The sequence below is a fragment of the Bos taurus genome, chromosome 12, assembly GCF_002263795.3.
Source record: "Bos taurus isolate L1 Dominette 01449 registration number 42190680 breed Hereford chromosome 12, ARS-UCD2.0, whole genome shotgun sequence".
Classification (NCBI taxonomy): Eukaryota; Metazoa; Chordata; class Mammalia; order Artiodactyla; family Bovidae; genus Bos; species Bos taurus.
The window spans coordinates 57817531-57961709 of record NC_037339.1 but is presented as its reverse complement, the minus strand read 5'-3'; the positions used below and the strand labels follow the sequence as shown (position 1 = coordinate 57961709).

Here is a 144179-nt window from a genome sequence, read left to right as displayed (position 1 = left end):
ATCAACCATCTTCTCTTCTTTTATTCTATTCCTAGTGGCATTATAAAACCTCATCTTAATCAACTATACTCAAACAAGTGCAGTGTTTTAATCCAGTTCTGATCCTACCTACACCAGGGCTGATCAATAAGGCTGGGAAAAAAACAGAATTATTTTAACTGTTCCCACTTTAATGATGACAAGCTTCAAATGGATTCATCATGGAATGAGATGATCATGAAACTCCTCTCCAGTCCATGCACTTTTGCTGTCCTAAAGCATCCTATACCTACTCTCCAAACTTCTCTCTCACCTTATAATATTAATCTCTGTCTCACTGAGAAAAATACATCAAAAGAGAAATTTCAAAATCTGAAACTATCAACTCCTATCTCCCAAGATCCTCAATAATCATTTTTATTAAACTGCAACATCCTCATTCACGATACACTTCATAGCCTTACTTTGCCTTTTGTTAAAAAATAGTTCATCACTTTGTTATAAAGAATAATTTACTTATATTGTTTATAGTTTGTCCCCATCAGCTCTATCTCTGAGTGCCTAGAATAGTGCCTAGCTCACACTGCCCATCAGCATTTGTTGAAGTGCTCATCTATATAGTACTTCTTTATCTGCACCTTAAGACCTTGCTTATGTTCTAATTCTGAAGTCCTGTTATTAATCATCCAATGCTGAAAATGTAAACTTAATTAAATACTCATTAATTTATTATTTATATATTATTCATTGAAAGAATTATTTATGATTGTCAATAGCTAATTACAATTACTGCTTAATAATTAATTGGTAGTGATGGTCTTTATTCATCATTTATTCAATTATTCATAAATAATTTAACAATAGAGCCAAGATTATTTCTAATACGATTTCATTAATCCAAGCCTTACATATACTTCCTACCTATGTCCAAGATGTATTATCTATGAGTTTCTCTTTCAGGTTACTTAAAGATGAGTTAGACCTATTTCCATTGCCTCATTTTGCAATGTTTTCTGACACTTGTGAAATCATGGTTTTTAACATTTTATGAGCCACCTACTCCAATTGCCTATTCTGTATTTTTAGTTACACAATTTTTTTTAACAGTTTCTAACTGAGAATTTTTTAAAACATCTAAAACCAAGACTATTCTAGGTTATTATGAGTTTTGCCTAGTTTTATAGTTACTCGGCCAATTCCTAATACAATAGATTTACTCCCCTTAACACTTATCGAGGCCATCAAAAGCATGAAAATCGCAACTTCTTTGTACATTCATTTAATGAAATAACATAATTAAAGCTATAAAATAAACTGACATTAAAAAGTTTAAAAACCAAGAGAACTGACTTACTTTCCTATTACTGTTATTCCAAATTACAATTTTAGCAGGTCAACACAAATGAATTATCTTACAGTTCTAGATGTCAAAAGTCCAAAAAAAGTCTTACTAGGCTGAAATTGAGGTGTCAGCAGAATTTCATTTATTTCAGATCCTCTAAAAGAGAATGTTGTTGCTGTTCAGTCACTAAGTCATGCCCAACTCTTTGTGACCCCATGGACTGCAGCATACTAGGCTTCCCTGTCCTTCACTATCTCCCAGAGTTTGCTCAAACTCATGTCCACTGAGTCAGTGATGCCATCCAACCATCTCATCCTCTGCCATCTTCTTCTGCCTTCGCCTTCAATCCTTCCCAGCATCCAGTCTTATCTAATAAGTCAGCTCTTTGCATTAGGTTGCCAAAGTATTGGAGCTTCAACTTCAGCATCAGTCTTTCCAATGAACATTCAGGGCTGATATCCTTTAGGATTGACTGGTTTGATCTCCTTGCAGTCCAAGGACGCTCAAGAGTCTTCTCTAGCACCACAGTTCAAAAGTATAAATTCTTCTGCGTTCATCCTTCTGTATGGTCCAACTCCCACATCAATACATGACTATTGGAAAAACCATAGCTGTGGCCATATGGACCGTTGTTGGCAAAGTGACATCTCTGCTTTTTATTACACTATCTATGTCTGTCACAGCCTTCCTTCTAAGAAGCCAGTGTCTTTTAATTTCAAAAAAGAATATGTCTTTGCAATTTATGGATTCTAAAGGTCACTTATATTCCTTGCTGGTGATTTCTTCTTTGGACTCCTTGCTGGTGACTTCTTCCTTGGACAAAGCCAACAGGACAGGGCAGATCTTCTTTTTTTCTTTTTTCCTTTTCCTTATCCTTTAGCTCTCTCGATTTGGCCCATTTAAAAATAAAATACAATTAAAAAAAAAAAAAAAGATCCCTGTGACTAGACTGCACCCATTTGGATAATCCAGGAAAAATCTTCTTATCTCAAACTCTTTAACACTTCTATGAAGTCCTTTTGTCATGTAATATTATGTATTCAAAGGTCTTGGAGATTTGAATATGGACATCTTTAGAGACATTCTTCTTTCCTACAGAAGTCATACAGTTCATCTCTTCCAAATAAAAGTATATCCAGGTATTGCTCAGCAGAGAATAACTTGCAAGTGTCTAGAGGTAGTTGCACTTTAAGCATCAATAGAAAAGTTTCAAAGAGGGAAACAAGAGTGTCATTGAGTTTCAAAACCTGTTAAATAGAAGTCTATTAAAATATTCTCCTCTGAATATCTATTACAATTTATCTTCCATCATGTTTGTCCTATTAATACTATATTATTAATTTTCCATGTTAATAAATAGATGTGCCATTGTATGTTTCCATATTAAAAGTGAAAAAGTTATTTAATCATTTCTGTATTAATAAGATTGTATTTTCCAGTTTTTTTTTTCTTTTGCAATCAAGGGTATAATAAATATCCTTGTACATGTTTTCTTAGTGAAATAGGTATATATTTTTTCTATGATATAGTCTACAGAATTCTACTTTAAGTGGAATCAACTGATGAATTAAGTTAATGCTATCATAGGACCCAGACAAACAGCTCTCCAAACGACTGAGGCAATATACATTTCAACCTCTATTTTAATGTGCTTTTTTACCACACATAGTAAAACTGAATGAAACAAACTTTTTCTCAAGTTAATTATTGACATATATTTTATCATTTTAATTCCCTGTTCTCTATTAACTAACGAGGAAGGGAAATGTATATATTTAAATTCACTTAAACAAGAATTTAGAAGGCAATGGCAACCCACTCCAGTACTCTTGCCTGGAAAATCCCATGGGAAGAGGAGCCTGGTAGGCTGCGGTCCATGGGGTCGTGAAGAGTCGGACACGACTGAGCGATTTCACTGTCACTTTTCACTTTCATGCACTGGAGAAGGCAATAGCAACCCACTCCAGTGTTCTTGCCTGGAGAATCCCAGGGATGGGGAAGCCTGGTGGGCTGCCGTCTATGGGGTCGCACAGAGTCGGACATGACTGAAGCGACTTAGCAGCAGCAGCAGCAAACAAGAATTTATAAGACTTTGAAGTAACCCAAAATAGCAATTTATAGCATTGTTGTAGTACTGCCAGAATCTCTTCTGAAACACTAGCATGTGTGATGTTCACCAGTAGTAGTGGACAAAGATGAAAAGTTGATTTCAGTCCAGTAACCTTGATATGATGATGGCATAAGCAGGGATCAGGGTAGCAGGAACAGCAGGAGAAGAATACATTCCACAGACTCTGTGGCATCATTTTGGCACAGTTTCTCACAACCGTAACTCCTGTGATTCCATACCACCAGAAACACTCTCCAGCTAACTTGACAACTAATTCCAAATTATTCAACTGATTCTGTGACATAATCAATATATAAACGTGTGCATGTGTGTGTATATATATGTGTGTGTGTGTCTGTGTGTGTGTGTGTATACACTAGAGTAGGAAATGGAAATCCACTCCAGTATTCTTGCCTGGAAAATTCCATGGATAAAGGAGCCTGGCAGGCTATAGTCCATGGGGTTGCAAAGAGTCAGACATGACTGAGCACACACAGTATGTATGTATGTATGTATATATATACATATATATACATACTGCTAAGTCACTTCAGTCGTGTCCAACTCTATGCGACTCCATAGATGGCAGCCCACCAGGCTTCCCCGTCCCTGGGATTCTCCAGGCAAGAACACTGGAGTGGGTTGCCATTTCTGTCTCCAATGCATGAAAGTGAAAAGTGAAAGTGAAGTCGCTCAGTCGTATCTGACTCTTAGCGACCCCATGGACTGCAGCCCACCAGGCTCCTCCATCCATGGGATTTTCCAGGCAAGAGTACTGGAATGGGGTGCCATTGCCTTCTCCTATATATATATATACATACATATACAATTTAACATCATACACACACACACACACAGTTGCTTAGATAAAAGAAACCTTTGTAAATTATTTTCCTCACCTGTATTACAGGGCTCATGTACTACTAACCTTAAGGGTTGTCATGAGGATTAAAATAAAACTACATGCAAATCCCTTAAGTCAGTGTTTGTCAATAAGAATTATTAGTATATTTTAACATCAGTTTCACTATTTTAATTATAACTCAAACAATTTACACAGGTCATGAGAGGAATAATATGTCTAGTGATATAGCATAGGACCCAGTATCCGTTAAGTTTTTAATAAATAGAAGGCTCTTGACTATTTCATTCCTTTGACACCTATTTATTGAGGGCTTACTATGTGCCAGAGTTTTTGAGATTCATGGGATGAATTAGAGTGCCTGTGAGATAAGAGTGCCTGCAGGAATGTATAGTTAATAATTAATACCAGAAATAAGTCAATTACACAGCACTGCAGAAAGTTAACATGCAATTCAAATACATTAATATGCACAGCTTAGCATAGGTTAAGGAAGATATGGAGTTTCAGGAGGGGAGAAAAGGGGCTGGTGGTAAATTTTAAATAATCTAGATTGTGAACTTCTTTGCATGAACTTTCCACATATATTTTAATAATACCAGGGAAAGTATAATTCTAGAAGACTGAAGTACCCCAATAAATAATCAACTGAGTGGATCAAATTATATTAATTTTCACTTTTTTCCCCTTTATAATACAGTGTTCAATGCTTGTATATATTTCCTCTTAGAGAATGCTCTATATTTCCAAGTCATTTCCCAAGTTGTTCAATATCTTAATTTCTCAGTCACATGGCATCACAAACACTATGCTATTCAGACTTTTCATCAGAGCAATTCCATTTCTTCAGCAGAATAAAATGTGCTGTATATCTATCTTTTGAAATAAAAGCCTTGAAAAAGTAAATATTCTATGAAACATAATTAATAAAATTGTGCTAATGATGAATCCTTAGAACCTCTGCAATAACAGAAAGGGTCAACATCCATCTTGTTTTTGTCTCTGAATTCCTACTTACTTAATCAAAAATAGGCAGACAATGGAGTCAACACCTTATATTATGACACAGAAAAGTGAGGAATAAAATGATTTATAATTGATTTTTTCCCAAACTCACAAGAAATCCTGACTATTCCCTGGTCAAGATAAGTGTTGAGACTTTCATTGCACTAAAATTAAAATATTTATTTCTAAGAATGAATTAATCATCTAATTCAGCTGTAGTTTACAAATACATTAATTAGGACAGATTGTGGAAGTTACTTAGTGAACAGTGCATTCAAATCAGTTCAGATCAATCACTCAGTTGTGTCCGACGCTTTGTGACCCCATGAATTGCAACACGCCAGGCCTCCCTGTCCAAGACCAACTCCGGGAGTTTACCTAAACTCATGTCCATAGAGTTGGTGATGCCATCCAGCCATCTCATCCTCTGTCATCCCCTTCTCCTCCTGCCCCCAATCCATCCCAGCATCAGGGTCTTTTCCAGTGAGTAAACTTTTCTCATGAGGTGGCCAAAGTATTGGAGTTTCAGCATCAGAATCAGTCCTTCCAATGAACACCCAGGACTGATCTCCTTTAGGATGGACTGGTTGGATCTTCTTGTAGTCCAAGGGACTCTCAAGAGTCTTCTCCAACACCACAGTTCAAAAGCATCAATTCTTCGGCGCTCAGCTTTCTTCACAGTCCAACTCTCACATCCATACATGACCACAGGAAAAACCATAGCCTTGACTAGATTGACTTTTGTTGGTAAAGTAATATCTCTGCTTTTGAATATGCTATCTACGTTGGTCATAACTTTCCTTCCAAGGAGTAAGCGTCTTTTAATTTCATGGCTGTAGTCACCATCTGCAGTGATTTTGGAGCCCCCCAAAATAAAGTCTAACACTGTTTCCCCATCTATTTGCCATGAAATGATGGGACTAGATGCCATGATCTTCATTTTCTGAATGTTGAGCTTTAAGCCAACTTTTTCACTCTCCTCTTTCACTTTCATCAAGAGGCTTTTTACTTCCTCTTCAATTTATGCCACAATGGTGGTGTCATCTGCATATCTGAGGTTATTGATATTTCCTCGCGGCAATCTTGATTCCAGCTTGTGCTTCTTCCAGCCCAGCATTTCTCATGATTTACTCTGCATATAAGTTAAATTAGCAGGGTGACAATATACAGCCTTGACATACTCCTTTTCCTATTTGGAACCAGTCTATTGTTCCATGTCCAGTTCTGTTGCTTCCTGACTTGCACATAGCTTTCTTAAGAGGCAGGTCAGGTGGTCTGGTATTCCCATCTCTTTCAGAATTTTCCACAGTTTATTGTGATCCACACAGTCAAAGGCTCTTGCATAGTCAATAAAGCAGAAATAGATGTTTTTCTGGAACTCTCTCACTTTTTCTATGATCCAGCGGATGTTGGCAATTTGATCTCTGATTCCTCTGCCTTTTCTAAAGCCGACTTGAATATCTGGAAGTTCAAGGTTCTCGTATTGCTGAAGCCTGGGTTGGAGAATTTTGGGCATTACTTTACTAGCGTGTGAGATGAGTACAATCGTGCGGTAGTTTGAGCATTCTTTGGCATTGCCTTTCTTTGGGATTGGAATGAAAACTGACCTTTTCCAGCCCTGTGGCCACTGCTGAGTTTTCCAAATGTGCTGGCATATTGAGTGCAACACTTTCACAGCATCATCTTTCAGGATTTGAAACAGCTCAACTGGAATTCCATCACCTCCACTAGCTTTGTTCATAGTGCTGCTTCCTAAGGCCCACTTGACTTCACATTCTAGGATGTCTGGCTCTAGGTGAGTGATCACACCATCATGATTATCTTGGTCATGAAGATCTTTTTGTACAGTTCTTCTGTGTATTCTTGCCACCTCTCCTTAATATCTTCTGCTTCTGTTAGGTCCATACCATTTCTGTCCTTTATCGAGCCCAGCTTTGCATGAAATGTTCCCTTTGTATCTCTGATTCTCTTGAAGAGATCTCTAGTTTTCCCATTCTTATGTCTTCCTCTCTTTCTTTGCATTGATCACTGAGGAAGGGTTTCTTATCTCTCCTTGCTGTTCTCTGGAACTGTGCATTCAGATGCTTATGTCTTTTCTTTTGTCCTTTGCTTTTCACTTCTCTTCTCACTTCTCTTCTCACTTCTCTTCTTTTCATAGCTATTTATAAGGCCTCCCCAGACAACCATTTTGCTTTTTGCATTTCTTTTCCATGGGGTAGGTCTTGACGCCTGTCTCCTGTACAGTGTCACAAACCTCCATCCATAGTTCATCAGGCACTCTATCTATCAGATCTAATCCCTTAAATCTCTTTCTCACTTCCACTGTATAGTCATAAGGGATTTGATTTAGGTCATACCTGAATGGTCTAGTGGTTTTCCCTACTTTCTTCAATTTAAGTCTGAATTTGGTGATAAGGAGTTCCTGATCTGAGCCACAGTCAGCTCCTGGTCTTGTTTTGGCTGACTGTATAGAGCTTCTCCATCTGTAGCTCCAAAGAATGTAATCAACCTGATTTCGGTGTTGACCATCTGGTGATGTCCATGTGTAGAGTCTTTTCTTGTGTTGTTGGAAGAGGGTGTATGCTATGACCAGTGCATTTTCTTGACAAAACTCTATTAGTCTTTGCCCTGCTTCATTCCATATTCCAAGGCCAAATTTGCCTGTTACTCCAGGTGTTTCTTGAGTTCCTACTTTTGCATTCCAGTCCCCTATAATGAAAAGGACATCTTTTTGGGGTGTTAGTTCTGAAAGGTCTTGTAGGTCTTCATAGAATAGTTCAGCTTCTTCAGCATTACTGGCTGGGGCATAGCCTTGGATTACCATAATATTAAATGGTTTGCCTTGGTAATGAACAGAGATCATTCTGTCATTTTTGGGATTGCTTTCAAGTACTGCATTTTGGACTCTTTTGTTGACTATGATGGCAGGGATTCCTGCCCACAGTAGTAGATATAATGGTCATCTGAGTTAAATTCACCCATTCCAGTCCATTTTAGTTCGCTGGCTCCTAGAATGTCTATGTTCACTCTTGCCATCTCCTGTTTGATCACTTCTAATTTGCCTTGATTCATGGGCCTAACACTACCAGGTTCTTATGTGATATTGTTCTTTACAGCATCAGACCTTGCTTCTATCACCAGTCACATCCACAACTGGGTATTGTTTTTGCCTTGGCTCCATCCCTTCATTCTTTATGGAGTCATTTTTCCACTGTTATCCAGTAATATATTGGGCACTTACCAACCTGAGGAGTTCCTCTTTCAGTAATTTATCATTTTGCCTTAGTTTTAAAAACAAAACTAAAATTACATTTAATTGCCCTGACCTCTATTTATGTACCTTTCTCATTACACTATAGAGAACAGAAGTGCAAAATTAAAAGAAGACAAATTTTTTTATCTGATATTTTTTAGCTTTTTTAGACTTAACTAAAGGGTTTCAAACTGTGTCCTTAAAAGAAAACATGAGGCTTTTTGTCCAAAATATTTGGGATTCCATTCTGATGTAATTCTTGATAAATGAATAGCACGTTTTAGATACTTTGACCATGATTGTCTAACAGTAAATGCTTTTTTCTTTTATTAAGAATAACTATTCAAACACTGCAGAGTACTAACAAATTTGAATGAAAATATATGCTGTTTTTGTTCTTCACTGTTATGGTATACTATTCTTACTTAATCACCACAATAAAAGAGCTTGAGGTTTAAACGGTCAGAAAATGAGTTAATTTTACAGTTTACTTCAATCAGGAGAATATTCTTTGCCTTGTATTAATATTAGGTACAATGTAACAATACAAACATTCATCAAAATCTGGAGATAATTATCCAGTACCATCCTAACACATTTCAATGTAAAAAATTATGACTTTGTGTTTGAAAACTTTAAAATTATAAAAAGGCTGAAACTTTATGAGAGAGAAGAACTATCTTACTTATAATCATTCAAAAATTCACTTTAGAAAAATAAAATAATTTATTTGTGCTTAACTGAGCCTAAATTTTAATAATAATAATAATAAAATATGTAAAGTAGAAAACACTGCTTTAACAGAAGGCATGTTTATGCATACAGATATAAAACAGGCTACAATAAGTGTTATTTTCAGTACTTGGAGAAAATAAACAGAAAATCAAGTCACATATATAGGTGAAAGACAAACCTCCTGGGATAAAGAGAATTCTCAAAGGAATTAACAGCATACAAATTCCAACTTGTGATATATTTCAGGCTTTTTCTTAGTCATATTTCTTTGTGGTGTATATCTTACAGTTTTCTTTTATTTTAAAGAATTGCCTAATGAACTGTTTCATCATTTCCTTCACCTCTGCCTCTTTATTTCTTATCATTTGGCACTATTATTCATTTCAGCTTGCTATTTTTATTGTAATTTTTGTTTTCTAAAACACAAAACATCTATCTTTGAGTTTAGAGCATATGTAATATATCAAAACCTAAAACAGCTATGGACATCTGATTGGTGTCAGGTGGGAAGTAGTCATGGATGGATGTTAGAGTTGAACCATGAAGAAAGTTGAGCACCAAAGAATTGATGCTTTTGTAAAGTGTGGAGAAGACTCTTGAGAGTCGCTTGGACTGAAAGGAGATCAAACCAGTCCATCCTAAATGAAATCCGTCCTGAATATTCATTGGAAGGACTGATGCTGAAACTGAAGCTCCAACAGTTTGGCCACTCGATGCCAAGAACCAACTTATTGGAAAAGACCCTGATGCTGGGAAAGACTAAAGGTAGGAGGAGAAGGGGACAACAGAGAATGAAATGGATGGATGGCATCACCGACTCAATGGACTTGAGTTTGAGCAGGACCCAGGAGATGGTGATGGACAGAGAAGCCTGGCATGCTACAGTCCATGAGGTCGCAGAGTCTGACAGGACTCAGCCTCTGAACTGAACTGGTAAGTTAGGCATAAGCAAGGAGGAGTGGCCTAGTCAAAAAGGATACAAGCTGATCTTTAAACCCCAACCCATAATTACACCAGTGCAGCCCAGGAGAGTGCATAGATATGCTAAAAATTAGCCACAGAGACTTTTCTAACTCCCTGTAAGGGCCCTAGGCACATAGTGAAAACAAACTAACCACAGGGGCTTTTCCAACTCCAGTACTTGTGCCCTTGAGCCTCTGATGCACAGCTGTGTCCTCAAGTAACCATAGGCAGTTAGGAGTGCAATAAAGATTTATAAATATTCTGTACATAACTTACACATGATTATAAAAGACTGAAATAAGGGAAAGACATGCAACAGAGCCTGCTGCCATGTAACTTGCAACTGTCAATAAAAATTATCTGTCCACACCCAGCTAGATGAATATGTGATAACCCTGTCTTGATATACCTATTTGAATGCAGAGTCCCAAAGAAAAGCAAGGAGAGATAAGAAAGCCTTCCTCAGTGATCAGTGCAAAGAAACAGAGGAAAAAAATAGAATGGAAAGACTAGGGATCTCTTCAAGAAAATTAGAGATAGCAAGGAAACATTTCTTGCAAAGATGGGCTCGATAAAGGACAGAAATGGTATTTTTCTGTCTTAAAAGGACTTAACAGAAGCAGAAGATATTAAGAAGAAGTGGCAAGAATACACAGGAGAACTATACAAAAAAGATCTTCATGACCCAGATAATCATGATGGTGTGATCACTCACCTAGAGTTAGACATCCTGGAATGCAAAGTCAAGTGGGCCTTAGGAAGCATCACTATGAACAAAGCTAGTGGAGGTGAATCTATTTCAAACCCTAAAAGATGATGCAGTGAAAGTGCTTCACTCAATATGCCAGCAAATTTGGAAAACTCAGCAGTGGCCACAGGACTGGAAAAGGTCAGTTTTCATTCCAATCCCAAAGAAAGGCAATGCCAAAGAATGCTCAAACTACCACACAATTGCACTCAATTTGCATGCTAACAAAGTAATGCTCAAAATTCTCCCAGCCAGGCTTCAACAGTATATGAACCGTGAACTTACATATTTTCAAGCTGGTTTTAGAAAAGGCAGAGGAGCCAGAGATCAACTTGCAAACATCTGCTGGATCATGAAAAAAGCAAGAGAGCTCCATAAAAACATCTATTTCTGCTTTATTGACTATGCCAAAGCCTTTGACTGGGTGGATCACAACAACTGTGGAAAATTCTTAAATAGATGGGAATTACCAGACCACCTGACGTGAGAAATCTGTATGCAGGTCAAGAAGAAACATTTAGAACTGGACATGGAACAACAGACTGGTTCCAAATAAGAAAAGTAGTATGTCAAGGCTGTACACTGTCATCGTGATTATTTAGCTTATATGCAGAGTACATCATGAGAAACGCTGGACTGGATGAAACAAAGGCTGGAATCAAGATTGACAGGAGAAATATCAATAACCTCAGATATGCAGATGACACCACCCTTATGGCAGAAAGCAAAGAACTAAAGAGCCTCTTGATGAAGGTGAAAGTGGAGAGTGAAAAGTTGGCCTAAAACTCATCATTCAGAAAACTAAGATCATGTCATCTGGTCCCATCACTTCATGGCAAATAGATGCGGAAACAGTGGAAACAGTGGCTGGCTTTATTTTTCTGGGCTCCAAAATCACTGCAGATGTGACTGCAGCCAGGAAATTAAAAGACGGTTGCTCCTTTTAAGAAAAGTTATGACCAACCTAGACAGCATATTAAAAAGCAGAGACATTATTTTGCCAACAAAGGCCCATTTAGTCAAGGCTATGGTTTTTCCAGTGGTCATGTATGGATGTGAGAGCTGGACTGTGAAGAAAGCTGAGCGCCGAAGAATTGAGGCTTTGAACTGTGGTGTTGGAAAGACTCTTGAGAGTCCCTTGGACTGCAAGGAGATACAACTAGTCCATCCTAGAAGAAATCAGTCCTGAATATTCATTTGAAGATGAAACTCCAATACTTTGGCCATCTGATGCAAACAACTGACTCATTTGAAAAGACCCTGATGCTGCAAAAGATTGAAGGTGGGAGGAGAAGGGGACTACAGAGGATGAGATGGTGGATGACATAGCCTACTCAATGGACATGAGCTTCAGTAAGCTCCAGGAGTTGGTGATGGACAGGGAGGCCTGGCGTGTTGCAGTCTATGGTGGTGCAAAGAGTCAGATATGACTGAGCAATTAAACTGACTGAACGGACTTACTGTCTTGAAAACTCTTGTGCCTCAGTTTCTTTACCAGTGCTCCTCTTGGTTTGGCCCACCTCTGCTTTGAGTTATTTCTTTCTGCTCTTTCTGTTCTTTCTTCAGTAAACTTGTTTTTGCCATGGGTAAGACTTAAGAAATGGAGTAGCCATCATGGTCAACAAAAGAGTCTGAAATGCAGTACTTGGATGCAATCTCAAAAATGACAGAATGATCTCTGTTCCTTTCCAAGGCAAACCATTCAATATCATGGTAATCCAAGTCTATGCCCCAACCAGGAATGCTGAAGAAGCTGAAGTTGAATGGTTCTATGAAGATCTACGAGACCTATTAGAACTAACACCCAAAAAAGATGTCCTTTTCATTATAGGGGACTGGAATGCAAAAGTAGGAAGTCAAGAAACATCTGGAGTAACAGGCAAATTTGGCCTTGGAATACGGAATGAAGCAGGGCAAAGACTAATAGAGTTTTGTCAAGAAAATGCACTGGTCATAGCAAACACTCGCTTCCAACAACACAAGAGAAGACTATACATGGACATCACCAGATGGTCAACACTGAAATCAGATTGATTATATTCTTTGCAGCCAAAGATGGAGAAGCTCCATACAGTCAAGAAAAACAAGACCAGGAGCTGACTGTGGCTCAGATCATGAACTCCTTATTGCCACATTTAGACTTAAATTGAAAAAAGTACGGAAAACCACTAGACCATTCGGGTATGACCTAAATCAAATCTCTTATGACTATACAGTGGAAGTGAGAAATAGATTTAAGGGACTAGATCTGATAGATAGAGTGCCTGATGAACTATGGTTGGAGGTTCGTGACATTGTATAGGAAATGGGGATCAAGACCATCCCCATGGAAAAGAAATGCAAAAAAGCAAAATAGCTGTCTGAGGAGGCCTTACAAATAGCTGTGAAAAGAAGAGAAGTGAAAAGCAAAGGAGAAAAGGAAAGCACCTGAATGCAGAGTTCCAAAGAATAGCAAGAAGAGATAAGAAAGCCATCCTCAGCGATCAATGCAAAGAAATAGAGGAAAACAACAGAATAGGAAAGACTAAAGATCTCTTCAAGAAAATTAGAGATAACAAGGGAACATTGCATGCAAAGATGGGCTCAATAAAGGACAGAAATGGTATCAACCTAACAGAAGCAGAAGATATTAAGAAGAGATGGCAAGAATACACAGAAGAACTGTACAAAAAAGATCTTCACGACCCAGATAATCACGATGATGTGATCACTCACCTAGTGCCGGGGTCCAGCCCCGGCTGATCCAGGGTATTCAAAGCGGGGATGGTGTTGGCGACCTATTTATTTAAATATTTTATCAAAGATATAAAGAGTAATAGGATGAGGATAGCTCAGTAGGAAAATTCAGTAGAGAAAAGAGGCTGAGTAGCTTGGTTTACGCGGGAGACCAATAAAACTTCAAGACAAGAAGTTTGCACCACTTACATAGGCCGCAGGCGTCCTTCTGTTCTCCTGAAGGACAGGAGACACTGAGGCCTCCCCGGTCGGATCTTAGAAGCCCAGGCATAATTAGTAAGCATGGTGGGTTCCGCGCTCCAGATGGAGACTCAGCCAGAGTGAGAGAGAGAGCGACATGAGGAGACCAGTATTTCGAGAAACTGATCCCAATTCTTTACTTTCCATGGTCTACTTTTATACACTGAGATGTTATGCAAAAGTCAGGCGGGGTCAGCAGTCCTGACTTTTATCAAAGTCAGGTGCTTCATACAAATGTATACAGAGGTCTTAGGGGTGTTACATCATCTTCTGGCCAGGGGGGCCTGCTGACAATTTATGACCCTCTCCTTGTGACAGCGGTCAGTCAACCAGGACACTTATTTCTCCAGGGGTGATTATTCTCAAAACAGACGCCACCCAAATAAAGTTACATTCCTACAGGGTGAGGGTATAGTGGGTTTTAGTTAAGAAAGAATTTACTTAGCCTAAGGTCTAACGTGATTAATATCAAAGGTTAATACTAATTTCTTCTATATATTCATTAATGTGTGTAAGGGCAGGGGATATGGAGACTTAGCAACAAACATTGGCTCAACAAATGAAAAACCCTTCACCAATACAATTTCTAATCAGCCCATTATACTTATACTAATAGTTTTCTAACTTTTCTAAGGAACCTGTTTTTAGAAGGTTTAAAGCATCTTGTGCCTCTCACGGTTGGGAGGCTGTGAGCGATCACATGTGGCCGGACAAGCCTGTCAGGCAGGCCAGAGAACCTTCAGAGGAGTTTGTAGGTTAAAACACTCTTATCACGACCAGGAATTATTATTAACTGGAGCTCTAAGTTAACTCCTTCTCCGAAAGAGGTGGTGGGGGACAGCCCCCTGTAAAGTCAGAGGTGTAGGTGAGCACAAAGTAGTAAAGTAGGCAGGCTCTGGTTATGGGGGTAGATGCTCAAGGATTTCCAGGGGGACTCCTGAGGCTCGATCCCGCCTTTGCGTATGTCGAGCCTCCTTCCTCATGACCTTTGCCATGGGCAGAGTACCTCACTCTGGCCCCCAACAACCTAGAGCCAGACATCCTGGAATGTGAAGTCAAGTGGGCCTTAGAAAGCATCACTACGAACAAAGCTAGTGGAGGTGATGGAATTCCAGTTGAGCTATTTCAAATCCTGAAAGATGATGCTGTGAAAGTGCTGCACTCAATATGCCAGCACATTTGGAAAACTCAGCAGTGGCCACAGGACTGGAAAAGGTCAGTTTTCATTCCAATCCCAAAGAAAGGCCATGCCAAAGAATGCTCAAACTACCGCACAATTGCACTCATCTCACACGCTAGTAAAGTAATGCTCAAAATTCTCCAAGCCAGGCTTCAGCAATACGTGAACCGTGAACTTTCAGATGTTCAAGCTGGTTTTTGAAAAGGCAGAGGAACCAGAGATCAAATTGCCAACATCCACTGGATCATCGAAAAAGCGAGAGAGTTCCAGGAAAACATCTATTTCTGCTTTATTGACTATGCCAAAGCCTTTGACTGTGTGGATCACAATAAACTGGAAAATTTTGAAAGAGATGGGAATACCAGACCACCTGACTGGCCTCTTGAGAAACCTATATGCAGGTCAGGAAGCAACAGTTAGAAATGGACATGGAACAACAGATGGTTCCAAATAGGAAAAGGAGTACGTCAAGGCTGTATATTGTCACCGTGCTTATTTAACTTATATGCAGAGTACATCATGAGAAACTCTGGGCTGGAAGAAGCACAAGCTGGAATCAAGATTGCTGGGAGAAATATCAATAACCTCAGACATGCAGATGACACCACCCTTATGGCAGAAAGTGAAGAGGAACTAAAAAGCCTCTTGATGAAAGTTAAAGAGGAGAGTGAAAACTTTGGCTTAAAGCTCAACATTCAGAAAACGAAGATCATGGCATCCGGTCCCATCACTTCATGGGAAATAGATGGGGAAACAGTGGAAACAGTGTCAGACTTTATTTTCTGGGGCTCCAAAATCACTGCAGATGGTGATTGCAGCCATGAAATTTAAAGACGCCTACTCCTTGGACGAAAAGTTATGACCAACCTAGATAGCATATTGAAAAGCAGAGACATTACTTTGCCAACAAAGGTCTGTCTAGTCAAGGCTATGGTTTTTCCAGTGGTCATGTATGGATATGAGAGTTGGACTGTGAAGAAAGCTGAGCGCCGAAGAATTGATGCTTTTGAACTGTGGTGTTGGAGAAGACCCTTGCAAGTCCCTTGGACTATAAGGAGATCCAACCAGTCCATTCTGAAGGAGATCAGCCCTGGGCTTTCTTTGGAAGAAATGATGCTAAAGCTGAAACTCCAGTCCTTTGGCCACCTCATGGGAAGAGTTGACTCATTGGAAAAGACTCTGATGCTGGGAGGGATTGGGGGCAGGAGGAGAAGGGGACGACAGAGGATGAGATGGCTGGATGGCATCACTGACTCGATGGATGTGAGTCTGAGTGAACCCCGGGAGGCCTGGCATGCTGCGATTCATGGGGTCGCAAGAGTTGGACATGACTGAGTAACTGAACTGTCCTGAAGACTTCAGATTCTTCTTTTTGTCCTATCAAGGACCAACACCCACAAGGGAGGATCCTCTTTGACCCTGTCCCTACCTGTAACACTTGGGACATATTTGTTTTGTATACAAACTTGGAGTAAACACTTCTCAAAATGTTGCTGAAAGGGAAGTTGAGATTGCCTTGACTCATGCAATATTTGAAATGAGGCCATTTTCTAATATATCAGTCATTGTCTAAATTATTCCTGTTATTGGTTTTAGTAACCCTGAAGAAAATAATTGATTCATCAATATAAGTAGACACAAATAATAGCATTTTATACTTTTTTCTGTATCTTTTACAATATTTACTATTATATCTTAAAAACGAAATAAATTGCAATGTTTTATATTTCCTCTTTGGCAACAGTCAGTCTCTGATAAAGATTTCATTTATTGAGATAAGTTTTAAGTTCATGGCAAAACTGAAAGAAGGGTACAGAAAACTTCCATACACCCTCTGTCCCCACACATCCATAACCCCTTCACCATTATCAACATCTACCCAATCAACATTAGAGCAATGCACTTATTAATAACTACATTGTAATCTACACCGAAACATCATCATCCAAATTTTATGTTATGAGTCACTCTCGGTGCTATACATTTTATGGGTTTGGTCAAATATATAATGGTACGTAGCCACAATTATAGTAATATGAAGTATTTTCACTACCTTAAAAAGTGTGTGTGCTCCCTTTATCCATTCTTCCCTCCTGCCAAACTCATGGCAATTGTTTTCTTTTTTTTTTTTTTTCTTTAACTTCTCCATAGTTTTGCCTATTCCAGAATGTCATATATTAATAGTTAGAATCATACAGTATGTCACCTTTTTCAGATTGGTATCTTTCACTTAATATGCATTGATGTTTCCTCCATGTCTTTTCATTGCTTGATAGCCCATTTTTGCAAAAGACATGGCTATAAAGGACCATTACCCAAGACATAAAAGAACACTTAAAACTTAATAAGAAAACAAAGAGCCTAATTTAAAAATGGGCAAATGACTTTGGACACTTCATTGAAGAAGATATACAGAGGCCAAATAAACACATGAAAAGATGCTCCAGAATGTACACCACCAGGGAAATAAACCGAAATATTATGTGCACATAAAAACCTGCACACAAATATTTCAGGCAGCTTTACTCATAATTTCCAAAACATGAAATAACCAAGATGTCTTTTAAAGGGTGAATGGATAAATAAACTGTGGTATACACATCTGACAATGGAATACTATTCAGCACTAAAAAGAAATGTGCTATTTTGACTTTTTTTTTTTTTAGTAAATCCATTTAAACACTTGAAAACAGAGGAACAGAAAATTCATTTCAAAGTTAAATCCATATAAATACTTGGGCATACATATCCATTAGTAAATTTAATCTGAAGGTGTAAATAATAATTTCTTACTCTTTAAACACCTATTATTTAGCAAATGAATCATTTTTTCAAAAAAAAAAATCTCTTCAAATATTTTTGTTAAAGTTTGCCACAGGGAAAAAGGAAGTTACTATTAAGTGTGGTGTCCAAAGGACAAAAGACAAAAAAGAAAAAGAAACCAAGGAAGGCCTTGGAATGCGGGAATGGAAAAACCAGACCCTATCATCCTTCCCTCCCCCATTTTGTAACTATTAAGGAATTTCAGGTCCTCCTGAGCAGTATAACCTGTCTCCCCTTCTACCCCATGCTGCTGCGTTGCTTCAGTCGTGTCCGACTCTGTGCGACCCCATAGACAGCAGCCTACCAGGCTTCTCCGTCCATGGGATTTTCCAGGCAAGAACGCTGGAGTGGGTTGCCATTTCCTTCTCCAGTGCATGAAAGTGGAAAGTGAAAGTGAAGTCACTCAGTCATGTCCGACTCTTAGCGACCCCATGGACTGCAGCCTACCAAGCTCCTCCATCCATGGGATTTTCCAGGCAAGAGTACTGGAGTGGGGTGCCATTGCCTTCTCCTTCTACCCCATAGGGAGAAGGTATTTGCCTTTACTCTTTCTCCACTCAGTATATATGTCTCATGCAGTCAGCAAATGACCTGCAAGATCCCTATCCACTCCTTACACCCTGCATATAAAAATGGACTAAGGACCCCTGTTCAAAATAGGCTCTCCCAGGCCTGCTGTTCTAATTGCATCTCCCACTCTAATAAACTTTATTCTCCTCTCATTCTGCCTCATGTCTGGAAATTCTTTTCCAACCCATGCATGGACCATGACATAAAGCACAATTTTAAATATTAATGTACTTTTCCCTGTGACATAAGTTACTTTTAAGCTGAACCTTGTAGATGTTGAGTGAAGCACTTTCCATGTCATTTGGGTTATTTGCCTTTTCAAGAACGTTAAAAATGTGACATATTGAATTGTCAAATGGAGCTCCGTTTACAAAAATATCAGGAAAAGGTAAGCTATCACGTTATATTTGGGAAAGTATATATTGGGGCTTTTACAAAGATCTGAAAATAAAAGAAAATATGACTCCTTGACATACCCGGAATGATTTTTTTGGACTCAGACTACTTGTGTCAACATGAATCAGTTTGCTCCCTATGCTCTTCGCTCAGGAAGATAAAACTGTGTGTCTATACTGAACTTTATTATTATTATTATTTTTGCTTCAAAAATTTCTTGCAGAGAAATTTATCTGAAACAATACTCAGCTCAGTTGGGCAAAGCATTAGCTTCTCAGACAATATCAAGACGTGCTTCAAGACCATCGCCACAGGTCATGACTACATCTAATTCCAAACTGGAAGATATAAACTGGGTTATTTAAGCCTAGACCCCCAAATCCAATAAAAACACTTCCAATTTCCCCTTTTTAAGACACTGCTAAGTCTTAGTCAAGGTAATGTTCTCCCTCACTCCCTCACTCCAGTGAGTTTAGAGAAAATGACCTCCATGTTTATTAAATGCTTCTATCACATCTTTTTTTTTTTTATTCTACTCCAATAAAATGTCCTGTTGCTGCCTTACACCACTCACCCCATCTGCCTCTGTCTCCCTCTTCATCAGCTGCTGCTGCTGCTAAGTCGCTTCAGTTGTGTCCGACTCTGTGAGCCCCCATAGACGGCAGCCCACCAGGCTCTTCTGTCCACAGGATTCTCTAGGCAAGAATACTGGAGTGAGTTGCTGTTTCCCTTTCCACTCCATTATCTAATCCCCATCTATTTTCCCCTATCTCTCAGTTGGCAGAGGAGAAGCCTAACTTCCCTCCACTCCTTCCCCAACCCTAGTAAGTCCCTCCCCCGCCTCACCCCGCCCCTGTTACCAGAGTCAATTTGAGCACTATTGAATCCACCTGCTTCTAAATAGGAAAGGGAGTATGTCAAGGCTGTATATTGTCACCCAGCTTATTTAATTTATGCAGAGTACATCATGAGAAACTCTGGGCTGGAAGAAGCACAAGCTGAAATCAAGATTGCTGGGAGAAATATCAATAACCTTAGATATATAGATGACACCACCCTTATGGCAGAAAGTGAAAGGAACTAAAAAGCCTCTTGATGAAAGTGAAAGAGGAGAGTGAAAAAGTTGGCTTAAAGCTCAACATTCAGAAAACTAAGATCATGACATCTGGAAATAGTGTCAGACTTTATTTTTGGGGGCTCCAAAATCATGGCAGATGGTGACTGCAGCCATGAAATTAAAAGACCCTTACTCCTTGGAAGGAAAGTTATGACCAACCTAGATAGCATATTCAAAAGCAGAGACATTACTTTGCCAACAAAGGTTCGTCTAGTCGAGGCTATGGTTTTTCCAGTGGTCATGTATGGATGTGAGAGTTGGACTATGAAGAAAGCTGAGCCCAACGAATTGATGCTTTTGAACTGTGGTGTTGGAGAAGACTCCTGAGAGTCCCTTGGACTGCAAGGAGATCCAACCAGTCCATTCTGAAGGAGATCAGCCCTGGGTGTACTTTGGAGGGAATGATGCTAAAGCTGAAGCTCCAGTACTTTGGCCACCTCATGCAAAGAGTTGACTCCTTGGAAAAGACTCTGATGCTGGCAGGGATTGGGGGCAGGAGGAAAAGGGGGCCACAGAGGATGAAATGGCTGGATGGCATCACCGACTCGATGGACATGAGTTTGAGTGAACTCCGGGAGTTGGTGATGGACAGGGAGACCTGGTGTGCTGCGATTCATGGGGTTGCAAAGAATCAGACATGAATGAGTGACTGAACTGAACTGAACTGAATCCACCTGCAATGCAAGAGACACTGGTTCAATTCCTGGTTTGGGAAGATCCGCTGAAGAAGGGATAGGCTACCCACTTTGGTATTCTTGGGTTTCCCTGGTGGCTCAGCTGGTAACAAGTCTGCCTGCAATGAGAGACCTGGGTTCAATCCCTGGGTTGTGCAGATCCCTTGGAAAAGGGAACAGCTACCCACTCCAGTATTCTGCCCTGGAGAATTCCATGGATTGCATAGTCCATGGGGTCACAAAGAGTCAGCTACAACTGAGCAATTTTCACTTCACATCACATTTTTTTTTTTAATTCCAAGACTAAAAGAGATTGCTTTAGGCTAGTAAAATTCAAAGCACTATTGCAGTTGACACTTGAAGACTCAGTGTGGCTTAAAAGTATGTGGCTCCCGATAGGATAGTAAGACATTTTGAATGCGGGAACCCATAACTTGTTCAGAAATCTGAATGAGCAAATCCTCGCAAAATTGCCCTTGCTAGAGAGAAGGTGTGGCCACGCCTTCCTCTCTATTTGTCCCTTTCCCCATATCATGCATATGGAGTCTGAAGACTGCCTTCATTTAATAAATGGTACTGCTAAGTCACTTCAGTTGTGTGCAACTCTGTGCGACCCCATAGATGGCAGCCCATCAGGCTCCCCCGTCCCTGGGATTCTCCAGGCAAGAACACTGGGTGGGTTGCCATTTCCTTCTCCAATGCATGAAAGTGAAAAGTGAAAGTGAAGTCGCTCAGTCGTGTCTGACTCTTAGCGACCCCATGGACTGTGGCCCACCAGGCTCCTCTGTTCATGGGATTTTCCAGGCAAGAGTGCTGGAGTGGAGTGCCATTGCCTTCTCCAAGAAATGGTACTAGAGTTACTCTTTTCTGACTGGGTCAACTTCTCTGTTACTAGTTGATGTGCTAACTTGTTAGTTTCTCACGAGTGTTTCCATATCAATTGAAGAGCAAGCTGGAATTCTTGAAAAGAATGTGGAAGTAAGCAATATACACATTTGGCAAGATTTAAGAAGCTCCCTTCACTTAAGCCTGGGTCAAGGCTAGTTTTTGTCTTTGAGAAAAATTAGAGAAATGTGCCAGGTCTGGGAAGATAAATTAGAAACTGCCCCTCCCCTGGGTATTATGGATCAACTGTAACAAAATGGTAAACACAAGGCATTTCTGTTGTAGAAAAATGGCCCTTTGTCCATACACAGGAGGGCATGAGACTTGATGAATGGAACCCTGGCTGCATTTTAACTCATCTCTCAGGAGGGCATCTACGTTACTCAGTCAATCAGTTGCTCAGTCATGTTCCACTCATTGCAACCCCTTAGACAGGCTTCCCTGTCCATCACCAACTCCCGAAGCTTGCTCAAACTCACCATGCACAAATCAACCATATGAGAAAACCCTGAATCTAGTTTGCTATATTTAAACCAAAATCACATCTATTGATGTACAGCCCCACATTGGTACTTATCCAGTATACATTTTAACAAATAACTCTGAACTTTTGTTTCATAGAGAACTTGCAACCCAGATTGCATTTTATTTTCCCATTAAATATATTAATAATTAGTCTCACAGTCTATGGCATTTTTTTCTCTCTTATCAGTTCAGAATTACTCCCTTCAGAATATGGTAAAAGACTGATGTAAAATTAGAGTTATTATCTAGTTTTTCTTATAAGAAATCAATACTAAAATTGTATAAGGGTCTTGTTTTGGTAATTTTTCTTTGTTTTTAATTTTTTTTAATTGAAGATGTGAAGTGGATTAAAGATACATCTAAATGAATTTTGTTGCAATTGAGAAAAAAAAAAGTATCTGTTAATTATGTCCTTTATATTTTACCATAGAAATGAGGTTTCACAATTAGTCCTGGAGGAGAGAATCTAGGTCATGTCCTCAGTCCTCTCAGTGAATCTTAAGCCCCACAACTCAACCCCAGTCTTCATGCTTTAGGTTCTTCCCAAAGTATTCTAGCATCATCTCTTTTCATACTTTATTGCCTTTGCTCTTTTCATTTTCCAAAAGGAATCTCCTCAAGGGTAATGAGTAAATACACGAATTTAAATTCTGCAGAGTCAAATGATCACTACCCACTTTTTCAATGACTGTAGGAAGGACATATAATTTGTAAAACATAAACTGAGAAAGGAATTTAAACCATTCACATTTATCACTAATAAGCCAAAAGAGGATAGGTCTGCATTACCTCTATATGGCTGATTGTTTTGCAGGGGTTATTTTTTCGTGGAGGGATTGGGGGCAGGAGGAGAAGGGGACGACAGAGGATGAGATGGCTGGATGGCATCACTGACTCGATGGACGTGAGTCTGAGTGAACTCCGGGAGTTGGTGATGGACAGGGAGGCCTGGCGTGCTGCGATTCATGGGGTCTCGAAGAGTCGGACATGAGTGAGCGACTGAACTGAACCGAACTGAACTGATGGAATATGAACAGCAATGCAATGCAACTAATTCTTCTCGAGGGAATTCATTTAGCCATATGACAAAATATTAACCCTATCTTAAAACAGCTTATTTTATACTTGTCATTGTCCTTTCTCTTCTGTATTAAATTCAACCTGCCTTAGTGTGTGTTAAATCAATATGGAAACATTAAAAATTATTACTTCATGTTAATTTCACTTACTAAATATTTGCCACATGTTGAGTACTATTTAATCATATTTCTTCTATGTGACACTTTTGAAAAATTCAAAATTATCTACCACCTGTAGAAAAATCAAAGAGTACATTGTGAGTGTTAAGTTCTTCGCTGAGTTAGGCTAATTTTACAACTTTATTTCCCTCATTTACTAACCAAAGAAATTTAATATTTTGCCATACCGTGTATTTTTATAAGTCAATTTGAATCCAGTTAAAATATAATCATGTAAAATAAACTGTTGGTCAGTCTCTCAGTTGTGTCCGACTCTGTGATGCCGTGGACTGCAGCACGCCAGGCTTCCCTGCCCTTCACTATTTCTCCAAGTTTACTCAGACTCCTGTCCATTGCGTTGGTGATGCCATCCAACCATCTCATCCTCTGTTGTCCCCTTCTCCTCCTACCCCTAATCTTTCCCAAAGTATCAGGTGGCTGAAGTATTGGAGCTTCAGCTTTATCATCAGTCCTTCCAATGAATATTCAGGGTTAATTTCCTTTGATTTTCTTTTATTCACAGCAACACATTTGTAAAGAAACTCCTAAATCACAGAACCTTGAAATGAATTGAGGCAGCAACAACATTTGCAGCAGAAAAATAACTATTACTATAAAACCTTAATTAGCTAGAACCTATAATGAACTGGCATTCATTAAAGATTATTTGAATTCACACAAACGGTGTATACATAAGTAGCCATGTACATTTAGTTTAGGAGACTGTTTCTGTACGACTATTTACAATAAAAAGAAACATTCACATAGATATAAGCAATTGTAATGGTATTTATACATAATCGAGCACATGCCAAATGTACATAAAGAGCCAAGTAGTTAAATCATTTTGTTACAATGGAATGACATTCATGTTATATAATACACTATATTCATTGTCTGCCAAAGTATTTTTCCTTTGTTCTTTTTTCAGTTTGCTTGTTTGTAATTCTGTGACAAAATTATAGGACAGCTATAATGGCATGGCAACCAAAAGCTTAAAGGCTTTCTCAGGAAAAGAAGAGATACTATTTTGCAATAACAAATGCTTACTCTATGTGTGATTTATCAAGTGAGACTGATATGAAAATTTTGTCTTACAGTGACAAATATCTCTAAGTTCTCTAAAAAGATTCAAAATATGTCAAATATTTATTAAATATTTAGTAACATATTAAGTAAATTCTGACAATTTTTCAACAGAAATTTAGTGACAGTTTACTCAACACTTCTAGAAACATCAACTTTAGTTGAAACTGGGACAACTGCAGAGTCCATTAATTTCATAACTGGGGGTTATTTGTATGGATTTTGGAGTCACATAAAATTAAGCAAATTGGCCTTTGCAAGACTCTCTTTCTTCATCTATTATCTGATGAACTGTACCATCCTTATAAGGCTTTCACAAATACTGGCACCTTGTGCTTTTCAAGGACACTATGTATATCAAATGCTTGAGACATTAAAAAATACTGGATGATTATTTTCTGTTTTACATCTAGGTAAGTTGTAGATTCACCTGTAGTGGGTTGAACAGATTTCTTTGTAATTCCTTAGTGGTTGTGTATCTACTCTAAACTGCTTATATGATCATGTGCAGGCCCCAGCATCATCTATTCACTGATTTGAATTACATGTTCTGGACTCAGTGGGTTGTGGTAGGAAGTTACCCCATGGAAGTAGAACAAAGAATTTAACTGTGATATGTCTGATCTCCTGTATACATTCTGTTCTTAATCATACCCTGTGCTACCCAACTGTGGAGAAGGCAATGGCACCCCACTCCAATATTTTTGCCTAGAAAATCCCATGGATGGAGGAGCCTGGTAGGCTGCAGTCCATGGGGTTGCTAGAGTCGGACTCGACTAAGTGACTTCACTTTCACTTTTCCCTTTCATGCATTGGAGAAGGAAATGGCAACCCACTCCAGTGTTCTTGCCTGGAGAATCCCAGGAACGGGGAAGCCTGGTGGGCTGCCGTCTATGGGGTCGCACAGAGTCGGACACGACTGAAGTGACTTAGCAGTAGCAGTAGCTACCCAACTGAGATGATCAGTTTTATGTTAATTTATCTACACTATAGTTCATAGATATTTGGTCAAAAATGTCTGGATATTGTTGTAAAGACATTTATTTAGATGAAACTAACACTTGAATGATTAGACTTTGAGTAAAGTAGATTACCTTCATAGTGTGAGTGAGCGTCATCCAACAGTTGAAAACATTAAAAAAAAAAAGACTGCCCTTCTCCAAGAAGGAAGTCTGCCAGAAGCCTGTATTTAGACTTACACTGCAAGACATTGGGTAGTTTCATTAACAGGGGAACAATGACCATTAAAATGGCTTCTATTGCGATTCACAGTACCACCTGGGAATCCCTGTGAGATGCCTAGCTTGGGTCATTGGGTAAAAAGGCTATCTAAATAAGACACACCAGACATACACACACACACACACACACACACACACAAACAGATTCAAAGAACAATATAATGAAATACATGCTGGAAGTGTTGCATCTGAAACACTAGTAAGGTAACATTATTCTGCAAGGCTCTTTACTTTCTTCAGTGTAGTCTGATTAGACTACAATTAGTTGCTACTAGGTAGGGGTCTGGTTTTGGAAGTTCAGTCAGTGAGACAGAGATCTTCTCTAGCCACAGACAAATGAGACGCTTTCTATTTTATTCCTTGGGTAAGAAATAACATCCTTTTGAGTGGTGTTAGAATTAAAATCCTTTTACTTGAAAGAACAACAAAATCCAAGCAAAGAATTGAAAAGAGAAGGTTTCTAAACTTGCAGTGTTGTTATTCAGTCATTAAACAGTGTCTGACTCTTTGAGACCCCATGGACAGCAGTACAACAGGCTTCTCTGTCCTTCATTGAGTCAGTGATACCATGCAACCATCTCATCCTCTGTCACCCCCTTCTCCTGTTGCCCTCAGTCTTTCCCAATCATCAGGGTCTTTTTCAATGAGTCACATCAAGTAGCCAAAATATCAGAGCTTAAACTACAGCACCAGTCCTTCCAATGAATATTCAGGGTTGATTTCTTTTAGCATCGACTGTTTTGATCTCTTTGCTATCAAAGGGACTCTCAAGAGTCTTCTCCAGCACCACAATTCAAAAGCATCAATACTTGGGTATTCAACATTCTTTACAGTCCAACTTTCACATATATACATGACTACCAGACATCTAGAATAAAGTAATTCAGATAATAAATATTTTACAATTGTATAAGCCAGTAAAATTCAATTGGAACTTTTTTATGGATTCATGACTTTATGTGTGCTAAGTCACTTCAGTCCTGTCTGAATCTTTGATACCCTATGGATTATAGTCCTCCAAGCTCTTCTGTCTATGGGATTCTCCAAGCAAGAATACTGGAGTGGGTTTCCATGCCCTCCTCCAGGGGACCTTTCCAACCCAGGGGTCAAACCTACGTCTCTTATGTCTGTTGTGTTGGGAAGCAGGTTCTTTACCAGCAGTGCCACCAGTGAACCCCTAATGACATTATGCTGCCACTGCTGCTTCTGCTAAGTTGCTTCAGTCGTGTCTGACTGTGCGATCCCAGAGAGCCCAGGCTCCCCCGTCCCTGGGATTCTCCAGGCAAGAACACTGGAGTGGACTGCCATTTCCTTCTCCAATGCATGAAAGTGAAAGTGAAGTCACTCAGTCATGTCTGACTCTTAGCGACCCCATGGACTGCAGCCCACCGGGCTCCTCCGTCCATGGGATTTTCCAGGCAAGAGTACTGGAATGGGGTGTCATTGTAAATCTACTTAAATACATGCATCTATGGAATAATTTGACAATAACAAGAAATGGTGACAGAGAGAATGAATACACACAAACTCACAGTAGAGGTAAAAAAGATATTTTATAAAATTTACTGTATGAAAGAGGCAAAAACAAAAGAATGCAGATAGATGCAGTAGAAGACTGGAAAAGAGATTCTAGCTAGAGAAGATTTAAAGTTACAGATGGAACTAGGGTTCTTAATTGTTGTTCAGTTGCTAAGGTGTGTCCCACTCTTTGGGACCCCATGGACAGCAGCACGCCAGGCTTCCCTATACTTCGCTACCTCCTGGATTTGGCTCTAACTCATTCCACTGAGTTGGTAAGCCATCCAAATATCTTATATTCTATTATTCCCTTCTACTCCTGACCTCAATATTTCCCAGCATCAGGGTCTTTTTCTCATGAGTCGGCCTTTTGCATCAGGTGGTCAAAGTATTGGAGCTTCAGCTACAGTATCAGTCCTTCCAAAGAATATTCAGGATTGATTTCCCTAAGGTCTGACTGGTTGCATCTACTTTCAGGCCAAGAAATTCTCAAGTCTTCTCCAGCACCACAGTTAGATAGCATTAGTTCTTCAGCACTCAGCCTTCTTTAGGGTCCAACTTTTACATCTACACATGACTACTGGGAAAACCACAGCTTTAACTATACAGACCTTTGTTGGAAAGTGATGTCTCTGCTTTTTAATATGCTGTCTAGGTTCATTATACCTTTTCTTCCAAGGAATAAGCATCTTTTAATTTAATGGCTGTAGTCATTGTCCACAGTGTTTTTGGAGCCCAATAAAATACAATCTGTCACTGTTTCCACTTTTTTTCCTTCTATTTGCAATGAAGTGATGGGATCAAATGCCATAATCTTCATTTTTTGAATGTTGAGTTTTAAGCCAGCTTTTTCACTCTCCTCTTTCACCTTCATCAAGAGGCTCTTAGTTCCTCTTCATTTTCTGCCATAAGGATGGTGTCATCTGCATATTTGAGGTTATTGTTATTTCTCCCTGCAATCTTGATTCCAGATTGTGCTTCATACAGCCCAGAATTTCATGATGTACTTTGTAAAGAAGTTGAAAAAGCAAGGTGACAATATATAGCCTTGACATACTCCTTTCCCAATTTTGAACCAGTCTATTTTTTCCATGTCCAGTTTTAACTGTTGCTTCTTGGCCCACATAAAGGTTTCTGAAGAGACAAGTAAGGTATTCCCATCCCTCTAAGACTCAACAGTTTGTTGTGATCCACACAAAGACTTTAACACAGTCAATGAAGCCGAAGTAGACATTTTTCTGTAATCCCCTGGCTTCTTCTATGATCTGACAAATGTTGGCAATTTGATATCTGGTTCTTTTGTCTCCTCTGCCTTTTCTAAACAGAGCTCATACATCTGAAAGTTCTCAGTTCACATACTATTGAAGCCTAGCTTAAAGAATTTTGAGCATTATTTTAAGCATATGCAATGAGCACAATTATACAGTATTTTGAAGAACATTCTTTGCCATTGTACTTCTTTGGGATTGGAATTAAAACTGACCTTTTTCAGTCCAGCCACTGCTGAGTTTTCCAAATCTGCTGATGTATTGAGTGCAGCACTGTAACAGCATCACTTTTTAGGATTTAAAAATGCTTAGCTGGAACTCCTTCACCTCCATTAGCTTTGTTTATTGTAATCCTTCCTAAGGCCCACTACACTTCACACTCCAGAATGTCTGGCTCTAGGTGAGTGATCACACCATTGTGGTTATCTGGGTCATTAAGACCTTTTTTGTATAGTTCTTCTGTGTCTTCTTGCCACCTTTTCTTAATCTTTTCTGCTTCTATTCAGTTCAGTTCAGTTCAGTCACTCAGTCATGTCCGACTCTTTGCTACTCCATGAATTGCAGCACGTCAGGCCTCCCTGTCCATCACCAACTCCCGGAGTTCACCCCAACTCATGTCCATTGAGTTGGTGATGCCATCCAGCCATCTCACCCTCTGTAGTCCCCTTCTCCTCCTGCCCCCAATCCCTCCCAGCATCAGAGTCTTTTCCAATGAGTCAACTCTTCACATGAGGTGGCCAAAGTACTGGAGTTTCAGATTTAGCATCAGTCCTTCCAAAGAACACCCAGGACTGATCTCCTTTAGAATGGACTGGTTGGATCTCCTTGCAGTCCAAGGGACTCTCAAGAGTCTTCTCCAACACCATAGTTCAAAAGCATCAATTCTTTGGCACTCAGTTTACTTCACAGTTCAACTCTCACATCCATACATGACCACTGTTAGGTCCTTACTATTTCTGCCCTTTATTGTTCTCATCTTTGCATGAAATTTTCCCTTGGTATGTCTAATTTCCTTGAAGAGATCTCTGGTCTTTCCCATTTGCTGTGTTCCTCTATTTCTTTTCATTGTCAGAGAAGGCAATGGCAACCCATTCCAGTACTCTTGCCTGGGGAATCCCATTGATGGAGGAGCCTAGTAGGCTGCAGTCCATGGGGTCGTGAAGAGTCAGACACAACTGAGCTACTTCCCTTTCACTTTTCACTTTCATGCATTGGAGAAGGAAATGGCAACCCACTCCAATGTTCTTGTCTGGAGAATCCCAGGGACAGGGGAGCCTGGTGGGCTGCCATCTATGGGGTCGCACAGAGTCAGACTCGACTGAAGTGACTTAGCAGCAGTTTTTCACTGTTCATTGAGGAAGACTTTCTTATCACACCTTGCTATTATGTAGAACTCTGCATTCAGTTAGTTATGTCTTTCTCTTTCTCCTTCACCTTTTGCTTCTCTTCTTTTCTCAGCTATTTCTAAGGGCTCTTCAGACAACCACTTTACCTTCTTGCATTTCTTTTTCTTTAGCATGGTTTTGGTCACTGCCTCCTGTACAATGTTATGAACTTCTGTCCATAGTTCTTCAGGCACTCTGTTTACCAGATCTAATGCTTTGAATCTATGTATCACCTCCACTGTATAATTATAAAAGATTTGATATAGGTCATAACTGAATGGTCTAGTAGTTCCCCCTACTTTCTTCAATTGAAGACTTAAGCCATCAGTTCTGCAATAAGGAGTTCATGATCTGAGCCACAGTCAGCTCCACTTGTTGTGTGCTGCTCCATCTTCAGCTGCAAATAATATAATCAATCTTATTTCAGTATTGACCATGTGGTAATGCCCATGTGTAGAGTCATCTCCTGTGTTCCTGGAAGAGGGTGTTTGCTATGACCAGTGTATTCTCCTGGCAAAACTGTAAGTTTACATCTGTTACAAGCCCTAATTCAATAAATTAGGTACTATCTGAGTATTAAAATCAAGATTCTAGTGCATAGAAAGCTCAAATCCAGACAAGTATAAATGCATTGGTTAATATTTAAAATTTAGTAATGTACTTGTATAAAATAACTGAGATTTATGATTAGGTTGGCCTGAGCAAAAACTTATAAGCCTTATTTTAAAAGGTTAAAAACTGTTTGTAAATGCACTCTTCTCCCTTTCAAAGTCAAATTAGAGGGTTACTTTTTTTTTTATTCATTTTATAAAGTTTTTGTATATGTCACTTCAGGCCTTAAAACAAATGGGAGTCCCACTAACTGAAACATTTTTCTTCCTCCATCTGATTAATTAGATCCCTCCCTTCTTTAATATGCACTGGAAATTTATGTCATTGAGGAGTCACTAAATTTATTCCTCAGAGTACTTTAAGGTCCACTCAGCAGTACTCTAAAACTCAATTTAAATATATATTTAGAATGCTGTCTTTATAATTTAGTTGGAGGGAATTTTAGCTCAGTTAATGAATTAAAACTCTGTTATGGCACAGACACGTTTGTTCTGCCTCCCTTTAGTTTGCAGACTTCAGTGCACAAACTATTTGTTTAATACTCACTTTAAAATGTTTAGAAGTTGGTCTGCTAACTGGATTTTAGAAATTAACAATGGTTTCCTTGTAGTATTTTTAAACTGCTATCAAGATATAAATGACAAATAATATTTTAAGGTATTTAAAATGCACTGAAATTTTGTTTGTTGGGAGCTTATTGATTGCTGATTTAATTTCCCTACTTTCTGTTTATGACTCAGTGTTGGTAGGTTGTATGTTTCTACTCATTTATATATTTATTCCAGGTTTTCCAGTTGATATATAGTTGTGTTCATCCTCATATCTTATGTTCCTTCATATTTGTGTGTGTGGTTGTGTAGTTGTGCATGCATGCCTGTTTAGTCACTCAGTTGTGTCTGACTCTTTGCAACCATTTGGACTGTAGCCCATCAGCCTCCTCTATCCATGGAATTTTCCAGGCAAAAATAATGGAGTGGATGGCCATTTCTTGCTCCAGGGGACTTTGCTGTCTCAGGGATAGAACTCCTGTCTTCTGTGTCTTCTGCTGCAAGTAGATTCTTTATCTTCTGATCCATCAGGGATCCCCAGTGGCTGTTGTATGCCTCTCTCTCTCTCTCTTTTTTTTTCATTTATAAATTTATTTCAATCTTTTCTCTTACTTTCTTGATGAATCTAGCTAAAGGTTTGTCTTTTTTTCAAATTGTGATATTATTAATACATTATTTATGTTTTCTGAAATAAAGCTTGTAAATTATTACTATTTGGAATGAGCTGAATGAGAGGCTTTATATCTTTAACTTTTAAATGTTTTCTCATATCAAATTCTTCCAAGGGTTAATGGACACTTAGGGGCCATCAACATTAATACAAACATTCTGATCTCACAAGTAAACACAGATGCAGGTCCCACGAGTTACTCAATAAGACTACGTAGCAACAATGATGAAAGTTTGGGCTGTGTTTCTCATCATTTTTTAAGGAAACTATGATTTTAAATTTCTGCAGTTCAGTTCATCTTTGTGTCTGATAGGAGAATTGAACATTTAGACAAATGATTATCATACCTCTAAATATTCTAATACCAGTATCAATATCGTCCATGCCATTTAATATTTAGATTAATTTCATGTAGTTGATTTTTGGTACATGATCAGGTTAACTGACTTGCCTTTTATAATCCTGTTGAGATTATCTCACTTGTGGCATAGGAATTTTTGTATTATTCACTTTGTTTTACCAGAAACTGTCTTTCTGTTTGTCATCTATCTTGAGAGCTAGCTAGCTAAAACTGGCAAACTTCCTATTTACTACTGGAATATATATATATATATATATAAAATTTTCCCTACAATGCTTTAATAAACTCTTCATTGGGTCTCTTCAGTGTTATACATTCTTGAAGTTTATGCTAATTTCCTTCCACCCTTGGGATTCACCATCCCACACAAGACAATGCCTGACTCATTGGTGCAGTATAATCTAAGCATTCAAACCCTTATTTTATTTGCTCAGTTTGAAGAAAAACATTAGTTTTCCCAGGGAGCACCATCACTTTGGATAGACAGTTTTTTAATTTTTATTTTGTCAGAGTCTTCGGGGGCCAATATTCATCCTCTCCTTCCAGGTGTCTCTCAGTAGGCATCCTGCTGTCTCTCTGCCTTGAGTTAAACAATGGCTGTGCTCAGTTGCTAAGTTGTTTTTGTGATCCCATGGATTGTAGCCCAGCAGGCTTCTCTGTCCATGGGATTTCCCAGGCAAGAATACCTGAGTGGGTATTTCCTTCTCCAAGGAATCTTTCAAGTCCCAGGAATCAAACCAGCTACTCCTGCTGTGGCTCCTGCATTATAGGCAGGCACTTTATTGCTCAGTCACCACGGAAGGACATTGGGCTTAAATGGAAATAATTAAATTAACAAAAATAAAGCATTTTCATATTTTAATCATGTCTGAAAGCCACTGTTTACACCAAGAGCAGAATATTTGCTATAAGATAATTTACCAGTCAAATAAGCCAGGTTTTCGCATATATACCATGGATTGAGTAATAAACTCTTTAGCTGCTGTATTTGACTAATTGAATACTTGGTTTCAAATTACATACAGGAGAGAAACAATAATATTTATTCTCTTCACAAAGAACCCAAAGAATCAATTTATTTGTCAGTCGGTTTATATTTTAATTCTCATCATCTATTATTTTCCCATTTAAGTATATGTTAAGCAAAATATGTGTACCAAGAAAACTGTTATTTTCATATGTTCTGTCATTGCCCAAATACAACAGTTTTTAAGATCTGAGAAATACAGTCCATTTTGATTTTTGATTTAAATATTTTAACCACTATTATCCAGAAAGAACCCAACATATTAATTATTGACAGATTATCAATTACTTTGGCTTCCGTTTTGCCTAACAGAATCTTTATAGCATGAAAATATTTCTATTTTTACATAAGTGCTTTCCAATTTTTCACTTTGCTTTATTCTTTGAAGATAAGAGCTTTCACAGGGTGCCTGACTTAACATAAAGCACATCAAGGGAAAATGGAACCACAAAGGCAGCAGTGGTTACATCACAGAAACACTAAAGGTTTAATTACACAGACAGTTTGAAGGTATAATGCAGTTGAGATTATTACACAGAGAAACTGAGTTGAAGATCAGTAATCAAAAACCTGAACTGTGTCATTATGCTTCAGGGTTGTTCTTTTGTTTTGTCTCCCTCCAAAACATACTCTGTATCTCCATATCCCCTTTTATTCACCATCTTAAATTCTAGCATTATTATATGCCCACCAGATTCCCCTACCATAAAGACTATTTTTCTTATAATCTTCATTTAAGTACTTGTTTATACATAAATTCAACTCTTAGTTTTCTATCATCTCCTCTACTTCATGAGTATGTCAACCTACCTGTATTCACACATTTATGTGCTTAGCATTTAGAAAATAATATTTATGTATGAAAAATAATACAGCTTTAAATCCCTTAGCCATACTCACATTGAAAAGTAAAGTACCAAGAAAATAACCTATACTTCTAAGAACAAACATATATTGAACAAAGGAAAAATTATGCTCAGAGGCTTTTGGGCTTTAGTCATAAAAGAATTAAAACATGTATAATTTCCAAAGAATGCTGCAGAAGTGTAAAGGAGATAATCGAGGTCTATTAAGTCAGTAGTACTAAGTCCCATGTGGATGTGTGCTTAAGTATTATATATAGAGAAAAATTATCTGAATACACAGCTTTTAGTTTATGTGTGTGTATAAGCTAAAGGAGATCAGTCCTGGGTGTTCTTTGGAAGGAATGATGCTAAAGCTGAAACTCCAGTACTTTGGCCACCTCATGTGAAGAGTTGACTCATTGGAAAAGACTCTGATGCTGGGAGGGATTGGGGGAAGAGGAGAAGGGGACTACGGAGGATGAGATGGCTGGATGGCATCACCGACTCGATGGACATGAGTTTGAGTGAGGTCCGGGAGTTGGTGATGGACAAGGAGGCCTGGCGTGCTGCCATTCATGGGGTCGCAAAGAGTCGGACACGACTGAGCGACTGTACTGAACTGATAATGTATTTAGAGTTTACTGTCAGAGTATGTAATTATAATTGTGAAGTGCAGATAAGAAATTCTAGCATTCAGTCCTTCATAAAATATTTTATAAAATTAACATATGCATATAATTAATCTATAATAATTAGATCAAATATAAAACTCTTAGGTTACCATAAATTTTTTTATGTTTTGAAAACTAATACAAGATGCAATTGATTATATTACAATATGCTCTTCATATGTTAAATTTATATGGCAATTTTCATATAGTCTAGTACATCTCTTTTTTTTTTTCTTAAGGTTCTAGACTGAATTACTGTAATCAGCTAGCATGTATTAGGTTGGTACTAAAGTAATTGGGATTTCTGCATTTTGAAACTTGCCTTTTGATACTGGAATACATTCTAAATAAATATAGTTATGTTATGCATCATCTTAATGCACACTTCTTGCTTTATGTTTCTTTGATAATGACATTATTTCCTGTTTATATTTATTTTAGACTAGGGAAATGATGTTAGACAAAAAGCAAATTCGAACAATTTTATTTTTGGAGTTCAAAATTTTGTTTTTCAAGCAGAGACAATTTGCAATATCAATAATGCAATTGACCCAGGAACTATTAATGAACTTAAGAGTGCAGTGGTAGTGCAAGAAGTTTTGAAAAGGAGACAAGAGCTTTGAAGATGAGGAGTGCAGTGGCTGGCCATCAGAAGTTGACAATGACCACCGAGTGCAATCATCAAAGCTGATCCTCTTACAGCTACTCGAGAAGTTGCCAAAAAACTCAGTGTCAACCATACTATGGTCATTTGGCATTTGAAGCAAATTGGAAAGAAGAAAAAGCTCGGTAAATAGGTGCCTCATGAACCGATCCAAAAAAAAAAAAGTTGCTGTTTGGATGTGTTTTCTTTTTTATTCTTCACAAGTAACCATTTCTTGATTGGATTGTGATGTGTGAGGAAAAATGGATTGTATAGGACAACCAGCGACAATTAGCTCTTAGTGGACTGAGAAGCTCCAGGGCACTTCTCAAAGCAAAACTTGCACCAAAAAGAGTATCATGGTCACTGTCTGGGTGTCTGCTGCTGGTTTGCTGACTACTGCTTTTACTAAAACCATTACATCTGAGAAGTATGGTCATTAAATCAATGAGATGTATTGAAAACTGCAACGTCTGCAGCCAGCACTGGTAAAGAGAAAGAGCCCAAATCTTTTCTGTAATGATACCCAATTGCACATAGTATAACCAAGGCTTCAAAAGTTGAACAAATTGGGCTACAAAGTTTTGCCTCATCTGCCACATTTACTTGATCTCTCACTAAATTACTACCACTTCTTCAAGCATTTTGAAAACTTTTTGCAGGAAAAATCCTCCCACAACTGGCAGACTGCAGAAAAATGCTTTCCAAGAGTTTGTCAAATCCCAAAACATGGGTTTTTATACTCCAGAAATAAGCAAACTTATTTCTCATTGGCTAAAAATGTGTTGATTGTAATGGTTCCTATTTTGATTAATAAAGATGTGTTTGAGCCTAATTATAATGATTTAAAATTTACAGTCCGAAACTATAATTACATTTATACCAACCTAATTATTTATGGAAATACTTCCTCCCCCTGAAGTACTTCCTTTTTATAGCTTGCAAATGTTTTATTAACAAATGTTGCTTTGGACTTTAGTCTTCAGGAAGGCTGAATATTTGGATCCAGGCCAATAATATATGAGGGTTTCCCAGGTGGTGCTAGTGGTAAAGAACCTCCCTAACAATGCAGGAGACAGGAGACTCGAATTTGATCCCTGGGTCAGGAAGATCCCCTGGAGGAGAGCATGACAATCCACTCAGTAATCTTGCTTGGAGAATCCCATGGACAGAGGAGACTGGAGGGCTATAGTCTGAAGGCTCACAAAGAGTCAGACACAACTGAAGCAACTTAGCACACATGCACACAGATTATATGAATTAAACACAAGACAATAATGTATAATTAGAGGAAAGAGAAGAAATTGAGAGGGAAAAAAAAAAAGGAAGGAGGAAGAAAAGATTATGGCCTTGGACTCCGAAGAAAAATGAGGAAAATTTCAGACAAGAGTAGGAAAAAGGATTGGAATGGGCATCTGGAAAAATACCAAGATAAAATCAAAGACTAAGCATAGAAAGGGAATCAGGTTGGAAAGAGAATGTGGTTTTAGTGCCAGAAGGAGAGCAGATACTGAGCTCTGAGCCAGATCGGGCTGTGATGGTGGTGGTGTCCCTTAACAGGATTGACTTATGGCTGGAAGAGAGAACAGGATGTGCCTGGCCAGGAGCAGAGATATTGGAACAAAACTGTGGCATATGAAGTGAGAGGAATATGTTCAGAGCTGTTGGAGGTTGTGGTTATTTAATCATAACTTTGTTCCTTCTGGTGCCAGAAGTCTGATGGAACTCCCTCCCACAGAGGTCAAACAAATGATTTTTCTCAACTCACTTAGTCAGTTACCCATCCTGTGCATAGAAGGTCAGGATGCTGATTAACCACAATTTAAGACAAATGAGATGTATTAACTGTTCACTTGCTCCCAAGGTTCCTATGAGCTAACCATTTTAGGGATTTAGATATTACTTTGCCAAGATCAGACCAACTGAATGATCAGCATGTTTAAGTACTTGTTTAAGTACTATAATATATCCTTGCTAAGGTTGTCATATAAACTATTGAGAATTACATAAAGTACCAAATGACAACACTTTAAAGAGCTAGAATAGTTCATTACTAACATACCTTAACAGAAACAGTTGTTTTTTAGTCAGAAAATAGAAAATTTAATGCCAAGGCTGTTGATTTAACTATTTGAATTGATAATTTAATGTCTTAGAGCCTTAGAGTTCTAACATTATTTAAATAGTAATGTAAATTCCAGGGTTCCCAGGTGACTCAGCCATAAAGAATCCACCCACAATGCAGGAGACATAGGACATGTGGGTTTGATCCCTGGTTCAGGAAGATCCCTTGGAGGAAGGCATGGCAACCCACTCCAATATTCCTGCCTGGAGAATCCCATGGACAGAGGAGCCTGGGTGGCTACAGTCCATAGTGTCACAAAGAGTCGGACACGACTGAAGCAACTTAGCACATACACACAAACATATTTAATACCCCTTTCTATTTAACAATACATTGAGATGAACTGTAAACTGTATCATATCTCCTTTTGCCTTTTCTCTCCCAAATATCATGCAAAAATCTTAATAAAATGCACCAAGCCTTATACTTCTTTTAATTCTCCACTGAGAAGAATAGTACCTTATCAGTGTACAGGAAGCAAAACTTTCACCTCTATACTCTTAGAGCTTTCCTCTGGACCTGATAATTACACAGACATAAGACAGGTTAACAGGAGAAAAGCATACAGATATATATGTTTTACGTGACATGGAAGTCCTGATAAGGAATGAACACCCAAATAAGTGATGAAGTCTGTTAGACTGAAAAAAGGCAATCTTGGAAATGTAAGTGAATTTTGTGGTAAAGCTAAAAGAAAGTAACAATTATTTTAACAAGATTTGTTCATACAGAATTCTTTTGGCCTCACCTTCTTATTCATGATGATAAGGATACTATTTTTCTTCTGCTACAGGTGTGACCAAACTTGGGTCTGTTCGCTTGTGCACAGTAGGGCCAATCTACTGACACCAAGTTGTGGTGAAGGAGAGTGTAGCCTTTATTGCAGGGCACCAAGCAAGAAGTACAGGAAGCTGGAGCTCAAAAGCCCAACTCCCCAATGGTTTTCAGTGAAAAGTTTTTAAAGGCAAGGTGAGGGAGAGGACAACAGAGGATAAGATGGTTGGATGGCATCACTGACGCAATGGACGAGTTTGAGCAGACTCCGGGAGTTGGTGATGGACAGAGAAGCCTGGCATGCTGTAGCCCATGGGGTTGCAAAGGGTCAGACATGACTGAGTACTGAATTGAACTGAGGGAGAAAGCTGCTGCTGCTGCTAAGTCACTTCAGGCGTATCCCACTCTGTGCAACCCCATGGACAACAGCCTACCAAGCTCCTCTGTCCAAAGGATTCTCTAGGCAAGAATACTGGAGTGGGTTGCCATTTCCTTCTCCAGAGGGAGAAAGACTGAGGGGTATATGATCAGCCCATGGACATTCTTCTGATTGGTTGGTAGTGAGGTAATTGGGAGTCAACCTTCTGTTTCCACAAGTCTGGGGCCTATGCACTTGTGGGCAGCATATAGCTAACTTCTTCCATCTGGCAGCAATTTTAGTTTCTGCAAAACAGCTCAAAAGACATGGCTCAAAATATTATCTATAGCTGTTGAGAAGGAACTAAAGGTCCTTGATTTTGTTTTATGGCTAAACTATTATTATTTTGTCTTGCTTGATTGTTTTCCTTTCTTCCTATTCACTTCTCTCACTTTTCTCACTTCTCTGATTAGATTTATCCTTTGGAACTCAGGGAAGACCTGGGATGCTAAAGTTTTTCTATAGACAAGATGTAGGTGGAGGACATGCTATGGAGGGGTGGGGGTTCTGTCCCAGGAAGACCCTACAGGGTCCTGCTCAGCTACATGGGAAGGACAGCTTTCACATGGGCAATTCACCTCCTGTTCTTAAGAAAAAAAAAGGAGCAGTGTTCTTGCATTTTCTGTTTTCCACCTGCATTTAACTTAAAAGGGTCAACATGCCAGAGCAACATATTTGGGGGTGGTATATTCTGCCAGCCTTCATTGCTAAAATAAGTCCAATATAAATTGAATAGCTGTTTAATTTGAGAAGTATATATCAGAGGACTGTAGTACCACAAATTCCTTTTGCATTTTTGGAGTCCTCTGTTGAAAGAAGAAAACACAAAGTTAACATTAGTCATTTTTATTAGTCAAAGTTTTATCTGTGATTTTAGTGCAAGGGTCCTTTGCCAAGACTAGATTTTAGCAACTCTTCACCTTAATCTAGATATTGTCAAAAATACACTACAGGGATTGATAGGAAGGAAAAATTCTATGAAAACATATCAAATCTACTTACACTATTATTGACAAATGTATCAGTCCAGGAAACTCACATCTTTTTGTTTCTTACTGCCTTTTCCTTGAATCTCAGGGAATATTTACAAAACTAGTGCGAGAACAAGTAGTTAAAATAGGGAGAAAATGGCAGATGAATAGAATCGGATGAACATCACAGAGCAGCATGAGTTTAGCAGATGTAGCATGAGTTTAGTAAATTTAGCATTGAGCTGGCCTAGGATATGTGGCCTCTATGTGTCTCAGTGAGAGCATTAATTCTTAGTAAGTTGATAAGGATTCCAGGGCCCTCAAGGAGGAGAAAGGGGTCTGTGGCTCTTGAGGAGAAGAGAAGGACAAACTTTTTTTTCCCTACTTTCCTTTGTCTTGATTATATGATTATATAACAACAATGTATCCTGCTTGAGGACATGTTTCTCCTTCTTAACAAGAACCCTCTGACTAATCTTGTTGTGGGAGTGGGTCTAGTAAGACTTTTATATTGTTAGTTCTAGTCTTGTTAATTTAAGATGTTATGTTGTGGGAGTGGGTCTGGTAAAAGTATATAAGGCCTTGCTAAGACCTGCATTCTCTGTCCCCCTTCTGATATCTATGTCAGTTTTCTCTATCCTTTTTCACTGTAATAAAACTTCTGCCACACAAAAGCTCTGAGTGATCAAGCCTGGTCCCTGGTACCAAAATTAAATTTTCTTTGGATATCAAGAATTTGGCATCATTCACCATAAGGTATTACCAGGCCTCTCACCAGACAGGGTACCATTTCTAAAAAAGAGAGGCGAGGCTGGAGTTGGGGAGAAAGAGATGACTAACTATAATGTACACATTTACCAGTACGTATAAGAGAGAATAAGAAGATACGTTAACTTGATTTTTAAGACAATGTAAGAAATTAATAAACAGAAACCTCAAATTAGTAGAGCTGGGATATCAGAAGGAGGAGCGCTCACACACTGCAAAGATGGCAGAGTCCACCAGCAGAAGAGATTCCTCTTCTTCCCTGTCAAGGACTCAGCCAATAAAAAGCCATAGACTGTTTCTGACTCATTCCCTCCAACTTCCTTTCCCTTCTGTAAGAGTATTCTTCTTTCGCCATGTGGTGGATTGCACATGGCTCGCCACGGCTGTAGATCCCAAACTGCAATTCTCTGCTGATCCTGAATAAATCCATTTTGCTGGAGAAATACCTGGTGGTCTATTTGTCTTTGATCAGTATTTTGGTGGCTCATAGGGGGACCAAAGACGATTCCCAGTGGCTCCAGGGTTGGTGAGCCAATAGGTGAGGTGCCTATAACTGAGCCCATTGTGTATGTGTGTATGTGTGTGTGTGTGTTAGTCACTCAGTTGTGTCCAACTCTTTGCAACCCCATGGACTGTAGCCCACCAGGCTCCTTTGTCCACGGGATTCTCCAGGCAAGAATACTTGAATGGTTTGCCATTTCCTTCTCCAAGAAGGCTGATGTAAGTGTGTAAAATCAAGATGGTAACTGTACTTAGCAGCACAGTCGCAATAAAGCATCACTGAGATCACTGAGTGATGATCTCAGTGGTCATTGCTGAACCCATTGTACTCACTGCTTATCTCACAAAACCCTGGAGTTTGAAAGTATTTCTTTTTCTTGGATCTGAGCGAGTTTACATGTTCTTTATGTTTGAAGTGCTCCAGGTTTACTCAGAATCTTTTTAAAAGTTTCATCTTTATGCTTAAGGCCTCATTTTGTATATAAATACTGTTTTGGCACTTTGGCCTGATTGGAGATCAGATTGTTTCATTGAAGCTGGCTAGTCTTCAACCCATTCCTTCTGGAACAGGGGGTTGTTTCTCTGAAACAATGCCAATTTTTTTCAGCCTTTGGCCAATTTCTTTGGAAGGACTGTCTTCTGGAAACTGTCAAAAAAAAAAAAAAAAAAAAGCATTTGGCCTGGCTCCTCTGGGACCAAGCTGTCTTCTTAAGACTGGCTCAGATGGTTGTAAGCTGTTCAAATTAAGCCATTTGTGCAGTAAACTATTTAAATTATTTGAAAATTGTTCTTTAGAGGAAAGACCTTTAGGAAGTGGCATCTCAGGATCTAAGTGTCTTGAGGGAGCCTCACTCCCTCTGCATCCAGGGAAGCTGGCCAATTTTATGTTTAAAAACATGGTCCTTCCTCAGGTACATTTCGAAACGAATGGACCAATCTGACCAAAGGCAATTTAGAATATCAATGGCCATCATGGGGGACTTCTGAAATACCCAAACTTAATTTACTTAAAATTGTACTGGACCACAAGAGTTCAACAATTTTCAGAACTGAGTGAAATGTTTATTTTGATTAATATTTTGAAGCTTCCTAGCCTTATCAGAGGTCTAAATTGCCTATGCAAAATACTGCTTTAAAAATTAACAGGCAAACAAAGGACTAAAGAGAGATGAGATGGCTCCTAAAGCCTCAGGCTCTTCTTCCTTGGCTTCTTTGTCTCATACTCTATCACTTGTACAATCCTGTTTCTCTCAGCATCCCCTGGCCACACTCAGCCTGTAGCACATCTTCCTCCTTCCCTCTACACTGCCTATACCTTCACCACATCCACAAATTTCCCGTACAAATTCTCTTGCCAAACTTTCATTTTCTCTGAAACTCTCGCCACTCCCTTTTCCTCTGGAAGTGTCAGACTCACTCTGATTTGTCGGAACCCATCCCTTAAAATTAAGACTTCTAAGGATCCAGGTACTTAATTTTATTTATTAAATACATTTTGGCCTAAAGCTGAACTGTGAGCCATAGTCAAAGATTTTCCTAAAGTAACCAAAAATCTGCATAGATTTGCTGAGGATTTTAATATAGTCATCCAAACTTATCAACCTGGTTTCCCTGACTTATAATAGCTAAACCAAATGCTTATTGGGGAAGGCCAGGGCCAGCACTGGATGAAAACTGCTAATTGGTAAAGTCCAGAAAGGTCTTTAGAATTACAACTGGGAGGCAAGTTTACTAACTTATTATATAATCACATTCAGGCAATAGCTAGGCAATTTCACTCAGCAGTTCTTAAGGCTTTTCCAAAGTTTGTTGATTAGAATGGAACTCAAGTGTGCACACACAAATCTGATGAAGTTGTTTATAATTTTTACAATCAACTTCAGAATGTTTGAAAAGGAAATTCTAGTCTTCCTTCAGATGTTGATTCCACTTGAGTAGATTTAACTGTATATTATTAATGGGGCTGAACTGGGACCTTTCCCTTCTAGTAAAAAGGGCCAGAATAGAATGGGAAACTAGTCTGCATTTAGGTAATCAGGCAAAACAGTTCTCTTGCACTCTAGATGAGTCACTTGTGATTACAGAAAGACCATCAAACTTCTTAATCTTTAATTTTTTTCTAATTTTTTTTAAATGCATAAAGTGCCAATTTTTTTATTATTATTTTTTTTGGCTGTGCTGGGTCTTCATTGCTGCATGCAGGATTTCCCTAGTTGAGGCAAGTGGGGGCCACTCTACTTGCCGTTGATGCGCTTTTCATTGTAGTAGCTTCTCTTGTGGAGCACAGGCTCTAGGCACACAGGCTTCAGTGGTTGTGGCACAGGGTCTCAGGAGTTGTGGTTCGTTAGAATGTGGGCTCAGTAGATGTGATGCATGGGCTCTGCAGATGTGATGCACAGGCTTAGTTGCTCCATGGCATGTGGAATCTTCGTGGACCAGGGGTCTAACCTGTGTACCCTGCACTGGTAGGCAGATTCATATCCACTGCATGGAAGTCTCAAACTTCTTAATCTTAAGCCCCAGCAAATGAAGATTTTGAGACAAAACCGAATCTCATCTCATTTCTTCTAGTATTGCAAGGAACTGAAACATTAGAAAGGATATCTTAACAATTTTTAGTGCTTGAGGCACCTTCAGCTCTCTAGCTGGACTTTCCAGAGTCCTCCCTAATGATGGAGTTATAAGGAACTATAAGGAATTACCAATTCTTCCTCTTGATCAACTAGGGAAATTTTTCTCCATACTGGGGAGGAATCTCTTCTAGTCCTAATTGACACTGGAGCCACACTCTTAGTGCTCAACCCTGCTACTATGACAAAGCTCCTGCTCTGCAGTACTAAAACAGTTCCAATAGTGGGAATCTCTAATGATCTTCAAGAGGTTCCTGTCCTCCAATCTATTCCCCTTTGTTTAGGCCCTCCCGTTGAGATATGTACTCACTGTTTTTCCTTAGTTCCTCTCAGTTCAGTCGCTCAGTCGTGTCCGACTCTTTGCAACCCCATGAATTGCAGCACGCCAGGCCTCCCTGTCTATCACCAACTCCCGAAGTTCACTCAGACTCACGTCCATTGAGTCAGTGATGTCATCCAGCCATCTCATCCTCTGTCGTCCCCTTCTCCTCCTGCCCCCAATCCCTCCCAGCATCAGAGTCTTTTCCAATGAGTCAACTCTTCACATGAGGTGGCCAAAGTACTGGAGCTTCAGCTTTAGCATCATTCCTTCCAAAGAAATCCCAGGGCTGATCTCCTTCAGAGTGGACTGGTTGGATCTCCTTGCAGTCCAAGGGACTCTCAAGAGTCTTCTCCAACACCACAGTTCTAAAGCATCAATTCTTCGGTGCTCAGCCTTCTTCACAGTCCAACTCTCACATCCATACATGACCACAGGAAAAACCATAGCCTTGACTACCCGGACCTTTGTTGGCAAAGTAATGTCTCTGCTTTTGAATATGCTATCTAGGTTGGTCATAACTTTCCTTTCAAGGAGTAAGCGTCTTTTAATTTCATGGCTGCAGTCACCATCTGCAGTGATTTTGGAGCCCAGAAAAATAAAGTCTGACACTGTTTCCCCATCTATTTCCCATGAAGTGATGGGACTGGATGCCATGATTTTCATTTTCTGAATGTTGAGCTTTAAGCCAACTTTTTCACTCTCCTCTTTCACCTTCATCAAGAGGCTTTTTAGTTCCTCTTCACTTTCTGCCATAAGGGTGGTGTCATCTGCATATCTGAGGTTATTGATATTTCTCCCGGCAATCTTGATTCCAGCTTGTGTTTCTTCCAGTCTAGCATTTCTCAGGATGTACTCTGCATATAAGTTAAATAAGCAGGGTGACAATATACAGCCTTGATGTACTCCTTTTCCTATTTGGAACCAGTCTGTTGTTCCATGTCCAGTTCTAACTGTTGCTTCCTGACCTGCATACAGATTTCTCAAGAGGCAGGTCAGGTGGTCTGGTATTCCCATCTCTTGAAGAATTTCCCACAGTTTATTGTGATCCACACAGTCAAAGGCTTTGGCATAGTCAATAAAGCAGAAATAGATGTTTTTCTGGAACTCTCTTGCTTTTTCCATGATCCAGCGAATGTTGGCAATTTGATCTCTGGTTCCTCTGCCTTTTCTAAAACCAGCTTGAACCTCAGGAGGTTCTCATATTGCTGAGGACCTCAGGAGGTTTCTCAAGAGGCAGATCAAATTCTCTACTCTAACTGATATATGTCGTAGACCCTTTAGTATTCCAGTTGATGAAGATATTCAATAGCCATTTTGCCTTCACTTTGGAAGAAAATAAATTCACCTGAACAGTAATACCTCAGTGTTGTACTGATAGTCCTTATTTCTTGAATAAGAATATTTCTTGAATTAAGAATAAGAATTTTGAATTAAGAAAATAAGAAATAGTCCTTATTTCTTGAAAATCCTGAAGGTTGATCTTAATGACCTGAAGGTCCCTACAGGTTTTACTTTGTTGCAATATGTGGATGATTTACTTCTTTGCTCTCTTTCTCAAGCTTCCTCACAAGAAGACAGCATCCTGTTGCTAAAGCTTTTAGTCTTAAAGGGATGTAAGGACACCAAGAGAACTATATAATCTTTCCAAACTCAGGTTCAATATTTAGGGCATCAGATATCAGAACAAGGGCTACACCTACATCCAGACAGATTTCACGGTGTCCTAAAACCCCAAAACTAAGTGACAGCTGTGAGATTTTCTTAGGCCTGTTGGTTACTGCTGAAACTGGATTCCAAATTTCTCTCTTATGGGCAAACCTCTATATATTTACTCAACAATAATAACCCCATCCCAATTTTGTAGGAAAAAACAAGATGACAGAGACTTCAAGGCCTTAAAGGAGAGTCAGATTAATTCACTTGCCCTCTGGCATCGCAATAGTCGATTCCCTGTTTTCCTGTTTGTAAGTGAAAAGGAAAGGATTGCCTTTGGGGTACTCATCCAAAAACACAAGGACCAGTATCAACCCATAGGATATTACAGGCAGCAACTGGACTGTATGGCATGAGGGTACACCCCTTACCTTAGAGACATTACAACCATTTCCTTGTCAACTACAAATTGGCACTTAACAAGAGCATTGCCAACAACATAGCAACAGTGACATTTGCCATCTGTCTCTACGGAGACTGAACCCTATGCTGCTATAGCTGTTAACCTTCAATAACCCTTAAGGGAGTTCAAGGTGGAGTGAGGCACTCTGTACTCCAGGGAATCTGGTTGGACGGGTCTTTAGATAGTTGGATGTTTTTAGGAAGAGATTTTATGATCTCAATCCTTACATCTCCTCATATCTAGAGAAGCACTAAATCCCTTCATGGTGACATCAGATCCTCATGACAAAAAACCTTTTGAAAAATGAATGACACTTCTTATTTAAAGTGACAATAGTAAATAGTGTCCTGAGGATGCTATTATACCTCCTTTTGGTGTTTTTAAGAAAGTATCTCTATGAAATACTACTTCATCACAACAGGTTAAAATATACTCTTATATGAGCTTACATTTTAGCCAAGATCAAAATTGCGAATAGTCATACTGATAGTCAATATGCTTTTAGAGTAGCTTATGATTTTGGAATATTGTGGAAGCAATAAGTCTTTCTTATTTCCAGGGGAAATACAATTAAAAATGGCCCCAATGTTCAGGATTTATTGAATGCAATACTTTTAACAACTGCTTTAGCTACGATTAAGATTCAAGAGCATTCTAAATTTGATTCTACAAGAACTAGGGGTAATCATCTTGCTAATATTTCTGCAAGGAATGCTACTTTTAAAGGGATCAACAGTAGCAAAACCTCTGTCATGGTCCAAAGGGCTACTTCCCCAAATAATAATTTAGAAACACTGGCTAAAGAAGCCCAACGATTGGCCTCAGAAAAGGAAAACCAAGACTGGGAATTCAACAACTATTGATATGATAGAGAAAGCTCTGGTTTGGACCAAATAACAACCCAGTCTTACCAGAGACTACAATTCCCACTCTTAACCACTTGTACATGCATCAAATAATCAGTCTACTGACAAAATGGTAGCCTTCATAAAGCAATATTGGTTGGGAAACATTATCAAGGCTGCAAATATTGCCTATGTCACTTGTCCACTTGTCTGAAGTACAACCAGGGAAAACAGCTTCCAGGCATTTAAAATGCTTACTGGACCACTGAAGTTCTGGTAAATGTATTTACACAACTTCCTTTGTCTAATGGACACAAATATGTTTTAGTCACACTCTGTGTTTTCACCTTGGACTGAAGCCTTCCCTTGTAGTAGATAGACTACTGCTTCTTCTGTGGCTAAGGTCCTATTGGTAAAGATTATTCCTACTTGGGGAACTCCTCTCAAAGTCCACAGTTATCAAGGAACCCAGTTCACTGGCCAGGATGCTTCGACCAATCTGCACTGTTTGGCCAGTTTTACAACACTTTCACTGTGCCAACCATTCTAAATCCTCTGCTTTAGCCTAATGCAATAATGACATTATTAAAACTCATTTGAAATACTTTGTAGAAGCCCTCCAAATTAATCAAAATTATTGCTGTTGGCTCTTCTAAATCTTAAATCTACACTTTTTTAAACTCATAAATACTCATTCTTTGAGACAGAGGATACTCAATGTACTTGGCACCGGGTTTTTTTGACTCACACTAACAAAATGAGAGATACTCCAATACCGCAAAGACCTAATTGTTTATAAAACAAATAACCATGTTTTGGTAGAGCAATATTTTCAGAATTTATCCTCAGTAGATGAAGGTCTTAAGCTTCATACCTTACAATCTGGAGATTTTATCTATTGGAAAAAAAAAAAAAAAAACCCTCAAGAAGAACTTCTTTCAACCCTGTTGAAAAAGCCCTTATCAAGTACAGCTAACAGAACCTTGTGCCACTCAACTCTGAGAAACAGAATCTTGGATTCTCATCACACAACTAAAGAAAGCACAAGCCCTGCCTAGACCTGCATATCATCTGGTAACCGAAAAATAAATATTTCTCAAATGGAAACTAGTGACATCAGAGGAGACAGCTTTCCCAAGACTAGCTGGATGATTCTCACCTAATCACTGATAACAACATAACCATTCAGATGATTTCCAATGTCTATGATCTTGAGCATTAGTTAGAAAGTGCCTGAAAGTTTTCTTCCCTGCCCCTCCTTGTCACCTGAACATGATCTTAACAGGTTTACAATCTGTGGTCCTTCCCTTTTGAAGGAGAGAAAGGAGCTGAAACGAGAACACCTGACACTTAATTGGCAAGGTTTACCAGAGAGAACTTGATCAAAAGAAGAAAATGTAAAACATTAATAAACAGAAACTTCAATTCAACTTGGGAGACCAGAACAGGGAACCCTCAATGAACTCAAAAGTCCAACAGGGAAAAGAAACACTCTTCTTACCTGGCTGACACACAGCCAGTGAAAAGCCATGGACTCCAGGTGGCGCTAGAGGTATAAAGAATCCACGCACCAATGCAGGAGACCTAAGAGAAGGTGGTTCAATCCTTGAGCGGGAAAGATCCTCTGGAGGAAATGTCAACCTACTACAGTACTTCAGTATTCTTGCTGGAAGAATTCCATGAACAGAGGACTCTGGCGGGCTACAATCCAAGGGGTCACAAAGACTCAGATAGCATGAGCATCAGAATACACACTGTTTACTAGAACTTACAGCTTTCTCTACCTCCCAAGAAAACTGTTCTCCTTCTGTTGCCACAGGGGGCCTTGCACATGGGTCATCATGGTTATTGGCCCCAAACTACCATTCTCTGCTGATCCTGAATAAACTCATCTTCAGTGGAAAAATGTCTGGCAGTCTGTTTCAGGTCACAAATATTAATCAGATCAGATCAGTCACTCAGTCGTGTCCGACTCTTTGCAACCCCATGAATCGCAGCACGCCAGGCCTCCCTGTCCATCATCAACTCCCGGAGTTCACTCAGACTCACATGCATCGAGTCAGTGATGCCATTCAGCCATCTCATCCTCTGTCGTCCCCTTCTCCTCCTGCCCCGAATCCCTCCCAGCATCAGAGTCTTTTCCAATGAGTCAACTCTTCTCATGAGGTGACCAAAGTACTGGAGTTTCAGCTTTAGCATCATTCCTTCCAAAGAAATCCCAGGGCTGATCTCATTCAGAATGGACTGGTTGGATCTCCTTGCAGTCCAAGGGACTCTCAAGAGTCTTCTCCAACACCACACTTCAAAAGCATCAAGTCTTCGGTGCTCAGTCTTCTTCACAGTCCAACTCTTACATCCATACATGACCACAGGAAGAACTATAGCCTTAACTAGCCAGACCTTTGTTGGCAAAGTAATGTCTCTGCTTTTGAATATGCTATCTAGGTTGGTCATAACTTTCCTTCCAAGGAGTAAGCGTCTTTTAATTTCATGGCTGCAGTCACCATCTGTAGTGATTTTGGAGCCCAGAAAAATAAAGTCTGACACTGTTTCCACTGTTTCCCCATCTATTTCCCATGAAGTGATGGGACCGGATGCCATATTCTTCGTTTTCTGAATGTTGAGCTTTAAGCCAACTTTTTCACTCTCCACTTTCACTTTCATCAAGAGGCTTTTGAGTTCCTCTTCACTTTCTGCCATAAGGGTGATTTCATCTGCATATCTGAGGTTATTGATATTTCTCCCGGCAATCTTGATTCCAGCTTGTGTTTCTTCCAGTCCAGCGTTTCTCAGGATGTACTTTGCATATAAGTTAAATAAACAGGGTGACAATATACAGCCTTGAAGAACTCATTTTCCTATTTGGAACCAGTCTGTTGTTCCATATCCAGTTCTAACTGTTGCTTCCTGACATGCATACAAATTTCTCAAGAGGCAGCTTGAGAAGTCTGGTATTCCCATCTCTTGAAGAATTTCCCACAGTTTATTGTGATCCACACAGTCAAAGGCTTTGGCATAGTCAATAAAGCAGAAATAGATGCTTTTCTGGAATTCTCTTGCTTTTTCCATGATCCAGCAGATGTTGGCAATTTGATCTCTGGTTCCTCTGCCTTTTCTAAAACCAGCCTGAACCTCAGGAAGTTCACGGTTCACATATTGCTGAAGCCTGGAGAATTTTGAGCATTACTTTACTAGCGTGTGAGATGAGTGCAATTGTGTGGTAGTTTGAGCATTCTTTGGCATGGCCTTTCTTTGGGATTGTAATGAAAACTGACCTTTTCCAGTCTTGTGGCCACTGCTGAGTTTTCCAAGTTTGCTGGCATATTGAGTACAGCATCACTGCATCATCTTTCAGGATTTGGAATAGCTCAACTGGAATTCCATCACCTCCACTAGCTTTGTTCATAGTGATGCTTTCTAAGGCCCACTTTACTTCACATTCCAGGATATCTGGCTCTAGGTCAGTGATCACACCATTGTGATTATCTGGGTGGTGAAGATCTTTTTTTGTATAGTACTTCTGTGTATTCTTGCCATCTCTTCTTAATATCTTCTGCTTCTGTTAGGTCCATACCATTTCTGTCCTTTATCGAGCCCATGTTTGCATGAAATGTTCCTTTGGTATCTCTGATTTTCTTGAAGAGATCCCTAGTCTTTCCCATTCTGTTGTTTTCCTCTATTTCTTTGCATTGATCGCTAAAGAAGGCTTTCTTATTTCTTCTTGCTATTCTTTGGAACTCTGCATTCAGATGTTTATATCTTTCCTTTTCTCCTTTGCTTTTCACTTCTCTTCTTTTCACAGCTATTTGTAAGGCCTCCTCAGGCAGCTATTTTGCTTTTTTGCATTTCTTTTCCATGGGGATGGTCTTGATCCCTGTCTCCTGTACAATGTCACGAACCTCAATCCATAGTTCATCAGGCACTCTATCTATCAGATCTAGCCCCTTAAATCTATTTCTCACTTCCACTGTATAATCATAAGGGATTTGATTTAGGTCATACCTGAATGGTCTAGTGGTTTTCCCTACTTTCTTCAATTTAAATCTGAATTTGGCAATAAGGGGTTCATGATCTGAGCCACAGTCAGCTCCTGGTCTTGTTTTTGCTGTTGTTTGCTGTTTGCTTGTTGTTGACCATCTGGTGATGTCCATGTATAGAGTCTTCTCTTGTGTTGTTGGAAGAGGGTGTTTGCTGTGACCAGTGCATTCTCTTGGCAAAACTCTATTATTTTTTGCCCTGCTTCATTCCATATTCCAAGGCCAAATTTGCCTGTTACTCCAGGTGTTTCTTGACTTCCTACTTTTGCATTCCAGTCCCCTATAAGGAAAGGGCATCTTTTGTGGGTGTTATTTCTAAAAGGTCTTGTAGGTCTTCATAGAACCGTTCAACTTCAGCTTCTTCAGCGTTACTGGTTGGGGCATAGACTTGGATTACTGTGATATTGAATGTTTTGCCTTGGAAACGAATAGAGATCATTCTATGGTTTTTGAGATTGCATCCAAATACTGCATTTAGGACTCTTTTGTTTACCAAGATGGCCACTCCATTTCTTCTGAGGGATTCCTGCCTACAGTAGTAGATATAATGGTCATCTGAATTAAATTCACCCATTCCAGTCCATTTCAGTTCACTGATTCCTAGAATGTCGACATTCACTCTTGCCATCTCTTGTTTGACCCCTTCCAATTTGCCTTGATTCATGGACCTGACATTCCAGGTTCCTATGCAATATTGCTCTTTACAGCATCGGACCTTGCTTCTATCACCAGTCACATCCACAGCTGGGTGTTCTTTTTGCTTTGGTTTCATCCCTTCATTCTTTCTGGAGTTATTTCTCCACTGATCTCCAGTAGCATATTGGGTACCTACTGACCTGGGGAGTTTCTCTTTCAGTATTCTATCATTTTGCCTTTTCATACTGTTCATGGGGTTCTCAAGGCAAGAATACTGAAGTGGTTTACCATTCCCTCATCCAGCGGACCACATTCTTTCAGATCTCTCCACCATGACCCCCCATCTTGGGTTGCCCCACGGGCATGGCTTAGTTTCACTGAGTTAGACAAGGCTGTGGTCCTAGTGTGATTAGATTGACTAGTTTTCTGTGAGTATGGTTTCAGTGTGTTTGCTCTCTGATGCCCTCTTGCAATACCTACTGTTTTACTTGGGTTTCTCTTACCTTGGGTGTGGGGTATCTCTTCACGGCTGTGCCAGCAAAGTGCAGCCATTGCTCCTTACCTTGGATGAGGGGTATCTCCTCACTGCCGCCATTCCTGACTTTCAACGTGGGATAGCTCCTCTAGGCCCTCCTGCGCCCACGCAGCCACGGCTCCTTGGACGTGGGGTAGTTACCTGCAAATTAAGATTGTTCAATGCCCAATTAATTAGAAGACAACTGCTACTCCAAGACCAAAATCAGATATGAAAATATAATTTGGGGTGAGAATAATTCTGCTTCATAGGAGAAGGTCAAAATATTGATAACTCTGCTTAAAATCCTGTAAACATTCAGATACTTTCTCTTAGCTATGTGCACTGAACCTTCAGAGTTTTTCCAATCTGAACTCATTATCTACAGTGCTCTGAAATGCACATTCAAAATACCTTATTTCATGGTTAGTAGTTTTTTATTTTCTTCCTTCTGTAAGAACATATTTTCAACGATTCTCTGCAACAAAAATGTGTACTACTGTCTTTAGAAAATAGATTCATCAGTAATTTGAACTGACTCTAGTCCTAAATATTACACATTAAACAGACACATCTGCTTCCTTATGAAGGCCCACACATCAAGGTTAGAAAATATCATCTCTCTCCTGGGAGTATTCCAGTGGCTACATGATGATAACTGACACAAGAACGTTTTGAATACAAGAGAACACATGTAGGAAATCCACTTCAGGAAGCAGTAAACAGAGTGCAAATCACAGACTCTGGTGATCTCTGTATCCTCCATCATTTTACATTCCTAAACCTGATTCCATTTTATATTCTTAATCCCGTGCTCCCTTTTAAACTATAAATTAATAGATCATCAAAGCAGTTAGTATGATCATAAAGTAAAAGTATTTCAGGTAATTTTTTTTTAAATTCTTTGTTTTTAAATGCAATCTTAGCCACTCAGAGGAAACTTGTCAGATACAAATATAGATTATATGTTATAATCACATTATATGCTTTTATTTATTGGTTATAATTTGTTATTTAGGTCATTCTAATAGATAGATAGATAGGACTCCTGATTCAAGTTAAGTGTGTTAAGTGCAAGACTGTAAGCACATCACACAATATATTGACCAAATCAGGAGTAAAGAGTGAGTGGTCAGGTCTGGAAGAGAGCAAGATCAAAACAAGTGCATACTCTGCTCTTGTTACTCTCTAATTACTATTTCCTTAAAAAACTACTCAAATAGTGGTCTATTTATGTTTATTTTTTTTTCTTGGATTATTTATTGAAATGATAGAGTTTATTTTTTTTTCAATTTTATTTAACTTTACAATATTGTATTGGTTTTGCCATATATCAAAATGAATCTGCCACAGGTATACATGTATTCCCCATCCTGAACCCTCCTCCCTCCTCCCTCCCCATACCATCCCTCTGGGTCATCCCAGTGCACCAGCCCCAAGCATCCAGTATCGTGCATCGAACCTGGACTGGTGACTCATTTCATATATGATATTATACATATCAAACAGCATCAAGCAAATAGTCACTGGTTCAGCTTCAATCTGCCTGCCAATAAGGCATCTGTGATGATTATCATGCATTCATTTACCATGGTAAATATTAAATAAGTCCCTATTATGTTTCAAGCATTGTTGTAAATTCTGGTGTTCAGCAGTGAGCAATGCAGAGTATAGTATACATTAAACCAGTAAACATATAATGCATATTATTTCATATACTGATGTGCTATGTAGAAAATAACCAGAGTGAAGAAAACAGAGTAAATGGAATGGGATGAGATTGTTTTGGAAGAGGATTTAAAGAAATGTGTCAAGAAAGAGATATTTGAACGCAGACCAGCTGGATGAGAAGTGACCCTTATCAGCACACAGGGAGGGAATGCCGAGAAGAAAGCAATCAGCAAGCTTAGAGATACTGAGGCAGAAAGAGATCAGAATAGTTGGAGGAAAGAAAGAAAGAAAGAGAATGTGGCTGAACTGCAGGTAACAAGGAGGAGAATGGTACCTGTTGATATTGTAAAAGTAGACAGCTTATAGACCACCAAAAATAAATAAGTTGATAAATAAATAAATGAACAAACTGAGGACTTTGGCTTTATGTAGATATGATTTAAAGCTCTGAGAGATTTTTTAAATGGAAGATACATGATTTGAATTGCCCTAGGGGAAGGGGCAGGAACAAACACACTGCTTGACTGGCAATAGTGTCTGCAGACTGACCAGCTAGGATGTAACATTAATAACACAGATGAAGGATTATGATTCCTGGAAATGAGTGTTTGTTGTGGATAACAAATGTCTGGCCTCTAGATGTCCTGTGGTCATAGATAATTAGTACACAGATATGGGAGACAATGAGGAAAAGGAGAGCCTTGGATTACTCTGAAATTGTGTCCTCAGAGAGTAGGTAATTGGTGTTTGTATGGGTAGTTATTCATCTGGATGTCAAGCGGGTATCTGGGCAAGCCCATTTGCATTTGTCCTCGGTCACAAGCCATTCTCAATATGTCTATTCTCTGCACTGAGCCAAGAGAGCCAGCACAGGAGGGAAGCTGACCTTTGAGGACAGCCTCCTTTGGGCTCACTTGCCAGCGCTATTCTCACTGAGTTCAGTCAACTGGAGGAGGATTTAAATGATCTCTCACATGCTACTGATTTATAAACATGCGTTTTTCTAAGGCAAGAAGTTATTCTTTATTTTGTAGCTCTATATGCAACTTTTCTAGCCAATAAATATCTAAACTCAAAATTTTCTGTAGGAGATAGGAAGAATAAAAGAAAAGCAGGCCCCAAGGGCCGCAAGAAAAATTTATAATTATTGATAAACTGGATGCTATAAGGCATGAGACTCTTGGAACAAGTCCAGAGGGAACAGTTCATAATCTTGAAAACAAGATATGATCCTGTTTCTCAACTGGCATCTCAGAGTCACATGTGTTACATATCTAGTGGAAAATCTATAGATAAGAATATTAGTCTTAGTTACTGATTTGTTATTGATTACTGTTTCCTAATTACTCAATGGTTAATGATCGTTTTGTTCTTTGGCCCTGAAGGGCACATGAGTTATAGTTTAACTCCCCGCATATTCTCTCATTCACGGCTGAAAGTATAATAAAGCTGCTTGGATTCAGTTTCGGCACCTTCACCTTGGCAGTCTTGGTCCCCTGATCCTTGCTTTTCTCTGAATTCTTAGTCTCGTTTCTCATTCTCTTGGCGTATCGTGCTTTCAGAAACCCTGCTTGTTGAGCTAGTCTCGACATTTTCCAAACTAAACATTCTCTGGAAACATGCTTGTCTTTCTGTTTCTTTCTTAATTGACACAATTCTGTTGATTCCCAAACCACAAACCTATGACTGCTTCTGATTTTCTAATGGCTAGCATATATTATTAAAGTCATATGAACCAAAACTGAAAATATTTTTTTACTATAATTGCCTTTAATTTTTTTCATTTGCTGTCTTTTGTAGATGTGTCATCTCTTTCTTTGGACTATTCCTCTATCCTTCTGTGCTCAAATTTGTTCTCCAAATTACTAACTGAATGATGCTACTAACTTAACTCTTTTGATGTGTGTCATCTATAAAAATTTTAACACCTTCTCAATAGTTTAGGATAAAGCCTGTCTTTTATCTGCACACACAAATTTTTTTTTTTTTGGTTTTGCTAACATGTCATGTGCAACCATCATCATACAGATACTCACATCCTTAGTGTATGCATGCACACACACACACACACACACACACACTCCACATCTGGATCAAGTGAAATTAGCTATATTCAATTATAGGCACACACTGCTGCTGCTGCTGCTGCTGCTACTAAGTTGCTTCAGTCGTGTCCGACTCTGTACAACCCCATAGACGTCAGCCCACCAAGCTTCCCCATCCCTGAGATTCTCCAGGCAAGAACACTGGAGTGGGTTGCCATTTCCTTCTCCAATGATAGGCACACACTAGCTATATTCAATTATAGGCCTAGTTTGCATCTAAATCTTGCTTTGATAACCCACTCTCTCTTGCATAGCACACCTTTTGAATCCACTTCCACAACTATATATGTAATATGGTCAATACTTGCTTCATATGAAATGATCTTTGTCCCAGTTAGAAATATTTCATGTACTCTTGATGTTCACAAAAGAACCCACACCTCTATATTTATACCTCCAGCACTATCTTAAAAATACTACTTTTATTTCTATCTGTTCTAATTAAGCAGAAAATAATAGTATATTCCTAATACTTTGATTGTTAAAGCTTAGGTTCATTACCTCAGCCAATAAGATGTTCCATTCTGAAACTGAGAAATTTGAGGGAATAAAGAATGGATAGTTAAAAGAAATTATTCAAGGGTTTTGTTGTTACAGGCTCCCCAGAAACAGCAGTACTGACACTGTAACAGCACTGATGCATAGAGCATTAGTCTCAGCTCCTGGGTGTAGTGATAACCTCAGGTGCAATGATAACCTCACTCCTCAAACCAAAAGTTTTTCAGTTACTTCAATATTGGCTATTTTATGCACCTTCAAATACTTCATTGTTGTTCAGTGCTAAGTTGTGTCCAATTCTCTGCCACCCCACTGACTGCCAACACGCTAGCTTCCTCTTCTTCCACTATCTCCTAGAGTTTTCTCAAATTCATGCCCAATGAGTCAGTGATGCTATCTAACCATTTCATTCTCTGTTGCCCTCTTCTCCTTTTGCCTTCAATCTTGCCCAGCATCAGGGTCTTTTCCAATGAGTTGGCTCTTTGCATCAGATGGTCAAAGTATTGGAGCTTCAGGTTCAGCATCTGTTCTTTCAGTGAATATTCAGGGTTGATGTCCTTTAAGACTGACTGGTTTGATATCCTTGCAGTCCAAAGGACTCTAAAGAGTCTTCTTCAGCACCACAATTAGAAAGTATCAATTCTACAGTGTTCAGCCTTCTTTATGGTCCAACTCTCACATCTGTACATGACTACTGGAAAAAACATAGCTCTGACTATTATAGACTTCTGTTGGCAAAGGGATATCTCTGCTTTTTAATATGCTGTCTAGGTTTATCTTTAGAGCAACTAAAGAACCTAGATAGCATATTCAAAAGCAGAGACATTACTTTGCCAACAAAGGTCCTTCTAGTCAAGGCTATGGTTTTTCCAGTTGTTATGTATGGATGTGAGAGTTGGACTGTGAAGAAGGCTGAGCGCCGAAGAATTGATGCTTTTGAACTGTGGTGTTGGGGAAGACTCTTGAGAGTCCCTGGGACTGCAAGGAGATCCAACCAGTCCATTCTGAAGGAGATCAGCCCTGGGATTTCTTTGGAAGGAATGATGCTAAAGCTGAAACTCCAGTACTTTGGCCACCTCACGAGAAGAGTTGACTCACTGGAAAATACTCTGATGCTGGGAGGGATTGGGGGCAGGAAGAGAAGGGGACGACAGAGGATGAGATGGCTAGATGGCATCACTGACTTGATGGACGTGAGTCTGAGTGAACTCCAGGAGTTGGTGATGGACAGGGAGGCCTGGCGTGCTGCAATTCATGGGTCGCAAAGAGTCGGACACGACTGAGCAACTGAACTGAACTGAACTGAACTGAAAGAACCTCTTGGTGATGGTGAAGGAGGAGAGTGAAAGAGCTGGCCTAAGATTAAATATTAAAAAAATTAGACATTTCTCCAAAGAAGACATACAGATGGCTAACAAACACATGAAAAGATGCTCAACATCACTCATTATCAGAGAAATGCAAATCAAAACCACTATGAGGTACCATTTCACACCAATCAGAATGGCTGCGATCCAAAAGTCTACAAATAATAAATGCTGGAGAGGGTGTGGAGAAAAGGGAACCCTCTTACACTGTTGGTGGGAATGCAAACTAGTACAGCCACTATGGAGAACAGTGTGGATTCCTTAAAAAACTGGAAATAGAACTGCCTTATGACCCAGCAATCCCACTGCTGGGCATACACACTGAGGAAACCAGAATTGAAAGAGACGCGTGTACCCCGATGTTCATCACAGCACTGTTTATAATAGCCAGGACATGGAAGCAACCTAGATGTCCATCAGCAGATGAATGGATAAGCAAGCTGTGGTACATATACACAATGGAGTATTACTCAGCCATTAAAAAGAATACATTTGATCAGTTCTAATGAGGTGGATGAAACTGGAGCCTATTATACAGAGTGAAGTAAGCCAGAAGGAAAAACACCAATACAGTATACTAACGCATATATATGGAATTTAGAAAGATGGTAACGATAACCCTGTATACGAGACAGCAAAAGAGACACAGATGTATAGAACAGTCTTATGGACTCTGTGGGAGAGGGAGAGGGTGGGAAGATTTGGGAGAATGGCATTGAAACATGTGAAACGTCATGTATGAAACGAGATGCCAGTCCAGGTTCAATGCACGATGCTGGATGCTTGGGGCTGGTGCACTGGGACGACCCAGAGGGATGGTGTGGGGAGGGAGGAGGGAGGAGGGTTCAGGATGGGGAACACATGTATACTAATTAAATAATTTTCTATTAAAGAAAAAAAGAAAAAAATAATAATATAAATCCCAACAAAAAAAGAAAGATAGGATTAACAGAAGCTCTTCTAGGTACTCTTTTTGGACTTCCTATAAAACAATTCTATAAATATAAAAAAAAAAAAAATTAAGATCATGCACCTAGCCCCATTACTGCATGGCAAATAGAAGGAGAAAAGGTGGGAGTAGTGACAGATTTTCTCTTCTTGGGCTCCAAAAACATCACTGCGCACTATGACTGCAGCCATGATATCAGGAGACCACTGCTTCTCAGCAAATAAGTGATGACAAACCTAGGCTGTGTATTGAAAAGCAGAGACACTACACTACTGACAAAGGTCCATATAGTCAAGGCTATGGTCTTCCCAGTGGTTATGTATGGTTGTGAGAACTAGACCATAAAGAAGACAGAACCCAAAAGAATTGATGCTTTCGAACTATGGTGCTGGAGAAGACTCCTTAAAGTCCTTTGACCAGCAAGATCAAACCAGTCAATCTTAAGGGAGATCAACCCTGAATTTTCACTGGAAATATTGATGCTGAAGCTGAAGCTCCAGTATTTTGGTTGTTTAATGCGAACAGATGACTCACTGGAAAATCCCGTGATGCTGGGAAAGATTGAGGGCAGGAGAAGAGGGCGTCAGAGGATTAGAGGGCTGCATGGTATCACCAATGCAATGAGGTTGGATGGTATCACCAATGCAATGAAAAAGAACTTAGGCAAACTCTGGGAGATGGTGAGAGACAGGGAGGCCTGGCGTGTTGCAGTCCATTGGGTCATAAAGAGTCAGACATGACTGGGTGACTGAACAAAAACAACTAGGTTTGCCATAGCTTTTTTCCCAATGAGCAAGTGTTTTTTAATTTCATGGCTGAAATCATTGTCTGCAGTGATTTTGGAGCCCAAGAAAATAAAGTCTGTCACTGTTTCTACCTTTTGCCCTATCTGAGGTTGTTGATATTTCTACCAGCAATCTTGACTTCAACTTGTGATTCACTCAGCCTGGCATTCTTCATGATATACTTTGTATATAGGTTAAATAAGCAGGATGACACTATACAGCCCTGACATACTCCTTGCAAAATTTGGAACCAGTCAGCGGTTCCATGTCCAGTTCTAATTGCTGCTTATTGATCTGCATACATTTTTCTCAGAGGAGAGGTAAGGTGGTCTAGTAGTCTCTTAAAGAATTTTCTGATAATCTCTTTAAGAATTCTATTTAAGAAATTTCCAGGTTTTTTTTTTTCTGATACTGTCGAAAGGTTTAGTGTAGTCAATGAAGCAATATATATATATATATATATTTTTTTTTTACAATTATCTTGCTTTTTCTATGATCCAAGGGATATTGGCAATTTGGTCTCTGGTTCCTCTGCCTTTTCTAAATCCAGCTTGTAAATCTGGAAGTTCTCAGTTTACATATACTGTTGAAGCTTAGCTTGAAGGATTTTGAGCATTACCTTGATAGCATCTGAAATGAGTGCAATTGTATGGTATTTTGAAGATTCTTTGGCATTGCCTTTCTTTGGGACTGGAGTGAAAACTGACCTTTTCCAGTCCTGTGGCCATAGCTGAGTTTTCCAAATTTGCTGACCTATGGAGTGCAGCACTTTAATGTCATCAAGTTTTAGGATTTTAAATAGCTCAGCTGGAATTCCATCAACTCCATGAACTCCATTTGCAGTAATGCTTCCTAAGGCACACTTGACTGCACACTCCAATATATCAGGCTTTAGGTGAGTGACCACATCATCCTGGTTATCTGAGTTATTAAGACCTTTCTTCTAGAGTTCTTCTGTGTAGTATTCTTGGCACCTCTTCTTAGTGTATTCTGCTTCTGTTAGATCCTTGCCATTTCTGTCCTTTATGGTGCCAATCCTTGCATGACATATTCCCTTGATATCTCCAATTTTCTTGAAGAGACTTCTAGTCTTTGTTATTGTATTGTTTTCCTCTATTTCTTTGCAATGTTAATTGAAGAAGTCCTTCTTATCTGACCATGCTATTCTCTGGAACTCTGCATTCAGTTGGGTATACCCTTTCCTTTCTCCTTTGTCTCTGGTTTCTCTTCATTCCTCAGCTACTTCTATTGTCCTAAGACAATAACTTTGCCTTTTGCATGTCTTCTTCTTTGGGATGGTTTTGGTCACTATCTCCTGTACAGTGTTATAAAACTTCATCCATAGTTTTTTAGGCACTCTATTTACTAGATCTAATCCCTCGAAACTATTTGTCACCTCTACTGTATAAACCTAAGAGATTTGCATTTAGGTCATACCTGAATGGCCAAGCAGTTTTCCCCATGTTCTTCAGTTGAAGCAATGAAGAGCTCATGATCTAAGCCACATTCAGCTCTGTGTCTTGTTACTTCTGACCATACAGAGCTTCTCCATCTTTGGCTGCAAAGAATACAATCAATCTAACTTTGGTATTCACCATTTAATGATATTCATGTGTAGAGATGTCTCTCATATTGTGGGAAAAGGGTGTTTGTTATGACCAGTGTGTTCTCTTGACAAAACTCTGTTAACCTTTACCCTGCTTCATTTTGTACAATAAGGCCAAACTTGTCTGTTACTTCAGGTATCTTTTGACTTCCTGCTTTTGCATTCCAATCCCCTATAATGAAAATGACATTTTTTTTTCTTTTTTTTTTTTTGGTGTTAGTTCTAGAAGGTCTTGTAGGTCTTCATAGAACCATTCAACTTCAGCTTCTTTGGCATCAGAGGTTGGGGCTCTGGATTAGACTTGGATTACTGTGATGCTGAATGGTTTGCCTTGAAACAAACTTAAATCATTCTGTCATTTTAGAGATTGCACCCAAGTACTGCATTTCAGACTCTTTTGTTGACTAGGAGGGATACTCTTTCTTCTAAGGGATTCTTCCAAAGGAATCTTACCCACAGTAGTATATATATAATGCCCATCTGAATTAAATTGTTCCATTTCCATTTTAGTTCACTGATTCCTAAGATGTTGATGTTCAATCTTGTCATCTCCTGCTTGATCACATCCAACTCACCTTGATACATTCACCTAACATTCCAGGTTCCTATGCAGTACTGTTCTTTACAGCATTGGATTTTACTTTCCCGATTAGACACATCCACAACTGAGCATTGTTTCTGCTTGGGCCCAGAAACTTCATTCTTTTCTTGAGCTATTTGTAATCACTCTCCACTCTTCCCCAGTAGCATACTGGAAACCTTCTGACCTGGGCGGGGGGGGGGGGGGGGGAGCTCATTTTCTGAGGTGCCGTATCTTTTTTTTTCTTTTTCTAGTGCTTATGGGGTTCTTTCAGCAAGAATACTGCAGTGGTTTGCTAATTCTTCTTTCATGGGCCACGTTTTGTTAGAACTCTTCTAGACCCATCAAGACATGATGGCACTGCGTGGCATGGCTCATAGCTTCATTGAGTTATGCAAGCCCCTTCACCATGACAAGGCTGTAATTCATGAAGTGAAGTGAAGTGGTGTCCAACTCTTTGCAACCCCATGGACTATATAGCCTACCAGTCTCCTCTGTCCATGGGATTTTCCAGGCAAGAATACTGAAGTGGGCTGCCATTTCCTTCTCCAGAGGATCTTCCTGACCCAGGGATTGAACCCGGGTCTCCTGCATTGTAGGCAGATGCTTTACCATCTGAGCCACCAGGCAAGTCCCAAAGTAATTCATGAAGGGGCTTCAAATACTTACAGCTTATTTATATGCATTCATGTATATTTCTAGTTAATGCAGATAAAGTTTACTAGGAAAAAATTAAATCTAGACTGAACTGCCTTTATACTCAGTATCAAATAATATGCTTAGATCACTGAAGCTTAATTTATATTTGAAGAGTATATAAACAAATGAATATATTTTCTCCTTAAAGATGAATAATGTAATAAACATTAATATTCATTGAGTGCTTATTTTGGGTGTAGCTTTTTGCAAATGCTTTGTAGAAATGAACTTATTTACTCCTAACCTCATCCCTGTGAGGTAGACCCCTGCTTTACTGTGTAGGATACTGAGGCATTAAAAATGAGTCCTAAGTATCAAAGTCAAATCTTCAAATCTAGTAAACAGTGAAGCTGGGATTTGTACTTGGACATCTATCTATCTGTGGAAACCACAGCCATTACACTGCCTCTTAAAGCAGGATAAGAGGCATGTTTTCTTTTTGTATTTGTTTGCTGAGATCATTGTTATTTTAAGCAAAAATAAATGACTACTCTCTAAAATTTTTAACATATTACATTTCTGTACTGGTTTTTGAACAAAATAAATATGAAAAATAATAGAAGTTTATCCAAATTCAGTAGAGAGTGAAAATAATTTTATTGATCATCTTCTCAACTGTTTGTTTTGCTTATTAATCAGCATGGTCCATATGAATCCATTGATACTAATAAGAACATCTAAGAGAAGAAAATACACCTTCAATTTAAAAGTCTAGACTCTATCAATTCCAGTTAAATGAGCATCATATTTTGTAAATTTGAATGTGTTATACTAGAAATGTATAAATATTGAAACATATCTTACTTTATTATATATAAATATATACATATGATATGCACATATATATATGTGTGTGTGTATATATACACATATCATTGTAAATGGATATATATTTTACTTCCACATAAATTAGATTTGTAAATCCTGTGTCTTTATATAGGCAAAGTCTAAGCCAAAATAAGAATTAGCTTGGCTTAGTAGATGCAAAATACCGATGAATAACTCTCTTTTGAATTTCTTCCTAAATGCTCTTATATTAAGCCTTAAAACTGCAGGAACAGAGAGTTCCACAGCCTTGGAACCATGACAAAGACATCTTCCCCTGAATTTTACATCATTTATATCACTTAACTACAAAATGTCAGAAATGAAAACGACACCACCAGAAGTTTTTTCGGATCTTAACTTTTCACCCCAATTATGGCCTTAAGAACAAAGCAGAAAAAAATTGAAACAGCACAAAACTAGAAGTAAAAAGAAGTTGCCCAATTTCCAAAACACTTGCTTTCAATTTTACCTATTAAAGAAAGCATTGTCTATTTTATACATCAAAATGGATTTCCTCTGAAAGAAAAGTTACCCTCATGCTTTCTGGAGCATGGTATATAAGGGAAGCATTTTAACTCCCTCAATGACAGTGACTTCTCTGCTCTATTTTATAAATTACTGGCAAAGCAACAGGAAGATTTCCAGTTGTGCAAAAATATCTTATTTCTAAAAACAGTTTACTGCTGCTGCTAAGTTGCTTCAGTCATGTCTGACTCTGTGCGACCCCATACACGGCAGCCCACGAGGCTCCCCTGTCCCTGGGATTCTCCAGGCAAGAACACTGGAGTAGGTTGCCATTTCCTTCTCCAATGCATGAAAGCGAAAGTGAAGTCGCTCAGTCATGTCCAACTCTTAGCAACCCCATGGACTACAGCCCACCAGGCCTTCCATCCATGGGATTTTCCAGGCAAGAGTACTGGAGTGGGGTGCCATTGCCTGCTCCAAAAAACAGTTTAAAACAGTTTTAAATCCACACACAAAAGAAAAAAAAAATGCTTAGAAGAGATTATAGATAATTATAACTAAATTGTTTTTGCTGTTTAATTACTAAGTCATATATGACACTTTTTGTGACCCTATGGACTGTAGCCTTGCTATAATCCTCTGTCCCCAGGATTCTACAGGCAAAAATACTAGCATGGGTTGCCATTCCCTTCTCCAGGAGATCTTCTTGACCCAGAGATTGAATCCATGTCTTCTGAGTCTCCTGCATTGGCAGGCAGATTCTTTACCACTGAGTCACCAGTGAAGTCCCTAGAACTAAACTACTTTAATAAAACGTATAGGAAACAGTTGGAGAGAAATTTTTAACTTGAAAGTCATATTTTAAGAAGTAAGTTTGAAAACTAGGATCTCAGTCTATAACTACAAAAGATCCAATTGCAAAATATTAATAGGGTACACTTTTCAAAAACATGGAATAATAATAATAAAGGTCAATCTTTAAAGAAATAAGAAATTGAGGAAATCGTAAAAAATTAAATGGTTCATCAAATATATATTATTTTTGAAAAGATTTTTATTATTCAATAGAAATTCTCATATTGTTTGATCAAAAAATTTCTCATATTCCATAACCGAATATGGTGTAATTTTACTCAGTGCTGTGTATTTTGGAATTTGCTTAGCTAACAAAATTAATGTGGTGGCTTAGCTGCTTAGTTGTGTCCGACTCTTTGTGATCCCATGGATTGTAGCCTTCCAGACTCTTCTGTCCATGGTATTTTCCAGGCAAGAATACTGGAGTGGGTTGCCATTTCCTTCTACAGGTGAACTTCTCCATCCAGGGATCAAACCCAGGTCTCCTGCCTAGCAGGCAGATTCTTTACTGACTGAGCCATCAAGGAAGCCTAATTTCTCACCTTAAGAGAAAGAAACACTGATGTGTCAGTAGAAGCTTTGCCACAAAATTAGTAGTAATCTAAATAACACTGACCCTTGTCTTATTTTAGTAATTTAGCTATTACAATAAACACTCTCTTTCTCTCTCCCCCTTTCCTACCCAGTTTAGGAAAACTTTGTTAAATCCTTAAAATTCAAACATAAAGCAAAAAAAAACAGACAAATAAGACTTGGTAAACACTCTACTTGAAATTAGGTTCTCTAGTAGGTTCAAATATAAATAATAATTTTCCTTGCTATTTTTCATTTTATCAATCAAGTAACTTAGGTATCAAATTTACTATGTAGATTTTTTATATACCTTAAACTGTTTTGTATGAATATTCTCCTAATTTCTCATCTTAAGAGACACAAACACTGATGTGTTAGCAGAATCTTCACCACATAAATTAGTAAATGCTAGAATAATATTTTTGTCTCAAACTAGTTCATCCACAAATCAGAATACTGTCCATATTATTTTGTTCTTAAATCCAAGGCAAGCTATTTGCTATACTGCTGAGGAATAATACAGAGGAGAAAAATTAAACTTAACTTGAAAATAAATTTCCAGGAAAATAAAAAAATAAATATTAATTTAAAATAAGTAATGTATATGTGAAAGATGAATTTGTTATGCTGTAATATGAGCATGTTTAGATGTTTTGATGGTTTTCATAACACTTTCATTTTCACATAGACATTTTTAAATTTATTTTAATTGGAGGCTAATTACTTTACAATATTGTATTGGTTTTGCCATACATCAACATGAATAGGCCATGCGTGTACATGTGTTCCCAATCCTGAACCCCCCTCCCACCTCCCTCCCCATACCATCCCTCTGGGTCATCCCAGTGCACCAGCCCCAAGCATCCTGTATCCTGCATCAAACCTGGACTGGTGATTCATTTCTTATATGATATTACACATGTTTCAATGCCATTCTCCCAAATTATCCTACCCTCTCCCTCTCCCACAGAGTCCAAAAGACTGTTCTATACATTTCTGTCTTTTTTGCTGTCTCGCATACATGGTTATAATTACCATCTTTCTAAATTCCACATATACACGTGAGTATACTATATTGGTGTTTTCTTTCTGGCTTACTTCACTCTGTATAATCGGCTCCAGTTTCAACCACCTCATTAGAACTGATTCAAATGTATTCTTTTTAATGGCTGAGTAGTACTCCATTGTGTATATGTACCACTGCTTTCTTATCCATTCATCTGCTGATGGACATCTAGGTTGCTTCCATGTCCTGGCTATTATAAACAGTGCTGTGATGAACATCGGGGTACACGCGTCTCTTTCAATTCTGGTTTCCTCAGTGTGTATGCCCAGCAGTGGGATTGCTGGGTCATAAGGCAGTTCTATTTCCAGTTTTTTAAGGAATCCACACTGTTCTCCATAGTGGCTGTACTAGTTTGCATTCCCACCAACAGTGTAAGAGGGTTCCCTTTTCTCCACACCCTCTCCAGCATTTATTGCTTGTAAAGACTTTTGGATTGCAGCCATTCTGACTGGCATGAAATGGTACCTCATGGTGGTTTTGATTTGCATTTCTCTGATAATGAGTGATGTTGAACATCTTTTCATGTGTTTGTTAGCCATCTGTATGTCTTTGGAGAAATGTCTATTTAGTTCTTTGGCTCATTTTTTGATTGGGTCGTTTATTTTTCTGGAATTGAGCTGCAGGAGTTGCTTGTATATTTTTGAGATTAGTTGTTTGTCAGTTGCTTCATTTGCTATTATTTTCTCCCATTCTGAAGGTTGTCTTATATAGACATTTTAATAATTACTTTTCATATTTGACTGCAAGATTTCTAGGAAAAATATATATCTGAATGCATATTACATATAGAATATATAAAATATATATGGATTCAAATATATTTATTGAAACAGATAAATATTGTAGACCTGATACATATGTGAATATATATGTATATGTATGGACATGTGTATAATGATTCCAGGATAAATCTAACAATAAATACAATATAGAATAAACATACTGTACTAGTATTTACTGTTTACTGTACCACTAGGACTTCATTGATCACTTCAAGCAAAATCTGATTCACTTGTCATTCTTGACAAAAATCTATCTCAGAAACAATGTTTTCTGATCACAGCCCCATTTCCACCAACATTAAGGTATATATTTTTTTCCAACACAGTCACAGAAGAGTCCCCAACATTTGATATATAATGAAGATAAGGTTTCTGAGTTTAAAGCAGAACTTTTCTTAGTTTAATGTAACCAATTTTTTGAAATAACCAGCCAATTAAAGATTTTTAAATTCTTCATTTGCTTTAACTTGGTGTCAAGCTGCAGTTATTCAGTTTCCCTCAACTTTGCCATCAGGGCTTATGTGGGATCATATGACTCACAGAGGGATAGTGCAAGGTCACTTAAAATTTTATAGATTAGAACCATTTCTCACTGTTTACCTCAAATATGATTCCAAGGTTTTCTTTCCTAGACCTCTAGTTGGCCTAGAAAATAAAATTATTTTGTGTGTGTGTGTGTGTGTGATAGACAAGTCTTCCATGGAGAAATGCTCTACACTTAAAATCTACACTTCAGTTTACTGAGCCTATGCTTTCCTTCCTCTACTCATTAAGAACAATCTTAACTCCAGCAAGAAGGCTTTAGAATGACATTTTTTTCCTTTTGATCTATAGTTTTCTAAAATGGCAATACTGATTACCACATACTTCCACAAGTCAGTGCAATGTAGCAATCAGGATAGAACTCAGAGAATAAAAATCTGGGTCTTAAACTTGGTTACACAACAATGGAGGCAAGTTGTATGATGTCTAGGTCTCATTTTCCCCCTTTGTTAAAAAAAGCTAATAAAATCCTAATAGATATTGTTTTGAGTATTACAAAATATCAATACTACTTAAAAGAACATTTATTAAATTATTATACATAAATTCACTCACTGATATTAGTATTTGCTAAGGTATGTGGTCACACAGAGTTGGACATGACTGAAGTGACTTAGCAGCAGAAGCAGCAGCATTCTGGGCTTTCCAGGTAGGGCAGTGGTAAAGAAGTTTAACACCAACTCAGTGGTGTACTGTGACTCTAAAATATGCATAGTGGTGTCGGAGAAGACTCTTGAGAGCCCCTGGGACTGCAAGGAGATCCAACCAGTCCATTCTAAAGGAGATCAGCCCTGGGTGTTCTTTGGAAGGAATGCTGCTGAAGCTGAAACTCCAGTACTTTGGCCACCTCATGCGAAGAGTTGACTCATTGGAAAAAACTCTGATGCTGGGAAGGATTGGGGGCAGGAGGAGAAGGGGATGCCAGAGGATGAGGTGGCTGGATGGCATCACTGACTCGATGGATGTGAGTTTGAGTGAACTCCGGGAGATGGTGATGGACAGGGAGGCCCGGCATGCTGCGATTCATGGGGTTGCAAAGAGTCAGACACAACCGAGCAACTGAACTGAACTGAATTCAATGCCAATAAACACAATTTTTACATGCAAGCCTATTAAGATATTAAGTTCAAATATACTTTGGGAATATTCTGCTATACTAAGATCAATTTAGTTATAAAAAGTAGAAAAATCCTTGACTTGTTTAGCACAATATAATTTAAAATATAATCTCCATAGCTTTTAAAAAGATAATAAGGCTATTTTTAAAAGGCATACTATTATCTAAATTCTTAAAGAGTACACTGATAAACACAAATCTCAAAAATCACTAAGTTTCAGAGAATGAATTAAAATGTATTTTATCATTCCACTTAACACAGTTATGACATTAAATTTTCAAAATTCTGGATATGAGTCATTACCTATTAATAGTCACCTGGAATTTTTATTATTATTATTTTTGCTATGGCATGGTGCTTGTGTCTGATAGTGTTAATATTTATTTAAGATCAGCATTTTCTAGAGGTTTTTGCTGTGTTTGTTTTCTATTTCCTTACTGCTGTAACACAACTTATTTATATTGCCTTCTTCAAACTACTACTGATTTAACTTTTCATTGTGTAAATAATATCATAGTTTTTTTTTAAGTTTTTAGATTTTATTTATTACTTTTAGTAGAAAATCATTCATGTTATCAACTTATTTGAAGATACATTAAATTGAAGAATCCTGGATCTTGTTTTTCTATATAATTTACTTTTTACTGGGTTTTTATGATGTACTTCAGTACATATCTATGATAATAAAGTCAAAAATTACAAAAATGTATTTCATTAAACATTTTAATACTATAAAATAAATTATGAATAATAACTAACTTTTCTGATGTACTTAGTAAAATGTCTTTTTATAGCATACTAATATCAACATTGGACATATTAAATATTGGTATTTAAGATAACTTATAGTATACTATAAATGCTGGGGGGAAAAAAAAACAGTTTGCTACTTCTGTTTTTGTTGGCTCTTTTTGAACTTTCCACTGTCACATAGAAATACTTTTAGAATATAGAAAGAGATCCAATAAAGTCTCCAGAAGAACTGCCACAAGATTAAGGTTAACCGTCAGAAACACTCAAAGCATATGTGATGGAACTATACTCACATACAGGTTTTCAAAGATTAAAAGGTGTTTTTCAAAAAAAAAAAAAAAAGCCCATGTCTTTCAGTTATTACACTGCCTCTCCCCAAACATAAGCCCCAGCTGAAAGGGGTAGGGGTGTCGGGATTTTGTGTTACCAAAGAGAACAGATATTAAAATTTCATTAAGTCTGAACGTGTTTTAGACGTAACTAGAAGTCAATTTTGTAATAGTTTATATCACATCTTCCCTCTGGATTGAATAATATAGTAGTGAGATCTATTTTTCATATGCTACTCTGCCAAGACTGACAAACCTGACAAATGTCTTGGCAAAATACTATTTTTTATTATAAAAGTTATCACTGATTAACACTGTGATGATAAGTGTTTAAAAAGTGCCTTTAAGGATCTGTACTGATGAAAGTGAATTCACTGTGAACACGATAAAATATGTTGAATTAATTTTTCTTTCATGATCCCTTTACTCAGCAGATATTTATTACATACATTTAAGTGTGCAGTGACACTACAGGCACTGTACAATTATTTGCTTATATGAAAACATTTTTTTAAATTTTATTTTATTTTTTAACTTTACAATATTGTATTGGTTTTGCCATATATCAAAATGAATCCGCCACAGGTATACATGTGTTCCCCATCCTGAACCTCCTTCCTCCTCCCTCCCCATACCATCCATCTGGGTCGTCCCAGTGCACCAGCCCCAAGCAAATATTTTAAGATTAACAACATGATTATTCTTTAAGACTGCATCCACGTTTTCAATATTCTAAAGGAAAAATGATCAGTTTAAATTTTTTCATCTTAAATATGTATACAACCACCAGTACTACAGACCTCACCTGCATATGAAAATATTCTATTACCATTATAAGACAAAATTTATTTGCACATTTTTTTTAAATTTATTTTATTGTTTTGCCACACTTCTGGGCATGTGGAATCTTAGCTTCCCAGCCAGGGATTGAACCTGTACCCACTGCATTGAAAACACAGAGTCTTAACCACTGGAGTGTCAGGGAGGCCCACAAATTTTTGAATATATAAATTTAAACCTCTTGGAGTAATACTGAATGTATAGTAAACACTTTATAAAAGAAGAAAAAATACAACCACATATGTGTACATAAAATGATACTCTATTCTGGTCCTCTCTCCTACAAATTTCAATATTAATCTCAGATAATCCTAATGCTATTACCAAGAATTAGTATAGAAATGATCATCTTACTTTTTCTTTCCAGTATGGCAAGTCTTAAATTTGAACCTCAATGAATTTCAAATAACTAGATATAAGTAATAAAACCTTCTGTAACCTTTTGCTTCCTATTAATTTCCTCAAAATTGAATTTAACAGTTTTTCAGTAGTATAAACACCAAATATTCTTATATGAACTTTCTAGCAGCTTAGACAGCAGAAGGTGAAAAGCTGACTTTATCATCAAATTCCATGCTTCATCAAGCCAAACAGCTTATTTAGATTTGAAATATAGCTTAATGATCATATCTGCCATGATTTATTTTTCAGGATGGCCCTTGACTCTGTCCATCTTCATCTTCATCTGAATTTTATAGACAGTAAAACAATATCACCAATTTTTTATACAACATATATTGCCTGAAATAATTTTTAAAAACATGTATATTTTTTGTCATCAATTGGGAATTTCTTCTAATGGAGATGATCTGTAATTTATATTGTCATAATCATAACATTGAGTTAGGCACCAAATCCATGTTTAATAAATAGCTGAATTATTTTTTTTAGAAAAGTAAATAAATTGATTTGACAAAGAACATTTTTGGGAGAATGGCAAAAATTTTAAAAATGTAAAAAAAAAAAGAAAAAAAAAGATTCATGTTGGGGTTATAGCAAAAAATAAAACCACCTATTAATTTGAGATAGAAAATTTACAGTTATGGACTGAACTGTGCCCCCTCCCCCTAAATTCATACATTGAAGTCCTAATGCCTAGTACCTCAAATGTACTTGGAGAAAAGTACTTGGAGTACTTGGAGATAAGGCCTTTAGAGGCAATTAAAGTGATAGTCACTCAATCATGTCCAAGTCTTTGCAACACCATGGACTGTATAGTCCATGGAATTCTCTAGGTGTGAATACTGAAGTGGGAAGTGGGCAGCCTTTCCCTTCTTCAGGGGATCTCCCCAACCCAGGGACTGAACCCAGGTCTCCTGCATTGCAGGTAGATTCTTTACCAGCTGAACCATAAGGGAAGCCCAAAAATACTGGAGTAGGTAGCCTAACCCTTCTCCACAGGATCTTCCTGACCCAGGATTCAAACTGGGGTCTCCTGCATTGCAGGCGGATTCTTTACCAACTGAGCTATCAGGGAAGCCCCAAAGAGGCGATTAGGTTAAACAAAATCTTTAGAATGGGGCCCTAATAGGACCAGTGTTCTCATAAGTGGAAGAGACAACAGGGGCACATACCCACAGAGAAAAGACTGCGTATGAACATAGCAAGAAGACTGCCATCTGCAAACCAAGAAAAGAGGCCTCAGGAGAAACTAAATCTGCCAACAATTTAATCTTAGATTTTAAGCTTCTAGAACTGTGAGAAAATAAATTTCTGTTGTTTAAGTCATCCAGTCTGTGGTATTTCATTACGGGATCAGCAGCAAACAAATACAACTGTCAAAATACAATATCTTCTATGCAATTTAGCTTCTGTTAACATGAATAATTGGAGAAGGAAATGGCAACCCACTCCAGTCTTCTTGCCTAGAGAGTCCTGTGGACAGAAGAGCCTGGTAAGCTGCTGTCTATGGGGTTGCACAGAGTCAGACATGACTGAAGTGACTTAGCATGCATGCATGCATTGGAGAAGGAAGTGGCAACCCACTCCAATATTCTTGGCTGAAGAATCCCAGGGACAGAGGAGCCTGGTGGGCTGCCGTCTATGGGGTTGCAGAGTCGGACACAACTAAAGTGACTTAGCAGCAGCAACGTGAATAATTATTATTATTATTATTTTTTAAATTTTATTTTATTTTTAAACTTTACATAATTGTATTAGTTTTGCCAAATATCAAAATGAATCTGCCACAGGTATACATGTGTTCCCCATCCTGAACCCTCCTTCCTCCTCCCTCCCCATACCATTCCTCTGGGTCGTCCCAGTGCACTAGCCCCAAGCATCCAGTATCGTGTATCGAACCTGGACTGGCAACTCGTTTCTTACATGATATTTTACATGTTTCAATGTCATTCTCCCAAATCTTCCCACCCTCTCCCTCTCCCACAGAGTCCATAAGAATGTTCTATACATCAGTGTCTCTTTTGCTGTCTCGTACACTGGGTTATTGTTACCATCATTCTAAATTCCATATATATGCGTTAGTATACTGTATTTATGTTTTTCCTTCTGGCTTTAAGTCAAAAAATATAACAAAGTTGTTGTTATTCAATTACCGTCATTCATGTCATTTTAAAATGGCTGACAAATTTTTTCTATTTCCGTATTAGAACTACTACACTGCTTTCATCATTAATGCAAAATCACTTATTACTCAGTATTACATTGATATGGAGAAATTCATATAATATTTATTTTATGAAACTGCTAAATGGAGAAGTAAAAAACTCATTTAAATTTAGGTTTTAAGAAATTATAAAGTAAAAGAACTTTTAAATTAAAACTTAAGTATGTACCATTTTCAATTTGAGAGGATACTATCTCAAAATATTAGCAAAAAAACACATTAGCAATGTTAACTACAAGTTTTAAACTCAAATCTCAATAGTCTTTCACAGATCTACATACATACATATTTTAATAAAATCCATAACCCCTTAAGTGATCAAATATTTTTTTTCTTTCTTACTAAATAGCTAAGTTGCCAATTACTCACAGGCCATAAAATGTCTATTAAAATTTCATACTGTAAGTTTCAGTTCTATCTTCTAAGTATCTGAAAATTTTGATGGACTCTTAAAACATGTATTTGTTATATGCAAGTTTTCTCTTTTTCTACTTCAAATGTTCACATTTAAAGAACATGATTGCTAGGAATCTGCCTTCAATTGGAGAGGTTCGATTCTTGGTCGGAAACGAAAATCCCACATGCCGCAACTAGGACCCCATGCAACCAAATCCATTTATATTTTTAAAAAGAAACTCTGCTAATAAAACATTGTCATCTGCAATCCGGTGAATAGGATACTGGACTGAGAGTCATCAGAGTTGATATCCAGGCCCACCACTTACTAGCTTTGTCGTTTGGGACAAACTGCTGCTGCTGCTCAGTTGCTTCAGTCGTGTCCGACTCTCTGCGACCCCATAGTCGGCCTCCCACCAGACTCCTCGGTCCCTGGGATTCTCCAGGCAAGAATACTGGAGTGGGTTGCCATTTCCTTCTTCAAAAGTGAAAGTGAAGTCGCTCAGTCGAGTCCAGCTCTTAGCGACTCCATGGACTGCAGCCTACCAGGCTCCTCCATCCACAGGATTTTCCAGGCAAGAGTACTGGAGTGGGGTGCCATTGCCTTCTCCTTGGGACAAACTACAAACTGCTACAAACTGCTTAACATATTTGAGATCATTTACTCATCTGTAAATTACCATTATTCATCTGTAAACTATCCCACAAAGGATACTTGATGGCATTAGATATACTAGACAGGGGTTGGTAAACTCTATTATTCAAAGAAATGTTAGTTCAGAGTGATTAAAATATTTTGAATTATTTAAAATAAAAGTAGCCATAATAAGCATATTATGATTATTTTGATTTGATATCAATTTTTGCATCACTTTTATTATATTCCTGCTATATGTTCCAGGAAAAGAAATCCTTTCTTTGCCTAATACAACCCAAATTAAAACAGTTTAGCTATTCAGAACAGTTACCATTTAAAAATGGTAACAGCAGGTGATCTATTGCTAGTCCTAATAATAGTTGGTTTTTATTCAGGATGGTAGCATAGACTCTTCATGAGGCTCCTTCTACAAAAAGTGAGCTTCTTATTCTATTAAAGTTGCAAAGGAAAAGACACATACACACACACATACACACTTAGTTGCAATTGCTAGGTGACCAATTGACTGACTGACAAAGGGTGGAAAGCCAGTTCCACAATCATTATTGAAGGAGAAGTGTGAAAGCAGAGTAAATGGAACAAGACCATTTTTTATGGCATCTTTTTTTTTTAAATTTCTGAGAGACTCACCCCCTCCCCAGTTTTTTTGAGATATAATTGGCTTATTTCAAGGTATAGGATCCAATGATTTAATATATGTATATATTCTGTAATGATCACCACAGTAAGTCCAGTTAACACTGATTGCCTCACGTAATTACACTTTTTTTTCTTGTGATGAAAACTGTTAAGATCTGCTCTCTGAAGAACTTTAAATATACAAAACAGTATTGTTAACTATAGTCACCATGTTGAACGTTACACTCTCAGAATTTATCTTTTAACTGGAAATCTGTACCTCTTGATCACCATTACCTGTTTCTAGTATCCTCACACCTCTGGCACCAACCAATCTGTTCTCTGTTTCTGAGTTCTTTTTTTTTTTTAAGATTCCCCATATAAATGAGACCATACAGTATTTGTCTTTGTCTGACCAATTTCACTCTGAGTATAATGCCCTCAGAGTCCATTCATGTTGTCACAAATGGTGGGATCTCCTTTTTTATATTGGAATAACAGTCCAGTGTGTGTGTGTGTGTGTGTGTGTGTGTGTTTGCGTGGGGGGGTTGGTGGGTGGGTGTGTGCCCCTCATAAACTAGAGTTGGGAGATCTTAATGAGAAACATTTGAGAAAGTCACACAAGTGTTGTACATGATTAAGAATAACTGAGATTCAATTCAGAAAGATTCATCCCATATATCCTTGCACAAAGACATTTTCCACACTTAAATCTCTGTTCTCCTTTTGTTCTCTATCTGTAAAGAAAAAAAGCAGACTCATGAAGCGAGGAGAGGAATACATAAAGTTAGAAAACCCAGTAAGCTAAATAGTAAAAAGACCAGTTAGCACTAGTGGTAAAGAATCCACCTACCAAGCAGGAGACCCCAGAAATAGAAGTTTGATTCTTGAATTGGGATGACACCCTAGAGGAGGAAATGGCAACCTACTCCAGTATTCCTGCCTGGGAAATCCCATGGGCAGAGGAGCCAGGCCGGCTACAGTCCATGGGGCAGCAGAGTTGGACAGGACTTAAAAGACTAGACAGCAACAAGAGAAACCAGAGTGAAATCCTCTATCCAAGTTTCTTACCCCGATCTTCAGAGTAGGCATCAGTTTTAGCCTTGAAGAAAAAAGCTTTTGATTGGTTATGATGATGAACACTGGAGTGGTTTTGTAACTGCTTAAATGAGCATGTGATTGGAGCTTTAATGCCTGGAAGTCCTACTTCTTAAGAACAAATCGGAGAAGACTATGGCACTCCATCTAGTGGCAAGGAGAAAAACTGGCTCAGAGAGTAACTTTAGAACAAAATTACGTTCTTTATCAACTTAAAATCCCTTAAAAAAAAAAAATGTGTTATACTAGGCCATGCTGCTATGGGTTTTCTTTATCTTTTACATGTTTTATTTTGCTTTTTAGTTTTTTTGTATTCTGGTTCCTGCAGAGAATAAGGATGCTGAAATCAAGAGAAATAAGGATATCACTTATATGGGAAAGCTGAAAAAGAAAAAAAATAGATACTAATGAACTTATTTACAAAACAGATGGAGAGTTTGAAAACAAACTCATAGTTACTAGAAGGCAAAGGCGGTGGGGGCGGGTAAACCAGGAGTATGGGATTAACATATACATACCACAAAAATAAAATAGAAAATCAACAAGGACCTACTGTATATATTACAGGGAACTCTACTGAATACTCTGTAACAACTAATATAGGAAAAGAATCTGAAAAAGAAAGAATATATGTACATGTATAACAATCACTTTGCTATATACAGCTGAAACTAACACAAAATAACAACACTGTGAATCAATTACTCAAAGATAAAATTTAAATTAAATCAAAAAGAGAAATAAGTAAGAAAAAAGTAAGTTAGCACATAGTGCATTTTGCCTGTTCTGGCTGCAACCTTAAAAAGGAAACTTTCAAAATGGAGAAGTCTATCATTTATATCGTCTAAAAAGACCCACATTATTATTCAGAGAAACCACTGCCAGTAGATCTCAGAAATAAGGTAGACAAATACATCTTGAGATTTTCTTTTCAGGTAGCCCTAATGCTAAAGAACTGCCCCCCAATGCAGAAGATGCCAGAGATGCAGGTTCGATCCCTTGGTTGGGAAGATCCCCTGGTGTAGGAAATGGCAACCCACTCCAGTATTCTTGCTTGAGAAATTTCATGGACAGAGGAGCCTGAGAGGCTACAGTCTATGGGGTCACAAAGAGTTGGACAAGACTGAGCATGCACGCACATTTACTGGAATAAATATTGCTGTGAATTGCAACACAATTAAACACATTAATTTTAGTAGTACACACCAATGAATTTAAACACAAATATAAACTCAGTATTTAAAATAAAAAAAAAATGCCTTCAATGCAGGAGACATGGATTTGATTCCTGGGTCGGGAACATCCCCTGGAGGAAGGCATGGCAACCCACTCCAGTATTCTTGCCTGGAAAATCTCATGGACAGAGAAGCCTAGTCTGGTGGATTATGGTCCATGGGGACACAAAGAGTCAGACAAAACTGAAGCAACTGAGCACGCATACACCCAAGTAACTATCACCACAATCAAGATACAGGATGTAAACATCTATTACTGTTGGTGGTTCTCTCTCCATTCATGGGAAAATTAGCTTTGTGTCCCTATAAATGCGAGTTGCCTCTTTAAGTGTTCTATATAATGAAAAGATAGAGTAAATATCCTTTTGTATTTGGCTTTTGTCACTTACCAAAATGGTTTTGAGAATTATTCTTGTTATTTCATCTGTCATTAGATCATTCTTTGTATTGGTATTATTATATGCTGCTGTTTAGTAGCTCAGTCATGTCTGACTCTTTGCAACCCCATGGACTGTAGCATGCCAGGCTTCACTGTCCTTCACCATCTCACAGTTTGCTCAAACTCATGTCCATTGAGTTTGGTGATGCTATCCACCCATCTCATCCTCTGTTGCCCCCTTCTCCTCTTGCCTTCAATCCTTGCTAGCATCAGGGTCTTTTCCAAAGAGTGGCTCATTGCATCAGGTGGCCAAAGTATTGGACTTTCAGCTACAGTAGCAGTCCCTCTAAAGAATATTGAGGGTTGATTTCCTTTAGGATTGATTTGTTTGATCTCTGTGAAGTCCAAGGGACTCTCAAGAGTATTCTCCAGCACCACAATGCAAAAGCATCTATTCTTTGGTGCTCACCCTTCTTTATGGTCCGCTCTCACATCTGCACATGACTATTGGAGAAACTATAACATTGACTATATAGACCTTTGTTGGCAAAGTGATGTCTCTGCTTTTTTAAAACACTGTCTAGGTTTGTCATTGCTTTTCTTCCAAGGAGCAAGTGTCTTTTAATTTCATGGCTGCAGTCAACATTCACAATAATTTTGGAGCCCAAGAAAATAAAGACTGTCACTGTTTCCATTTTTTCCCTATTTGCCATGAAGTATGGATAGATCAAAAGTTGATCTTTCACCTGTTTATAGACTTTTTTGTTGCCTGTAATTTTCAGCTATTACAAGAAAAATAGCAAAATAAAATGTCTGTACAAATATTTATAAGAATATATATTTTCATTTATGTTAGGTAAATATTTAAGTCTCCAGTGATCTTGGCTCATTGTAAGTGAAAGTCATTCAGTTGTGTCTGACTCTTTTTGACCCCATGGACTATATAGTCCGTGGAATTCTCCAGGCCTGAATACTGGAGTGGGTAGCCTTTCCCTTCTCCAGGGTATCTTTCCAACCCAGGGATTGAACCCAGGTCCCCCGCATTGCAGGCGGATTCTTCACCAACTGAGCTATCAGGGAAGCCCCAGGCTCATGGTAGGTACATGTTTTAACTGTATAAGGAACTGCCAGAATATTTTGCAAAGTGGTCATACTGTTTCAGATTTCCATCAGCAATGTAGGAGTTTGAGTTAATTTATATGCTTACCAACACTTGGTTTTCTGCTTGTTTAAATTTCAGCTATTCTTGCACTGGGTAATGGTATCTGTGATTTTAATTTGCATTTCCCTAATGACTAATTATGGTAGGCAGTATCCCAGTGCCTACTTTCCATTAGCATATGTTCTTTGGTGCACAAATTCTTTGCACAGTTTTAATTTGGCAGTTTGTCTTCTTATTATAGAGTTATAAGAGTTTCTTATATACTTCAGATCCAAGTCATTTATCAGGTATCAGTATTGCAAATATTTTCTTCCAATCTGTGCTTTCCTTTTCTTTTCTAATGGCATTCATGAAAATCAGAAATTTTTAGTTTATTTGAAGCACAATTTATCTTTTTTTTTTTTCCAATTGGTCATGTATTTTGCCTATCTGGGGACCACAAATATTTTCTTCTATCATTCAGTCTAGAAATATCATAGATTTAGCTTTTTCAGTTTCTATAAATCATTGAAATATAATTTTCACTTATATTGTAGGTAGCAACTTTTTTTTCCCCTTCTCTCCTAGAGATAGCAAGTTGCTTCATCAACATGACTGAAAATATTAGCTATTCTTTTTACTGAATTACTATGACAACAGGGCTGAATATCACTGATAGAGGGGTCCATTTGTGGACCCTAATTTATCCTATTGATCTATATGTATATACTCAAATAATGTAAGTGTCCTAACTACTCTAGTTTCACTATAAATTTTAGTCACATAGTGTACATCTTCCAACTGTATTCATTTCCCAAATTGTTTTAGCTATTCCAAGTCCTTTGAAACTGCATACATATTTTAGAATCAGCTTGTATATTTCTACAAAAGTCTGATGGGGTTTTAACTAGAACTATATTGAATTCATTCAGTAAATTGGTGTGAATTATCATCTTAACAGAATCAAATTGGCCAACGGCATGAATAACTAGAATCTTTCCAAATATTAATTTAATAATTTTAATGTCTTAAATGTTATTAAGTCCTGTTTTATAGTTACCAGTGCAGAAGTCACATATGCGTTTTGTTAAAACTTATCCCTAAGTATTTCATGCTGTGAGGTAATAATTTGAATGACATTTTTAAATTTTGACTCCATTTCTCAGTTGTTTCCAATTGTTATTTTCTAGTATATAGAAATACAAATGATAAATTACTTTTCTAATCCCACTTATTATTTTTATTAGTTTTGTATATTACTCAGGATTTTCTTCATATACAATAATGCTGTATGCAAATAAAGAGATGTTTACCTCTTATTGTTTTGTTCAGTGCACGTATTACTTCTTTGATTGCCCTGTTACTCTAGGGAAAAATCTCTAATACCATATTGAATAAAAGTGGTGACAGTGCCTCCTTGCCTAGATATAAGGTTTTTTTTTTTTTTTTCCGTTTGCCTTCCTTCCCTCCTCCTTTTCTTTCTCACTGCCTCCTTTCTTTTTCTCGTTAATCTTCCCTTTGTTAATTCCTTCCTCCTTTCTCTCTCTAATCCTCTCCTTTTTTTTTTTTCTTTTCCTTTCTCCTTTTTTAAAAATTTTGTTATATTCACTGTTGGATTAAGGAAACTTCCCTTATTGCTTACTGTGTGAACATTTTCATCACAAATAAGATATTTATTTAATGCTTATTTGGTAACCTGTTCATTAGTGAATTATATTGACGAGAGTTATGAATGCCGAAGAGTGATCCATTATTGGAACAATCTTACATGATCATGTTTTAAAATATGCCTCACTAAAATTATCTTTTAAATAAGCAGTTGCATTTGGATTCTCTTTTCTCATGTGTGTGTATGTATACACATATACACATATATTTTAATTTTGTACCTAGATTCATGTGGTATAATGTGGTATACACTTTTGTTTTTCCATAATGCTCTCTGCTGGTTTTGTTGTCAGGATGATGCAGACTTTATAAAATAAGTGATAATGCCTTCTTTCATCTTTTATTTCTAAAAAAGTTTGTGTACAATTGATATTACTTTCCCCTAAGTTTTTGAAATGGCTTACCAGAGAAGCCATTGGAGTCAGGAGTTTTCTTGTTGGGAAGGGTTTTAAATATAAATTTATTTTATTTAGTCTACTGAATATGTTATTTCTTAAGTCAGTTTTAGTTATGTGCATTTTTCAAAGAAACTATATTCAATCTTTAAGGCGAATGTACAGCATGAAATTGTTCATATTTTCTCATGCTCCTAAAATATCTGTAGAATCTATACTAATGTTCCCATCTTCATTCATGACATTGGAAATTTTCATGTTCTCTCCTTTATTGCATAATCAGTCTAGGTAGATGTTCATCAATTTCGTATTTTTTTAATAAAATTAGATTTTTGATTCATTTATTTAATATTTTGCTTATTTCTATTTTATTGCTTGCTATTTTTATCTTATTATATCCTTCTCCTCCATGTTTTGGATTTTATTTCTACTTCATTTAGCATCTTAGTATAGAAACTTAGATCACACATTTTAGACCAGATTATTTTCTGATATAAGCATTTAAAACTATACATTTTACTCCAAGCATTGTTTTAATGTATTTTCCAAATTTTGGTAAGATATGTTTTTAATTTTTTAAATTTACCATTTTAAAATTATCTTTTTTAACCTGAGGCATATTTGACAGTGTACTTTCAAAATCCAATTCTATTGTGGTTAAAGATTATGATTTATAGGATTTAATTCCTCAAATTTATTTAGACATATCTTCATGTTCCCAACTAACTTGAGCTTCCCAGGTAGCACTAATGGTAAAGAACCCGCCTACCAATGCAGGAGACATAAAAGACGTGGATTCAATCCCAGGGTCAGAAAGATCCCTTGGAGGAGGAAACAGCAACTCACAAGAGTATCCTTGCCTGGAGAAGCCAGGAGGAGCTTAGTGGGCTACAGTCCATACGATCGCAAAGAGTTGGACACAACTGAAGCAACTTAGCATGCGTGTGTGCAAGCAACTTGAGAAAACTGTTTTTCTACTCTTTTGGAGTGGTTCTATTATCTCAATTACCTTACTATAAGTTTTTCTTTTATTTTTTTTTTACTTTTAAAGGCATTTTGTCTTATACTAATGATTACTGAGAGGTTCATGCTACCAATACAATATTTTAAAGTAAAAAAAAAAAAAAAAGCCATTTCTACTTTATTTTCTGTCAGCTTTTGCTTCATATTATTTTGATACTGTATTAACAGATGCATGTACATTTATGACTTTTTAAATCTTCCTGAAGAACTGACTGTTTTATAATTATAAAACAGCCCTTTATTTTTGGCAATATTTCTTTTCCTAAAGTTTATTTTTATTTTTTTGAATATGCAAATAAGGAACTTATCTGAAAAATGTTTGCATAATGTTATTTTACCATCCTCTTCCTTTAAACTGCATATATCTATATACCTAAGATGTATTTCTTTTTTTTATTTTATTTTTTAAATTTATTTATTTTAATTAGAGGTTAATTACTTTACAATATTGTATTGTTTTGCCATACATCAACATGAATCCACCATGGGTGTACACGTGTTCCCAATCCTGAACCCCCCTCCCACCTCCGTCCCCGTACCATCCCTCTGGGTCATCCCAGTGCACCAGCCCCAAGTATCCTGTATCCTGCATCGAACCTGGACTGGTGATTCATTTCTTATATGATATTATACATGTTTCAATGCCATTCTCCCAAAACATCACCCCCTTCTCTCTCCCACAGAGTCCAAAAGACTGTTCTATACATCTGTGTCTCTTTTGCTGTCTCATATAAAGGGTTATCATTACCATCTTTCTAAATTCCATATATATGCATTAGTATACTGTATTGGTGTTTTTCTTTCTGGCTTACTTCACTTTGTATAATCAGCTACAGTTTCAACCACCTCATTAGAACTGATTCAAATGTATTCTTTTTAATGGCTGATTAACACTCCATTGTGTGTATGTACCACAGCTTTCTTATCCATTCATCTGCTGATGGACATCTAGGTTGCTTCCATGTCCTGGCTATTATAAACAGTGCTGTGATGAACATTGGGGTACACGTGTCTCTTTCAATTCTGGTGTCCTCAGTGTGTATGCCCAGCAGTGGGATTGCTGGGTCGTATGGCAGTTTTATTTCCATTTTTTTAAGGAATCTCCACACTGTTCTCCATAGTGGCTGTACTAGTTTGCATTCCCACCAACAGTGTAAGAGGGTTCCCTTTTCTCCACATAAGATGTATTTCTTGTATGCCAGATATAATTGACAGTGTATGCCTTTTTACTGGAGGATGATTGCTTTACACTATTGTGTTGGTTTCTACCATACATCAGCCTAAATCAGCCACAGGTATACATATGTTCCCTCCTTCCTGAATCCCTCTCCCATCTCCCTCTAGGTTGTCACAGAGCATGGGGTTGAGCTCCTTGTGTCACATAGTCAATTCCTACTTGCTGTCTATTTTACATATGGAAATGTATACGTTTTCATGCTATTCTCTCAGTCTGTCCCACCCTCTCCTTCCCCTACTATGTCCACAAGTCTGTTCTCTACATCTGTGTCTGAATGGCTGCTCTGCATATAGAATCATCAGTACCATCCTGGATTCCATAGGCGTATGTTACTATACAGTATTTGTCTTTCTCTGACTTACTTCACCTTGTATAATAGGTTCTAGGTTCATCCACCCTTATTAGGACTGACTTGAATGCATTTTTTTTTATAGCTGAGTAATATTCCTTTTAATTTCTGCTTTGGGGCAATGTGCTTTTATAATTGAATTATCTGTGGATTTAGGTTTAAACACACCATCTTATTTTCTATTTATCAAGTTGTTCTTTGTATTATTTTTTTTCTCTTTTTATTGGGTTAAATGTGTTTACTGACTAAACATGCTTGTGTGCATGTATGTGTGTCTGTGTCTGTGTGTGTGTAGGTGTGCATGTTGGTGTGACTGCTCAGGATCTATGCTGCTGCTGCTGCTAAGTCGCTTTAGTCGTGTTCAACTCTGTGTAACCCCATAGACAGCAGCCCACCAGGCTCCCCCGTCTCTGGGATTCTCCAGGCAAGAATACTGGAGTGGGTTGCCATTTCTTTCTTCAATGCATGACAATGAAAAGTGAAAGTGAAGTCGGTCAGTCATGTCTGACTCTTAATGACCCCATGGACTGCAGCCTACCCAGCTCCTCTGTCCATGGGATTTTCCAGGCAAGAACACTGGAGTGGGTTGTCATTGCCTTCTCTGGCTCAGGATCTATATGTATCTTTAATTTAACAGTCTGTCTTTGAGTGATATTATACCCTCTAACACTGAATATGAAACTCATATCAGCACACAAGCATTTCTCTTCTTTCAACATCTGTGATATTTCAATATAGAGAAATGCTATACAGGGTTTTAACTTATTGATTATATTTTCTCAGTGACTGAAAACCATAGTTTCATCATCTTCTGCATTGATTGTTTTTTGGTGAAGTTGTTATTAGTAAAAGTTGGAACTTTTTTTTCACAGTTCAAACATAAATATGTATGTCTTTGTTACGAACTGGTAAATGCAGAAATCAATCCACATCAACTAAAAATGTCAAATGCATCAGGTAATTTCACTAAAGAAGTCATATATATATATATATATATATATATATATATATATATGTATACATATTAATGGGCTTCCCAGGTGGCACTGTTGGTAAAGAATCCGCCTGCAATGCAGGAGATACAGAAGACATGGGTTTGATCCCTGGGTTGGGAAAATCCCCTGGAGAAGAGCATAGCACCCTACTCCAGCATTCTTGCCTGGAGAATCCCAGGGACTGAGGAGCATTGCAGGCTACAGTCCAAAGGATCTCAAAGAGTTGGACATGACTGAGGGACTAAGCATTATACATATCTATATATCTATATCTATATCTATACATACATATATACAGCATTATTTTCCTTTGAATTTTTAAATGTACATTATAATAGAAGTGTATTTAAGCTCTCTTCTCCAGGTCCTTACCATTATCACTAAATGGTAAATTAATTAACAAATAAATTTGAATAATGTCAATGAACTATTTTTAAATCTCTTCATTAACTGATTCCATCAGTGGCACCTAGATAAAAATGATTTTCTTACCTTCAAGGTTTTTGACACACTCTGCTGGTTGACAATGGTTTGTTTAACATTCCAATATGCTTAAATTTGCATACAATATGCGTTTCTGAGGACACAGATTTATTTTAGATGCTGTTATTGTAAGGTGGTTGAAAATGTTCTCTAAAATGTTTTCATGAGATATTGCTAAATTATTAAACATGTATTTAAACAAAAAGAGTAAAACATAATAGAAGTGATACATCAACACTGATACTAATTTTTTTAAAGTAAAATTACTTATGAAATATAAAATATATTGTTTTTTGAATAATGCAAACTGTTAGGCAGGAAGTTAGCTGATAGCAACTAGAGGTGGCCACTTCAGCTAAACATGGAGTAGCCACCTAATCCCATGAAGTAATTTACAAGCCCCACCCCTAATGCCCCCTATCAGTACTCCAACATAGTCAGGGGACCCAGAAGAAAATCCCCATTGGCAGACAGGCAGGACTTTCCCTACGCTAGCACAAGCACACACCTCATACTATCCTAAAGTAACCTTTGGTGGTCACTGGACTCATTAACCGCTCATATATATTTCATGAACACATACATCTACTTACAACAGACGAATTATGGGAAGGATATGCACAGTAGAGCATCTGGTCATACAGCCTGCAGCTCCCAATCAACTACCTCCCGGATTATGCAAAGGATCTTGCCATAAAAACTCTGTACCTATGCCCTCCACGGCTCTTCCCTCCCTTGGCATGGCCCACCTCTCTCCTGAGGTATTCTCTCTGTGTGTGCTCACTCAGTCCTGTCTAACTCTTTGCAACTTGTTCTTTCTTTCCTTATCATTAATAAACTTTCTTGCAATGGGTAAGACCTTGGACTCTTCTTTGAGTCTTTCCTTGGAGGAGGGGTCTCCAAGACTTTCCTTTGCTAACAAAATGAATGGTTCTATACAAAACATATATCAATTAAGATCATAAAAACCTTGGTCATTTAGTATAATTATAGGGTGATGGTGTTAAAAAAGTTATAATAAATTGAACAAATAGATAAATGAGTAGCTGGTATCACTGTGAGAACTCTAAATAATAGATTTATATGTAAAACAGGTAGTGTAAAAATGGCATAATTTATTTTTTGAATCCTTGACAATGAATACTTAGAAAAGTTGAATTAGGAAAGAAAATTAACCAGGTAATGTTTTCGTGAAATTTGGTAACCTGATAAACTAACAATTATACTGTATTAACTCTTGAACTCTCTAGTGAAAAAAATTAAAACATTACTTTTAAAATAAATCCTCTGATTAATTAGTCAAACACATAGTTTCAGAAAATTTCATTTAAATTTCAAATATGAAGTTGGCAAATTTACAGTGTTTTTTACTAATATGAAATTCAACACCTTTATATATTTTATACTATTTCTTACATATATATGAGAAAAATATCAAGAAGAAATTAAATACTGTAAAAGCATGAAGTTGATTTTGTTTAGTTCTACCTCATCTTCTAAAATAAATCTGTTTTCTTATACCTTGATTTTGACATTGATCAAAAGAAGTTATTTAATGCTATATTAAGAAGTAGCAATAATGAATGCTTTTGTATAACTGTCTATGCATACCTCAATACCATCCAAAAATGTCAATGCATTTTTTTCTCATTCATCTTTTTTGGAGCATGGACCATTTATTTTATGAAATTGGGTACTTATTTCTAACTATATAGTGAAAAGAAATTACAATTGAAATTAATATTTAATTGATATCTAATTATAAAATAACCTCCTTGATAACAGACATGTAATACTTATGAATTTTGTATTTCTAAATGGACAACTGGCTTTATTGTGAGGAAGTAATTTAAACTTCATGGTAAAATTTCATGTCTTCTGGTTCAAAACTATATCGGTACCTTAAGGACAGTGGGTATTCAATGTATAGTTTATGTTGTTAATTATTTAATTAATCCTCTGTGACAGTATGTCAGGTCAAAGTCAAAATTACATTCCAGAATTAAATTAAAAGACACAGTTTCATGTTTGGAAATGATAAGCCACTTAGATTGATTATATTTTCATAGGTTTTGAAAAAGAAGCCATTTGGATTAAAAATATTTAGACCCTATGAAAACAACCTTTCCTCTAACAGGTCAAAAAGGTTACATTTCCAGCACAATGTAATGATATTTTAAAATAATGCGACTCTTTGTTGAGAATATAGGAATTTTAAATTAGATCTCAGATTTTGAAACCAGACTTTCTGAGTTGAAATTTTAGTTACTAGCTACTGGTTTTGTGATCACAGGTGTGTAATTTAACGTCACTATACTTCAGATTCCTCATTTGTAAAACAGAAGTAAACTAATATACAAGATTGCTGTAAAGATTAAATTCATTAATGTTAAACCACTGTGATAATGCTTGAAACATGTTAAGTGTTGACTTGTTTTTATTTTTTATTTGGTTAACAATATGCATAAAGTATTTTCAAATGATATGTTGAGCAAAATAATCATTTTTGTTGATTAACCAATGCCTTACTCATAGTTGAACAATAGTAGATTAGACTTACATGAAAAGTGTTTAAATATATATTTGACATTCAATTTGGTAACATTCATGAAGATGTGAAAAAATGTATTAAAAAGTCTTTATATAAAATGATAAAATATGATCATCAAAATTATAGTTCAGAATTTTGAATTTCAGATATATAATGTTAAACCTGAAATTTTAAGGCAAAACAAAAAGGAGGAAGGAAGGAAAGAAAGATAAAAGAGAAAGAAAAAAGTAAAGGAAGGAAGAAAGAAAACTAAATGATAACTCACAATAATTCAGAAAGAAAAAGGTTCATCTATCTAAAGTTTCAGTTTTGTTATCCCTATAATGCTACTTTCTCTACAATAGTCTTTCCAACATAATATACTGTTTGAAACTTAAATTTTAAGAGTAAAAGCTTCGCACAGAGATGAAATATTTAAGTATGTATTATCTGATACTAGTATAGCCTTTCTTGCTTTCTTATGGCTTCTGCTTGCAATGATATGTTTTTATTTATTTAATTAGTTTACTTTCAATCTAATTGTATATCTGGATTTAAAGTGTGTTTCCCATAGGGAGCCTATATATGGATCTTGTTTGTTTTCTATTCAGCCTGGAAATCTGCCTTTAATTAGATTCTGTAATCCATTCAAAATATAATGCTATTACCAAGGTAGCTGGATTTGTCTGCCATATATTATAAGTTATTACTATATACAATTGTATATCATTTACAAAAGTTTATATAGAAAATTGACTAAGTATATATTTATAGAGGTTGTTACATTAACCTGCTCACATATCATTTTGGTTCCTTTCATTTGTATTTATGGATTTGATGTACCATATGGTATCATTTCCTGAGTCCAATACAGATTTGCTTTTACCTATTTCCATTATGTTCTTACTAAAAAGTATAGTACATTTCTATGCATTATGGATCCAGACAATTATATACAAGCTGTTTCACACAATTCATTTTAAAAATCAGCAAAGAGAGGAAAGGAGACACATTATACATTTATTGTATTTTGATTTACATAATCACTTTTACTGGTGTTCACTTTTGGCTGTGGATTTCAATTTCCCTCTAATATTTCTTTTACGAGGCTTCTGGGACTTGCTACTTTGCTGTTGTTTATCTGTTCATTTGTTTAGTGTATTGGCTGATCTATTTTTGTGGCAACTGTTTCCTTTGCCTTGTAAAGCCTCTAATGTCTCACCTCAGTGGCACAGCCTTGAACATACAGGGTCCCCCGCATTGATGGGCTTCCCAGGTGGCACAAGTGGTAAAGACCCACCTGCCAATGCAGGAGATGAAAGAGACACAGATCTGATCCCTGAGTATGGAAGATCTCCTAAAGAAGGGCATGGCAACCCACTCCAGTATTCCTTCCTGGAGAATCTCATGGACAGAGGAACCTGGCGGGCTACAGTCCACAGGGCTGCAAAGTGTCAGACAGGATGGAAGTGACTTAGAACACAGGTACCTGTATTGATAGTGGTTTTAGCTATGCGTGCTCAGTTGTGTTAGACTCTTTGTGAGACACAGACTATAGGCTGCCAGGCTTCTATGTCTATGGGATTTTCCAGGCAAGAATACTGGAGCTTGTTGCCATTTCCTTCTCCAGAGGCTCTTCCCAACCCATGGATCAAATCCATGTCTCTTATGTTTCCTGCACTGGCAGGGCAGAGTCTTGGCACTGGTGCCCGGGCTCTATGTAAGTCTCATTCACTGATTTCTGTTGACTTCTTGTGTTGGCATCACACTCAGATGTAAGGCTCATTAATTGTTATCTCCTTGTTATATTGTTTCTATCAATGCCCAGGAACATAAATTAATACACAGTGATCTACTTTAACTTGGGTTCCTTTGCACAGGTAGTTTTTGAAGGTATCTTGAAAATTTTCTTTTTTTTTTTTTCTTTTCCTGCTTCTAGAAGGGATCAACTTAGCTGTCTTTTTACCTTGTCTCTGGTAAACTAACTGATCTGAAGCTTAGCTCATTCTCATGAAGATATATTAACCATTCGTTGGCTGCTTACTAATTAAAAGCTCTTGTTTCTGAAAGGGCCCTAGACTAAATCTTCTCTAAGTGCTGTTCAAAATAAAGCCAATTCTTTTTGGGAGAACTCTCTGATCTCTGTTCTTATGGCTTAAATCTTTCATTAGGAAAAAATTCTGAGCCACTGCTCTAAATATGGGGTTGGGGACACTTGCATGCTCTTCTTCTAATGACATACCTAGGATATAAATGGGATGCTAAAAGGAGGCTACAGCCTCTGATCTTCTCAGAACCTTGACCTTCCTAGTGTGGTACCTCTAACCTATGAGTGAGCCTGAGTGAGGGCAACTGCAAAAGTACTTTGAGTTTTTCTTACCTGAATTAGGTACAGTGACAGGTTTGTGCACTGCAGTAAGGTTTCATCTGGAGTTTGGCTTAAGCAACAAGAAACTAGGGTAGTGAGAAATGCTTGTAATATATATTTCTAGAGATTCCAGGATTTAACTTAGAGCTGGGTAGAAAGAGAGACCCCCCATTTTGGCCACAGCTGCCCAGAATGGAACAAGGGATATGCATGGAGACAGAGAACAGACCATGTCTGGACTCATATGGTCACTCCTTTTCTCTTCCTGATATTCAGTAGATTTAAAAAAAAAGAAAAATCAAAATTATTTATTTACAACAATGATGAATGGCTTGCGGAACTTAGCTCTCTGACCAGGGACTAAAGCCAGGCGTAGCAGTGAAAGTGCTGAGTCCTAATCACTGGACCACCAGGGAACTCCCTTATAAATTTTCGAGAATAAATGTGTGTTAATTTGCTTTATATCCTAGGGATAACTTCAGTGATTACCTGAGTTGTATCTGGTCACTGGGAAGTGGTTTCACAGACCACCTAACACTTTTCAAGAAATGGAATCTGTTTGTGTATGCATCTGATGTCAGTCATCAGACAAAATTGTAATGAAACATAAAGGCCTGTAAATTAGTCTTATTCATTCAGTAAGTTGTGTCCAACTCTTTGGGACCCCATGGATTGCAAGCATGCCAAGCTTCCCTGTCCATCAGAAACTCCCGGAGCTTATTCAAACTCATGTCCATAGAGATGGTGATGCCATCCAACCATCTCATCCCCTGTTGTCCCCTTCTCCTCCTACCTTCAATTGTTCCCACAATCAGGGTCTTTTCCAACGAGTCAGTTCTTCGCATCAGGTGGACAAAGGATTGGAGTTTCAGCTTCAGCATCAGTCCTTCCAACAAATATTTAGGACTGATTTCCTTTAGGATAGACTGGTTGGATCTCCTCGCACTCCAAGGGACTCTCAAGAGTCTTTTCCAATGTCACAGTTCAAAAAGCATCAATTCTTTGGCACTCAGAATTCTTTATAGCCCAACTCTGACATCCATACATGACTAATGGAAAAACCATAGCTTTGACAAGACAGGCCTTTGTTGGCAAAGTAACATTTCTGTTTTTTAATATGCTGTCTATGTTGATCATAGCTTTTCTTCCAAGGAGAAAGCGTCTTTTCATTTCATGGCGGCAGTCACCATCTTCAGTATTTTGGAACCCAAGACAATGAAGTCTGTCAGTTTCCATTGTTTCCCCATCTATTTGCCATGAAGTGATGGGACTGGATGCCATGATCTTAGTTTTCAGAATATTGAGCTTCAGCTGACTTTTTAACTCTCCTCTTTCAGTTTCATCAAGAGCCTCTTTAGTTCTTCATTTTCTGTCATAAGTGTGGTATCATCAGCATATCTGAGGTTATTGATATGATTCCAGCTTGTGCTTCATCCAGCCTGGCATTTCGCATGATGTACTCTGCATATAAGTTAAATAAGCAGGGTGATAATATACAGCCTTGATGTACTCTTTTTCCTATTTGGAATCAGTCTATTGTTCCATGTCCACTTCTAACTGTTGCCTCTTGACCTGCATACAGATATCTCAGGAGGCAGGTCAAGTGGTCTTGTATTCCCATCTCTTTCAGAATTATCCAGTTTCTTGTGATCCACACAGTCAAAGATTTTGGTGTAGTCAATAAAGCAAAGTAGATGTTTTCCTGTAACTCTCTTGTTTTTTCAATGATTGCAATTTGATCTCTGGTTCCTTTGCCTTTGTAAATCCAGCTTGAACATCTGGAAGTTCAGGATTTGTGTACTGTTGAAGCGTAGCTAGGAGGATTTTGAGCATTACTTTGCTAGCGTGTGAGATGAGTTCAACTGTGCGGTACTTTGAAAACTTTGGCATTGTCTTTCTTTGGGATTGGAATGAAAACTAAAGTCCTGTGGGCACTGTTGAGGTTTCCATATTTGCTGGCATGATCAGTGCAGCACTTTCACTGTCTTTTCACTGTGAAAAGACACTTTTCATGTCTTTTAGGATTTGAAAAAAATCAACTGGATTTCCACCATCTCCACTAGCTTTCTTCGTAGTGATGCTTCCTAAAGCTCATTTGACTCCACATTCCAGGATGTCTGGCTCTAGGTGAATGATCACACCACCGTGGTTATCTGGGTCATGAAGATCTTTTTTGTATAGTTCTTCTGTGTATTCCTGCCATATCTTTTTAATATCTTCTGCTTCTGTTAGGTCCAAACCATTTCTGTCTTTTATAGTACCCATCTTTGCATGAAATGTTCCCTTGGTATCTCTAATTTCCTTGAAGATATCTCTAGTCTTTTCCATTTTTATTGTTTTCCTCTATTTCTTTGCATTGACCACTGAGGAAAGCTTTCTTATCTCATCTTGCTATACTTTGAAACTCTGCATTCAAATGGGCATATCTTTCCTTTTCTCCTTTGCCTTTCACTACTCTTCTTTTCTCAGCTATTTGTAAGGCCTCCTCAGACAGCCATTTTGCCTTTTTGCATTTTTTTTTCCCCTTGGGGATGGTCTTAATCCCTGCCTGCTGAATAATGTTATGAACCTCCATCCATAGTTCATCAGGCACTCTGTCTACCAGATCTAATCCCCCCCCTTTTTTTTATTATTTTATTTTTAAACTTTACGTAATTGTATTAGTTTTGACAAATATCAAAATGAATCCGCAACAGGTATACATGTGTTCCCCATCCTGAACCCTCCTCCCTCCTCCCTCCCCATACCATCCCTCTGGGTCGTCCCAGTGCACTAGCCCCAATCATCCAGTATCGTGCATCGAACCTGGACTGGTGACTCGTTTCTTACATGATATTTTACATGTTTCAATGTCATTCTCCCAAATCTTCCCACCCTCTCGCTCTCCCACAGAGTCCATAAGACTGTTCTATATATACATCAGTGTCTCTTTTGCTGTCTCGTACACCGGGTTATTGTTACCATCTTTCTAAATTCCATATATATGCGTTAGTATACTGTATTGATGTTTTTCCTTCTGGCTTACTTCACTCTGTATAATAGGCTCCAGTTTCATCCACCTCATTAGAACTGATTCAAATGTATTCTTTTTAATGGCTGAGTAATACTCCATTGTGTATATGTACCATAGCTTTCTTATCCATTCATCTGCTGATGGACATCTAGGTTGCTTCCATGTCCTGGCTATTATAAACAGTGCTGTGATGAATCCCTTGAATCAATCTATATCTCACTTCCACTGTATAATTGTAAGGGATTTGATTTAGGTCGTACCTGAATGGTGTAGTGGTTTTCCCTACTTTCTTCAATTTCAGTCTGAATTTGACAATAAGGGGTTCATGATCTGAGCCACAGTCAGCTCCCAGTCTTGTTTTTCCTGACTGTATAGAGCTTTTCCTTCTTTGACTGCAAAGAATATAATCAATCTCATTTCAATAATGGCCATCTGGTGATGTCCTTGTGTAGAGTCTTCCCTTGTGTTGTTGGAAGAGGGTGTTTGCTATGAACAGTGCGTTCTCTTGGCAAAACTCTGTTAGCCTTTGACCTGCTTCATTTTGTACTCCAAGGCCAAATTTGCCTATTACTCCAGGTGTCTCTTGACTTCCTACTTTTGCATTCCAGTCCCCTATATTAAAAAGGACATCTTTCTTGGGTGTTAGTTCTAGAAGGTCTTATAGGTCTTTATAGAATCATTCAAGTTCTTCAGCATTAACTGCTGGGGCATGGACTTATGTTACTGTGATATTGAATGGTTTTGGCTTGGAAATGAACAGAGATTATTTTGTTGTTTTTGAGATTGCATCCAAGAACTGCATTTCAGACTCTTTTGTTGATTATGAGGGCTACTCCATTTCTTCTAAGGGATTCTTGCCCACGATAGTAGATATAATGGTCATCTGAGTTACATTCACCTATTCAAGTTCATTTTAGTTCACTGATTCCTAAAATGTTGATGTTCACTCTTGCCATCTCCAGTTTGACCACTTCCAATTTGCCTTAATTCATGGACCTAACATTCCAGCTTCCCATGAAATATTGCTCTTTATAGCATTGGACTTTGGAAAGCATACAATATGGCAGAGTAGAGGGACATGCACTCATCTTCTCCTCTGAGAACTCCAGGATTACAGCTCGCTGCTGAAGGTCAGTTGACAGGAGAATGTTGGTTCCCACCAAAAAAAGATACTCCACGTCCAAGAGCAAAGGAGAAGCCCTAGCAAGATGGTAGGAGGGGCAAAATAGCGTTTAGAATCAAATCCCATACCAGTCAGAGACACTGGGAGGGCTCAAACAAACCTTGTGCACACCAGCACCCAGAGACGCCCACAGAGACTGAGTCAGAACTGTGTTTGAGTGTCTCCTCCAGAGGTATGAGTCATCAGTGAACTGCCCCAGGGGCAGGGGCTCTGGATGCACCAGATCTCGGTATGGCATAAGTCCTCTTGGAAGAGGTCACCATTAACCCACCATAGAGCTGCCAGAACTTACACAGGACTGGGGAAACACTCTTGGAGGGCACAAACTTGTGCAAACTAGGACCCAGGAGAAAGGAGCAGTGACCTCACAAGGGACTGACCCAGACTGGCCCGTGCGTGTCCAGGAGTTTCTGGCGGAGGAGATGTGGGTTGGTTTGGCCTGATGCAGGGTTGGGGGCACGGAGTGCAGCAGTGCATGCATGGGAACCTGAAGGAGGCTGCCATTATCTTTACTACCTCCACCATAGTTTCGCCAGAGGACAACAACAAGGAGAGAACATAGCCCCACCCATCAACAGAAAATTGAAATAAAAATTCACTGAGCATGGCCCCTGTGGGCAAGAATCCCTTAGAAGAAATGGAATGGGCATCATAGTCAACAAAAGAGTCTGAAATGCAGTATTTGTATGCAACCTCAAAAACAACAGATGATCTCTGTTCATTTACAAAGCAAACCATTCAGTATCATGGTAATCCAAGTCTATGCCCCGACCAGTAATGTTGAAGAAGCTGAAGTTGAATGGTTCTATGAAGATCTATAAGACCTTTTAGAACTAACACTCCAAAAAACATCCTTTTCATTATAGGGAATTGGAATGCAAAAGTAGAAAGTCAAGAAACATCTGGAGTAACAGGCAAACTTGGCCTTGGAGTACAGAATGAAACAGGGCAAAGGCTAACAGAGTTTTGCGAAGAGAATGCACTGGTCATAGCAAACCCTCTTTCAACAACACAAGAAAACACTCTACACATGGACATCACCAGATGGTCAATAGTAAAATCAGACTGAATATATTATTTGCAGCCAAAGATGGAGAAGCTCTATAAAGTCAGGAAAAACAAAACAAAACAAAACAAAACCGGGAGCTGACTAGGCTCAGATCATGAACTCCTTATTGCCAAATTCAGACTGAAATTGAAGAAAGTAGGGAAAACCACTACACCATTCAGGTATGACCTAAATCAAATCCCTTACGATTATACAGTGGAAGTGAAAAATAGATTTAAGGGACTAGATCTGATAGACAGAGAGCCTGATGAACTATGGACGGAGGATCATGACCTTGTACAGCAGACAGGGATCAAGACCATCCCCAAGAAAAAGAAATGCAGAAAAGCAAAATGGCTGTCTGAGGAGGCCTTACAAATAGCTGTGAAAAGGAGAGAAGCAAAAAGCAAAGGAGAAAAGGAACGCTATACCCATTTGAATGCAGAGTTCCAAAGAATAGCAAGGAGAGATAAGAAAGCCTTCCTCGGTGATGAGTACAAAGAAATAGAGGAATGCAATAGAATGCGAAAGACTAGATAGCTCTTCAATAAATTAGAGACACCAAGGAAACATTTCATGCAAAGATGGGCTCAATAAAGGACAGAAATTGTATGGACGTAACAGAAGCAAAAGATATTAAGAAGAGGTGGCAAGAATACACAGAGGAAGTGTGCAAAAAAGATATTCATGACCCAGATAATCACGATGGTGTGCTCACTTAGAGCCAGACATCCTGGAATGTGAAGTCAAGTGGGCCTTAGAAAGCATCACTATGAACAAAGCTAGTGGAGGTGATGGAATTCCAGTTGAGCTATTTCAAAACCTAAAAGATGATACTGTAAAAGTGCTGCACTCAATATGTCAGCAAATTTGGAAAAATCAGCAGTGGCCACAGGACTGGAAAAGGTCAGTTTTCATTCCAATCCCAAAGAAAGGCAATGCCAAAGAATGCTCTAACTACCGCACAACTGCACTCATCTCACACGCTAGTAAAGTAATGTCAAAATTCTCCAAGCCAGGCTTCAGCAATACATGAACCGTGAACTTCCAGATGTTCAAGCTGGTTTTAGAAAATGCAGAGGAACCAGAGACCAAAGTGTCATCATCCACCGGATCACCGAAAAAGCAAAAGATTTCCAGAAAAAAACATCTATTTCTGCTTTACTGACTATGCCAGAGCTTTTGACTGTGTGGACAACAATAAACTGTGGAAAATTCTGAACGAGATGGGAATACCAGACCACCTGACCTGCCTCTTGAGGAAGCTGTATGCAGGTCAAGAAATAACAGTTAGTACTGGACATGGAACAACAGACTGGTTTCAAATAGGAAAAGGAGTACATCAAGGCTCTATATTGTCACCCTGCTTATTTAACTTATATGCAGAGTACATCATGAGAAACACTGGGCTGGATGAAACACAAGCTGGAATCAAGATTGCTGGGAGAAATATCAATAACCTCACATATGCAGATGACATCACCCTTATGGCAGAAAGTGAAGAGAAATTAAAGAGCCTCTTGATGAAAGTGAAAGAGGAGAGTGAAAAAGTTGGCTTAAAGCTCAACATTCAGAAAATGAAGATCATGGCATCCAGTCCCATCACTTCATGGCAAACAGATGGGGAAACAGTGGAAACAGTGATAGACTTTATTTTTCTTGGCTCCAAAATCACTGCAGATGGTGACTGCAGCAATAAATTAAAAGATGCTTGCTCCTTTGAAGAAAAGTTATGACCAACCTAGACAGCATATTAAAAAACAGAAATGTTACTTTGCCAGCAAAGGTCCACCTAGTCAAAGATATGATTTCCAGTAGTCATATATGGATGTGAGAATTGGACTATAAAGAAAGCTGAGCACCAAAGAATTGATACTTTTGAACTGTGTTGTTGGAGAAGACTCTTGAGAGTCTCTTGGACTGCAAGGAGATCCAATCAGTCCATCCTAAAGGAAATCAGTAGTGAATATTCATTGGACAGACTGATGTTGTAGCTGAAACTCCAATACTTTGGCCACCTGATGGGAAGAGATGACTCACTGGAAAAGACCTTGATGCTGGGAAAGATTGAAGGCAGGAGAAGACTGGGACGACAGAGGGTGAGATGTTGGATGGCATCACCGTCTCAATGTTCACTAGTTTGAGTGGACTCGGTAAACTGGTTATGGACAGGGAGCCCTGGTGTGCTGTAGTGCATGGTATCACAAAGAGTTGTTCACAACTGAGCAACTGAACTGAACTAAACTGAGCATGACCCCACACATCAGAACAAGACCCAGTTTCCCCCTCAGTCTCTTCCATCAGGAAGCTTCCATTAGCCTCTTATCCTTCTCCATCAGAGGGCAGACATACCTAAAACCACCATTTCAGAAAACTAACCAATCTGTTCAAATGTACCACAGCCTTGTCTAACTCAATGAAACTATGAACCATGCCATGAGGGACGGGTCATGGTGGAGAGTGCTGACAAAACGTGGTCCACTGGAGAAGGGAATGTCAAATCACATCAGTATTCTTGCCTTCAGAACCCCAGGAACAGTATGAAAAGATAAAAAGATAGGATACTGAAAGATGAACTCCCCAGGTTGGTAGGTGCCCTATGCTACTGGAAAGCACTGGAGAAATAACTCCAGAAAGAATGAAGAGATGGAGCCAAAGAAAAAACAACACCCAGCTGCAGATGTGACTGGTGATGGAAGTAAAGTCCGATGCTGTGGAGAGTAATAAAGAAGTATAGATAATTATAAACAAATTGGGGGTTGGGAGTAGGGAAAATAGGTGACAGGAGTCAACTGTGTGGTAATGGATAGAAACTAGACTGGTGGTGGTGATTTCTTTGTAATGTATACAGATGTTGAATTATAATGGTGTACACTGGAAACTTATATAGTAAAAATTTCAAAAGTTAAAACCAAAACCAAACTTCGTGACATACAAGATACATTCCCTGCATATGTGACAGCGCAATTCTGAAATTTATTTTTGTGACTCACAATGCAGTAAAGGGACTGATAACATTCTTTTTAGGTTTCATGATCTCCATTTTCCCTTTACCTACACTACATAGAGCATTTTAAATTTTGTTGCCATAGTTACTAATATTAAAGCACACAAAGATAAGAGAATCAAACCTGAAACTATAAGAAAATATATTTGAAATAAAAAAAAATCACTACAGTAAAAATTACTTTCCCCATTGGCTCAGCTGGTAAAGAATCTGCCTGCAACACAGGAGACCTGGGTTCAATCACTGGGTTGGGAAGATCCCCTGGATAAAGGAACGACTATCCATTCCAATATTCTGTCCTGGATAATTTCATGGACTCTACAGTCCATCGGGCCACAAAGAGTCGGATACAACTGAGTGACTTTCATTTTCACATTCCCCTCCTAATATTGCACTAATTTTCTTCCCTTAGATGATATATTATGTTTGTAATATATAGTGCCCCCAAAAGGTTGCGGGATTTAAAGAACTTTAAAATGTTTTCTTAAAAGAGCCATTTTTAGGAACAAAAACACCACGATGTTTACAAGTACACTGCATACAAGTAAATGATGACATGAGAAATTCATTGTATGGTACTGAAAAGTTTATTTATCCCAGATACAAATTATAACATACCCTGTCATTAACATATTAATTTCTCATTAATATGAGCATTTTTGTTTGCAATTTTTTTTCAACTCAGGGTATACAACTGACATTTAATCAAAATGAATCAAATGCAATATATATACAGCATTTTAAAAGCTAGATTACTGTACATGACTCTGCACAGTATGGTAGCCTATTCCATAAGGTCATTTTGAACTGTATGAAAAGTTAATAGCTGACCTGATATGGGATTTGATGGTACTCTTAACAGTATGATAGCTATTACATTGCAATAGATGCACCATTTAAAAGCTTTTAAATTGCTTCCTTTTCCTTTTTTGTCAAAAGAACATACAAGATAAAAATGGCTTTTTAAAAACAACTTGAGCACCTTTTTCTGTAACCAATTTCACAGTGATAAGTCATATCACAGCAAACAGTTTTACAGTTGAAATCAACCCACTCAATTTCTTTCATCTGAAATTCTACACATTAAATGTGAAAAGCTTTAATTAACCATATTTTCTATATATTGGGATTCATTAATATCTTTATAGATAGAAATATACAGATTGGATACCTAGATATACAAAAATAGATATAAAAATAGATAGATATAAATATCATAAACCCACACCCACATCCACACCCATATATATATTCAGGAAACCAGAGAGAATAACTTCTTTAGCTTTGAATTTTACTCTTTTGTTCTTGTTATACATATTTTTAAATAATTTAAATAAGTATTTAAATGATTAATTTCTCAAAGAATTTTGGAAATTGAGCAATTTAACACATTTAATATATGAAACAAAAATTAACAACTGAAGACAAAAGAAAAGTGCTTCAAAATTTCAGATTATCTGGAACATGCATTGACTTATTTTTTTCAAGAAATGCTCAATTTTAAAACTCCTATCCTGCCTGCTCTTCTAAATTGCTCTCTCATATATGAAATTATTCACTTACTATCAGCTTCTTTGTTTCCAACAGAAATATAAAGGCAGAATGCATAAATCAATTCATCAAATCAAAACCCCTGATTTTCCCCTGCCACCCACACACATATACATGAAAAATCATCCAAACCTCAGCCAAGAGCATTCTCCACTCATGTATTTGTACCTACAATCTGAGAGAGATTTTCTGTACATGTCTATCTCTCTCTCCTCAAAAGCAATCACGAGTTCTTTGATTCCATTCCTGAAATACTGACCAAATCTCTCTTATTCATCCAGAGTACCATGACACTACTGAGAGTCACCATTCTCTTCAGCTTAAACCTTGGTCACTATGGAAAACAATGTGAAGTTTGCTCAAAAAAACTACAAGTAGAGCTACCATATGATCCAGCAATTTTACTTCTGGGTTTATATTTAGAAGAAATAAAGATGGGGTACTGAAGAGACAAATGCATTCCCATGTTTACTGCAGTATTATTATTATCCACAATATGGGAACAGCCTAAGTGTCTATCAATGGAAAAAATGGATAAAGAGGATGGTGTACTTGTGCATACAATGAAATATTATTCAGCCATTTAAAAAAGGACACCTTACCATATGTGCCAATATGGATAGAACTTGAGGACAGACATGATGCTAAGTGAGATAAGTCAGAGAGAGAGACAAATACTGTATGATATGACTTATATGTGAATTAAAAAAAAAATCTGAACTCCTAAAAACAGAATAACAAGGTTAACAGGTGGAGAAATAAAAGAGATGTTGTTTAAGGGTACAAACTGACAACTAATAGATATATAAGAAACTGGTGATGTAATGCACAGTATAGTAATTATAGGTAATAATATTGCATTATAAAAATTAAATGATAAGAAATTAGATCTTAGTTATTCCCACCACAAAAAAGAAATGATAATTACATATCTCTACAGAGGTGCTAATTAAAAATAAACTACAATGGCAATCATACTGCAATCTATAAATGGATAAATTAAAATGCTGTGCGTCTTAGCTTACGCAATGTTATATATAAGAAATATTTCAATAAAAGACGACAAAAATGTCTGAAGTACCCTGTTAACTCATCTACTCTGTTCTCTCTTCAGCCTTTTAATTAATCAGTACTATCACAAAAATACTGTAAAATATGATTTGGATAAGGATTCTTTCCTGCTTAAATGCCACTGCAATGCCGTCTCCTTTAAACGACAAAATCTTGCATCAACTGGATACACAATTTATCTCCAAATATACTTTATTCTTCTCACATCATCTGTTATCTTTTCCTAACAAATTTTACATAATCTTCTTCATATTCTCAGGATTTCAAGTCCTCCTCTATCAAGCATGCTTACTCTTTGTTTCATGGATTAATCCTCCTCATCTTAACTTCTTAAATTTGTTTTCCTAGAAAGTCTTCCATAAACCCCGCACTAGGTAAGTCTCCTTGTTTTAGCTGTAATCTAAGGACACACAGTTAATATAAATTTGTATCTCCACATTTTAAAGAATATCTCTTTTATGAGATGCTCAGGTTTCAAACAACACAAGAGAAGACTGAACACATGGACATCACCAAATGGTCAACACTGAAATCAGATTGATTATATTCTTTACAGCCAAAGATGGAGATGCTCCATAAAGTCAGCAAAAACAAGACCAGGAGCTGACTGTGGCTCAGATCATGAACTACTTATTGCCAAATTCAGACTGAAATTGAAGAAAGTAGGGAAAACCACTAGATGTATGACCTAAATCATATCCCTTATGATTATACAGTGGAAGTGAGAAATAGATTCAAGGGATTAGATCTGATAGAGAGGTTGCCTGATGAACTATGGATTGAGGTTCATTACATTGTACAGGATGCAAGGATCAAGACCATCCCCAAGAAAAAGAAATGCAAAGAGGCAAAATGGCTGCCTGAGGAGGCCTTACAAATAGCTGAGGAAAGAAGAGAAGCGAAAGGGAAAGGAGAAAAGGAAAGATAGGCCCATTTAAATGCAGAGTTTCAAAGAATAGCAAAAGCCTTCCTCAATGATCAATGCAAAGAAATAGAGGAAAACAAACAAACAAACAAACAAAAAAAAGGGAAACACTAGAGAGCTCTTCAAGCAAATTAGATACCAAGGGAAAATTTACTGGATGCTTGGGGCTGGTGCACTGGGACGACCCAGAGGGATGGTGTGGGGAGGGAGGAGGGAGGGGGGGTTCAGGATGGGGAACACATGTATACCTGTGGTGGATTCATTTTGATATTTGGCAAAACTAATACAATTATGTAAAGTTTAAAAATAAAATAAAATTAATTTAAAAAAATTTTAAAAAAAGCTTTGAGAATTTGGCATTAAAAAAAAAAAAAAAAGAAAGAAAATTTCATGCAAAGTTGGGTACAATAAAGGACAGAAATGGTTTGGACCTAAAAGAAGCAGAGGATATTAAGAAGAGATGGCAAGAATACACAGAAGAACTATACAAAAAAAGATCTTCATGACCCAGACAATCATGATGGTGTGACTACTCACCTAGAGCCAGACATCCTGGAATAAAAAAAGTCAAGTGGACCTTAGCAAGCATCACTACGAAAAAAGCTAGTGGAGGTGAAAGAATTCCAGTTGATTTATTTCAAATCCTAAAAGATGACATTGTGAAAGCGCTGCACTCAACATGTCAGCAAATATGGAAAACTCAGCAGTGGAGACAGGACTGGAAAAGGTCAGTATTCATTCCAATCTCAAAGAAAGGGAATGGCAAAGAACGTTCAAATTACTGCACAATCGTACTCATCTCACATGCTAGCAAAGCTATGCTCAAAATCCTCCAAGCCAGGCCTCAACAGTACATGAACCATGAACTTCCAGATGTTCAATCTGGATTTTAAAAAGGCAAAGGAACCAGAGGTCAAATTGCGAACATCCATTGGATCATCGAAAAAGCAGAGTTCCAGAAAAACATCTACTTCTGCTTTATTGACTATGCCAAAGTCTTTGACTGTGTGCATCACAACAAATTGTGGCAAATTCTTAAAGAGATGGGAATACGAGACCACCTGACCTGCCTCCTGAGAAATCTGTATGCAGGTCAAGTGGCAACAGTTAGAACTGGACATGGAGCAACAGACTGGTTCAAAATTGGGAAAGAGTACAATGAGGCTGCATATTGTCACACTGCTTATTTCACTTATATGCAGAGTACATCATGCGAAATGCTGGGCTGGATGAAGCACACACTGGAATCAGGATTGACAGGAGAAATATTAATAACCTCAGATATGCAGATGACACCACCCTTAAGGCAGAAAACAAAAAAAGAAGTAAAGAGCTTGTTGATGAAAGTGAAAGAGGAGAGTGAAAAAGTTGGCTTAAAATTCAACATTCAGAAAATTAGCATCATGGCATCTGTCCCATCACATCATGGCAAATAGATTGTGAACAATGGAAATAGTTAGAAACTTTATTTTGGGGGGCTCCAAAATCACTGTAGATGACTGCAACCATGATATTAAAGGACACTTGCTCCTTGGAAGAAAAGTTATGACCAATATAGACAGCGTATTAAAGAGCAGAGAAATGACTTTGCCAATAATTGTCCATCAAGTCAAAGCTATGGTTTTTCCAGTAGTCATGTATGGATGTGAGAGTTGTACTATAGAGAAAGCTGAGAACTGAAGAATTGATGCTTTTGAACTGTGTTTTTGGAAAAGACTCTTGAGAGTCCCTTGGACTGCAAGGAGATCCAACCAGTCCACCCCTAAAGGAAATCAGTCCTGAATATTCATCAGAAGGACTGATACTCAAGCTGAAGCTCCAATCCTTTGGCTACCTGATGTGAAGAGCTGACTCATTTGAAAAGTTACTGATGCTGGGAAAGATTGAAGATGGGAGAAGGGGTCGAGAGAGGATGAGATGGTTGGATGGCATCACCAATTTGATGGATATGAGTTTAAGTAATCTCCCAGAGTTGGTGATGGACAGGAAAGCCTGGCGTGCTGCAGTACATGGGGTCACAAAGTGTTGGATATGACTGAACTTAACAGGTTCTTGAAGCCAAAGTCTATTTATTAATTACTTAATACCAACCCCTGAGCTGACTACGTAGTATTGAGTAAATACTCAATAGTGTCTGTGGAATAAATGTGTCAATTATCCAGTTAACAGCAGATTAGTGAGGAGCAAAAGTGAAATTGTAAATTAATAAAAATTTTACAAAATGGAAATATATAGAGTTTCCAGCAACCTTCATTATAATTATCATCATTTAAAAGCTGTATCTTCACTCAATACTATTTTCCCGAGAGCACTAATGTTGAATACTAGTAACAGGGAATACAAAGTTTTTTGTTTGATTTCATGAGACAAGGATGATATGAGAAAAAAACACCTTAAAGCAAGGCAAATAACCTTCCTTCCCACCAGTATCAGGTTCATTGGTAACTGATTCTGAGGAACCTTTGGAGGTTCAGGGATAAAGAGATATAAGGGGTGTTGACAACTTAATTAGAATTTCTAACAGAGAAAATCAAGTCGGTGAGCATTTTATTGAACACCTAGATAGGACAAGTCCTGTGACAGTATGTTTGGAAGCACAAAGGTGAATAAAGCACAGGTACTGCTGACTGTCTAGATGTCTATAGCAGGGTCTTCTGAGTCCATCAACATTTCTTATTGTGGCTCTTTTTTGTTACTCATTGATTCCCTCAAAACCTTCTCCATCATTGGTACACCTGACCACATTATTTTAAGTATTCTGATGAAGGTTGATTATGAAATAATGAAAGGACTGCAGCATGCAAGCATAATGCTTTTAGAGCTAGGGTTCACACATGCAATCTTTGTGATTTCTGAACTGAATTTTCTAAAAGTGTAAAGTGAAGAATTAATATTACTTGTCTTTCAGACCAAAGAATTAATATTTCTTGTCTTTAAGACCACAAAGCAATGTAATCCAAAGTTTTTTCTGATGTTGATAATACGTATTAGGCCACATAAAGTCGCCAGCTATCTAATCCTTTATCAACATTGTTCCTCAAATTGTGCCTAAAAGTTAGACAGCTGAGGGAAGAGAAGAGTGTTCTGCAGTATCCTCCTGTAATCTAAATCCTATGGATTTGCATCAGTTTTGAAATGGTGTGAACACTGGAACTATGTGAAGATCGGATTAGTACAGTAGAGTGTGTGCATTATCAGTTGTGTCTGACTCTGCGATCCATGGGCTGTTTCCCATCAGGGTCCTCTGTCAGTGAGCTTTCCCAGATAAGAATACTGGAGTGGGTTGGCATTATCTTCTCCAGGGGTTCTTTCCCACACAGGGATCAAACTTGTGTCTTTTGTATTGGCAAGTGGATTTTTTTACCAACTGTGCAATGTGCGAAGCCCAAATATGGCCTCATAAGTAACAGTAAAGGAGAGATATTTTTATTTTGGGAGATATAACCTTCATCTTTCGTTCAATATTTCATTTCCTTGGCGTCCTAAGCCTGACATGTTTCAAAAACTTTGCCATTCTGAATAACACATTTCCAGTTTCCTGCTATACTTTTTTGTGGAGGTCTTTTGCTATAACTTATTTTAGTTAGGTAACTGACACCACCCTTATGGCAGAAAGTGAAGAGGAACTAAAAAAACCTCTTGATGAAAGTGAAAGAGGAGAGTGAAAAAGTTGGCTTAAAGCTCAACATTCAGAAAACGAAGATCATGGCATCTGGTACCATCACTTCATGGGAAATAGATGGGGAAACAGTGGAAACAGTGTCAGACTTTATTTTGGAAATCTCCAAAATCACTGCAGATGGTGATTGTAGCCATGAAATTAAAAGATGCTTACTCCTTGGAAGGAAAGTTATGACTAACCTAGATAGCATATTCAAAAGCAGAGACATTACTTTGCCAACAAAGGTCTGCCTAATCAAGGCTATGGTTTTTCCATTGGTCATGTATGGCTGTGAGAATTGGACTGTGAAGAAGGCTGAGGGCCGAAGAATTGATGCTTTTGAACTGTGGTGCTGGAGAAGTCTCTTGAGAGTCCCTCCCTTGGACTGCAAGGAGATCCAACCAGTCCATCCTAAAGGAGATCAGTCCTGGGTGTTCATTGAAAGGACTGATGGTGAGGCTGAAACTCCAATACTTTGGCCACCTGATGTGAAGAGTTGACTCACTGGAAAAGACCCTGATGCTGGGAAGGATTGGGGGCAGGAGGAGAAGGGGATGACAGAGGATGAGATGGTTGGATAGCATCACCAACTTGATGGACATTAGTTTGAGTGAACTCTGGGAGTTGGTGATGGACAGGGAGGCCTCAAAGAGTCAGACACGACTGGGCGACTTAGCTGAACTGAACTGAAACAACATCTTACCTTTTTTAATCTCTTAAATTTTACTGTCCTTTCCTCAATATGTAGAAAATTATCTGTACCATATATATTTCATCCTTCCAGGTTTCTCTCTAGTTTCTGTAAGTAGTATTTTTATTTTATAGTATTTTTTTTTCTATTTTTCACACAAGTAGTTTACCCAGGGTTTCCTCTCTGCTCTTTAAAACAAGAGTGATGCTAATTTATGGTAGTATTGGTTATTTATTAAGAGACTAGAATCATAGACTCATTCCAGTATAACACTACGTTCTTTGCATGCATAAACTTGTTAAATATTCACAACGAATTTTCGCACTAATAAAAATTCCTGTTTTAGGTGACAAAATGAGACTCAGAAAAAATAGGTTACTTGTCTAATGATAGAGCTAGAAAGCAGTAATGGGTAAAGTCAAGAATATCTAATTTCAGGGACTGAGGTCTGAATTACTACACCATAAAGACATTATCATTGTTGCCTGGATAAATTGTTCATTTGATTCTTAGCAAGGGTAGTCTTCTTAGATGACATTCGCAATTACATATGTGAAGTTACAATAATGTAATTTCAACCAAAATGTAATTGAAGTGATTTGTTAGCCTATGAAATGGTTTTCTTAAGAAAGCGACAAGCTTAAGTGATGAGGGCAAACCACAGGAAAATTCAAATTAAAAGAGGTGTTTTAATTTGGAATTTAATTTGAAACATTTTCCTATCCTCATTCAAGTGTTTTTCTGAGTTCATACAGCACATTCTCTTAGGTGTAATGCTTGCTTTCTGATGTCTCACTACTCCTTGGAGACACCTGGACTTAGAACTCTACTCTGTCAAAATCTCTCTTACATGATGCTGGTTTTTGAAACTTGTTCTCAGTTTAGAACCACATTAGAAGATAAAATGATGACTAGACCATGTAAGTATGTTAGCAAACACTACTTTGCTGACTTTTGTTAAGTTTTAACAAAATACGCCTTATTTCAAACTAGAGATTATAATTTAAGGCAACTGTACATAGGGTGTGATCAGTAAATGTTTAATAATTGATTAATTACTAAGATAAATTCAAAGTTTACCCGTTGAAAATACAGACACATTTTTTATCAAGCCCTACTTCTATCCCCAACGCTCACCATTCATTCATACAATGCAGTCTGCTGCCTTTTTGATGTTCCTGTTCATGGTGTCTCTTATTTCATCAAAACCTGCAAGTAGAAACCTTGAAAAGTAGGGACACTGACCGCCTTTGAAATTTTTTTTTTTCTGGATTACTTTTAAGGGTGCTGCATAGGGAACAGCTTTGAAATACAGAGATAATATGGGCAGAACTCTTTGCTCTTTAATAAAGACATGCTCTCCATTTGGGTAATAGATTGAGCAGGTTTGCTTGCAGATCATTATTAAAGATTGAGGTTTCATAATCTTGGGGTTTCCATCTGTGAAACAAACCCATTGCTGCATCCTGCCCTGCCCACCTGCATTACATGCTGGGGACATGGATTGGGAATGCAGAGAGGAACTGATGTAATTATGAAGTTTATGCATCTTGCTGTACCTGAGGATTAAAGACCTTTTTTCTTTGTTATAGTTGTTTCATGTTTCCTGTAGCAAATATAAAACTATGGCAGGCTTATTTGCTAGTCTGAGAATCAGGTCAATTTCAGGCCCTTTATAATTCTTGACATCATCCAATTTAAAAACCATTGCCATAATTATTACCAGATAAGTCTAAGAGAATGGCTACAATTGTAGCTTCTAGCTGGTGTTTCCTCTACTTTAGCTTTCAAATGTGTAAAACTCCAATGAGCATGAAAAGCTGATTATTTTTTTCCCTGTTACATTTTTAAAGAAATGTAACTAGCAATGGTAGAAAATTAATGGGCCTGATAATTCATACATTTAAAGACAACGCTGCCAAAAAAACTTTCGTTCAGCTCAGTTCAGTCACTCAGTCGTGTCCAACTCTTTGGGACCCAATGAATCACAGCACGCCAGCCCTCCCTGTCCATCACCAACTCCCGGAGTTCACTGAGACTCACGTCCATCGAGTCAGTGATGCCATCCAGCCATCTCATCCTCTGTCGTCCCCTTCTCCTCCTGCCCCCAATCCCTCCCAGCATCAGAGTCTTTTCCAATGAGTCAAATCTTCCCATGAGGTGGCCAAAGTACTGGAATTTCAGCTTTAGCATCATTCCCTCCAAAGTACACCCAGGGCTGATCTCCTTCAGAATGGACTGGTTGGATCTCTTTGCAGTCCAAGGGACTCTCAAGAGTCTTCTCCAGCACCACAGTTCAAAAGCATCAAGTCTTCGGCGCTCAGCTTTCTTCACAGTCCAACTCTCACATCCATACATGACTACTGGAAAAACTATAGCCTTGATTAGATGGACCTTTGTTGGCAAAGTAATATCTCTGCTTTTGAATATGCTATCTAGGTTGGTCAAAACTTTCCTTCCAGGAGTAAGCGTCTTTTAATTTCATGGCTGCAATCACCATCTGTAGTGATTTTGGAGCCCCAAAAAATAAAGTCAGCCACTGTTTCCCCATCTATTTCCCATGAAGTGATGGCACCAGATGCCATGATCTTAGTTTACCAAATGTTGAGCTTTATGCCAACTTTTTCACTCTCCTCTTTCACTTTCATCAAGAGGCTTTTGAGTTCCTCTTCACTTTCTGCCATAAGGGTGGTGTCATCTGCATATCTGAGGTTATTGGTATTTCTCCTGGAAATCTTGATTCCAGCTTGTGCTTCTTCAGGCCCAGCATTTCTCATGATGTACGCTGCATATATAAATAAGCAGGGTGACAATATACAGCCTTGACGTACTCCTTTTCCTATTTGGAACCAGTCTGTTGTTCCATGTCCAGTTCTAACTGTTGCTTTCTGATCTGCATACAAATTTCTTAAGAGGCAGATCAGGTGGGCTTGTAGTCCCATTTCCTTCAGAATTTTCCAGTTTATTGTGATCCACACAGTCAAAGGCCTTGATATAGTCAATAAAGCAGAAATAGTTGTTTTTCTGGAACTCTCTTGCTTTTTTGATGATCCAGTGTATGTTGGCAATTTGATCTCTGGTTCCTCTGCCTTTCCTAAAACCAGCTTGAACATATGGAATTTCACGGTTCATGTATTGCTGAAACCTGACTTGGAGAATTTTGAGCATTACCTTACTAGCGTGTGAGATGAGTGGAATTGTGCGGTAGTTTGAGCATTGTATGGCATTGCCTTTCTTTGGGATTGGAATGAAAACTGACTTTTTTAGTCCTGTGGCCACTGCTGAGCTTTCCAAATTTGCTGGCATATTGAGTGCAGCACTTTCACAGCATCATCTTTCAGGATTTGAAATAGCTCAACTGGAATTCCATCACCTCCACTAGCTTTGTTGGTAGTGATGCTTTCTAAGAACCACTTGACTTCACATTCCAGGATGTCTGGCTCTAGGTGAGTGATCATGCCATCGTGATTATCTGGGTCGTGAATATCTTTTTTGTACAGTTCTTCTGTGTATTCTTGCTATCTTTTCTTAATATCTTCTGCTTCTGTTAGGTCTATACCATTTTTGTACTTTATTGAGCCCATTTTGCATGAAATGTTCCCTTTTTCTATCTCTAATTTTCTTGAAGAGATCTCTAGTCTTTCCTATTCTGTTGTTTTCCTCTATTTCTTTGCGTTGATCACTGAGGAAGGCTTTCTTATCTCTCCTTGCTATTGTTTGAAACTCTGCATTCAGATGCTTATATCTTTCCTTTTCTCCTTTGCTTTTTGCTTGTCTTCTTTTCACAGCTATTTGCAAGGCCTCCCCAGACAGCCATTTTGCTTTTTTGCATTTCTTTTCCATGGGGATGGTCTTGATCCCTAACTCCTGTACAGTGTCACAAACCCCTGTCCATAGTTCATCAGGCACTCTATCAGATCTAGTCCCTTAAATCTATTTCTCACTTCCACTGTATAATCATAACGGATTTGATGTAGGTCATACCTGAATGGTCTAGTGGTTTTCCTGACTTTCTTCAATTTCAGTCTGAATTTAGCAATAAGGAGTTCATGATCTGAGCTACAGTCAGCTCCTGGTCTTGTTTTTGCTCACTGTATAGAGCTTCTCCATCTTTGGCTGCAAAGAATATAATCAATCTGATTTCAGTGTTGCCCATCTGGTGATGTCCATGTTTAGAGTCTTCTTGTGTTGTTGGAAGAGGGTGTTTGCTATATCCAGTACGTTCTCTTGGCAAAACTCTATTAGCCTTTGCCCTGCTTCATTCCGTATTCCAAGGCCAAATTTGCCTGTTGCTCCAGGTGTTTCTTGACTTCCTACTTTTGCATTCCAGTCCCCTATAATGAAAAGGACATCTTTCTTGGGTGTTAGTTCTAAACTTATAATTTGACATTGTACAATTTGTGTTTTTCTTTTCATATTTTGAACACAATGATTTTTCAAATAAGTCAGTATAATCTATATTAATGACTTTTAAATTATCTCTATATATGTCAGGGTAGGTACGTTGGTGGTATGTAAAAGTACAGTAGATGAGATGTAAATATAAGCAAACTAGAGTTGACAAATTAATCTCCGCCTACATATCATTCATCTTATTTCCTTTAACACAGATAATCTGCTGGTAAAAATATTTTGTGCTTATTCACAGTCTAAAAGCCAGCAAAATTTGTTCTAGTTGGGTTCATTCAGGAATATACTGAAGGGAAGAATATAGAGCTATCTCTATGGCTCTTCTTGTGCAATGTATCATAAAAGTAGATGGAAAATGTGCCAGGACCTCCTTCCACTTTGAATTTGACATAATGGTTCAAGAAAGCTAATCCAGTGAGTGATTTACTTTTTTCTCCTTCTGTCAAACAATAGCATTTGCAAGCATTAGTGGGGCATTGAGATATCAGAATTTTCTCTTAGCAGTGGTGCCCAAATGATGTTTACCTCATTAAGTAAGGTTTACCACTGATACACATAGTTAACTGGAGAGACTGTTACATATTAGAATACATAGTTTGTCCCATGGCCAGTTGCCTGAAGCAGGTAGCCAGATATTGCCTCAGCCTCAATGTTAACATATGCTAGACTTTCTTACTATATACTCTTTGCTTCTAACCCCTTTCATGTTATTTTTTTATTTCTGTGTTTCTCTACCCTCTTGCCTTTATGTATCTTACTATTGCATCTGGAATGCTTATTATTCTATCTCACCAGGTTAAATTATAGTGAAATATCAATGTAGTGAACCAGTGTGATTATCTATAGAGTATTTTTCTGATTGTCAAAAACAAGAACTAATCGCAAAGCTGGGACTAAAATTCACACTTTTCTGTCTTTGCAAGCCAATATATTTAACAGAGTGTTTCTTAACATAATCTTAAGAAGGATATAATTTGCAACACTATAATCATTCATCTTTCATGAATTTATTGAAAAGAAACAGAACTATGCCTGAAGGGAAAAATAATATAGAAAAATGTGACTGCTTCAATGAGCTTATGATTAAAACAAAACAAAACAAAATGACACATGAGAGTTAAAAAGGACATTTTTATTATATCTTTAAACCCAAATTAAAGGTCTGAATTTTACCTGAAAGAAATTATCAGTTTCCTTTAAAAGTGTTAAGAAAAAGTTGTGAGCAGATGTCTATCTTTAAAATATATTTTTCATTGCCATACCCAAAATGGATACTCCTCAAGGAGCTGGTATAGCAATTCATGTGAAAATTGACAGCATTTTAAACTCAGGTATAAAACAGGAGTTATAAAAACTACTCTGCTGCTGCTGCTAAGTCGCTTCAGTCGTGTCCAACTCTGTGTGACCCCATAGACAGCAGCCCACCAGGCCGTGCCGTCCCTGGGATTCTCCAGGCAAGAACACTGGAGTGGGTTGCCATTTCCTCCTCCAATGCATGAAAGTGAAAAGTGAAAGTGAAGTCACTCAGTCGTGTCCAACTCTTAGCGACCCCATGGACTGCAGCCTACCAGGCTCCTCCATCCATTGGATTTTCCAGGCAAGAGTACTGGAGTGGGTTGCCATTGCCTTCTCTGAAAAACTACTGTAGAAGCATTTAAAAGTAGAATAAAATAAATTTAATATGTATATTTTTAAAATCATAGGGTAGATTCATGAGAGGGTAGTAGAGGACTAAGAATAACTTCTAAATCTGAAACACTATCATGGGAAACTGGTTTGATTAAAGTATCATTTCATGAACTAAGGTTTAAGAGAGAAAATAAATTTCATGAAAAAAGATGAGTTCAATTTCATTCAGACTGTTATTGTGGCTCCTAAGAGATAGCAAATGTAGACATAAAAATAGAATTTTGAAATATGGATGTGAATTTCAGTAGACATCAGTGTCATGTAAGTTGAATTTTAGTTTATGAATAGATTAATTCAAGAGAGATGAATCCATGAGAATAAATAAATAAGCTCATAGCCTATATTATATTGAATGTTGATTGCTACAATAACAAATTATCCCAAAGCTTAGTGGCATGAAACATTTACTATTTCACAATGTTTGTAATTTAGGAATCTGAAAAGGTATAGGTGATACATTTGGCTCTGGGTCTCTCATGAAAGTACCTTTACCTCAAGTATCCACTGCGAAGGATTCATTTCCTAACTCACTCATGTGGTTGTTGGTGACCTTCAGTTACTCACAGGAAGTTAAACTGAGACCTCAGTTCTTCATGAGATGTCAAATATAACCGTCTGTTAGGTTCTTGACACATTTTTGTTTACATACAGTATCTGACAACATGACTTCATCAGAATAATCAAATGAGAGAAGAGAGACTACCAGCAAGAGAAAAAGAATATGTGCAATCAACATGAAAGTCACAATTAAGCTCGTATCAGAAATGAAAATCCATTAACTTCCATACTCTATTCATTAGGACCAAATCACTAGGCACAACTCACATATAATGAGCTAAGTTTACATGATACGAGACCGTGAGTTCTAATAAGTGGGGTCATTGGAAGCAATGTCAAAAGCTACCTGCCACAGCCCCAAGGAGTGAGAAGTAGTAAGAGAAGGAGACTCATGACAAACCTGAAAGACATGTTTAATGTTATAATTTTAAAAGGAGATGGTATAGAGCTAAGGAAATATTTGAGGAAATATCTCAGGTAGTTTGAATTCATATTCTATGTAAACCATCCAGACATATGGAAATTGTTAACATTTCTAACTATAACCTAAATTGAAGATTCCATGTCTTCTACATATGCTTTTTTTAATGCTCTGTGTTCAGCACAAGTCTTTGTTTATTAACCTATTTATGAACAGTGCTACTATTTATATCCATTCAATTTATGTCCAAGATGGCAAAAACCACTCTATAATTAATAACAAAGATATATCATATTCTGATGATTACTACAAAAACACTCCTTTCTCATGTAAAAACTTTTCTTACTGTAAAACACTAGTTTTCTTACTGTAAAAACACTCCTTTCTAGCTCAATAGTTTGAATATAATTTGATACTTTGATTATATTCTATACTTTAATTATTAATATATAGAATTGTAATCTGTATTATGAAAGTTCTCTGTATTTTATTATATTTCATTTCCAACCTGAGCATCTACAGCTAATAGTCATGAATCAAATCCAATGAAATAAAAATCACAAGGAATTTCTAAATCATCAAAAACATGTTTAAGAAGTCTGCAGTGGAACTACAGGCTAAGAAGAGAGACTGAACTAAAAAACTGACACTTAACCACAAAAAATATGCCTAATTATATGATTCATGTGATTCATTCAGTTGTATAGTTCGTTCCTTGATTATGACTTTTTGAAGGCAATAGCATTTTATAATATAATCATAGCAAAAATTGGCCAACATAATATTAATTAATGAATATACTCAAGTATATTTTTAAAAATTCAGTTTACAGTTTATTAGTTTATTGACTTCTTGTTATTAGTGTGATATTTTGAAATCATTTAATTTTTTTACAGATAGTTCATTGTTATAGTATTAGAAACACACAGGATTTTTCTATGTTGACTTTTTTCTTGCATTCATTTGTTAGTTCTACCAGTTTGTGCGTGTATATGTAGTCTTAAGGGTTTTCAATATATAAGATCATGTTTTATGCAAACAAGACAAAATTCTACTTCTTCCTCTTCAATCTGTATGCCTTTTTTTTTTTAATCTACCTAGGAGATACATGCACTATACTGATTAGAACTGCAGAATATGCTTCTACAAGTTGCTCCAGATCTTAGAGGAAAAGATTTCAAATTTTCAAAGATTTTTTTGGTGGAATATTCAGTTAGCTGTGGACCTGTTATTTATGTCAATTATGTTGAGGTAAATTTCTTCTATACATAATTCATTGAGGGTTTTTATCATGAATTGACACTGAATTTTGTCAAATGCTTTTTCTGTATCTACTGAGATGATCATGTAATTTTTGTCCTTCAGTTTGTTATTGTGCTTATCATAGTGAATTTATAGGTTCAATGCTAAATCCATCAAAATCCCAAGGACATTTTTTACAGAAGTAGAAAAAACAGTTCTAAAATTCATCAGTTCAGTTCAGTCTCTCAGTCGTGTCTGACTCTTTGCAACCCCATGAATTGCAGCACACCAAGCCTCCCTGTCCATCACCAACTCCCGGAGTTCACTCAACCTCACGTCCATCGAGTCAGTGATGCCATCCAGCCATCTCATCCTCTGTTGTCCCCTTCTCCTCCTGCCCCCAATCCCTCCCAACATCAGAGTCTTTTCCAATGAGTCAACTCTTCACATATAGAACCACAAAAGAACTCAGCCAAAGGAATCTTGAGAAAGTAACACATAGCTGAAGTATGGCACTGACATTAAGACAGACATAGAAGCCAATAGCAGAGAAGGTGATGGCACCCCACTCCAGTACTCTTGCCTGGAAAATCCCGTGGATGGAGGAGCCTGGTAGGCTGCAGTCCATGGGGTCGCGAAGAGTAGGACATGACTGAGTGACTTCACTTTCACGCATTGGAGAAGGAAATGGCAACCCACTCCAGTATTCTTGCTTGGAGAATCCCAGGGACGGGGGAGCCTGATGGGCTGCTGTCTATGGGGTAGCACGGAGTCGGACACGACTGAAGCGACTTAGCAGCAGCAGCAGCAGCAGCAGAGGCCAATAGAATAGAATAGAGATACCAGGAATAAAACCATATATGCATTCAACTGATCTTTAACAAGGGTTCCAGAAATACACAATGGGAAATGAATAGTCTTCTCAACAAATAGTGTTGGGAAAATTGGGTGCCCACATGTAAAAGAAAAAAATTAACATTATTTTACACATTATTTATCATGCACAAAAAGCAGTTCAATTTGCATTAAAAACTTGCATATAAGACCTGAAACTCTAAAACTCCTAGAAGGAAACATTGGGGAAAAGCTTTTTGACATTAATCTTGGCAATGATTACTTGAATATGACAGCATAGGCAACAAAAGCAAAAATTTGTAAGTGGAACTGCATTAACTAAAACGATTCTGCCTCATAAATGAAACAATCAACAGAATGAAAAAGCAACTTATGGAAGCTAGTATTTGCAAATCATATTATCTATAAAAGATTTATATAAAAATATATAGAACTGAAGAATCCTTGCATCCCTGGGATAAAGCCCACTTGGTCATGGTGTATGATCTTTTTAATGTGTTGTTGGATTCTGATTGCTAGAATTTTGTTAAGGATTTTTGCATCTATGTTCATCAGTGATATTGGCCTGTAGTTTTCTTTTTTTGTGGGATCTTTGTCAGGTTTTGGTATTAGGGTGATGGTGGCCTCATAGAATGAGTTTGGAAGTTTACCTTCCTCTGCAATTTTTTGGAAGAGTTTGAGCAGGATAGGTGTTAGCTCTTCTCTAAATTGTTGGTAGAATTCAGCTGTGAAGCCGTCTGGACCTGGGCTTTTGTTTGTTGGAAGATTCTTGATTACAGTTTCAATTTCCGTGCTTGTGATGGGTCTGTTAAGATTTTCTATTTCTTCCTGGTCAAGTTTTGGAAAGTTGTACTTTTCTAAGAATTTGTCCATTTCTTCCACGTTGTCCATTTTATTGGCATATAATTGTTGATAGTAGTCTCTTATGATCCTTTGTATTTCTGTGTTGTCTGTTGTGATCTCTCCATTTTCGTTTCTAATTTTATTGATTTGATTTTTCTCCCTTTGTTTCTTGATGAGTCTGGCTAATGGTTTGTCAATTTTATTTATCCTTTCAAAGAACCAGCTTTTGGTTTTGTTGATTTTTGCTATGGTCTCTTTTGTTTCTTTTGCATTTATTTCTGCTCTAATTTTTAAGATTTCTTTCCTTCTACTAACCCTGGGATTCTTCATTTCTTCCTTTTCTAGTTGCTTTAGGTGTAGAGTTAGGTTATTTATTTGACTTTTTTCTTGTTTCTTGAGGTGTGCCTGTATTGCCATGAACTTTCCCCTTAGGACTGCTTTTACTGTGTCCCACAGGTTTTGGGTTGTTGTGTTTTCATTTTCATTTGTTTCTATGCAAATTTTGATTTCTTTTTTGAAGTGGTCAACCACTTGTAAAAGAATGAAACTAGAACACTTTCTAACACCATACACAAAAATAAACTCAAAGTGGATTAAAGATCTAAACGTAAGACCAGAAACTATAAAACTCCTAGAGGAGAACATAGGCAAAACACTCTCTGACATACATCACAGCAGGATCCTCTATGACCCACATCCCAGAATATTGGAAATAAAAGCAAAAATAAACAAATGGGACCTAATTAACCTTAAAAGCTTCTGCACATCAAAGGAAACTATTAGCAAGGTGAAAAGACAGCCTTCAGAATGGGAGAAAATAATAGCTAATGAAGCAACTGACAAACAACTAATCTCAAAAATATACAAGCAACTCCTACAGCTCAACTCCAGAAAAATAAATGACCCAATCAAAAAATGGCCAAAGAACTAAATAGACATTTCTCCAAAGAAGACATACAGATGGCTAACAAACACATGAAAAGATGCTCAACATCACTCATTATCAGAGAAATGCAAATCAAAACCACTATGAGGTACCATTTCACACCAGTCAGAATGGCTGCGATCCAAAAGTCTACAAGTAATAAATGCTGGAGAGGGTGTGGAGAAAAGGGAACCCTCTTACACTGTTGGTGGGAATGCAAACTAGTACAGCCACTATGGAGAACAGTGTGGAGATTCCTTAAAAAACTGGAAATAGAACTGCCTTATGATCCAGAAATCCCACTGCTGGGCATACACACTGAGGAAACCAGAAGGGAAAGAGACACGTGTACCCCAATGTTCATCGCAGCACTGTTTATAATAGCCAGGACATGGATGCAACCTAGATGTCCATCAGCAGATGAATGGATAAGCAAGCTGTGGTACATATACACAATGGAGTATTACTCAGCCATTAAAAAGAATACATTTGAATCAGTTCTAATGAGGTGGATGAAACTGGAGCCTATTATACAGAGTGAAGTAAGCCAGAAGGAAAAACATCAATACAGTATACTAATGCATATATATGGAATTTAGAAAGATGGTAACAATAACCCGGTGTACAAGACAGCAAAAGAGACACTGATGTATAGAACAGTCTTATGGACTCCGTGGGAGAGGGAGAGGGTGGGAAGATTTGGGAGAATGACATTGAAACACGTAAAATATCATGTAAGAAACGAGATGCCAGTCCAGGTTCAATGCACGATACTGGATGCTTGGGGCTAGTGCACTGGGACGACCCAGAGGGATGGTATGGGGAGGGAGGGAGGAGGGTCTAGGATGGGGAACACAGGTACACCTGTGGTGGATTCATTTTGATATTTGGCAAAACTAATACAAATATATAAAGTTTAAAAATAAAAAAAAAAGAAAATAATATATTGTAGGAAAAAAAAATATATAGAACTTAGACAATTCAGTAGCAAAAATAAACAAAAAGCAAATAAACTGAATGAAAAATGGGCAAAGGACCTGAACAGATATTTCACTAAAGAAGACATAAAAATGATATATGAAAAAGTATTCAACATCAGTAATAATCAGGGAAATGCAAATATAAACCACAATGAGATATGATCTCACATCTATCAGAATGGCTTTTATCAAAAAGACAAACAATAAGAAATGCTGACAAGGAGATGGTGAAATTACAACTTTTGTATGCTGTTGGTGGGAACGTAATATGTGCAGTTGCTATGGAGCATAGAGATCCCTACCAAAAAAAAAAAAATAGAATCATCACACGATCCAGAAGTAACATTACTGAAATAACATTACATATCCAAAATAATTCAAATTAGGATCTTAAAGAGATATTTACACTCCACGTTCACTGGGAGGATTATTCACAATAACCAAATTTAGGAAATGACCTAGAAGTCCATCTATGGATGAATGGATAAAGTAAATGTGGTATACATGTATAATATAGTATTGTTTATCCTTAAAAGAGAAGGAAACCCTGCCATTTGAGACAACATGGCTAAAATTAGAGGGCATTATGCTAAGTGAAACAAGCCAGTAACAGAAGAAAGGACAAATGGTGCATGATTTCATTTATATGAATAATCTAAAGTAACCAAACTCATAGAAGCATAGAGCAGAATGCTGGTTGCCAGGAGATGGGGTAGGAGGAAACAGGGAGTTACCGCTAAATAGGTATAAAGTTTCAACTGTGTAAATGAATGATTCTGGAGATACGCTGCACAATGTAGTGCCTACAGGTAGCAGTGATCTCTTACTATGAAATACTATGAAAATAATACTTATTATGAAAGCATTATTAAGTATAATAAGTAAGTATTCTTAATACACACACACACAGAGGACAAGAGGAAACACTTCAAGGTGTTGGGTATGCTTATTACCTTGACTGTAATGATGGCCACATGAATGTCCAACTCGTCAAGTTGCATGCATTAAATATGTACAGTTTTTGGTATATCAATTAGGTGTTTTTCAAATAAATATCCCTTAGCAAAGTTTTGTTAATACACACAAAATTGTATAAACTTAAAATAATAATCTTTTTCTGGGTTTGATCTCTGGGTTGGGCAGATCCCCTGGAGAAGGGGAAGGCTATATATTCCAGTATTCTGGCCTAGAGAATTCCATGGACTATATACTCCATGGGGTCACAGTTGGACAAGTGAGCACCTTTCAGTTTCACTTTCTGAATCACATAATTCCAAATATTCAAAATAAAAATAATTTAAAGACAATCATCATTAACGCTTGCTGCTGCTGCTAAGTTGCGGCAGTCGTGTCCGACTCTGTGCAATCCCATAGACAGCAGCCCAATAGGCTTCTCTGTCCCTGGGATTCTCCAGGCAAGAACACTGGAGTGGGTTGCCATTTCCTTCTCCATCATTAATGCTTGGCAGCTAAGTAAATATAAAAATTCTGATCATCATCTCTATAAATGTCTTACAAAATCTTATTGCATAGTAGAAAAATTAATAAATATAAAAATATTCCATATTTTAGGAGATGCATCTTTTTCAAGGCTATGTTCAAACTCATACTTTTTAAATAGTAATATATATCTTAAAGGGTATAAAACATAAAATGCTTAATTCCACATAGGTTATAGATGAAAAACTTTTTTTTCTTTATAAAATCACTGTTTAAAGATTAGTTTCCATATTTTCCAACAATTTTTATATTTCATTATAACATGAAGTTAATCAAGCAAGATATAACAAAGTAAACAAAACAAACCATGTAGCTAGATGCTTTTAGGAGACTAAATTTAATAAATATAATACAAATGTATTTTAAAAATAGAACTGATAAAGAAATGCAGCAGTATAAGGCAAATATAAAATATACAGGCATTGTATGAGATTCCTTTTATATAATTAATTGAAAGTGCATTAAATAACTTGATTTGTGATTAGTCAAATTCAAAGAAGATTTGAGAAGGGTAGAAAATTAGACTAATGAGCATACTTGGAATAAAGCAACTATGTAACAAGTAAATTTATTCTAAATTCCATTTCATTTTAGTAATTTGAAAGTAGTCAAAACAATTCAAGTATAAGAGAGTTTATATACAAGCTGTTGCTGCAAAATATGTATCTTTAGAATAATTAACATAAGATTTGATATTATTTCACTAATGTTTAAACTAAATTTTAAAGGGTAATATGCATTCTGGAGAATGTTTGGTTATATAACACACAGTAACTCTTCCATGACTAAAGGCATAAGAAAAGCGTAAAACTGGCCTTAATAATTACTGAATCTAAATTTAATTTTGAAAATATTCAACCAGTTACATGCAAAATATTTATGACAGACTAGTAGAATGGTTTTACTTATGAATTTAAAAATACTGGAAGAGTTTGTAACTGTCTGTGGCCTTTCATTGCCCTGTCCAACAGCTCAGGCCTTGTCATTTGCTTGTGCTGTGCCAACATCAGCATCTCTTCGGTATGGTATTCTCCATAGCCTTAAGTCCTCTGCCCATGTGCACTGCAGACTGTTGGTAATGAAGAAATGAGTATGTCCAGAGTTCTCTCTCAACTAATATCTGATGGGAGTTTCTATGTACATACAATAATTCCGTTAAGCCTGTATCATTTTGAGGCATGTGTTTTACACCACTTTTCAGAATTTCCCCCTTGAAATCAAGTTTCAGAGAGGGTTAATGGTAACAGGATGGATAGTGCACCCATTACTACTATAGCTCCTCTCCTCACCAAATTCTTCTCTCCCATACTGATGTCATCTACAACCCTCAAATCAAGTACTTTCACACATTTTCTCTTCTTTGGATCTAAATTTGGGAAAAGCCAAATCAAGATACAACTCTGCAGGGACGCTGGTCCTTAGTCACATAATTTTCAATAACAAGTTTACACTAAACATCTGCGTTTAAATTATTGTGTTTTAGATGAATGTGTTATGACATTCCATTTCCTTCTCCAGGGGAGCTTCCAGACCCCAGAATGTGACTCATGTTTCCTGCTTCTCCTGCATTGATAGGTGGATTTTTTACCATTGTGCCAGCTGGGTAACCCAGCCCAAATTAACAGCCAAGGATTATTTCAACCTTGCAGGTTGCCTCTTTGCCCATCCTTAGCTTTATATTCACTACTCCAGCCACTCAATATTGTTCAGTTATTTGAAAGTACATTTGCTAAAACGTCTGGCCAAAAGTTCAAGTTTTTTGTTTGCCTCAAATTCATTATCCCCTTTTCTGCACTTCAGTTTAAAATTAATACTTATCTTCCAAATTTTAAATTATATATATTTATTCATCTGTTCAACAAACATTTAAGGGTCAACCCTATATCAAATTTCATTGTACAGACTAAGAATAAATACATCAGTGAATAATACAAATAGAGTTTATGCTCTCCTGGATTTCACACAAAAGCGTACAAAGGAATAAACGGTGGGGATTGTAGCAGATAAGTCTGAACCACATTCTCATATCATAACACATATTAAAGAGACAACAGCCAACCAAAAGACTCTTACAAAGAGTCCAAAAATAGAACAGTTTGAATATAAAAAATGTTAATATCTGCAATGGATTAAAACATCAAGTATATAAACATCTAGAGCATATGATAACACTCTAAAAGAAAAAGAAAAAAATCCTCAAATTTCACCTTTGGAGAATCCCACAGAAATAATTCACTATCTTGAAAATCAGAATTAATGCAAAAGATTTAAGCATTAATTCTTCTCTTCTGTGTCAACCAGACATCAGTGTAACCTCATAGTTGATGAGGGAAAGTTTATTTTAGAAGAATTCCAGCTAATAAAATGGAAGAGGAATAACAGAATTAAAACATTACCACTTGCAATCATTAATGATATATAGATCTAGGCCATAATCTTCAAGAGGCTAAGAAAACATGAGTTAAAAGGCAGATGGGAAATGTCATATGGATGGATCAGACTGACAACACCGCCCAGTGATCGGTCTCAAGGACACAGGAAGAAAGACAACCAGAAATGAAGAGACTCCTGAAATAGGGCTATAGGAAGTACACCACCACATCTCAGGTACTCTTTTCACAAATCTGAATCTGAGCAAGCCTCTATATGAACAGTTATTATCAACTTAAAGGAAATAGCATGAGCCAGAACAATACAACCACAGCACAATAGAGACATAAACAGCATACTCCAGAATGCAGACTCCACAAGAAAAAGATCCAGCTTGATAAGTAAATAAATGGAGATTTATAAAAGGACATTTGAATGAAAAGAGATCAAGATTTCAGAGAAATTAAACTTAAAACCACAATGAGCTACTACCATATATCTATAAGAACAACAAAAAAGAGAAAGATGGAAAATATCAAATTGTCTACTACTTAGTAACTGTGATGAATATTATCTTCTAATTTTTATAATCATTATCTTCATATTTTTGTTAAATATGGTCTGTATATGGAAAAAATAATAAATTAGGATAAGGAGAGTACAGAATTATGAAGTGATAGAGTGAGGAGGGAAATCACTCTGGTGAGATGACTATCTCAGCAGACACCTGCATGAACTAAAGTAGTGAATTACACAATTATTTAGGGAAGTAGTTTCCAAGATGATAGAACCACCAGAGGAAGGATGCCCTTAGGTACAAGCAGGCTGTAGGAGTTTAGGAAAAGCAGATATCAATGTATTTGTATCTCACTATCCTGGCATCTTTGGTCTGTCCCGTGACAGTCCACTGAGATTTTAGAGCATACTACATCCCGACCCGGAGAAGGCAATGTCACCCCACTCCAGTACTCTTGCCTGGAAAATCCTATGGACAGAGGAGCCTGGTAGGCTGCAGACCATGGGGTTGCTAAGAGTCGGACACAACTGAGTGACTTCACTTTCACTTTCATGAATTAGAGAAGGAAATGGCAACCACTCAGTGTTCTTGCCTGGAGAATTCCAGGAACGGGGGAGCCTGGTGGGCTGCTGTCTATGGGGTCACAGAGTCGGACACGACTGAAGCGACTTAACAGCAGCAGCAGCACATCCCGTCCATCCCTCCCTCCATACAAACTGATGCACTTTACCTAATCACTTATGCAATCAATTGCTTTATGTAGCATTTAAAGGGCAGAGTCCTTTACTAACTTTTTCACTTGGTACACGATGCCATGACAAAAATATTAAATATCTCTTTTATCAAGGCTTCCCAGGTGGTTCAGTGGTAAAGAATCCACCTGCCAAGCAGGAGATGTGGGTTTGATCCCTGAGTCGGGAAGATCCCCCAGAGAAGGAAATGGCAACCCACTCCAGGATTCTTGTCTCAGAAATCCCGTGGACAGAGGAACTGGCTATGGGTCACAGAGTTTGACACATCTTAGCGACTATACAGCAACGTATTTTATAAAAAACTAAAGTAGAAGCAGACATTCATATATAAACACATATTTATGTGCATATACATTTTTTCCCCACCCCCTATCTTTTTTTTTTTTTTTTAATTCTTTCATTACATTCGTTTCTAATTGTGTACCTGGTCTCCGTGGGCTTCCCACTCTATGGGCCTTGCCGGCCTCAGCCTCGGCCAGGGCTCGCGGCCTATGCTCCAGGAATGGCTGCGGCAGGTGCTGCAGGGCCAGACTGCACTTCCCCACTGCTGCCTCAGGAGGGTTCACTGCCGCGCCTCGCTGCCGGGCCGGGGTCACAGCCAGACAGCTTGACCCCACGTCACACAGCGCCTGCGTCTCCTCGTGGGCGGAGCCTCAGCCTCTGTGCGCCCGCGGTCTGCCAGCTTGTGCACCTTTGTCTGAAAAGATGCGATTCTTAATTGTGATATATGTAAGTTTGTAACATATATTTTTATGTGTCTTGAAACGTTTAATGTATTATATGGGCTTCCCTAGTGACTCTGAGAAGGCAATGGCACCCCACTCTAGTACTCTTGCCTGGAAAATCCCATGGGCCGAGGAGCCTGGGTCGGACACGACTGAGCGACTTCACTTTCACTTTTCACTTTCCTGCATTGGAGAAGGAAATGGCAACCCACTCCAGTGTTCTTGCCTGGAGAATCCCAGGGACCGGGGAGCCTGGTGGGCTGCCATCTCTGGGGTCGCACAGAGTTGGACATGACTGAAGCCGACGCAGCAGCAGCAGCAGCAGTGACTCAGAAGGTTAAGACTCTGCCTGCAATGCGGGAGACTTGGGTTAGATCCCTGAGTTGGGACGATCCCCTGGAGGGGTCATGGCAACCCACTCTTGTAGTCTTGCCTGGAGAATTCCATGGACAGAGGAGCCTGGCAGCTGCGGTTCATGAGGTCACAAAATATCCGGACACGACTGAGCGACTAACGCAATATGTATACACTACTTTAATGTATAAAATGTTAGCATTTAAAAATACATAATTGAACATATAGATATGTATCACACATACGTACATACAGGCACAGACCCTTCTGGTTCTCTCTGTGGAATCCTGAATGCCAGGTACTTTTGATACTGAGAGTGGTTATGGAGAACAGAATAAGGATGGGCTTTCTGAATTGGTTCCAAGATTTCTGGAATTGGTTCTCTAGTCTGATCGGATTCAGATGCAGTCACGATTCTGTTTCCAGTGGTGAAAGTCTCTAATGTGAAGCAGCAACAAAGGTAGGCAAAATATTATCACTGAGTACTGTCTGTCTCTTCCATTTTTTAAGAAAAATACAATTTGAAGTATTCTTCAAAATCTTCCACTTTGCTTTTGGAAAAATACATGCAAATATAATCGTGATTGTTTTCACTGAACTATCTTTTAAAGCTTTAAGGCCAATTTCTTTTCCATAGTTAGTATGAGTATTTTAATTTAACTTTTTACTTTGAAGTGCAAGGCACATCCTCAAAAAGATAAAAAGCGTATATACAATGAATTGTCAAAAAAAGTAAGCACACTTAGGCAAGTATTACTTAGATCAAGGGTATTACAGTGTGTCAAACTCCTCCTTTTGTCATCTCTCTCATCTCTACTTTGCTATTCTTCCCCTAAAATAATCACTGTCCTGATTGCTAAAGCCTGTTTTGAATTAAATACAAAAGGAATCAAGTAGCATGTACTTTTTACACCTGGTTTCTTGGGTTAACATTATGTTTGTGAAAGGTGTTATGTTGTTATCAGATCAGATCAGATCAGTCGATCAGTAGTGTCCGACTCTTTGCAACCCCATGAATCGCAGCACGCCAGGCCTCCCTGTCCATCACCAACTCCTGGAGTTCACTGAGACTCACGTCATCGAGTCAGCGATGCCATCCAGGCATCTCATCCTCTGTTGTCCCCTTCTCCTCCTGCCCCCAATCCCTCCCAGCATCAGAGTCTTTTCCAATGAGTCAACTCTTCGCATGAGGTGGCCAAAGTACTGGAGTTTCAGCTTTAGCATCATTCCCTCCAAAGTACACCCAGGGCTGATCTCCTTCCGAATGGACTGGTTGGATCTCCTTGCAGTCCAAGGGACTCTCAAGAGTCTTCTCCAACACCACAGTTCAAAAGCATCAATTCTTCGGCACTCAGCCTTCTTCACAGTCCAACTCTCACATCCATACAAGACCACAGGAAAAACCATAGCCTTGACTAGATGAACCTTTGTTGGCAAAGTAATGTCTCTGCTTTTGAATATGCTGTCTAGGTTGGTCATAACTTTCCTTCCAAGGAGTAAGCGTCTTTTAGTTTCATTGCTGCAGTCACCATCTGTAGTGATTTTGGAGCCTAGAAAAATAAAGTCTGACACTGTTTCCACATCTATTTCCCATGAAGTGGTGGGACCGGATGCCATGATCTTCGTTTTCTGAATGTTGAGCTTTAAGCCAACTTTTTCACTCTCCTCTTTCACTTTCATCAAGAGGCTTTTGAGTTCCTCTTCACTTTCTGCCATAAGGGTGGTGTCATCTGCATATCTGAGGTTATTGATATTTCTCCCCGACAATCTTGATTCCAGTTTGTGTTTCTTCCAGTCCAGGTATAATTGATTTATTTTCATTGCTTTACAAAATTCATTATATAAGAAAAATCCAATTTGTTTATCCATTCTATAAATGGACACGAGGTGCATGTTTTGGGGCTATTCTGAAAAATATTTCTGTACATCCATGTGCATCTCTTCTAGAGAAAGAGTGACTGCATTTTTGATGGTCACATTCTTAGGCTGAATTTTCTGGCTCATAAAATAAATGTATGTTTATCTTTAGTACAGTGTGTGAAAGTGATTTTATGGAGATTGTACTAATTTACACTCTCAAAAGCAGTATATGAATATTGCATTTTTTACAATACTTCATATTGTCAGTTTTCTTTTGTTTTAGTTTTTTCATGCTTCTCTCAATTTTAGCCCTTCTGGTCTTGTAAAATATTCTCATTGTGGTTTTAACTTGCAGTGCTCCTATGCATAATTCACTGGATCACTGAAAAAGCAAGAGAGTTCCAGAAAAACATCTATTTCTGCTTTATTGACTATACCAAAGCCTTTGACTGTGTGGATCACAATAAACTGTGGAAAATTCTGAAAGAGATGGGAATACCAGACCACCTGACCTGCCTCTTCAGAAACCTGTATGCAGGTCAGGAATTAACAGTTAGAACTGGACATGGAACAACAGATTAGTTCCAAGTAGGAAAAGGAGTGCGTCAAGGCTGTATATTGCCACCCTGTTTATTTAACTTATATGCAGAGTACATCATAAGAAATGCTGAACTGGAGGAAGCACAAGATGGAATCAAGATTGCTGGGAGAAATATCAATAACCTCAGATATGCAGATGATACCACCCTTATGGCAGAAAGTGAAGAACTAAAGAGCCTCTTGATGAAAGTGAAAGAGGAGAGTGAAAAAGTTGGCTTAAAGCTCAACATTCAGAAAACTAAGATCATGGCATCCTTTCCCATCAGTTTAGTTCAGTTCAGTCACTCAGTCATGTCTGACTCTTTGCGACCCTATGAACTGCACCATGCCAGGCCTCCCTGTCTGGATCACCAACTCCCGGAGTCCATCCAAACCCATGTCTATTGAGTCGATGATTCCATCCAACCATCTCATCCTCTGTCATCCCCTTCCCCTCCTGCCCTCAATCTTTCCCAGCATCAGGGACTTTTCCAATGAGTCAGCTCTTCACATCAGGTGGCCAAAGAACTGGAGTTTCAAGTTCAACATCAGTCCTTCCAGTGAACACCCAGGACTGATCTCCCTTAGGATGGACTGGTTGGATCTCCTTTCAGTCCAAGGGACTCTCAAGAGTCTTCTCCAACATGACACTTCAAAAGCATCAATTTTTCAGCCCTCAGGTTTTTTTATAGTCCAAATCTCACATCCATACATGACCACTGGAAAAACCATAGCCTTGACTAGATGGAGCTTGTAAACAAACTAATGTGTCTGCTTTTTAATATGCTGTCTAGGTTTGCCATAACTTTCCTTCCAAGGAGTAAGCGTCTTTTAATTTCATGGCTGCAGTCACCATCTGCAGTGATTTTGGAGCCCAAAAAAATAAAGTCAGCCATTGTGTCCACTGTTTCCCCATCTATCTGCCATGAAGTGATGGGACTGGGTGCCATGATCTTAGTTTTCTGAATGTTGAGCTTTAAGCCAACTTTTTCACTCTCCTCTTTCACTTTCATCAAGAGGCTTTTGAGTTCCTCTTCACTTTCTGCCATAAGGGTGGTGTCATCTGCATATCTGAGATTATTGATATTTCTCCCAGCAATCTTGATTCCAGCTTGTGCTTCCTCCAGCCCAGTGTTTATCATGATGTACTCTGCATATAAGTTAAATAAACAGGGTGACAATATACAGCCTTGACATACTCCTTTTCCTATTTGGAACCAGACTATTTTTCCATGTCCAGTTCTAACTCTTAATTCCTGACCTGCATACAGGTTTCTTAAGAGGCAGGTCAGGTGGTCTGGTATTGCTATCTTTTTCTGAATTTTCCACAGTTTATTGTGGTCCACACAGTCACAGGCTTTGACATAGTCAATAAAGAAGAAATAGGTGTTTATCTGGAACTCTCTTGCTTTTTCAATGATCCAGCGGATGTTGGCAATTTGATCTCTGGTTCCTCTGCCTTTTCTAAAACCAGCTTGAACATCTGGAAGTTCATGGTTCACGTATTCCTGAAGCCTGGCTTGGAGAATTTTGAGCATTACTTTACTAGCATGTGAGATGAGTGCAATTGTGTGGTAATTTGAGCATTCTTTGCCATTGCCTTTCTTTGGGATTGGAATGAAAACTGACCTTTTCCAGTCCTGTGGCCACTGCTGAGTTTTCCAGATTTGCTGGCATATTGAGTGCAGCACTTTCATAAGGTCATTTTTCAGGATTTGAAATAGCTCAACTGGAATTCCATCACCTCCACTAACTTTCTTCTTAGTGATGCTTCCTCATGCCCACTTGACTTGACATTCCAGGATGTCTGGCTCTAGGTGAGTGATCACACCATTGTGATTATCTGGGTCCCATAACTTCATGGCTAATAGATGGGGAAACAGTGGAAACAGTGGAACAGACTTTAAAAATAAAGTTAAAAAAAAAATAAAGTTATTTAAAAAAATAAATTTATTTAAAAATAAAACAGACTTTATTTTTTGGGGCTCCAAAACCACTGCAGATGGTGATTGCAGCATGAAATTAAAAGACACTTACTCCTTGGAAGGAGAGTTATGACCAACCTAGACAACATATTAAAAAGCAGACACATTTTGTCAACAATGGTCCGTCTAGTCACGGCTATGGTTTTTCCAGTAGTCATGTATGGATGTGAGAGTTGGACTATAAAGAAAGCTAAGTGCCGAAAAATTGATGCTTTTGAACTGTGGTGTTGGAGAAGACTCTTGAGAGTCCCTTGGACTGCAAGGAGATCCAATTAGTTCATCCTAAGGAAAATCGGTCTTGGGTGTTCATTGGCAAGACTGATGTTAAAGCTGAAACTCCAGTGTTTTGGCCACCTGATTTGAAGAGCTGACTCATTTAAAAAGACTCTGATGTTAGGAAAAATTGAAGGCTGGAGAAGCAGGGGTCAACAGAGAATGAGATGGTTAGATGGCATCACCGACTCAATGTACATGAATTTTGGTAAACTCTGGATGTTGGTGATGAACAAAGAGATCTAGCATGGTGCAGTTCATGGGGTTGCAAAGAGTCAGACACGACTGAGTGACTGAATTGAACTGAACTATGTCTAATTGGCTTCCCTGGTGGCTCAGAGGTTAAAGTGTCTGCCTCCAATGTGGGAGACCCGGGTTTGATCCCTGTGTCGGGAAGATCCCCTGGAGAAGGAAAAGGCAACCCACTCCAGTATTCTTGCCTGGAGAATCCCATGGACGGAGGAGCGTGGTAGACTACAGTCCACGGGGTCTCAGAGATTGTGTTGGGCACCATTTCATAGATTTGTTTGTCATTTTGATTATTTCTTTTGTCCTTATTTTTTCTCACTGTTTTGTAGTTCTCTATATATTTTGGATAGTAATGTACAGAAAAATAGGTTCTTCCTATTTCTGTGATTTCTGTTTCCACTATTTAACAGTGTCTTTAAATGAATGTATCTTGAAATTAATATAGCCTGATTTATCAGTTTTTCCTCTTACGAGTAGTTCCTTGTGTGTCATGTTTAAGAAATCTGCATTTCTCAAAATCCTGTGCCATCTTCTAAATATTTTTATTATTTGATTTTCACATTTAGGTCTACAGTCTCACTGGAATTAGTTTATGCATATGATTTAAGGCAGTGATCAGCCTTTCATTCCCAATTTCTTCTCTTCTCTCTTTTTTTTTTTTTTTGTGTGTGTGTGCAGATATTTGATTAACCCACAACTGTTTTTAAAAGAGTTCTGTGTACGTGTGTGTTTGATGTTTTGTATTTTGTGTTCTATCATCACTGAATACTCTTAATCAGATACTTATAAAAGTGATGTTTGACCATATTTTTGATACCATAGAACAGTTTTGTCAAACTAGTATAATGAGGTCAGCTGGTTACTCATAATTGTATTGAGAAGTACAAAATGGAATAAAAAAAAGAATGAACTCAAGGGTTTAAATTCCCAATTCAAGCTCAGAATACATAAATTGAAATGTTTTGTATCTGTCCCAAAAGAAACCTTTATCTGATGTAGCCACAGAGCTGAGGTTGCTCAGAGCCAAAGCTAGAGTCTCATTACACAAGTGATTGAATTACAATCTAATTTGAATCACCTAAACATAACAGGGTATCTTTTGTTAAGTTGAGGCCGTTGATTCAGTAGCAATGGGGTTCTGAAAGTCAAAACAGACACTGGAAGATTCAGATGAAGCTGGGAGCCCTGGACCTCTACATTCTACTGAGTCTCCTTTTCCAGTAGAAACATCTCTTTGAACCCTGTTTGTTAACTCACTTTTGCCTGAATAATCCAGAATGGCCTCCTGTGAAGTAGCCACCTAGCAAGACACTGCAGAATTTCTTCAGGACCACCCTTCACCACCTTCTTTATAATACAAATCAAATAGTATCATCCCCTTCCTTAAGCCCTCAAAAAGGTTCTTATAGACAGTGATAGTGAAGTCACTCAGTCGTGTCCCACTCTTTGCAACCCCGTGAACTGTAGCCCGCCAGGCTTCTCTGTCCATGGGATTCTTCAGGCAAGAATACTGGAGTGGGTTGCCATTTCCTTCTCCAGGGGATCTTCCCAACCCAGGGATCAAACCCGGGTCTCCTGCATTGCAGGCAGACACTTTACCCTCTGAGCCACCAGGAAATCCCAAAAAGGTTCTTATTGCAGTTAAAAGAAAATATGACCGTTTTTTCATTGCTTAGATGGCTTTGTTCAGACTTTTTACTACCACCTGCTTGCTCTCTGTGATCCTTATATATGGTTGGTGTTCAGTTTTTTGAACATATCGAGCTTTGCCCTGACTCAAGGCTTTAAATTGGAGTAATATCAAAGTTTTTTTTTTAATAACTTTTCTGTTGTCCATTTTTCAGCATCAAAGTTAGAATAAATACACATTTCATACCTTGTTTATTACTTCCTAGTTACTTGTTGTAATAGAATTTATAGTTTTACTGAGAACTGGAAACTAAATCTGTTATCACATTTTCAATTCTGATTCAATTGCCTTAGGAGTTGAAATATATTGACTTCTGTTACTTTGTTTCCATCCATTAGAACCTCCAAGAAAAAGGGTAACTACTTGAGATCTAGGACAACAAGTAATGTTCCCTGCTGCTATTGCTGCTAGGTCGCTTCAGTTGTGTCCGACTCTGTGCGACCCCATAGACGGCAGCCCACCAGGCTCCCCATCCCTGGGATTCTCCAGGCAAGAACACTGGAGTGGGTTGCCATTTCCCTCCCCAATGAATGAAAGTGAAAAGTGAAAGTGAAATCGCTCAGTCACTTCCGACTCTAGCAACCCCATGGACTGCAGCCTACCAGGCTCCTCCGTCCATGGGATTCTCCAGGCAAAAGTACTGGAGTGGAGTGCCATTGCCTTCTCCAGTGCTTCCCAAAGCACACATAAGAGACAGTTATCGAGCAGTACTTTAAAATATTAAAATTACCAAAAATCGTTGATTAATTTTCTAACATTGAATGATTGACATAAACTTGTTGAAATACTACTTGTCATATTTGGTGGGTTTTTGTTACCATGAAACTTATTTTAGCTAACCAATGGATTGTTAACATTAGAATTAAGTCAGAGTGTATCAACAAATATATATATATATATATATATATATATATGTGTGTGTGTGTGTGTGTCTTTATGTATATATACACATATATACATATATGTATATGCACATATATATTGGAGAAAGAAATGGCAACCCATTCCAGTGGTCTGGAAATTTCCATGGACAGAGGACCCTGGCAGGCTAAAGTCCATGGTGTTGCAAAGATCCGGCCAGGACTAAGCACATGAGCACACATGTATACATACATATATATATTATATATATGATACTGATAATGTAAACCTTAAAAAGTTAATCCATTACAGTAACACAGTAGTTCTGGTAGATCATAAATACTCAAATTTCAACAGTGCCAAATGCAGTATAAACAAATGCTGGGTTGATAGATTGATTTGGATCAGTAATTTTTGTTACAGAACATATTGATTTCATTATCAATTTTCTTATTTGTAGCAGTGTTTTCTACTTAGATATTGACTCAGTAAGTCTGGTCATCTTGTATCCTGTGCTTCTGGTGCATACCAGCTTTTAATGCCACTCAATTATAGCATCATTAACCTTAGATGGCTTATTTCAACCTTCAGTGAGATGTCAGATTTGACCTTAATCTCTTTTTCTGGTCAGAATAAGAACTCGAATAAAATGAATCACATGTGTATATTTTTCTACTGATTAAAAAATGATTCCTCAGAAGTAAATTAGATTCTTTCATCACAGCAGGGCATATGCACTGTCTGTTACAAAACTATATTTTTTTTTCTAATTTTAATTTAAAATAAATTAACCTCAACTGAAAGAAAACGTTGGAAGAGTCAATAAATTTACATTGTATGAGTCTATGTGCAGAAATACTTAAATCTAATAGGAACTACTTGCTTACTAATGTAGTGCTATAACATCTGAACTGAAATGGAGTGTGAGGAGAAAATGATTGAATTATCTTAAAAGCTGTTATGACTACTGCTTGTTTACAGCATATACATTAAAAAAATCAAAGACCTTGTTGTTCTTTTGTGACATTTTTCTGTAATGGAAGGTGCCAATAGCATGATAGCTGTAATAATTCAGAACTCTGGCAAGATTATGCACCTTTGAAAGGGGTCTTCAAATAGTAATGGGAAAAAAATAATTTTTTAATTAAAATTTCTAGCCTATCACTAACTTGAAAACTTCAGCTGTTCCTTAACTTTTCCCAAATATTGAATAAATTTTCTCATGATACAAAAAAATGTATATATATATATTTGATTTATGATGTTGTATTAATTTCTGCTGTACAGCAAAGTGATTTAGTTACACCTGTATACATGATTTTCCATATTCTTTACCATTATTGCTTAACACAGAACTCCATTGTTTTGGAATTCTGAAAGCAAAGGTAGTCTGTGATGTTTGAAATCTCATTATTGTTTATCTAGAATAGAACTCTGCATGAAGAAAATTTCTGGGTTCAGGAAGTGTTATTTTACTTGATCGGATAGTCAAGGAAGTGATCTTACTGAGGTGTAAGAAATAGTATCTATAGAATAAGTCAGTATTGGTTGTAATGGTAAAAGAGAAAGAATTAGGGTGACATATTTTAAGCCCACATGAAGGAAGAAAGTGAAAGTGAAATCGCTCAGTCATGTCCAACTCTTTGGGACCCCATGGACTGTAGCCCACCAAGCTCCTCATCCATGGAATTTTCCAGGCACGAGTACTGGAGTGGGTTTCCATTTCCATCTCCAAGGGATCTTCCTGACCCAGGGATTGAACCTGGGTCTCCCACATTGCAGGCAGACGCTTTACTGTCTGAGCCACTAGGGAGAGGGGAAAGATGATGTTAATAAGTGAAATCAAAAAACAACAGCAACAAAAAAGTGGAATTTATAGGGGTATTCATTTTCTATTTCTGTGTAATAAATTGTGGTGAATGCAGCTGCTTAAAACAACACATGTTTATTATTTCACAATTTCTGTAGTTCAGGACCCCAGAAGAGACTTAACTGTGTTATCTCCTTCAGACTCACAGGCTGCAGTCAAAGCATTAGCTAGGCTTAATTCTCATTTCGAGGCCATAGTGCTGAAAAGTCCACTTCTGAGCTCTCATGTTGTTGGCATAATTAATTTCCTTGTAGCTATAAGACATGTGGTAGCTTCCTACTTCAAAACCAGTAAGCGAAAGAGGAAGAGGGAGATGGAAGCAAATGAAAAAGAGAGGAGAGGGAGAAAGATGTTATCCAGATGGCTACCACAAACTTAGCAATCTTCTATAATCGTGTAGTGAAGTAAAAGTTGCTCAGTCATGTCATATCCGACTCTTTTCAACCCCACGGGCTGAGCCTGTCAGGTTCCTCTGTCCATGGAATTCTCTAGGCAAGAATACTGGAGTGGGTAGCCATTCCCTTCTCCAGGGGATCTTCCCAACCCAGGGATCAAACGCAGGCCTCTTGCACTGCAGGCAGATTCTTTAGCATCTGAGTCACCAAATATAATCATATTCATCTCATCACATTTCTCATTGGTTCAAGCAAGTCATATGTCTTCCCACACTCAAGGGGAAGATCTGTACAGTAATGTGAAGAGCAGGAGATGTGGATCACCTTAAAGTTTGTTCTCCATAGTATAGAAAACAAAAGTTATTCTGGATATATGAATCTTCCCTGTGCCTCTGTCAAGTATGCAGTAGAAGATGCAGCATGATTTATGATAATTTACAGCTACAGATAATTAAACAGCATGCTAATACCTGTTCACACTGTCTGTTAAATTTCTGGAATATAAAAGAAAACAAAACTTGATATCAATATCTCTGTTTTGAAATAATAAAAGTTGGCTTCTTGATATGATACAAGTAAGGAGGAAATTTTCCCACATATCAATCGGGCTATGCAGTTTTAAAACTACTTTTCAGGAAACATGCCTAGAGACATTTTTTAAACTGCAGAGATATGTACTAACAAAACAAGAACAAGGGGAATAAGACAGGTGTCAGTTGTGAGCCAGTGGATTCCCTGAACACATCTTCTCTTCACGAGTCCAGGGTCACAATGCTGAGAATCAGTTTTGTCAGTCAGTTCTCTGGCAATCTGTCTCAAATCCATAGAAATGAATCTATGGATAAAAGGCAACCACTTGGTGAAGATTAACTAGGTTGAAATATAATACACAAAAATTCAGCAAACTCTCTGTTAGGTTTGATGATAAAAGAAACTTTGTTAGACCATACAGTCTGTGGGACTCTGGTGAGGATCTTTTGGTTATATTGATGGTAATTTACTAAGTGCAGAAGATAAAGACAAAACAGCTATTTTTGATGGAATGATAATATTCTAGCTATGCGAATAAAGCAATTCCAGGCAGATTCTTTAAGAGGCAGTGAATATGAGCAAAACATATTTAATGGAGAAGATAATCATAGAAAATATTTTGGAAAATACTTAATGACCATTTAAGAATGAACTCTGTTAAAGCAGAGGTGAAAATCTGGTGAAGATTTTTAGAGCAACCATCCTAGTAATTTCAAGTATGATTTACTCACTTTTGGTTAAAAAGTCATTGACTTGGGAAATACAATATTATAGGTAATCTATCTCTGAATTTATAGGAGGGGTTTTAAGAGGTAATACCAAATTAGCATAGAAATAAAATTTTTGGTTACATAGTAACTTGAGACTTATGAAGTGAAGTGAAGTGAATTTGCTCAGTCCTGTCTGACTCTGCGACCCCATGGACTGTAGCCCACCAGGCTTCTCTGCCCATGAGATTTTCCAGGCAGGAATACTGGAGTGGGTTGCCATTTCCTCCTCCAGGGGATCTTCCCGACCCAGGGATCGAACCTGGGTCTCCCGCATTGCAGGCAGGTGCTTTACCCTCTGAGCCACCAGGGAAGCCTAACATCTAAAATCCGGTTAAAACTAAATTACACTTTTTAGAGACTCTTTTCTCCCTTTAAGAGCAGAGGACCAAAGATGTCTGAATGGGACTTGTGTGCTGAGAATTTACAGAAACCTGTTCGTCTAGTCAAGGCTATGGTTTTTCCTGTGGTCATGTATGGATGTGAGAGTTGGACTGTGAAGAAGGCTGAGCGCTGAAGAATTGATGCTTTTGAACTGTGGTGTTGGAGAAGACTCTTGAGAGTCCCTTGGACTGCAAGGAGATCCAACCAGTCCATTCTGAAGGAGATCAGCCCTGGGATTTCTTTGGAAGAAATGATGCTAAAGCTAAAACTCCAGTCCTTTGGCCACCTCATGCGAAGAGTTGACTCATTGGAAAAGACTCTGATGCTGGGAGGGATTGGGGGCAGGAGGAGAAGGGGACGACAGAGGATGAGATGGCTGGATGGCATCACTGACTCGATGGACGTGAGTCTGAGTGAACTCCGGGAGTTGGTGATGGACAGGGAGGGCTGGCGTGCTGTGATTCATGGGGTCGCAAAGAGTTGGACACGACTGAGCGACTGATCTGATCTGATCTGATCCCTTTTCATAAATTTCCCAAGAAGGAAGCCCAAGACAATTGTTAACATGTGGAATGATATTTTAGAATTCTAGTGCTGACTTTTCCGTAGATGTTTTTTGTTGTTCTGATCAGAGAATAAAACCAAGGAATAAGTGGCTATACCATTGAAAATAAATATTTAAATGAAAAAAAAAACAACTTACTAATTATTAGTAAGTACTTAGGCATTTAGGAAAGCTCCAGATTACCATACTCAGATATAGTCCTACTAGACCATTCATGAAGTTATGGTTTTACTGAAATAGATGCCTCACAGATAATTACACATAGTGATTTTAGACAAAGACTTGTTAAAAAAATTTTTTTTGCTGGATGGAAAATAGACAATGCAGAATTTATTTGACCGTTGCGGTATGGGTCAAGACTGTTGTAATATGGCAGAGGGATTGAACTTAACTCTACTAACAGAAAAAGCAGGAGGATTTTTATACTAGAACAGCCTAATTGGAAAAGACCCTGATTTTGGGAAAGATTGAAAGCAAAATGAGAAAGAGGATGAGATGGTTGGTTGGCATCAATGACTCAATGGACATGAGTTTAAGCAAACTCAAGGATATAGTGAAGCACAGGGAAGCCTTGTGTGCTGCAGTCCACGGCGTTACAAAGAGTCAGGCACAATTCAGCAACAGCACACCAATGGAGAAGCACAGAGGATGTTAGGGGAGAGGGAGGTTGATCACTGTGCTGAGGGTGTCTGTATTTGGTAACTGGTACTTACCTAAATTTGACTCCTGCTGCCCCTTGTATGCGTGTAAGTGTTGCTCAGTTATGTTTATTTGTGACCTCATGGACTATACAGTCCCTGGAATTCTCTAGGCCAGGATACTGGAGTGGGTAGCCTTTCCCTTCTCTAAGGGATCTTCCCAAACCAGGAATCGAACCCAGGTCTCCGGCATTGCAGGCAGATTCTTTACCACCTGAGCCACAAGAAAAGCCCCCTACTCTCCCTTAGAAACTGGAAAACGGAGATACTTTCTTGATGATTACATTTCAAAGAGAGTTCCTAGATCCTTGAGAAAGATATGGCTGGATTTATAAAGCTTGCAAGAGAATATAAGATTTACATCTAAAAATAGTGGACAAATCATTTATAATTGCAGGTTTTCAAAAATGTATAAGAAATGAAGATCAGAGGCCTATAGTCAGGAAGAAACCTGTCCAAAGTTTGGACAAGCTGAGGGAAACAGACTTCCTTAGACTTGTCTGTTATTCACTAATTCCCTTATATGACAGCTATATAGTCAACTGAAATAGCTTCAGTCCTGTATGGAACTCTGAAATTAGTAGTGCTTTCCTTTAAAGGAAACAAACAAACAAACAAACAAAAGCTCTGTGGAAGGTTAGACTTGGATCTGCCATGCTAAACACCATGACTGCAGAACACAAGCACTTTGTGTTTCTACTTGCCACTTTCAATTTATTACACTATTCAATTTTCTATGAAGGAAAAAAAAAAGTATATGCACACATATTTGAGGATCTTATTTTAATACATATGCAGCCTGTGAAAATGTTTCTACTAGAATTTCAAGGCTTTTGCTGAATTGGCTGAATTTTGTATACTGCAGTAGAGCTAACTATTCTTTTGCTTACACAGCTGTAAGTTTTGCTTATTGTTATGTATAATGTATGAAGAAGCACCAATGTACAGTGTTTCTTTTGCAGGAAGATTATGAACTAAATCAAAAGTATTTCCAGTATAAATAATAAAATAGAAAAGACAATTTACAGTAGAGCCTGAAAAGCTTAGCTACCCAAATAAAATTTTCACAGCTACTTCAGAAAAGAAATCATTCAAGGCATATTGTGGGCATAAGGCTTAGTTATTTGTTCGAGCTCACCGGAGATATTTTTCGGTTCACATGTGGATCTTCGTGTCAAAGCTTACTTTATTTTCTGATGAAAGTTAATCACTCAGTGTTTTGACTACACACTGACACATAATATCAGATAGAGGAGAATAAAACAGATTTAAGAATTATCCACAAATTAAAGGCAAGAATATCTGCATATGAGAAGAGTTTTCTAAAACCTAATAAGCAACACTGAAGACTCAAACTGCAAGAAGAGAAAGGTATTCAAAGATGCCTCTTGGACAGTCTCTTCTTATACACTGAATAAGGTCAATATGACTTTAGCATTTATGGAAAATGACAATGAAGCAAATGGCCCCAAGTAGAAGAGACTTTTGTCATAACATCCCTCAACTTGGCATTGAAGTAAACTTGAAATATAAGCAATTCTGAACTAAAAGAAGTATTATTTCTCATTTCAGTACCATTGTTGGCTATGTAACCTGGACAATAAATATTTAGGGGTCACTCAAAACTGTTCTTTTGCATTTACTAAATGATGGATGGTCTCCAGATCTCTCTTGGCTAGTATTGATTAGAAGTATTAAAAATATACTTAATAGTCTCTCAGAAAGAGATGTTTTGGTCTTGAATCTAAATGGTACTCTATCAAATTAAATGTGCATAGACCAGTTGTCCTTCAGAAGAGCAGTTTGGGAAACAGCCAAATTAAAATTTTAGAGAAGAAACAGACCATTATTAAGCTAGTGTTTTTGGCATGTTGTATTATTACTAAAAAAGGGAAAAGGGTGTGTGTGTGTATGCATGAACTCATACTCGTGTGAGGGCTTGTCTCATATATATATATATATATATATATATATATATATATTTTTTTTTTTTTAGTCTCTAAGTCATGTCTAGTTCATCTGAGACCACATGCTTTTAAGATTGTTTTTCACATATATTGAAATTGTTCACTCTGAATGCATGCATCTGTATTCTAGTTTTATTATTATCATCTCATTACCTCTGTTCTTTATTACTTATTTTAGGGTCACTGAATTTTTGAGTCTGCAGCAGAGATAGCCTCAGTGTTTCTTGAATATCTTGACTTCAACTTAAATTCCACTTTTGTTGTAAAATATATATATCTCCTGCACACCAAAATCTCTTAAGAATATTGTAATCTGTCACATCTAGCTCTAATTTCCTCTTTTCTTTAAATAACCAATCTCAACTTGAACTCTTTTACAACTGTTTTCACTTTCCAGAGCCATGGAGATATTAAATTTCTCCATTTCTCTAAACAAAACACATCAACAAAAATCCTATATGTCATATGTGTCTTAGGATGTTGAATGTGAGGAGAAATACGTGGTATGACAAGACTTTCAGCAAAATAATGTTAAGAATTTGCTGGTGCTTATATCTCTGGTCTCAAATTACCCTAAACATTACTTTTTTTTCTTCCATATATTTATAGGTACTTTATTTTCTTTCTGAATTTAGGTGCCTCAGTAAGTCAAATTTCATTATTGTTATAGTTTAACATGATGTGTATACAAAACATTTGCTAAGTATTAATCTATTATTAAACTGAAATTTATTTCTTTTAAAGTAAAAATTTCATCTATAAATTACTGTAAAAGCCACTTAGACTGGGAAATTCTTTCTGATGGACATGTTCTTTTTAATTAAATTATATAAAACAACCATGCATTATTTACCTACATTTGGAAAATAAAATAAGTATATAATTAATTATATATAATTATAATATATATTTTATTATATAATTCTAAGATAGTAATATCATAATTGGGAGGCAATATACTGCATAATTTATTTAACAATGAATAATAAACTTTGCTTGCATTTTATTTTGTTTTTCTGATTCTGAAAGATATTATGTAATGCATGTGTGTGCTCATTCATCTCTGACTCTTTTGTGACCCCCTGGACTGGTAGCCCGCCAGGTTCCTCTGTCCATGGAATTTTCCAGGCAAGAATATTGGAGCAGGTTGCCATTTCCTCTTCCAGGGGATCTTCCTGGCCCAGGGATCAAACTCTTGCATCTGCTGAATTGACAAGTGTATTCTTTACCACTGTGACACCTGTGAAGCCCAGGTTATGTGATAATGAGAATTTATAAAATTCTGAAAACGAAAATAGGAGAAAACACAAAGCAAAACATTATAACATGATACTCATGTATTTAAACACTTTAGACTCTACAACTTGATGCATATTTTGTTTTCTTTACTATAATTGGACAAAGATGCACAAGTATATCCATATATGTATAAATTGGAGAGTAATATTGAATTGGTGCAAGAGGATGAGTTATTATTCCTTGAGCTTATTCTCTACCCAAGAGACAAGACACAGAAGCAATATAATTTTTCTACCTAGTGGAAGTTTAGTAGCCATGATATGAAATCATTTTGCCTTCATGCCATAGGAAGAGGGATGGTGTATATCCAGTATGCTCTACCCAATACCTGTTCCTTAGCTAAGTTAAATGAAATGGTCTCCAGAAATCTGAGTGAGTTTGAAGATGCCTGCATAGATGGGAAAAGATCATTCAGGGCCCTGAGAGGATGATGGCTGAAACAGTGAATAACTAGGTTGTTCCATGGTGGCTCAATGGTAAAGAATCTACCTTCAATGCAGGAGACCTGGGTTCGATCCCTGGATTGGGAGGATCCCATGGAGAAGGGCATGAAAACCCACCCCAGTTTTCTTGCCTGGAGAATTCCATGGACGAGGAGCCTGGCAGGCTACAGTCCATGATGTTGCAAAGAGTCAGCACAACTGAGTGACTAAGCACACAGGCTTTTCCCCTCTCCACCTCAGCAGTACATAGAGTGAGAGATAGGCAGGTAGATACATAGGTAGGTAGGTAGGTTGGTAGATAGATTTGGAGATACAAATATGGCAGCCTGAATTTCTGTTTTCAAGTCTAGGGCATATTTTCTGTGAGTTTATTTTAGATTAAGAAGAAAACACTAGCAAGACCTGAACAGTTTTGTAGTTACCCTACCAAAAAGGGCTTCTAAGTTGGAGGAAACCTTGGCAGCTATGGAAGAATTTGAGCCAGAAGGGAACTCTCACTTCTGGAGCCACAGCTGAAAGACTCACACCTGTATCCACATACCTCAGGAATGTCTGGATGGAGTTTAGTGTTAAACAGAAAGGAGCTGCTTGGAAGCAACCTAGATGTCCATCAGCAGATGAATGGATAAGAAAGCTGTGGTACATATACACAATGGAGTATTACTCAGTCATTATAAAGAATACATTTGAATCAGTTCTAATGGGGTGGATGAAACTGGAGCCGATTATACAGAGTGAAGCCAGAAAGAAAAACACCAATACAGTATATTAATGCATATATATGGAATTTAGAAAGATGGTAACGATAACCCTGTATGCGAGACAGCAAAAGAGACACAGATGTCTAGAACAGTCTTTTGGACTCTGTGGGAGAGGGCAAGGGTGGGATGATTTGGGAGAATGGCATTGAAACATGTATAATATCATATATGAAACGAGTTGCCAGTCCAGGTTCGATGCATGATACTGGATGCTTGGGGCTGATGCACTGGACAACCCAGAGGGATGGTACGGGGAGGGAGGAGGTGGAGGGTTCAGGATGGGGAACATGTGTATACCTGTGGCGGATTCATTTCGATATTTGGCAAAACCAATACAATATTGTAAAGTAATTAACCTCCAATTAAAATAAATAAATTTATATTAAAAAAAAACAGGAGATTGCACATAAAAAAGAAAGGAGCTGCAGTGCTAAAAAATAATCAGTTATTTTACTCTCCACACTTCAAGTCCCTGAAGCCACAAGTTTAGACAATCATATAGGAAATGTTAAGTATCGTAGTCTAGGCAGCTATAGCAAATTAACACAGACTGTGTAGCTTAAACAAGAAATATTTATCAAAATTGTACAGGTGGGAGGGAAGTCCAAGATCTGGGCCATTGGGTCAGTTCTTGGTGAAGGCCCTCTTTCTGGTTTGTAGAAGGCAGCCTTCTCTCTGTGTCCTTATATGGCAGAAAGAGAGCATGCTATCTGGCCTCTTCTAACGGTTTCTACATTTTATTTTGTCACTTTTCAGTAATTTGCAACTTCCCAGTAACTTTTTCATTTCATATAATTGTTGTGGTGTGGTTAGTCGCTCAGTTGTGTCTTGACTCTGCTACCCCATGGACTGTAGTCTGCCAGGCTCCTCCATCCATGGGATTTTCTAGACAAGAATACTGGAGTGGGTTGCCATTCCCTTCTCCAGGGGATCTTCCTGACCCAGGGATCGAATCCAGGTCTCCCACATTGCAGGCAGACTCTTTACCATCACAGTCACTATGGAAGCCATATATATGTATATCTGAATATATATATGTATATCTGAATCACTGCTATATACCTGAAATTAATACATTGTTAATCAACTATACTCCAATAAAAATTAAAAAAATTAAATGTGAGATATATATTAAATATTAAACTCTATGTAGATTGAGCAGTTTTGTGAGAAGCTCCAGTTACTGTCTTATTTACTCTACTTTGTATTTAATTATTTTTCATATTGTACTCAGTTTTTATAATTGCTGTCTGTAGGAAAGGGAATTTCATGCAACTTCATTGCTTGCTTGCTATCATGGGTACGATAGATTAAATTAGTTTAATAAGTGTTAACTTTTTGGATCAAAAAAATGTTATAATTAATGCTTTATCGCTATTTCCTAGATTGTTTATGCAAATATAAAATATATATATTTTAGTGTAGATTGTATTATGAAATGAGTATTCTCAGTGAAAAATGTGTTAATTTATTACAGTGTTATGTTTAAAGCACTGCAACTATCAAATTTTGACTGCTTAATTTATGACTTATAGAACATATTCATGACTTTGCTATTCTGTTTAATGCTTCCCAATTGAATCTTAGCCTCCCAGCATATATTACTATGATTTTTTTCCGTGTTCACTGCTGGGGTTTTACTAAATGAGAGGTAATGGAGGTGATATTCAGATGAGAATTTTCTGCTTACTGACTGACATGAGCTACCACAGCCATGGTATTAATCTTCTTGCAATCCCCTTAACCACTATAGAAGAGAACCGTATAATTTATTTATTTAGGTGATTTCTCTGATCTTCTTAAGTTGTATAAATTATTCAAGGCACACTATTGAGAAAATGTAAGTTCTGTTGACCGTCAAAACCTTACGATTCGATGCATGTCTGTGAATGAACATGCTTTATTTACTCAGTCAACAAAGACAGGATTTTTTATTGGATGAAAAAAAAAAAAATATATATATATATATATATCTTGAATGTTTAATGGGTAACTTAACATGTGTCTTAGATAGCATTTGGGCTTTCCTATGTTTTGGAGATAAATATAATTTTATATCACATCTCAAACTCTGAGGATGATGAAAGTTGACTGTCTTCAGTGATTTTTTTTCTTCTTAAATATTCATAGGAACTTAATTTCTCATGTTCCCCAGTAGTACTCTTATTGGTGAGTTTGTGAGTATTTCTTCTTGACCTACCATTATATTCCTCACTTTATTTAGAATCAAACAAGAACCTTAGCTAATTCCTTGACCACTATACAGAGAACATATATCTGCCCTTTATTTTGCTAATACCTTGGTCTCTCTTGGCATCTCAGGTTAATTCCATAGTGAATCTTTGTTTAATTTCCTTCATGGGGGTTCAGATTTTCTTTTATTATGTAAGGAAATTGAACTTCCTTTGCTCCTTCCCCATATTTCATTAAAAAAAAAATTCACATTGTAAGTAGCAACTGTTTTTTAATACTTGTAGTTAAATAGCACCTTTATATATATTTCAGAAAAACCATAATTTAAATACATCTTTGTAGATAATATGCAGGAATTATTTTAAAAGGTAATATTTCTTTTGTTTTTCACATGATATGGTGTATTAAAAATATCAACCTGAATAAGGTAATATTTATTTTACATAAGATTTTAATATGTGCAGTACTTGATTAATAATTACATAATTTATTTGTCATTATATTAACTCTGACTGCCGTAAGAAAATACTATAGACGAGATGTCTTAACCAGTGGAAATTTGTTTTTTCTCAGTTACAGAGGCTGTAAGTCTAAGCTATGGAGTCAGCATAGTCAAGTTCTGCTAAGACCTCTGTTCTTGGTTTGCAGAAGACTAACTTCTCACTGTGGCCTCTCATGGCACAGAGAGGGAGAGCTGACTCTTGTCCTCTTCTTATAAGAGGACACACTCCTGTCAAGCTAGAGATTGACCCTTATGACCTCATTTAATCTTATGTAATTACTTCCTAAAAGTCCTGTCTCCAGGTACAGTCACATGGGCTGATAGGTAGGACTTCAACATATAGATTTGAGAAGATAGAATTTAGTTCATAGTATTAGGGAGGCCTGGCGTGCTGCAATTCATGGGGTCACAAAGAGTCGGACACAACTGAGCGAATGATCTGATCTGATCTGATTTATTATTGAGCAGTTACTAATTAAATAGTAATATGAT

At 37.7% G+C, this 144179-nt stretch overlaps 1 long non-coding RNA gene across 1 annotated transcript; it reads right to left on the bottom strand.

Annotated features, from left to right (window-relative positions):
• Positions 1-40037: 40037 nt before the first annotated feature.
• LOC132346721 (uncharacterized) lies at positions 40038-123308 on the bottom strand. Its single transcript, XR_009496635.1, has 3 exons — positions 123161-123308; positions 51962-52075; positions 40038-41459 (listed from the first exon to the last, which is right to left on the bottom strand). It is a non-coding gene; the product is annotated as an uncharacterized lncRNA (long non-coding RNA).
• Positions 123309-144179: the final 20871 nt, after the last annotated feature.